Here is a 119408-nt window from a genome sequence, read left to right as displayed (position 1 = left end):
GGCAAGTGCAGCCTATGCAACTGTAATCTTTACCGGAAAACGCTCCCGGTAAACGCTATGCGCGAAGGCGAGCTTTCTGGCTTTTTAATTCTTTCCCCCGCACGGCCGGTGCCGCCGTTGCCTTGGATGTGCGGATGTCCGCGCCATCTGGTGGTGCTTTAAGGTGGCTTCGACTGCTTTCCTCCTCATGTTTCCGCTGCGTCCTCCCCCTCCGCTTTCCTCCTCGCGCTCTCACCGCCTCGTTCGCTCTTTCATTATTCGCTGCGCTCGTACGCTCGGTAAACGGCGAAGAGGACGAGGCACACGCGCGCTCAACGCAGGAACGGGCACCTAAGAGCGGTGCTCTAAAGGCTGGGGACACTTCGCGTGACCTTTTACAAGGATATTAAAGGAAATATTGCGGAGATGTGCACGGCCTGATGATTTATGTATACTGTTTTATGCTATAAATTCTCAATTGAAATGAAAGTACCACGGTTATTTGTGTCAACAGATTTCACAAATCATGAATGAGAGGCACCGTTGAACTAAAATAGAAACTGTAAAGGAAGCTGACGGCCAGTGACGGTGGCGTTAGTCATTGCCTCTGACTGGGGCTGCGGCATTCCGGCTGCACCTCGGGGACTTTCATTCACCGCTGCATTTCTTCTTTCACAATGTCGTTGATCGAGGCTATTTGAGGCTAAGACGCCGGGATAAACTTATGCATATCTTCGCGCACGACGGCCTTGATGGTTTCTCGTAGCTCGTCGGATCCAACTGCTTGGCGGTTATATTGCCTACTTTCCATTTCCAGAGTATTTGCGTAGTCAATGCTACTGTAGAGAATTCTGTGACTGTCGCTGACGAGTCGTGAACTAATCCTGCAAAGAGTACTTGCTTTACTCCCCCCATGAGTAAACCAGCTTTCTTCACGTCAGACATATTCGATAGGCATGGCGGAACAGACGAGTCATCGCTAACGTGTGGACGGCAGTTCGGGAGCTGCACTCGGGTGTCTAGCAGGGCTTCTGCCGTTTCGTTGCCCACGAAGCTGGAAAACGTCTCCAAGAAGCTGTTTCGAAACAGGTCTGGTGTGCTTAGGGTAAACTCTCGGTTCTCGAACCACGTCCTCGCGGCGTCTTGCAATCAGAAGTGTGTAGATGGCAAAACTTGTCCTCATAGTTCGAGGTGTTGAACGTTGCCACCCTCTCGTACGTCTCCAGCCAACTTTCTGGTTGTTCAGTCGACGATCCGTTAAAGTTCGGTGGCTCCTTTGGTTGTTGCAGGATGATTGGACATACGAGTGCTGTCTGTTCCGCTATTGGGTTCGTCATGATATCTCGGGTAGAAGCCCGTGCTGCGGTTGCAATTTCTGGAGCCTGCGGCTATCTCGAGGGTACGCGGCGACGTTGACTATGTCTTCACAGCTTTGGCTTGCAGGTGGTTACCGTTACACAACGAGGAACCTCCACCAGATGGCCCGTTGCAGTGACGATGAAGATGCACTGTGAAAACTAAGTGAGCAATCTAACTTATGAACAAGTTAATCTGTACCTGCCAAAAAAGTAACACTCTGCGAGCCCATCGATTGTCGACTATTTGATCTCAGGATCAAACGCGTCAGCTATTTACATTTGAGGCATTGAAACTTGCTGTGTAATTACTAGTGGTCGCGTAAGTTCAAGAATATTCACTGGTATTAGTGTTGCGCAAGCAGTCTGATTACACAAGGCTCGACAAACTTTCGATAGAGGAAGCCACTTAACTTTTATCTTTTGTTAGCCGAGGAAAGACCGTCACCTGGAAAAGCAAATAACTGCGCGTTACAATATCCTCCCACGTTACTCCGCTATGCACGGTATGCAGTAAATATTGCTGCATGCTGGGCACTGAAGAAATATTACAATATATATCTATTTACATGCTCTAGTTTTACGGTCGCAGAGCTGGCGCTAGCTCTTTGGGGGTCCAGCGCTCCTGGGTGAAGTCGAGAAAGCTTCAGCGTGTTTACTGGCGCGGTAGGGGGGACCGACCAATGGGAGCGTCACGCGCTCCTCAAGGGATGCTCACGTGAGGCTCCTGATTCATCGGCGCTGCTTTAGGCGAGGTGGCGTGATCTACTAGCGACAGTGAAGCCGGCTCCCAGTAAGAACTACAACAGCACAATGTTTTGTGGAGAGGACCCGCTCGCAGGCGCAAGCGTATTAGCTGGAAGAACAGGCTGCCTGCGGACAGGCCGTTGTCGGTTGGACCACCCAGGATTAGTCGGAAGGCCCAGGCGGCCCGCATCTTACGCGCTCGCCATAGTATGGAGAACACGGCCCTGCTTCAAATAAAGGTCGGCAACTTCGAAACTCTAGAAAAAGTGCTGGCTAGACTCATATTCCCCCACATTACTTACTCCACTTGTTTTTTTATGAACCAGTGTCGGATTTTGTTTTCCAGAGAGTGTGTGCGTCATGACACAGAACGTGGTCACGTGGGCGTAAAACATACGGCGTTTTGCCACATGGTTACAGTTCATTCCGTCGTCTGCAATACACCTACTCTTTGCGCGTCCAATGTAACAGCATAACAAACGACTGAGAATGCCGATGCGGCCGCGAAAATATCGCTATGTCGTCCGTCCATCCTGAACGCCTTTTGCGTCATGAAGTCAGGATACATTTCCTGAGAAAAGAGACCAAAACTGATTTATTGGATATAGAGGAATAAATTTACTGAATGAGAAGAAAACGAACAAAGGGGCCCAATTTGTGTTATTCATGTGAGAAGCCAACAAAGAAAACCACCAAGGACAGCATAGGAGAAATTACTTGTACTTACTCATTCAGCTAACGAAAAGATAAATCAATGTCAATGAAAATTAATAAAGAAGAACTGGCCGCAGCTGGGGGGACGATCCCACGAGGGATTGTTCCCCATCTGCAACTGGTTGTTTTTCCATCCATTTTCACTTCCCTTGATTTATAACTTTTCTTAATACGATTAGCAAATACAGATAATTTCCCTATATGATGTCATTTGTGACTTCGTTGGCTTCTTTTGACAAAAAATATGTAGAGAATTTTGAGCTCGCTGGCAATTTTTCTGAGGTTGGAGGTCGATGACGTGTTTTGAAATGAAAGTGTGCTCTTTTCCACTGTCATCATATCAAGTTATTAGATTGACTGACACGAAATAGGATTAAGAGTTAACCTGCAAAAGGAATCAACATTACCGCAATTTCAAAGCGGTCATCCTTCACGTGAGATGGAAATAAGCATGGACGCCTAAACTAACTTGAGCAGGCTGCACCAACTCAAAACTATAGTGCAAATTCACCGTGTCGTTCTTATTGCCACATCTGCTCGTGTTGGGGTAATTGCTTAGCAGTAAAGAACAAGTGTATTCCGCTCTAAAGGAACTAAGGACGAAATGTAGCAAATTTCAGAACACCTTGTGCTCCAAGACTGTCAAATAGGCGAAAAATTTATTAATGTTTGTGGCGTCACACTGAAATCAAAGTGATGGCGTTTCAGTGCTACTTTACATTAATTGATGTTGACCCTGCGTTTTCGTTATGATCATTCAGCCATTTTAGAGTCAAATGAGCCAAACTAGAAATTTCAATGCTCGCTTACCTATCTAAACTGGTGCTGCTCTTCAACGCCCCTAACGCTATAGCCACGTGCGTGCTACACAGTGTTGACATTTGTACGGTGTTCCTACTGCTATAAAAAAGTGGCAGCAGGTACTCATTATCCTGCGCATGTTGAACATTTCTTTCATGTTTCGAAGACTAGGAGCGGTAGTGCAAAAATTTCTTATAGACAATAGTAGGGGACACTTTAGTTTGCACGATGGAGAATATTCTAGAATTTGCGCGCTGTAGCCGAGCACATCGTGAAGGTCGAAATTGTGAAAAAAAAAAAAAATACGAGCGCCAATTGTTTTTGATGAATAGAAGAAAGTATTATACTCCTGGTGAAGTTGTTCAAAACACCGGGCACTTGCTATTCAATGAGTATTTGCACTTTCTTCCGAACCACATTCCAAGGGAAATAGATGGAAGTGTCTGGTGTAGACGAAACAGCACAAATTATGACAAGATGCATGAGACGAAAATGATCCACGCTCAATATCTGCAGCAAAGTGGAAAACTCAGATATGCCACCTATTCGCGTATGCAGCAATCTGTGAGCCTGCTGTACACAATATAAAAAAAGACATGCACAGTATTCAGTGAGTCGAGATTATGCTTAACAATTAAGCAGAAACGCTGTGTATAAGCAAAGCAGTGGTACGCAGTTTATCTCCAGCATATTCGCAACTCAGTGAAAAGATTTATGCATCAATATCACTGAAGCCGAGCGAAGCCTGGCCCTAGAAATGCCCAGTAAAACGAAAACTGAAATAATGGACCCACTTAGTGAGGCATTTTATTGCAATTGGGTGATGAAAATCCACCCAAAAACATTTGTTATCCTGTAGTTTCCACACCCTCCAACCAGAAAACTATCGAACGAAATATTTTCTGTGGAAGCATGCGAAACAACCACCGTATTTTGCGCATGCCCTCGGATGACTCCATTTTGCTTACCTTTTGACGACCCTGCTGTGAGCAGCAGAAACCAGATAACAATCATGCCTGAACCAGCGGTCAGACTGCCGACCATGCGAGTAGCCCACGTAAACTGGTGCGTAGCGTGGGCCGTGCGGAAGTATAACGCGCTGACGTCAGGAACAAGGTAATTCTCTCTCTCTCGCTCTCTCACGAAGCCCAGCTGTCCTTGGTAATGTCAAATCGATGAAATGTAGGTATCTATCATTCGCTCTTGATGGAAACAGCAGCAGCGCAGTGAGATGAGGTGAGTAGGGACGTACCTGTTTGTAAGTGTGAGGCGGGGTGATTGGGGGGCGGGGGAGAGGGAGAAGCCTGCTATACCTTGTTTGCGTCTCATATTTCTTTATGCGGTTCTTGCCCGATGCTCGCTGTGCGGAAGGTTGTGAAAAGCGAGTGCCTAGAATTGTTCACATATCTGCGTATTTATTTCTCTTCCGCTGTGGTATAATGGACAGTCATACTGAATTGAATGCCATTAGGTGTGTCCCACTTTGCGTGTCACGAGGTAGCAAGAACAACTGAACTTTGCGGGGCGCGGCCTTTTCTATCCGTGTCGAGCGTCTTCACTTAACGATATTTTTTCCACGCTGTTTATGGCTCTTGTTTAGGGAGCCCAGCTGTAAACAGCCGCATCAATGGAAAGCTAGGAAGTCTGAAAAGGGCAAAGTTGGGAAGAACGGACCATAATTGCCATTTCCCCCCCCCCCCCCCCCCCTTGTGTTTTTTTTTCTGAAAGGCGGCCTCCGTGAGCAGGCCGTATGCTTTCTGGAACTTGGGAAACCGATGAAATGGTCTCCGCCACCTTCAGGAGACAAACGAATCATCGGCAGGTGCACTGTCACACTCCTCGAAGACGAGGCCCGCCCACCCTAATGGCTGCAGCCAATTGTGTCGGCTAGCTGTACTCGAGATGCGCGAATAGCACTATTCGATTGGTTCGTCGAGGAGAACGCCTATCGCGATTCCTTGCCACCAAGAGCTAATCGAGGTTTCTTTGATCGGAAAATCGATCTCCCTTGAAGTGAAAGATTCTCTAGAGAAAAATTGAAGGATGCTGACCGAGAATAAGCTCATCGGTTGGGGATTGTTTAAGCGCCACCCTTAAAATGTTCTGGCAAATGAAACATTAGTGGAAACACAAGGGAACAGCTGTAATAGGGCACGGATAGAGTTAAGTAAGCTCAACTATTTCTGTCGGGTATATGACATAGCAATGTCATATTTCAATTGTTCAATCGCTTGCGCACAGACAAATAACTCCGTGTTACCGTTCGTTCAATTTTTGTTCCAATTCGTGTGACTTGAAGAAGGCGGGAAATTGACTACGTTTTCCACAATAATATCGCTGATATCGTCAGCATGAGGTGGACGCGTTTGTCTTCTTCCGTCCCAATGTTCATGAAGACTAGCCTTTTATTTTTAGTCTTATTTAGCCTTTATTTTTAGTACTTCACTGGCAACGAGCATGCTGAAGTGTAGCAGATGCCGTACATCCCTGCTGCCGTGCTGGTGCTACGCGGTTACGTGATCCGAGGTGGTGGGTTCCGTTTTAGAGCTACGGAGCTGCAGCGGCGATAGCGGTTTGCGGTGCTCCTTAAAGCATGCAATATTACGTAAATTTTATCTAGCAAAGTGTCTGTCTTTAAGCAAGCAATGGTTTTATGTGCATTTGTTTTTCGCCACGTGTCCTCCGTGGTATTTGCGATCGCTGGCAAGCGTAGTTGCTACATGCTTCGTTGTAGATCCATGAGACGAATATTGCAAATTTTCTTTTTTTGGCTGCTTCATATGCAGAGTCCCCTCAAGTGAAACCCTTCTCCAGGGGCATTTGAGGAATCAATGAATAAATAAAACGAGTGATGATAAAGCTGCTGCTGCCACAGGCGTCGCAGAGTGATTTTCTTCTACACAGTTTATCTTGCATTGTTCACTGATTTGCATTGTTAAGGGTGCTTTCCGTCTGTAACTAATACATGTACACAGTGTACGGTTTTAAGGGTGTGAGTTATAGACCGATTTGCTCCCTTAAAGAGCCTTAAGGGTGTAAATTGATTTGCAGTTTGTGCAGCGATGGCTTAATTTCCGTCGTAGTTACGTGCAAAGCGGCACTGCTATTGGGCGTGGCTACCGCTGTTAACGCTGCTCCTCGTCAGGCAAAACTTTTACGCGTTCATTTATTTCCTTATTTTCCGAGAATAAGTCAGCTTTCATTATAGTACTGCGACAACGTCATGACGTACGTCTTTTCTGACACTGATGGTGTGTGAAGTACACGCGTGAAGCCTTCCTTAGTTGCCTTTTTCGAACAATTCACTTTTTATTCACTGCAGAGCATTTTGTTTTTCAGTTGTCACAATTTGGATTTGGCGAGTAGGCGACGCCAAGAAAAGGTGCCAACGTCTCGTCACTTGCAGGCATCGAAAGAAATCGAATGACAGTTTTCAACTGGGTTTCAACTTGTGCGTAGTAAATGCTTTAAATATGAGTCCATAATGCAACAGAATGTGATTATTAACTGAAAAACGCTGAACTATTCTCAGCGTCCCCGTATGACACAGATCACAATACTTTTGTGGAATGTAACAAGCGTTGATTTCTGCGATATGTGGTGCTGTGTAATTTCCAGTTACACGCATTTAAAATTAACCCTATGTAGTTTATACTATCCTTGCGCTCAAGTGTGGAATAATTTACCATTGATGCTGGAATTCGTATCTACTCTTTTACGTCTCGCAGTAATAAGATGTGCTAAATATATTATTCGTATATAAGATCGCTTCTTTAAAAGTGACTAACATTGTGGGAGGTTGCACGGCCAGGAATTTTGGACATTGCCCCCTCGGCAAATTGTTGAACGGTACGCCTAAACGTCAGCGTAACTCAATGGACAGCATTTAAAACAAAAGTTATTCCAGAAGATTGGTCGCGTTTCGATGAGCCTGAGGTTGCGACGCAGAGAGGGTATTTCGTTGTGATATAACATCTTCATTTACTGCACTTATCGTGTCTACTCCAAAATAGGTATATCACAAACATAAGTTGATACCTATATATTGAACGATCTGAGAAGTAAAAAAATTCAATTCGAACATAAGTCGACTGCTATGCTTTACAGAAACGAAAGGCATTTAACACGACACAACCTTACTTAAGGAAACAAATCTCTGCAGAATCCCGCAAGGTGGCAGAAATGTCATCAAAGGAAAAATTGGCGCCATCCGATGGGAGCACTAAGCTACAAAGGAAAAAGATACAGCGCAGTTTCTCAAACACAAAGGCTCGCAGTTGAGGTTTACAATATTCCCTTTCATGACACTTCTCGCACCTTACGGTATTCCGTAGAATTGATTTGCCATATAAGCGACCTTGTGCTTCGGGTTTTCGATGAATTTTTCATGGCGCTGCGATCTGCTAGCCTCCTCCTTAACTGGGATGGTAGAGTGATCGGCGCGGAAAGGCGTTAGGGGTCCCGGCTTCGAATCTAGGACTTAGACGAATTTTTCCTCAACTGCGAGGCTTCCATTCTAAGACACCCTTGTGGGTTCTTTTGCAGCTTCCTGCTACGATTGGGCGGATGACAATTTTCTCTTCCACTTCACTTACTTCAAGTTAGCGTAGGGTAAATGAAATTTATCGCAATGGAAAGCACGTACATGGCGTTTAGCACAAAGATTTTTATTCAGGCATTTCAAGCACCTTGCCATTTAGGTATTTCCTTTCTGCACTCAGACATTTTGCATTTATTAATACGATGGCGCTTCCTAATTGTTTCCAAATAACTCATCGTCATATTCAAAAATCGCATCGTTTAGTTTTCAGGACATGATCATGCTACGTATAATTTATTGCGCAATGGTCATTCGCAGCATACTCTTAACAACCTCCTGACACCCCTTGAACTAATTACTGTATATGATTATTAATTTGCATAACCAAAGCAAGAACAAATATACTTATACGGGGAGTTTAGTTAATTTGAGCCAAATATTAAAGATATGGAATGCTTGGACATAGATTATTTTTCGCACTCCGCCTAATTACATAATTAGCCTTAAATACTTATTCAACTTCTCCAATATTATGATTAGATGAAAAACATCAATGTGAAAATTGTAGAGCAACATGAATAACTGCCGATACAGCTTTCTGTTGTTCAATACAAGCTAGATAAAAGTGTTTTTTTCGAGCGTGAAAGAAGCCCGCAAATACATGCAAAATTAGCGTGCCACTGGCCGCTCGAAGAAACCGTGTTACGAGTCACCTCCTTGGACTAACGAAGAAGACGACGATGGCCAGCCCGTTGCGCGTGTTCAGCTATCTTGGCCATCCCTGTAAATAGCTTCCGCTTACAATCATGCTTCGCTTTCATCTATTTGACGGCTCGTCACAATATTGACGATAACTTCATCTAGACCATGTTGGTGTCAAAGACGAAAAAGGCACACGTGAAATGCGTTTGAAGTGAGGCGAGATGACAAGAAAACTATCGATGCATCAGAAAAATGCCTACTCACGACACAATGTTACGCCTTCATTTCTGTTTACGATGGTTCTCATTAAACACACTATTTTTCGCATAAGCAACCTTAAAACTGGTCGGTGTGCCTACCACACAGACAGTGTATAGGTTGTTCGAATGCGAAACAGCGCTTTTATCCAAAACAATCTTTCCCGACAACGCAAAATTGTAGGACTACTTTTAATTTTGTGCCGAGATGAAGCTGCCGGGTTCAACTCTAATAAACACGAGAAAATGGTAAGTCGTTTTATAGGTGCAGTCTGACGCTACTTTCAGCACATAACCGCTGTATAAATCCTCTATAGCGAGCAGTGTGCTCACCACGCAACAAGGACCGCCAAAGGCGAACCGCCATTGAGCGCCTGCAGAATCGGAAGCAAACAGGCATCAGCCCCCGAAGCGTGCTAGAGTGACGTACCTTCGAAAGGCCGGGGATCGCTTACTACACGCTTAAAAAAAGGTTGGCGTAACCACTAACCAAATACTAACAGTTTACTTGTCTCACCAAGCACTACCTAGTTAGTAAATACAGGTAGTAAAAGTGGCGGTAGTGAAAACCACCACTTCCTGAAGGTAGAATAAAAAGTAAAACTAACCTCTATACAAACTCACTAGTTAAAAGCACTCCCTTTCAGGGTAGTTGAAATTACTAACTACCAAGTAAATAACACTAACTGGCCAGTTAGAAGCACAACCCTCTGGGGTAGCTGAAAGTACTAATTCGCTAATAAGTAACACTAAATAGCTAGTTAGAAGTACTACCATTTAGGGTAGTTGAAAGCGCTAACTAGCTAGTAAATTACACTAACCCGAATACTAACTGGCTAGTTCAAAGCACTATCCCTTTTAGTGGCTAAAAGTACTAATTAGGTAAGTAATATCACTACCAAGTTAGGCTAGTAAATATCACTAGATCCGAGCATGTTATTGGGATCTCATGCACACGCAAAAAGCAGGTATGATGCATTGGCGTAGACACATCAGGTACCTTTGTGGAATGCAGTAGAAGAACTGAGTAGACATTTCAGGAACTGTAGAACTGCATTTTATTGTTTCCAATCATTCGTGCACCTTCTTAATGGCAGAAATTGCCTGTACAGTAGCAAGTGTTGCTGTCTTGATGATGCCAATCCACAAAAACGGTCAACAAGGGCAAAGACATTTTTGTTATTCTGAGAGTACTTGACATTAAACACCCAGTAATGTTCCAAAATGAGAACACATCCTCATATTAAATCAAGGGCTTCTATTGAAGCCTTTCAAATGTTGCATACAAGATGCTTCCTTCTTCTGAATACTTGCTGATAAGTGCCGGGCAGACATCCTGTAACCACACTCAAAATATGTAAGCCCACAAGAGTAAAATATAAAATCAAAAGCATTTCTTACCTGCCCTTCTAAAAAGTGTGGTTTTTCCTTCATCAGAAAGACCAACATCTCCACCACTTCACCAGCAACGCGGTCTGTTAGCAACGACAAAAAAAATATACTAACGCAAGTTGATGCTGTGGAAACAACTGATGACTGGAACGAAAAATCAAATAACAGCATAGTGTGCCATGAGAAGAAAAAAAAACAGATCAGTGCCGTGAAAACATAGCATTTAGGTTCGCCGCAAAACAGCAATTTGAGATTAATCTTTAAAAAACAGATGCTTGAACAGAATAGAAACACGCATAGGACTATGATGAGAAAAAGTGGGCAGTGCATGCAAGTGGATCGTTTAAAGTATGTGGCTGTCGAACACAGTGTGCTCAAACACTTATTATTTTTAATGAAAAATCATGGGTATTTAACGCAACAAAGGTAGTCTTACAGGCAACCATCTCTGCTCAATATTTTTTACTGATGTGTTCCTGTTTTTATATCGTGCGCTCAGAGGTTAAACTGCCCGTTATACAAAGGTTTAAAATAAAAATGTTAAACTTATGACAGAAAATTTTTCATGTCCATAACTTTGAGACACTGCTACTTAAGATAAATACGTTCCACAAAAAATTTTAGTTTAAATTTTTTCTTCTGTAAAACCGAAGTACGACATCTTTCTAAGGCATATTAAAAAAAGCCACTTATAGGAATTATTGGCATTTGGTAGTTTGTCAGGACAGACAATCCAATCTAAAATTATCTCTATAGCGAGAAAAATATCTCATGAAATAACAGAGCTCTCATAAAGATGGTAATTTGCTTCAAATTGAGGCTGAAGTTATGCAATGAAGCAGTCTAAATAGGCATACAGCAGGGGACTCAATTGCTAAACTGCATTTTATTTTGTCAAAAACTTTATCATTCAGTAAATAACTATAAGGTTAAGCTTGTGTTCCACATATACAACACAATGTTCTTATGCTTCTCTTCAAACTATATATCTCCTAACCTTGAAAATTTTTCCTTTTCTGCCTTTTCCCCAACATTTCACAAATAGAATTAATCTACAGTAGCAATCTCTCACTATTGCAGAATAGTATTCGTAGCCGTAGACATCAACAATAGGTGACGCACATTCCAGATTGTTAAAAGTGCAAGAGCCAACATTTTTAAATGCCAAAGCATTATATGGCTCACGAAGCGGAAAATCCGCCGGCGTCCCCGAAGATGGCACAAAGATCCACGCGGTCACCGCCGATCTACGGGAGAACAGAAGAACTTCAGTTTTGCCTTGTTGGTGTTTACTGCATATCATATTGACCGCAAATAAAGACGGGGACAACGGAAGAGAACACATAAACAACACGGGCAGTAACTTTCAACTAGTTTATTCACGGCAGCCCGTGGGCTCATATAGACAAATAGAACATGTGCAGAACGCAGCAAACAAGATCACTCATCAGCCTAGCGGGGCAACCAATTATCGAAAAATCTATTTCCAACTAAAACAACCTAATGGAAGCGTCACTAACACAGTTTTGGCCTTTCTTTTTTATGTGATAAGCTTCCATCAGTTGGCGTGCAGTCTGGTCCTGACAGAAAAAAATATTGATTCACAGTGGAGGAAAAGAACTAGGACGCTTACCAGCAAGTATGCGAACAGTATAGGGAGCAATATGGGAATAAAGTTCGTCAATCGGGAAGTAAGAGATGTTGAGATAATCTCATGAATGGCGTCAATGGAAAAGAAACATGCTATGAGTATCTACTTAAGAGGAAAAAACGAAAATAGGAAAGAAACAATTTGTGATGACTCAAAGAGAAGCTCATTGCTTTTCGAAGCGAGATCAGGATGCCTTAGAACGCGCACTTTTAAAGCGTGGTAGAATAAGGAAGCAAAAGCATGTGCTTGCGGCAGTAAAGCAAGGAAAAGGATGAATCATGTTTTATTAGAATGGGGAGATATCTGCCCAGGGGTCGACTTAGGCTCCCCTGGCATTCTCCGAGCCCTTGGGTTCAACGAGAGCAGGGGGAATGTGAGCACGTCCGCAATAGAGATTAGTAAGAGGTGATTCGAAGTTTGGTGGAAATCGGGAGACGGCAAAACAAAGGATGCGGACAAAAACAAAGGCGCCATAGGGGTTCAGAAAACTTGGTGATGGAAATTATTCGCGTTCTTTTTTAAAATATAGGTAGGACATTGAGCAAAATAATAACGAAAGCTTGGTCCCACCACCCCGTTTCAAAGAGGACACTCATACGATCCCTCCCTCCACCCATCCGCGGCAGCGGCAGTGGCGGCCGTGCGTGGGAAGAAGAAGAAGAAGAACAACAACAAAATAAAACACAAAGAAAGCTCGCCTTCGCGCATAGCGTTGGCCGCACTCGTTTCAATTCTGAGTCATTCGACAGATTCAAAATAGAGTTTGTCACCTCACGTACTTTAAACGTCAGCGCCCTTGCGGGATGTTATGGTACGCGTCTTTTCAAGGCATTTAGTGTACCGTACGGGAACGCAAACGTAAGGAAGATGTTATCAAACCGGGTGCCGTCTGGCGCTTTGTGCCAAACGTGTGCAAGCCAAGGCAATCCATGAACTATGCTGTTTCTACTATGCGGACGCGTCTCGGTAGGCCCAACGATCTCAGAAATGGGGCGCGCTATGTGCTCATAACTAATAATTTAGGCGAGTTTATAGAAAAGTAAAAGCCCATTGCAATAGTTACTCGCAATCAACACGATCGAGAGTGTAGCCACGGGAGCCTTGGGTGCCGCCATGCTTGACAACGCTATTTCTTAGTGTCTGTAAAATTTACGAACAATAAAGTCAAGGAGGAAGAAAAATGATAGGATGGAGCATACCACAGCGTGAGTGAAACCAATCTGGTGGCCAAACACATGTTCGGACGTCAAAGTTCGCGTTTCGTTTTAGTGTTCTCGCTCGACAGGCAGAGCCACTGCAGGGCAGCTGAAAAAGCGCGCACCAAATAAAAACTGCTGGCATAGCTACTGGGAACTAAGTGTCTGGGCAAATCTCGATTCTTCCTCCGTGCTCTCGACGCAAAAGATCGCGCTTTGGGCCACCACTGGTGCTTCTCGGGGCGTTCGCTTGCCAATGCTGACTGCGTAATGCTCTCTCCTATATTTTCCCTTCCTCCATGCTTAAACTCGCAAAATAACGTGCGCTATGATAAATCACAGAGACCCAATAACGTTCGGAGCATACGCATTGAGAACGACGGTGGTTCTTTGTGTGTGTAATGCGTTTGCTCTTGGTTGCAAACGCTACTCTAAAGCTGTCTACTAGCTGTTCCCCACTCCTCTGGAGGTTGACGCAAGTACGCGAAAGAGCCTTGGCGTCATCAGATAGGCGTCTCAATGCTACAATTAACACGTGAAATAGTCCCATACCATGATTGAGAGCATGGACGTGGACACTATTTTCCAGTTAACCACACAGACAACAGCGGAGCGCCGCATGCGGGGTAATATTTCAACCAGCAATTCAAATTTCAATTTCAAATTTCAACTCTCCGATCGCTCCTTCCCGCCACCTTGGTTGCCTGCTGCACTGCATGTGTTCGCGCAGTTATCGTACCGCGCACCTGTGCGTCTGTGTGTGGACGTTTCATTCGAAGGACATGTGCGCGATGTAGACTCTTCGACCAGCCTCTAAAAAGATCTGTGCGATTGACTACTATTGTCTTGGCTGTAATGTGGCGAAAGGGCAGCGCCTGTTTAGCCACGTAGGTGACGTGGAGCAGTGAATTGGAAACGACATCGTATGTGTCGCCGGAAAAATCGTCGGCACAAACGACGCGTGTTGGCTGAAGTCATTTTTGCAGTTTCCTACAAAATGTCTGCTACAAATTCCTGTTGGCTCTGTTGGCGACCGCGGACTTATATCGGCACTGTGCGGAAATATACAAAATATATAACTGCATAGCACAAATTCGACATGAGTACACAACCTTAACTGGAACATCCCGTACATTATAGAATAGAGGCAGCAGCGTAAATGGTTCGGTAATTTTTGGGCAGTGGTTTAGAGATGGAAGTTGAAAGCATTAGTAATCATTTCTGCTTCAGCAATGCCGGCGCGACCAAGACGCGAGCGTGTGTCTTCCAGTAACTGGAATGATCGGTGTGGTGGTGATGCATGAATGAACTGCGGTCATGTTCAAAGCATCGTGCGCATTTTCACTTTCTCTGCAGGAGTGAAATCCGACCACTGAACAACAGAAGTTGTTTTCATCCTTGGGAAGGGCACAGACAAACGAAATGCGAGAAAGAAAAAAAGCACGGACGCTGGTTCAAGAACTGAAAGTTTTTATTTGAAGAAAGAGATTATATGTAACCAATGTGAATTAGATGTAAAAATCATTATGTTCTCACCAGCGATGATTGAACGAGGTCTCTTTGTTGGCCAGTTGTTTACTTACTTTGTTCGGCCCACTGCGGCAATCCATGCCTGTCGTCTGCCTTTTTCGTACCATTTTGTTTGGAAGCTATTGAAATTCACTGGTGGCATCAACCCTTTCGCGTTTACGTTGCTGTTCTGGCAGTTAACAACACAATATTAATTTCCAGTCCTCTGAAGAGGCGCCATCGCAAACAAGTGACGTTTCGCACGCACCGTGAGCTAAGCGCGAGAACGACCTTGAAGGGAAGCGTCGGAGACGTTCACCCGTGGCAGGTGAAATCTGCTGCCAGGAGAGAAATGAGCGCTGGCACCTAGGATTAAACTTCTCGTGTGAACTTCCATACGTTGGAATAAAACGGTTGATTATTAATGAACCTTACCCCTGTTTTTTCCGTGTGTTGTGTCGCATAGAAACATGAAGCTTAACCCAAATGCGCCTTGTGTCCTACAGTAGTACCCTTCTTTCATTATCAGTAACGCCTCCCAATTCTTAAAAAGCTTGTGGTGCTCAGTAGGTATTTGTCAGGTCATAATTATTCTGTGTACAGACTTTGGTAAGTGACTTTCTAGACATTTCTGTTTAACGACAGCTGCAGCTACGTGCACTTCGGGACTTCGAGAAGGATGTCATATAATGACAAAACAAATATAGGAAAATGAACTCAAATATAATTGATCGTTGCTGAGAATTTTATTACCTGTTCCCAAGCGACGAAATGCCTATCCGACTGGATATCTATGCTCTACATTTAAAACTTTGTCAATTAAAACATTTGAAACAACGGCGCTCTATATGTAAACACCTGAGAGATTGGGTGCGAATTCGACAAATTGGGTGTGCTGGACATCATTTCAAGAGAGGCTAACGAATTACGAATTCGTATCCATCAAATGAACTGTTTTGTTTCTTTTTGACGGGAGGGTGGTTTTTGGTGAGAATTCTTGATCAGTCTTCTGTATATATTACTTAAAGCCTTCGTAGAAACACCAGATATATCCCCCGCGATACAGAGCGACCCAGCAGCACACAACAGCAGCCACTAAAAATTCTGAAGCGCAGTAAAGGAAAGATTCGCTATGTTATGAGAAATCTTGTCAAAGGAAGCTTTGCTATGCAAAGCTTCATCCTAAGTGCTGCCTAGCTTCATACACGGCGATGAAGACATGGTTTTCTCGACAACTATTGTGTGGAATTTGTTAAAGTTATTGGAATTTTAGAGAAAAGAGTAGCTATGTCTAGCGACTTCACGCTGAAGATACTTAATATAGGTTATCAATTGTATAGAAACATTATTGAATTTAAGTAAAGTGAAAAGAACTGTGGGAAGTTTACAACTCTGACGCTGCAAGAAAATACATTATCACGGTTCTGGAAACTGTGCACGTATAAACGCCTTTCACGAGGACAGAAGCGATATATTCTTCGCTGATCTGAAACATGGAACTTATATGTGAGTACGACTTTTGCAAAGATCTCGTAGACATTATGGCATATTCACGTATGTTGTTTACAAGATCATAGGTGATGTCGTTTGTTAGCTTGAAATTCTCTAAAAGCTGCAATTTTCAGAAATCCGTTACATGTTCGTGGCGCACATTTATGGATTTGTAAAATCTGCGCAGTTATTTTAATGCGAACAGCATTATTTCCCAAGTTCAGCCGTTTTGGGCCTATCTATCTATCTATCTATCTATCTATCTATCTATCTATCTATCTATCTATCTATCTATCTATCTATCTATCTATCTATCTATCTATCTATCTATCTATCTATCTATCTATCTATCTATCTATCTATCTATCTATCTATCTATCTATGTATCTATCTATCTATCTATCTATCTATCTATCTATCTATCTATCTATCTATCTATCTATCTATCTATCTATCTATCTATCTATCTATCTATCTATCTATCTATCTATCTATCTATCTATCTAGTCTCTTACACTGACCGAGAGTCCCTAGTTCTGTACCTTTACATTACACCTTCGGGATCTTACTGTCGTCACGCATTCGCAGTGACACCTTCTATCTCAACCAAGGGGAACAAGTCGTCTAATTACACTTGGCAATGGACCTGCTGTCGATTTTCCCTGCACTGAAACCGACGATGCTCCGGCACCTCGCAGCAGGGGACTTTCGCCGCATAATGCTAGCGATTACACTGCGTGCGCGCAGGGACCACATTATCGATCCCTCTTAGACTTCATTAGATCCGTAAATCTCTTTTCATTCATTTAATCACCCGTATTCACCCCCATCCCATACCCCTGTATACACTGAGGAATTTACCCTCGCATTAAAAATAATAAAAACATGTCGTCTAATAGCTTCGACCACTAGGTATGGCCTGATCGTCTTGTTGGCATCATGCGCGTTGCATTGCCGTCATTATAGCTGTGTTATCCGACACATGTCATGTCCTCCTCGTCATGCCATCGTCGTCACAGAGTCATCATGCATTCGTTGTCAGACCTCAAAAGCGATCTTATCGTGGTCGTCCAATCGTCGTGATTTCAGCTTCATGATCTGATTGGTTTTGCTGTCGCCGTCACGCCTTTTACTGTGACCCAGCGGTCCCAGTTGTCTAGTGGCATGGGCCTCTCGGTATGTGTTTGGTGTCGTGATTTCGGCGTGATAGTTGCATCGCTTTCATTCTGGCTTTTTTACCCGACTCTAATCGGGTTGTCGTCACACCATCGCCGTCATGCCATCGTCGTCGTACAGTAATTGTCATCTCGTTGTTCTCATGTCGTCGTCGCCACGTTGTTGTCGTTATACCGTCGTCATATTTTATGAATTTACATCACGTTGTCGCCATGCCGTCTTCGTCATACGCATTTGTCGTTCCATTGTAATCATTTCCTTTTCTTTGTTTCACCATCTCGGCGTCCGCATAATACAGACGTCGTTGTGCCTAAATGCTCATGGGAGACATTCACAAGCATGTGTGATAGCAAAATCGGATGGTATCGAAGCAACGAGAGTCTAAGAATTATCACAAGTCTGAGATATACTCGACTTCAGGAATATGGTCTTTCGCTACATTGCTCGACTGCTATGCGCATTACCCTCGACAGTCATCGTGAGATGAGTTCTGCCATACTTTTCAAGATCAACAATGCTCGGTGAATTTTGTCAACAAAAGATGCCATACGTGAATATGTTGCCTTTACCGTGTGCAGAATTCAGGACCCCCGTATTAAAAAAAATGATTTCAAGCCGGCATTGTTTGTAAAAAGAAATTCAAGCCAGTTTTGATCCTGGACATATCATCAGCAGAGGCTACCAGGCATTAGAGAAGAGTGCTTGCGAATCAACGAATTTCACCGCTGCTGTTCTGCTTAAAGAGAACGAATTTGATTGAAATCAGTTGATCGGTTTTCGGATTGTACCATTTTTGTACTTAAGGAATACATGAATGTCGAATGTCCGCAACGGGGACGCTCATAACATCCATCCATCCATCCATCCCTCCATCCATCCATCCATCCATCCATCCATCCATCCATCCATCCATCCATCCATCCATCCATCCATCCATCCATCCATCCATCCATCCATCCATCCATCCATCCATCCATCCATCCATCCGCCACGATGATATCAGCTAGGCGAGTATTTGTCACCGCCCCGTATGAAAGGGAGTGCCAATAAATCGTCATCACCACCGCAGTAGCGGCATCGCCGGCTGTGCGGTGGAAGGAAACACATAACCATAAAGTTCTCTTCGAGCAACCGCAGCGACAGCGGCGGTATTGCAGTAGCCACTCTACCATGTCTCAATAAAACCTTCTTTGTGCTTTGTGTGGACATTCAATAAACAGAAACTCGTGTTTCCACTCTACAAAGTCGCATAAAGCTTCGCTGTACATTGATTCCAACTCGCTATATCTGTTGCATCTTTATTTAAATTGCTCCTCTTTCACCTTACTCGGAGGAGGAGGAGGAGACAAAGGAGCCGAAAGACGGGGAGGTTAGCCAGTGTAAGTGCCGGCTGGCTACCCTGTGCTGAGGAAAGGGGTAACGGGAATAAAAGGAGAAAAAAGAAGAAGAGGAAAGAAATGGAAAAAAGAAAATTCACACAGTACCGCGAAACTACGCGCTACAACGTTCAAAGGCGGTCGCACAATTCGCATGTCCATAAGAACTTCAACAGAGCCCTTAAGGCCTTGAGTGCCGAAGCCCGTCTGGTCCAATGTCCTAGAGCTTTTTCCTCTGTAAAGGGGCGATTGTCCAGTTTTGTGAGAGCGGTCACGAGTACTTTTCTTGGCACTTTGTGACGGGGACAGTCACAAAGGAGGTGTTCAATCGTCTCCTCGCAGCCGCAGGTGTCACAAGTAGGGCTGTCGGCCATACCAATGCGGAATGAATAGGAGTTCGTGAATGCCACGCCGAGCCACAGGCGGCACAGAAGTGTTGCTTCCGCTCGTGGCAACCCTGGTGGTAGGCGGAGTTGCAGACGTGGATTCAATCTCTGGAGACGTGCGTTCATGAATTCACTGGTGTTCCACAGATTCTGTGTAAGCTCGCGTGCGAGGGAGCGAAGACTCGTGGCTACATCTGTTCTTGACAGCGGTAAGGGTATAATCTGGGCAGCATCATGAGCCGACCGGGCAGCGTCATCCGCACTGTCATTTCCTGAAATTCCGCAGTGACCCGGTATCCACTGGTAGATGATGTTGTGTCCCTTCTTGATTGCGTGATGGTGGAGTAGTCGGATTTCTGCGACTAGTTGCTCATTTGGTCCATGGTTGAAAGGGGACATCAGACACTGAAGAGCTGCCTTTGAGTCACATAAGATGGACCATGAATGTGATGATTTGTGAACAATAAACTCCAGAGCAGCACGGATAGCTGCGAGTTCTGCAGCCGTCGATGATGTAATGTGAGATGTCTTGAACTTGAGGGTGACACACTCTGCGGGAATCACCACTGCTCCAGCTGAACTATTAGAGGAGACAGAACCATCCGTGTAAACGTAGATGCGTCCTCTGTGCTTTTCATGTAGCACTGAAAGCACGGTTTGTTTGAGGGCGAAAGTTGAGATCTCTGTTCTTTTTGATACCGGGAATAACAAGAAGAGCCTGGAGTGGATGGAGGCACCACAGCGGTTGAGATGGTCGTGCTGCAGGCGTGAAGTTTGACGGTAAAGTTCCATGGTTGGCAGCAATAATCTTGCTAAACGCTGAACGACGTCGAGCGGCAGGAAGGGAGGCGAGATGATGCGATGGAAGTCGGGCGAAGTGCCTGATCTGCATCCTTAAAGTGTCGACTTGAAGACACGTGTTGATGGGGTGGTCATGCGCGATGGCTATTGTTGCTGCCGTGGACGCACATCTGGGAAGACCAAGGTAAATTCGCAGAGCTTGAGCTTGTACAGATTGGAGGGCACGGAGATTGGTCTTGCCGGTCCCACCCAGTGCAGGTAAGCTATAGCGCAGGAGACCGAGGAACAGTGCATTATAGAGTTGGAGCATCGCACTCGCAGACGCACCCCATGACTTTCCCGCAATAAATCGGAGCACCTGGGTTATCATGACTAATTTCCTTTTTAGGTAGGAGATATGAGGACTCCAGGAAAGGTCTCGATCTATTATCACTCCTAGAAAGCGGTGCGTCTTCTCGTAGGCAAGTGGCTGTCCATTAATTCTAATAACGTATGGTTTCATTGCTTTACGCGTGAAAGCGACTATAGAGCACTTCTCGCAGAACAGCTCCAGACCTCGTGCTCGAAGGTACCCTGATGTTAGTGTGGCCACTTTTTGAAGTCTGGCGCGCACCTGATGACGCGTCGCTCCTGATGACCAAATGCATATATCGTCTCCATAGATCGACACATGGACGGATTCCGGAAGGGTATATGAACCAGGTCGATGAGCACCAGCTTAAATAGAGTGGGGCTCAAGACTCCGCCTTGTGGTACTCCATGGTAGGTGTTGTGTTATGATGATGCACCATCCTATGTTTGCACAAAAAATGACCTGTCCATCAAGTTGCTGAATATTTGTCGAAACACAAGTACACCTAGGCCGACATCGCCCAAGGCGTCCAGGATGGCTCGATGTGTTCCGTTGTCATAAGCGCCTTTAACGTCCAGGAACATCGCCGCTGACAGGCTCCTTAGGCTTTTTTCGTGTTGAGCAGACGAGACAAGATCTATGACGTTGTCTATAGAAGAGCGTCCGCGTCGAAAGCCTGCCATAGGGTCAGGATATAACTTGTAGCGTTCTAGATACCACTATAGACGCGTCAGCACCATTCTCTCCATCACCTTCCCTAGATAACTGGCCAGAGCAATGGGACGATAAGACGCCACGTCTAGGGGTGATTTACCTGGCTTGAGCAAAGGCACAAGGCGGCTGGACTTCCATGCAGCAGGAACTTCTCCTTCACGCCATGAATTATTGCACACGTCTAGAAGTGCATTCCGGGCTGCTTGACCGAGGTTTCCAAGAGCTGCGTATGTCACCCCGTCAGGCCCAGGCGATGAGGAACGTCGGCACGCTGCCAACGCCGCCTGCAACTCCTCGATGGAAAACAGATTGTTCATACGAGAATCTCGCGAGATTGGAACATCACGGGGATCACGTGTAGCGAACGATGGCGGTAGACCAGCAACCTTGAAAGAGAAGTCCTCCGCTACGTCGATCTCTCTGCGACTTTGGTAGAAAGCCAGGCATTTGAAGGGGTGGCATTGTTGCGGTGATGTTCGAAGACCACGCACTGTTCTCCATATATGTGACAGGGGTTTATGCGGATCAAGGGTATCACAGAAGGTTTTCCATCTTAGAGACTGCAGGGAGTTGATCCGAGGCTGGATCTTCTTCTGTATGCGTCTCGCCTCCCTTAGGTCGTAGATGGACTTGGTGCGCCTGTACCTTCTTTCCGCGCGCCGGCAGATTGCTCGAAGCCGCTCCAATTCTGCTTCGAATTCAGAAAATTTAGGAATAGGCCTAAAAGATCTCGTGGCTTCTTGAGCAGCGGCAATAATTAGCTTCTCGATGTTGCCATGCAAACAGTCCTGGATCTCTTGGCAATTCTTCTCCATGAGCAACGTGTATTTAGGCCAGTCGATGTGATGAAGAACTGTATTAGAGTGTGACTTGCGTATGCCGTCGATTATAACATATGTTGGAACGTGGTCACTACCATGCGTTTCGTTGTCCGTGAACCATTTCACACTGGCAATGAGGCATCTTGAAACAAAAGTCAAGTCCAGGCAGCTGCTGTATGTCAATCCCCGCAAAAAAGTGCGACTGCCATCATTTAGGCAGTAGAGCTCATGGTCCGACGCGAAGGATAGTACGCGTCTTCCTCGACAGTCCATCTTTAAGCTTCTCCATAGCGGATGATGCGCATTGAAGTCGCCGGTAATAACCCATGGTCCAGGTGTCGCTGTTAAAATTGCACCTAGTCTTGCGTTCAAATCGACTCGACGGTGAAATGTAGGCACCTATGAGCGTGAGTGCGACGTTCTTGCAATTTATAGTCTAACACACGCACTGATGTCGTCATCAGATGCCACTGGGTGTAAAACATATGTGAAATCGCATCTGATATAAACGATGACTTTGTGCTGCGGTCGCTACAGGTGGTAGACATGAAAGCTTCATATCCTGATAGGCGGATCGCGCTCTGAACGTTTGGTTCAGAAATGACGATTATTGGAAATTTATTCTGAAAAACAAACGGACGAAAGTCCGACATGCGCGATTTAATGCCTCTGACATTCCATTGGAAGATAGACGCTTCCTTGACCTCATTAAGGAACGAATGTAGAGGAGCAGCCATGGTGCTTCTCAAGACCGGACAGTACCGGATTCAGGGCATCCAGTATTTGAAGTGCGCCTCGAGCCGCCGGAGTGTGTATGGCGGTCAGTAGTGCTCGTAGCGTGTTCATAAGGGCCCTTATCATGGTGACAACTTGTTTGTCGTTGTCTTGGTTGCTGCCAGAAGGTGAAGCATGATTCGGCGAGCGTGCTACATCTTGTCGCTCCGCTGGTGGATCTAGCCGTGGCAATGGCGGCCACTCCGCGCTTGAGGCAATGATATTGGAGACTTTCTGCTGAGGAATCTCATTGCTGCTATTGCTAGTTGCATGTGGAAGTTTTTGGACTGTCGGTGGACGCGGTGCATCCTTAGCAATAGCAGTGGGTTTCCTAGATCTCCGGCGACGTGAACGTCGACGTCGCACCTTAGCGGCAGCCTCCCTGTGCAAGGAACCATCCCTGACCATTTGCCTCAAGACTTTCGCCTCATTTTTCACATGTGGGCAATTCTTCAAAGTTGCATCGTCAAAGCCCTGACAATTAGCGCACTTTTGGTTTTCTGCACGACAGGCGTCGGAGCGGTGCGACTCAGAGCACCATGAGCACACGGCAATATTTGTGCAAACCGCACTAACGTGCCCTATCCTTTGACGCTTCCAGCACTGAAGCGGCTTTGGGACAAAAGGCCGTACAATGTGTCGGAAGTGACTGACCTTGACGTGTGACGGCAGGCTGTCTCCCTTGAAAGTTAACATGACACACTGCGAGTTTCCCAGGCGACGGGCTCGCAATATGGCAATTCCCTTTGTCGCCGGCTTGATTAGTATATGCAGGTCAGCATCGCTTATGGAATTATCTACGTCCTACACAACGCCGGCCGTAGAGTCATGATGGTCTTGTTTATAGCAGCGTACGTTGATGTTATCCAGCACCTTAATGTTGCTCAGAATGTCTAGCGCGCTGCGGTTTGTGACATCTATAGCGAGGATGTTCTTACGGGCGTTGATCCTTACATCTTTGATCTGACCCAGAACAAGTGCCTCGAGCGATGCAGATGTGGCTTGGAGGTTGATCCGGTTTAGATTGTCGCTAACAGCCACAGGCACAAATAAAATGGTGAGGTCCGATGGCTTTCGCATCGGGATCACAGTTGCCTTACTTGTGGAACGAGATGTCCTGACGAGTCTTCTCTTTGCTTTGTGCTTCGCTACGGGCACGAAGTCGCTGTCATCCGAGGTTTCATCACTGGTTCCTGAGTGGATCACAGTGTCCTCGCTGTCGGAGTCACTCGGGCGACTAGACCGCTTTGGTGCGGCCGCTTTTTACGTAGAAGGACCAGGAACCTCTCCATGCGACTCCACGTGCATCGCCGTAGTTAAGGGAGCGGCGTCTCCCACAAAGTAGCTTCAAATTCTCAGAGACAAAAAGGCAGCGTTTCACACAGGACACTTCGTCGTCGTCTCGAGTCGCCTCACCTTACTCGGCTTTCCTATACAATATTATGAGAACGAGCGTTCTTCGGAGATATGGGCGATTCACGTACAGCAACGATGCGAATAGGTATGCTGTAGGCTGAGTCATTGCTGTCCATTTGGCGCCTTTACTTATTTTCCTTCCATACATACCGTACATGTAAATGTTCAGACGGAGTCTCATTTGTGTGTTCAGTCGTCAGTAGCTACCAGCGCTTTCTTGTTGTTGTTCTTGTTTATTGCTTGTTTCTGGTTCAATGCCCTGTTTTATTCAGCGACGATAGTGTCAAATGCAATGTATAGCTGGCTAGAAAGCAAACGACATGTTTGGGGATCATAGACCATTCGTGAAGGAATCCATTATTCTACACATGCTTCAGGAAGTGTAGCACGTACACTGTTAGCCTTTTTGTATTTTTTTTTTGCTTGGACATATCCTCACCAGTATATCACGCAAATCAAAATTTTCCCTTGTAATTCCAACGCAATATTGTCATTTAAGGTCCCACACCGAGTAAACAACGAAGATAGTTAATTTTTCCGTGCGACTGGGATAGAAGCATATGCTTGATAGACGCAAAAGAAGAGTCACGATCGGATATTTTGTCGAGACACTGTGCTACGTTACGCACATTTAGGAAAATATGGCACCTGAGAACTTTCTTATCGAAACTGTCTGGCTTGTTAAAACGAAAATTAGTCAATGCGCGAAACAACTACGCTATGTTAGTCCGTTGCATATAACAGCAGGCAAACTTGTATTCACTAGGGAAGCTAGACTTTTCATTATTTCTTCGGTGTTTTGAAGCACGGGTTCAGTAGTTGGCCGTTAAGATAATGTATTCTTTTGCGAAAACTTGCGTTGCTAAGCACTAGATCGTGGGATCGAATGCCCGCCGTCGCGGCCGTATTTCTATGGTGGCGAAATACACAAAGCGCCCGTGTCCCATGCATTGGTTGCTAGTTAAGGTCTCCGGTGGTTGAAACTAATCCGGAATCCCTAACTACGGCGTGCCTCATAATAAAATGGGGTTTTTGCACGTAAAACCCAAGAATTCGACTCTTCGGCGAAAACGCTACTGGCAAGCACTTCGTGAACCCATCGATGAAAGAGGAGACATTGAACGAATAACAACATTAGCACCGCCATACGCTCGGGGGAACATTTGCTTTAAAGCTTCTTAAGTACTATCAGGGAAAAACCTTCACCTCTCATACGCGAGTATCCTAAGCAGTGTCCTAACGAAATTGGTATGAGACAAGTGGAAGATCGCCTTGGGTTAACGGAATGTGGCTCGTCCTGTAGCTTAGTTACTGCTGCAGAATTAAAGCTGTTGTGGCAAACTTTTAGTCTTCTGGCGCGTCGCTGGTTCTATACATGAGCTAGTAGAGGGGTACGGCTTAAGCGATAAGTAAGGAGGACGAAATAAAGAGGGAAGGCAGGGATGTCAACCAGATGTGCGTCTGTTTGGCTACCCTACTCTGGGGGATGGGAAAGAGAGAATAGAAAGAGAGGGAGTGGAGAGGGAAGAAAGCCACGGTGAACTCGCGCACGCATGCGGAAGGCCTGAGCGCGTCAAAGGCGTTTACATAGGCAGTCGCCCTCAAGAAACACAAAAGTGCCTTCATAGCTTTGTAAGCCGACGAGCGATGGGAACGGTCTTCAAGAGATAAGGATGAGAAGTTATAAACGATAGAGTAGATCAAGTGAAGGGCCGCACCAATAAAACCCTCGGCTCTTAACTGCGCTTGGTGGTTCCACACTATCACTCATAAAGCCAGTGTTTACTTACTATGGCGTTTCAGTCCTTTCTTTACTGATGTGGCATTTGGGAGAAACTGCGGGTCGTATGACATTCATAATGCCCCAAGTATTTTTCACATAATACCACTGAATTCATATTCGATGGAGGTTCAACGACTCTTTGATGCAGGCGTTGACAGTTGTGTGATCATCCAATGCCCCGTTATTCTAGCCCTGCCTTTTCCTACGACTCGAGTTACCTGGAATTTTTTCCATGCATTTGGAATTTCCCATGCACTTGCGCCTCGTTATATAATGTCGCTGCATGCCAATGGACATGGCAGAAACACGCGAATTGCGTAGAACTTTTTTGTTTATGTTTTTTTTTTGTTAATTGGGATACCACCCGTGTGTGAAGGATCCCATGTAATTGAAAAAAAGGCGAAAGCCTCGAGCTCAGTGATGGCGAAACGCGAGCAGTGGGACCCAAACAGCGCCATGGGTTCGATTTCCGGCCAGTTAAACGCTAATTCAAGTGGTTGACAACTAACGGCGTACCGTACAATTTTGCTTACTTTCAACCTCTGCAACGTTTAATTTCCTTAAATGTACACGTTTATCCATCGAAAAGGTTACAGCTTTACTTTCACGGAACGTTTATGTTTACTTATTGCCTCTTTCCCAATCAATGCCTAAATGTAATCTCCAAGTCAGGCGCATCTACTGTGCGAGACGTCTACCCAGCACTGTCACGAGGGCGAAGGTTATGTACGATGCTTGAACTAGGGAACTGGGCTGAAGACCAGGACGCAGAAAAGGCACACAACTACTACTCGTACCATTGCCTGACTCACTTTATTGAGACGAAGGACGTGCATGTTAATACACTACAGCGCATCGTCGATATCATGCAAAAATATAGAAAAATGCGAGGACACGGGATATTGACTCACACATGAAGTTGCGTGCGCATGGCGGAAGCGGGTCTCTTGACACGTTAGCCCATAAATGCGCAATTTCTTTGTCAGACAGTAGAAGAGATGGCGCGAACGCCTGCTTTTCATGCAACACTGCAATTCCGTAGGCCTCCGCTCTGTCAGGCGTGACTAGGTTTCTGATTTACTGCGAAGCTGTATATGGCTTTGGTCCCTTGTATGTTTCGCACACGAGGGTCAACAATAAAAAAAGTGTGCAAGATAGCGCAATACCGGACCGCCCCGTAGAGGAGGGGAAGCCCGATTGAAGCACTCAGCCCCAAAGAAAAATTACTCGCTCGCTCACTCACTCACTCACTCACTCACTCACTCACTCACTCACTCACTCACTCACTCACTCACTCACTCACTCACTCACTCACTCACTCACTCACTCACTCACTCACTCACTCACTCACTCACTCACTCACTCACTCACTCACTCACTCACTCACTCACTCAATCAAGTATTAATTAATTATTAATAAATATTTAATTTATTGATCAAAGCTCTTTATTAACGAGCCCAGCAACAACCTCGATGGTCTTTCTGCTGGTGCATTCGGCAAAACACTGCGACCCTGCACTTTTCAGGGTCACAAAAATTGGAAGGCGCAAAGGCTTCCTTGTGCTTTTCTGCAGAATGTAAAAGGGCACATTGGAAAGCAAGTGCAAGCCGCAGATTTTTCTATGTGTTAATTTCTGGAGAAAAAGAACATCTGATTTGTGGCTTTACAGGTGAGGGTAGGTAACTTGAGTGTCTCTGTTAGCGCTACGGACATAAAAGGCTTTTGAAAGAATGGATGTTTAAATGTAGATGTGAACTTGGTTTGCGCACTTTCGAGAAGTTCACAATTTGACCTACAAGTGCCGCCCCAAATGACGTAGACGTACTAACGAACTGGAAGGCATACGTTTTTATGCAAATTACAAATGACCCAGGTTGTTTGAAGTCTCTCGTCACCCGACATACTGTCCCGAGTGTTCGGAGTGCCTGTTGCCTCGTCTCTTGAGCGTGGGGCGAGAAACTCGCAGAGCTATCGAAGTACATTCCAAAGTCCTTTGTTCCCTGAGCTCTTGAAAAGAGAACGTCATTAACGATATACGAAAATATGATCCGCTGTTCGTCTTCCGCGTGAAGCTTCTTTTTTTGTTTTTGGATCCATTTGTAAGTAGCTTGTTTCCAGTGCACCATGACGCGAAATTCTTAATGTCTTTTTGAAGAGCGGCGCAATCACCAACATTTTTTACCGCTTTGAAAAGTTTAGCATCGTCAGCCTATAACCAAAGTGAAGAGTATTGAATGACTGCCGAAACGTCGTCAATAAACAGCCAGAAAAGAAGAGAGCCCAAGAGAGACCCTTGAGGAACTCCAATTGTAACAGCATAAAAGTTCTGACAATGACCATTTGCGGTAACGCAGCAGTGGGGGTAACGTAAGTAGCTTCCTATCAGCGCTATGACATTGTAGTAGCGACCAAGTTGTGTCAACTTTTGAAGGAGTATTTTGTGGCTTACAACATCAAACACTTTACTGAGGTCCAGATAGATATCCAGCTGTCCTTTCTCATGTACTGCTCGAGAGGCAAGCATCATGAGCTAATGAGGTTGGTAGTTGTGGAGCTTCCTGATATGAAGCCATGGTGCTGAGGAATGCTAGTATTTTTAATACAAGGTGAAATTATTGCGTGCAGAGTTGACTCGAATAATTTAGATGCTGCGCATAAGCGTGAAAATTGGCCTGTAGTTGCTAGCAGCATTTTTTTACCGGTGACCTAAAGACGGAAAAGACCCGCGTTGTTTTCCTAGTATTTGGTAATGTGTTTGCCTTTAAAGCAAAATTAAAAATACAAGTAATCACTGTAACAAGCAAGCTCCTGTAAGTCCTAATGAAAGCAAATGGAATGTCATCAGGGCCACCTGAAAAAGACGATTTTAAATGTTTTATGCTCTTTAAAACAACTTCCTTTCAGAGTGACAGCATTGAATCCAGGAAAGGGTGATTGCAAAGCTCGCTAACTCCATCGCTGTATACCCTTCACCGTAAACAGACCCAATGTGTTGGGCGAAGGCGCTCGCAACATCTGGAACAGGTTGGCTGTCCCCGCGAAGTAGGGATATATCTTGTTTCGTACTGATGCATGTCTGGTCACGAAAGTGTCTCCAGAAAGATTTTGAATCTTTAGAAGTACTAGCTTCTGCATGTGCTGTATAGATGGAATGATCACGCTTGAAAAGACGTATAGAAAGTGCCCTGTACATTTTATGATCGCTCTCTCTCTTTCTCTCTCTCTCCCTCTCTCTCTCTCTCTCTATATATATATATATATATATATATATGTATATATATTTATATATATGTATATCCGAGCGTTCCTGATTTGTACGCTGTGCCTTCCTGTGGGCAAGGCTGTGGGTTTTAAAGCCGTTTTCAGTTCAACAGAAAACCAATAGGGAAATATAGAGCGTTTAGCACCTTTTACTAGTATAAAGTTCATCATGCCATCGCGAAGAATATTCGTGCATGCCATGACTTGGTCATTAACATCGCAGTTCCACTACAGAAGACCAATCCGAATTATAAAGGTGATGATAAAGACCCAGGTAACCTCAACATGAGACATTAAAAGACCGAGGTGTTGCTGTATCCTTTAATCTCTTACTACTAGGTATCGCAGATTGTAATGAAATATAAAGCAGGCTATGATAGTTATCTGGCATGAAAGGTGAAAATGGCCGAAGTGCACATTCACAGTTTCTGTGTCAGTAAGGCAAAGGTGTACTGGATCGCCACAATAGTTCAGGATATTGTTAAATTGGCACTGAGATATAAAACATATAAAATCAGGTAACGAATTGCACTTGGCCGATAAGAAGCAGGAATGGGCTGAAATTTCGCCAGTTTACCACGAAATGCCAGACGCATTAAAATCGGGAATTATGAATATTTTATGGCTAGCATGGGCCGATATAACATTTTCAACAGTGGCTAGAATATTTATATATACTTCAATATTTATATTAGGCGGAACATAGAAACTCCTTACTAACAGCCTTTTACTACCCGCACCAAAAATCTCTGCCCAGACACATCTTGTGGCACATTCTAAATCAGGGCGCCGAACAGATCTGAATGAGATTGACCGCAAACAGGACTCCACCACCCTTTGATTTTGGCGAAGAAGGATCGCGGTCTCGTCGGCAAACATGACGAGTGGGCGGTAAGTATGAATAACATGGTATTTCAGGGCACAACCAGGTCTCCGTTAAAGCAATGATGGCGAAACAAGATCAATTGACGTTGGAGAAAATTTAGTTAACCTTTGTGTGTCATCCACGAACGTTCCGATAGAAATATCTCACATTACAGATTCTTATTTTCATCTAGCTGAATATTTTTCAGTATCACCTGTATCGTAAGTTTCTCCTCTGAAGGGCTTGTAAAAGCAAGAGCGTGGTTAATGAAAGATCCGTTAGACGCATGATAGCAATCCTCATTAACAGAAACATGAAATGACGTGTAGGAATCGTACTCGGTTTTTAGTCGAGGGCAGGACAGGGTCTTTGCAGCAACTGCTGATAGGTGGGCGGCGAGCTGTAAGGGATGGGTCTCAGACCCAAGCTTTTTCACAAAGGAAGTCCGAGGGCGGACAGAGCGAGAAGCAGCAACAATCACAGTGGTGTCGGAGCAGCCAGTACTCAGTGACATTCGCTTTAACATTGGCTGACTAGCAGGTAACAGGTTTACAGAAGCAGGTAGGTACAGCAACAGGTCAGAAGCGGGAGCCTTCGACGAAGCAGGCCGATCCAGTGCCGGAGATAAGTGCGGCAGAGGCTCAGCGGTCTTCGAGGAAACCGTCCGCACAGCATTCGCCGTTGTTTTGAACGGGTGTGCCGGCGGCGTAACAGCAGAAGTGCGGGATGAAGGCTTGCGCTCTTTCGCAAGCTTGTATCGTAGAACATGCACCTTGGCTCGAAATGCGCCCATAATTTCGGCTTGCTGCGCGGACTCCTCCGCGCTTTCCCTGCGCAACCTTGCGTTATCATTCCGCAGCTGCGTCACTATATCGCTGAGGTAGGATATTCCCTCAAGCGCCTGAAGGAGAAGGCAGCGAAGGGCGGTCCCCTTATGAAAATGAACAATCTGTTTCTGTAGGGAAAGTTACGTATTCCTAATGTGACATCAGAAATTCATGAGAAATGCATCGCCCAATGTCGTTTGGCAGCACAAGTACATCAGAGATTCAAATTGCAGTGCACCTGAAGATTTCTGATGAGAGGAGTAGGCAGCCTTTTCGTGTTATTGCTAATGTCAAAGTACATCATGTAATAATGTGTACGATGCCAAGCCGTGAAAAATTCTTTCTAATGCGATAGCATTCAATGGCTCATGAGGCGTAGACTCCGGCATTGTCAGCGTGAGCACACGATGTACAAAAACGTTACAAACCCTCGAGCTTTCAAGGAAGTCGAACCCACTACCTATGGTGTTAACTAGGGCTACGAACCCACGACGTTTGGTGTTAAACCACAGTTATTTAAGATGTAGTTAAGGCACTCGAACCCATGACCTTGAGTGGGGGTCGAATCCACGACATTTAGTGCTATTGTGGCGATATTATTTAAGGTACCGTTAATTAAGACATAGCTAATTATAGCACTCGGAAATGCAAAATTGAAAATCTTGATAAGCGTTTTCTTGAGATGACAAAAATTATATTCCGAAAAATTCGTATTCATCATGCGCGCCTGTGCGTGAGCTCCCGCCTTTCTACTGAAGTTGCATGATAACGACTCAACTGCCTCTTGACCGATTGGTACTGCAATGACGTTTCCTCGCTTAGAAATGACTCGACGTGATAAATAATCTTTGCTTACAAGGTTTTTGGTTTACGAGCAGTATTATGGGAGATATGTAAGCAATCACAGCTTGCTAATGGTACAGGTTTCTCTTCAGGACAAGGGGTGCTACCATAACTTTGACGTAACAAAACATGGCAGGGGAAAATTGCTTAAACTAGGTCATATAAGAAACTCTACAATTGTTATCTAAACAAACATTTCTTGTAATGAACCGCTACTGCTGAATGTATGTTCAAAATTTTGCTTTGTTGAAGTGGTCCCTATTATCATGACATTCATGAATGACTTCGACTTCGTGCTCTATGGCCACCCTGCACTAGAGCAGGCATTGTTTTGCTGACTGTTTTTACATGCTCCTTGCATGTGTTCACAACATGAGTCATTGTGCCACAGCTATATGTTAACACAGAATTCTTTTTGTAGTGGCGAAGCCATGACCCACAACAGCTTTCACATAATAACCCATGGCCATGGCTGCAGCAGCACAGCGTGTAATCTGGCTGGACATGTCAGGTATGCATTAAGTGTACGAGTACGGTATCATTCGTGGATAAGTTTATCAACACATTACTTAACGCAGCTTACACAATAGGATGAATATATATGCACCTTTATTCCACTTGTGTCTTATTTGTGGTCATAGATATTATGCACAAATTATCGTGTTTTATGTAAAAGTAGACCTCATATTTCCTGATGCTTAGTATTTTTCTCGCATCAATGACTTGGGTGCAACTTCAATTTTATTTTTGCTTATTACACAGCATAGTTGTTTTTTATTTTGGTTTTATTTGTTCGAAACTGTTTCCTACTTTGTAGCATATATTGCCATATTTTTCTTTCTGCTTATGCTACACACATGTGCAGTTTTGTCCATGTAGTGTGATTGAAACTGTAGTGTGCCATATATGTCCCAGGTCTAAGCACGCAGTGTGCATGCCATTGTTTAACATTCATATTTACAATTATTTCTGTCTTTTTCTTAGAATAACTGTCACTGGCAAATACACATTTGATGAGCCCACATTTCTTGAAATAGGAAGGGGAGTGTTCACTGTGCTGCAGTTACTTAAGTAGCGAGGTGCTTTCTGGTAAGCTTGCTGTGTTTTCTCTCCCTTTCATTATATTCTTTGCAAGCAGCGCCTATTAATGCTAGTAGGCATTGTGGCAGTTGTGATTTCGTCTACTGCAGCAATGTCAAAGCTAGTTTATCCACACTACAGGAGGCCAACAGATACTTAATGAGAGCAGCATTCCGGTCTAGTTGGTAATCCATTACTCAAATGATATTGCGCAACAAAAAACGACACGGACGCAAGAGATGACGGCAGACCAAGCGCAAACTTTCAACTAATGTTCAACTAGTTGAAAGTTTGCGCTTGGTGCGTCGTCCTCTCTTACGTCAGTGTCGTTTTTTTGTTGAGCAATATCATTTGACCGACAGACACCCATCACTGTTTTTGTGCATTTCGGAAAACCAGCCCTGTCCACTTCGTGAAACATTTAATGCGCGTTTGAGTTAGCCGGCCAGTTCATATGACGTTTCAGGACAAAATTTACAGAGAGAGGGAAGGGAGGCCATACAACGTGACGTCGTCTAACAACTGACTGTTTAAGTTGATGGAAGGATTACAATATAGCACTGAATGTGCGCTTGTATTGTGCACATGTTAACTTGAGAAGGAAGGCAGGAGTTGAAATACAAAGCCATAAAATAACGATCAACGGTGTTTACATAAAAAGTAAGTAAATAGGCACAGACTAATTTCTATTCCTCGTAATCGAGAAAGGACGCCTTTCTTCATGCATTGATAATGGGGGCTGGCTCACACCTCGTGTTATTTATGTGGTATGCCTGACGGATTTGCCAATTTTCATCCATGGGTGAAAGCAGATAAAGAATCTTAATCCGGCCTGAAGCCCCATTGCGGCAATGCATGGCCAGTCGGACGAGCATACTGGTCTTTTGAGTGAAATATGGTGATCTCATGGGTGCATGTTTAGGCACCGGCCAGTCTGCCCGATGTACATTTGACCACATACGAGAGGAATACAGTACACTGCCTCTGACAAACACTGGACAAATTTGGTTGTATCCTTAACCAAGCAAGCATTGCTTGCCTCCTTGCCTTTCTCAGTTCAATTGTGCACTGCTGTGCATGTGCTGCCTAATTTATTTTGTGCTGAAAATATATGTGGATAGCAGTCCACATATGAATTGAGAAAGGTACCCAGGCATTAGAAGCTTGCATAGTTAAATCTAAGTAGTGTAGTTTATTACGTGTATTTAGTCCAACGTACATCGGGCATGATACTGGACGGTGCCTAAGCATGCGCGTAGAAGAGCACTATAATTCACTGAAAGGACCAGTGTGCTCATCCAACTTGATCATGCATTGACACGACGAGCTGTGCACCTGATTTAGATTGTTCATCAGTTTTGTGCACCTATAGAAACTGATTGATGCAACAAAATTAGTGAGGAATACCACATCTAAAAACGGCACGAGTGTCAGCCAACACTCCTTATGATGGCATGGCAAAGACGAACACTCTCTAATGTTATGGAATAGCAGTCACCATGCCTGTTTCTTCAATTTTTTTAATGCAAGTATTGTTTAGCATGCTTTTATAAATTTGTTTTTCTACTTGTGCCGTCCATCTTAAAGAAGCGCTCGTGTGTAAACGATAAAAAACACCAGACACAGGCACTGCTGTCCTTTTATAAATCCACAGGCACTGCTGTCCTTTGTCGAGTGGGAACCGATACAGCTGAAGTAGTTCAGAACATCTACACATGCAACAGCTGACCCACGTTGCACATTTGTACAGCCAAGAGCAATTTCTGCTTACTGTAGTTACTGCTGCAGCCAAAGGCCACACAGTGGTTCCTCAACAACTTTGTGCGAACCGACATCACATAAATTTTTCGCAGAACTAGCTACAAGATCACCGAATTGTTCTGCAGCAGGTGATACAGTGTGTATTTCTGTGGTTGATGGCCAAGTTGTGTAAGTTTTCGGTCCTTTCTACCATGCAGGGCATACATGCACTCACTTCAATATGAGGACCCTCCCCCTCAAGAATAACCTCTCCTCAGTGATGAGTAGCGAGAATAATTGTAAAGAAAATATCGCATCCGTAACCAGATGGATACTATATTTTCCTTTCATTTACCCTCCTGGAGCGTGCAAGGAAGCAATGACGCCATCAATAAATAATTTTCTTAACTTTCTTTCGTTGAGTGATGTCTAACATGCAGCCTATGTGCGGGCCCACATGCTGTAAAGTGTACTGCACGGTCTCATGATTATATATATATATATATATATATATATATATATATATATATATATATATATATATATATATATATTAGAGAGAGAGAGAGACAGGCTGCATATATCTAGCACCAAAGATGGTCAGGCACAGGTAACATCATTAAACAAAGTCTGACTGCTATTGGGACACATCAGAAAATGTTACCACACGTGGTGGCTAATTTTGTTATAGGAGTGCTACGATTGAGGCATAGAAAAACTGCTGTGGAGTGCACATTAGGAAGACACTTGATGCTCACAAGAAAAAGACTCATCAAGAATTCAGCAGAAGACGGTGGCCAATTTGTTCTAGAATGACATTAGGGGTACGTCAGAAAGTTTCAAAGAAACTCATCAGAAAGTCTAATAGCTGTGGTGTTAAAACGCATGACAATTTCATGTGAAACTCATCTCACATTTTCTTAAGGGTCAGATCAACGACCGCCTTGGAGCCGCGGATAGCGGTCAGGTCAACTACAGCATCGGGATCTGTCATGACGGAAGACGCGGCCGCCAATGGCGAGGCTAGCGTAATGAGGCCGCTAAGCCTAACCGCAGAAATGTCGGCTTTGTGGCACAAGTTCCGGGTGAATTCCTTCTTACTCGACTACAGCAGCTCAAGGTCGTTGTCGGGCCGCGTAATACAATTCGTCTATACACGCTTTCCGCAAGAAATACATCGAAAAAAGGCCGGGAGCAGAAAACACAGGTGTCCTCACTCGGCAACATCCTTAATAACAATAATAATAATTATAATGTAATGGTAGTAAATGAAATAATTAAATGCAGGTTTCTTGTAGTTTTCGTGTTTGTGCGTCAAGAATAAAAACAAAGGTGAGCGTAGGCCGATCCCGGAGGTAGCAAAACACCGCGCCGTGCCACGGCGGTGGTGAAGCAAGCTTTAATTACTCTACCAATAATAATAATAATAATAATAATAATAATAATAATAATAATAATAATAATAATAATAATAATAATAATAATAATAATAATAATAATAATAATAATAATAATAATAATAATAATAATAATAATAAGGGAAATAAGGGAATGAAAATGTCTTGTTTCCAGTGCTGCAATAGTACACTAGAATTGTTTGTGAACAGCACATGCAATGACGAGCAGCAGACATTACTACATGCGCGAAGGAGAAAATCTATGTACAACCGTGCACCATTCACTCGCACGAGGACAATGCCATCGACTATGGAGATGTCTGTGCCGTACAAACGAAAGACGGAGCTGTCATATCCACTGTCTATGTCTTTCCAGACACACCCAACTGTGATATCGAGAAGTTCGTGACCATGCACTTTGCGTAGGATGGCCATGATAACACTGCCCCTGTGATCATCGTTGGAGACTTCAATGTGGACATCTCAAAACCGGACAGGAAATCGTTCACTCAGTTTGCGCTAGACGAGTTTGGTTTGAAGTGCCGCACCCAGTCCAAGTCACTCAACTACTAAACGGTCATGTGTGGATTTAACTTTGGCCAAAATTCTGTCTAAAATTGTAACCGAACGAATCAATGTATATTACTGTAATTACAAAGCTGTCGTCATTACCATTACAAAACGATGAAAATAAATACATGTGCCCTTGTCCAACCCTGTGTGATGTGCTATAACTTCGCTTGTCATTTTCTTTCAATGTTTTGGCTAAAACGTCACATGCTTGTTGATGGTAACATGTTATGAACAGCTGCATGCAGAGAAATACACGTATCACGCAACCCTTACTGATTCAGTATCTTTTGCACCACAGTGGCACAAACCCGCTCTGGAGAATTTGCCAAGAACGGACTCACTCAAAGTGGCTCCTACAGAGTGAAAATGTCGATTTCATCAAAGAATCCGGAAAATATAATCCACGATCACCTTAACAGGTTGGTGTGCTTTACGAATACCTGAAAACTATTTGTTCTGGCTTAGTTGATGAATATGTTCTTTTGTTATGCGGAACAAACGTGCGCTTACTTGCACTACCTTGTCGGTCAGCGCCTATGCATGGGTTATATAAGCCGGTTCACTGGTACTTTCATTTAGTGCACCTGTAAACTTCGCAAATATCGACATGTATATAGTCGCCATAATGCCGCACCAAGGACGGGAGGCAAAGAACGCTTCACTTACAAAGACAAATCAAAGAAAGGGAAACTTAAGCACACGCACGTAGGTGCACGCTAACCCCCCAACACGGCATCCGTCACTTCCCATATGTAGTTCTACTACGTTAAACTCAATAGTTAGATTTCATTCTTCCTAACGTCAGCAACATGTATCGCTCTCGGTACGACCGCACTAACGAGGGTCACTACCGCAGCGGCAACATCCTGTTACCTTCAGTACTAAGGTATTGTGAAATGCGTACGTAGTTTGTAAAGCAAAAACTGATGATACCACGTCACCGAATCCTCTAATGTTCACTGTAACATTTTTTTTACATTCTGACAAATTATTTGATCACAAAGGAGAAGGAATGCCGCATCCTGCTGGTGGAAGAAGGAATAGGAATACTCCCGGCCATATTATCGAAAATCTCTTCCACTACCACCAGGCGTACTCAGTCTTCGTGCGCATGTCGCTTACATGTGGTAGCTCGTCGTGCTAATCAGATAGTTTTTCTTTTCGCGGATGCCTTGGCGATGACCATTCCCATGAGTCCCCTAAGACACACTGTTATCGTGCACGCACTGTACCTCCTGCTTCTAGATATCGGCAATCATTGTCGGCCAAATGGATTTTTGTGCACTGCTGAACGAGGGCCTCTTTCCCAAAACTACGTTGTCATACAACAGCCTGCTACATCATGCAAGTAAATTAGCTAATTTCATCACACATTCAAATTTGTGCACGTCTTCTAGGATACATATTGTTGCTATAATAGATCACTGATTTTCAGCTCTACACATTATCTGCCCTGTCTTCTAGGGTTTATATTGTTACTGTAATATATCACTGATTGTAAGCTCTACACATTATCTTCTCTACGCCAAGAGTCGTTTATTGGTAGGCAGTAATAGCAATGGCGAACCATTGGAGCCATTGGACAGCCTGCTGTATGAACAACTGCCTTTCAAAGCGACGTGAGAAGGCCTGCCTTCGCGTAACTCTTGTTTTTAGTGAACGTTAAAATGTCCAAACACCATCACATCGTTCTACAGGGAAAGCCGTACAACTGGAAATACTATTTGCTCTCCTCGTCCGTCCAGCGGTAATGCGCCACTGTGCGTCGTAGTTCTGTGATCTGCGCACCATTTATTCATAAGTCATAAGGACCCGGAGAGCAACATTTGACTAAATGTACGGCTAGAAAGCGTGTCCGCGGTGTTGTTTGTGTTAAATAGAGTCAATTTCGTGGATCAGTGCCATCGTCGCCAGCTTCTTTTTATTACTATAATATTGATATTGCCAAACAACCAGGCTCCTAGTAGTGAACTGCAGGAGCTGTGCCCAAAATGGCGGCCTCTGTGGGTAGTCGTAGACGTAGCCGTTGGAACAAATGAAGACAGGACCGCGAAGACCCCTGGCATCTATTAATTATATATTTATGCTCTGCGTCTAATTGCGGAACTGCAATAAAAGCTAGAGTATTTTAACAGATATCAGCACACGTGTACATACTTTCGTATGTGTTAGCTAGTAATGTTAACTAGTAATGATGCCATTTATGCATTTGACAACAAAGTGGCAGCGGAAGGAAGGCTTAAATGCTAGATGTCGTTTTTGATAGTTACCTGATTGCCTCACACACACACAAAAAAAAACTGCAGTGCTGAATGTTTGCTGAATACGCATTCTATATTGCTCAAATGAATGCAATTGATCAATTAAGCCCTAGGCTGATAAGCGATTTGCGCTGAGTTTCTCCTATGAGAATCGTTCTTAGAAGATTTCACAGTTGCACGGTTTTCACTTTTTAACGCGCACGAAAACGTAACTTTGAAATAGTGCTTGCACAGTGGGCATAGTACGCTTTAATTCTTTGTGCCACTGTAAAAATTGTGCAGAGTTTAGATATAGCAATATATTCGTACCTTAGACAGTTGTAAGAAAATAACGGACATCGATCATGTGAAAATAGCACAATTTCAAAAAAATTTTCAAAGTGTTTCGATATACACGGGAGCCTTATCTACAATGGTGTCTGTATATTTTTCCTTAGGCTACGTTCAAATTACAAACGTAGTATCTTCTTCTCAGTGGGAAAATTTAAACTTTAGGAGATACATGGCTAACTGGATAAGTTCAGTGGCTAGCTTAACTGTTGTAGAACCTCGTAAAAAAAAAAACTTTAATAGATAGTTCTGTAAGGACCGCTGGTTGGTAGTAGAATTATCCCTTTTTCTTCTTTTTTTTTCAAGGCTTAAGTGCGCTTGTGCGGTCGGCGTCACTGCGTTTTTCTCAATTACAGCCGACCACCAACGCCACGTTGACCTTTCGTCAAAGGTTATTGAATGCGGACTTAAGTAGACGTCAACAAGGAAGGGCTTTTGACGTCATACATGAAGTCACTGTATTCCATAGGCGCCTAGAGGCCGCTTGACATTTGTGAAATTTGACATTTAGAGGTGCTGACCTTATTAAGAAAAGTGGGAATTTGAATCTGCCTTGAGAGTTCACTACATTCTTTTTCTGTGTGGTGTCTAAAATGTCAAGCAAATGAGAAACATATATTCACATCGGAACGCTCGTTGAAGGCAGTGTACAATCACCATGAACCGCAGACGAAAATGCATGGTAAAAATCTGCGCTCTTTTTTTCGTGATACTCTATTGTCGATGCGATGCCACGAGTGAGGTTCAAACATGTAAATTTAATGTTATCGTCGAAGGGGGTAAGTCCAGACAACGTGTTTCGATAATATTTTTCAATTTCTAGAAGTTTTCACGTCCCAACCCCTTAGCGGGATAACTTGTATGCGTGAAAAGGCTAAACTTTCAACGTCGGCACAACAGTACATCTCTTTTCTTCTTGATATATCACATAGATATCCCTGCTAACACGTCCGTGCCACCATGTAGACACACTGGAAAGAACCGGGGCTATTCTAAACGAGATTAATTCTGTCAATTCCTTTTGAAAACCTTTCACTACGCCCCGTAGGATAATTCTCTTTTCCACTAGGAGTTGTAAAGGACCCTCAATGACGAGTGTCACAACAAGAATTATAAAACAAGGTTTTGTATTAGCTGATCTAAAAGCAAGAAAATGTTGTACAGTGGTGGTGCAAAGCGGCAAGATGCCCTCCCAGTACGGAGCCTCACTCCAGCCGCCTCAAGCATTGGCCGCAAGCGGCGTTCCTCTCTGCCTTCTATTTTGTAGCAGCCTTCGGCGCAGTGATCAACGCCTACAACATTTAAAGGCGAAGCATTGTTGGCCTCATTCTTGGCACTTTGCGGTAGGGACATACCGGCCTCGCCTTGTTTCAATAAAATATATTCCACGACAGACGGTGGGATCGAGCCTTTGCAGTTGCGCACAGCGACCCGGTGTTCAAACCTTTCGGCCACAATCGTACACACTCCTCTAGTTTTATAGGTAGCCAATGTTTACAGCGAAGCTGTTTATTGCCAGGGTTCTCTGCATTCTTGTTTTTCGTGTTGAAAAACTCGGGTCCCGAATTTGATGAAAAATCGTATGATTCATTGCAAACGCTAATACGTCTCATCACTTGGATATGACTTTTGAGTAGATTAGTTATCAATAGGCGCGATTTATAAGATGAATGCACTCCCAGGCATGATAATAAAAATTTCGCAATCATTTACGGCTGTGCGATCCGCATTGACCATGTCTACGTTCACACCGCCATCTGTTTGTCGGAGTTTCAAGCACTTGCGTATCAAGTTTTCTTTCCTTGCTCTCTTCCCTTGTGGTCGTCCCGACGTCCACGTGAATATATATATATATATATATATATATATATATATATATATATATATATATATATATATATATATATATATATATATATAAATTGAAGGAAAAGTTCTGTAGCTTCGGTGCATAGGGAGTTGAATAAACGAAGGAGCGCCCTTACAAAAATTGCATTTTTAATGTTTTAACGTTTCGGCCGTGACATGGCCTTCGTCAGAATACAACGAATTCAACGAATTCTGACGAAGGCCGTGCCACGGCCGAAACGTTAAAACATGAAAAATGCAATTTTCGTAAGTGTGCTCCTTCGTTTATTCAACTATATATATAATAGTGTTCGTTTTTGCATCGGCGCCATATATTCTTGTTGTAATAAAGCGTCATCTCGACCGTGGTATTTCAAGTGATGGAGGTGCTTTGGGATCCCTTCGGACTCAATCCGCTTCCAGATCTCTCTTGGAGCTACGCTCGGGACGCCGCTTACGCCAAGAGGGCGCCATGTCGCAAGACCAGACCGCAGCGTCGACCATCTTGGTTCAAGTGCCAGCCACCCCCGCTCCCAGCCATGGCAACCACCGGTATCGCGATCCTGAAATATTCTCTGGCTTGCCTGGTGAGGACGTTGAAGCCTGGCTCGATAACTACAATCGTGTCAGCGAATACAGCAACTGGAACGACACGTCGAGGTTAAACAACGTACCATTTTACGTCTCGCGAGTAGCCAAGACATGGTTCCTGAATCACGAGGGAGACTTTCGTGATTGGACGTCTTTCAGGGAGCCGCTACAGCGGATTTTTGGCATACCCACGGTTCGTTCAGAAGTTGCGAAAAAGAACCTGTCTGAGCGCGTCCAGCATTCTGGTGAGTCATATACCTCGTACATTGAGGACGTCCTCGCGCTTCCTCATGCCAGCAACTGACCGCGTACGACACCTTTTTAAGGGTATAGGACCTACTGCCTTCAACGCACTCGCCGCTCAAGACCCTCCGACGGTGTCGGACTTCGTCTCCGTCTGTCAGCGCCTCGACGCCCTGCAATCAATCCGCTTGCAACCAGACTTTTCCCACAACTCCCTGGCAAACAGTATTGAGCTCCTGTCTATCATTCGAGCCACAATTCTTACAGGGAAGTTGAAGAGTCTGTCGAATTCAATAAGACGCTCATATACGGATGCGGGAACCTCATAAACCATGAAGGTAAAATTTTTGGGGGGGATATTTCACTTAGGAGCGACGCAATCGTCGGTTAATATTGCGCTGTTGCTCCGCCCCCCGTCGAGCGCCGCGCGCTGCTGCTGACGCTGGCGATGCGAGCGGAGACCGGAAACCGCGGCTTAGTGACGTCAACACTGGTGTTCCGCTCCTTCGCAGTTTCCGCGACCGTGCCTGAGCGGGCTAATTTCTGCGTGCGTGCCGCCCTAATCTCCTTCGCTCGACCCTACATTCCTTTATTTGTGTGTATATAGGAGTGGTAGTTGACGTGCGCAGCATCAATTGAACTTGTAGGCCGATCATGCAGGTGTTCTGTGCAGCCTACGCTTGCACGAACACCAGCGGCTGCAACGGTGTTCCGATGTTGCGTTAGTTCTTGCAAGACAAGCTTTCATCTAAGTGGGAGGCTGCTGTGAAGCGAAACAACTTCAAGCGCTCAAGAACAACAGTTTTGTCCTCTAACCACTTCCGTGACGATTACTACCGGAGTTTATCAATAATGCGTGCTTTGGGTTCTCCTAAAAAAAATATAGCACGCTGAACGGAAGGTGCATGTTTATCGCCGACCCTTGACGCAGGTTTCATCGCCAAGCGCCGCGAATTTTCTATTCGCACATGTGTTGCGCAACAGCCTGCATGCAGCTACCATAACGCAGTGCAAGCGTGAAGTTTGCATGTCTTGGAAAGCCTGATCACGCCAAGACCCTGCGCTCCACCTTCTCTCGCACACATAAGAAACCGACCATCTCACGTAGCCGACAGAATTCGCCGGTTACGAGTAGCGTGCGGATTGCGCGCTGATGAAAGATCTATACTACACGTGCTACAACAGCCGGTAAACTTTTCCCGCGTTTAAACCGTCTGTGTAGATTGGCGACAGCTTTGAGGCAGCGCACAAATGCTGAAGATCGCATCACCGCTTACGTTCTACGAGGAGGCATGCAGGAACATAACACTACAGTTGTTTGCCCGGAAACGTACTCACTGGAACGCTGAATGCAGCTTAGCAAAAAACACACTCGCCAAAGAACATTTCCAACACCAGGAGATGCTAACACTTCGCCTTCGTTCGTGTGGAAAGCAGTGCTTCCACCAGCATTTTTTTGCTTTTTGGAGAGGCCGACTCTTCGTAATCGGCTCGTACATGTAGTATGTACAAGTATGTACGTACGTATAGTATGTACAAGTATAAACCCCTTACAAGTGATCTTGCACGCGACAGCGACAGCGCTACAAGCGAGGCGATGGCTGTCACGTTCACTCGTCGTCTGCAAGCAGAACTCCACGCGATCGACGGCTTTGAGCGACGACTTCCCGGTATGAGGGCAGCAATATACGCGCCGAAACTAGCGTGACGCATGCTTTATCAATTTAAGTTGATGTATTTTACTGAAGAAGGAGCATAAAATATTTGTGAAGGTCTTGCACTAGGTTCTTATTCTTGCACGTGTAAAATTCAATAGTTTGTTCGTTCCGTGCGACAAACAGTAGTATTTGAGTTATGTAGATCCAGTTTCGGCTTTGCACAATTGGCTAGTCGCTCATAGCATGTCCGGGCGACGAGCGAGGAGTTCCAGGTTTCTAGAAACGAGCGATCGAGCGACAACACCGAGCGATTTGTTCAAGCGACGGCCCGTTTTGTCGCTCGAAGCCGTCGCCCGTCACCGTCGCGCGCAATATCGCTCTCGTAGAGTTTGGACTTAACGCCGAACTCCTCCGAGAAACGCAACCTCTCGAAAATTTTCATGACCGTCTCAGCAAAACACCACCAAACTACTTTGCACCGTGCTTCGTGTGTAGCGGCAGCAGTCGGTCCGGACGAACACCATTGTTGACGTCACGAGGCGCCCGACAGGCGGAAACGAGGCGCGCGAGCTGGGCGTGTCTACTGCTGCACTTTTCGCCGAAATAAAATATGTTTGCGCTTTCTTTCGCTCAATTTCGATGCGATATTCGAATTCAGAGGGTTGAAAACCACGGCGTACTGCTCTTAACTCATTTTTTCTGGAAAAGCTTTCAGCTTCCCTTTAAGGAATTGCAAGCCCATTGCTCACCCTCTTGCACCAGCGCTCGCGTCCAATCTGCTTCTACTGTCCTGCGGGGCGTTATTAAGGAGAAATTGGCCTCCCTGCAGAAAGCCCTCCTACGCTCCTCCAACACTCCTCCTTGCCCACAACCGGCTTCTTAAGCCTAGGTTGCTGCAGTGCCAGCCGCCGCGCTCCAATCACACCACCTGCGCCTGTTCACAATCACCTGGCACCTTTAGTCGCCCGGGCTCCGAATCCGCCTTACTACTCTGCCAGGCGTTCGTCGAGGCCAATCTGCTATTACAGCGGCTTTCGAGGACATATCTCCTGGTTTTGCCGACGCCGCCAGCAAGACGAACTTCATGGTTACGCTGCCTTTGAACGCGATGAGCCACTGCCTCGCGTCTACCGCACTTATGACGATAATGCTCCCGTTCGCCTATCTCCATCTACGGCCGGATTCTCCAACACCGCAAACAACACACGTGCTTTGAGACGCCGCTCCCCATCGCCGCTGCGACGTTCTGTTTCGCCATTTCGAGCTGTCTCCGAACCCCATGTCCAGTGACCGGAAAACTAACCAGTGCAGTTTTTGGAGGGAAAATTGCATCACCGCGAAGTGCTCCAAGAGTTCCTGCCTGTCCTTCGAACATGTTATTGGTGTATGTGGAGGGTGCGCGTTTGTTAGCTATGATTGACACGGGAGCTACTATATCTGCTATGCATGCGGATCTGTGCTCTCGTCTGCGGAACGTGAAGACGCCTTATATTGGATCATCCCTGATTGGGCCTAATGGAGCAATCATTCGACCATCAGCCCAATGTACAGCACGCGTCTTCATTGGTGGTATCCGTCATCACATTAAGTTCGCGATTTTACTCCCGTGCGCTCATGAACTAATTTCAGGTTGGGACTTTCTCTCTTCCGCGTCCGCTTTAATCTCTTGCCGTCAACGTGCAGTTCATATGGCCGAAACAGTTTATTGCAGCGGGAATGCCGATAAGCCACGACTGCATTTTCTTACTGCTGTCGATTCTGTACTGCGTCCCGGCCACGAGCAAATCATGTCTCTCTTCTAGCGACATAACCTATGGCGACGTGTTCATCACTCCTTACGGCCATTGTCTTGGGCGTGATATTCTCTTTGCTTCCTGCCTGGTGCGGTTCAAAGAAAGCCCTGCGTTAATCATAGCTTTAAACGCGACCACTGAGACAATCCTCCTACCTCAAGGCTCCGCATTGAGCTGTTATGTGGATACCCAACCAGTCTCCCTGCTTCCCCTTGCCGCCTCGCAAGCTCTTCCTCAACAGGGCAAATCTGCTTCATCTGCCCTTGCTTCCGTGATAAGTGCTGACCTTACTGGAGCTCAGTGTGAAACTTTGCTAAAATTGCTCACGAAGCATCAGGCCTCCCTTGATATGGATACTTCGTCACTCGGACAGACTTCCGTTGCCTTCCATCGTATCGACTTTGATGGCCAGACTATGGTACGCCGTCGTCCCTACCGAGTCTCTTTGGCCGAATGCAAAATCATCGAGGAGAACTTCGCCGATATGCTGAAAAGAAACATCACACGTCGCTCCGCCAATTCTTCGTCATCACCCGTCGTTTTAGTGGAGAAGAAGGATGGATCGGTTCAATTTTGTGTTGACTACCACGCGCTAAACAAGATCACCCGTGAGGATGTATATCCGATGCCCCGTATCAATGACGCCCTTGATTCTTTGCAATACCTTTCCAGCCTTGATCTTTGCTCAGGATATTTGTAAATTCCAATGCACGAAGCGGACAAAGGAAAGACCGCCTTTTCTACTCCGGATGGTCTTTACGAGTTTAACGTAATGCGTTTCAGTCTATGCAATGATCCCGCCACATTTGAAAGAATAATCGGCACTGTTCTTCGCGGCCTCAAGTGGAAAACTTGTCTGTGATATCTCGACGACATCGTCGTGTTTTCCTCGACTTTCACTAACCATCTGCAACGCTTAGATGAAGTGCTCACATGCCTTTCTAATGCCGCACTTCAACTAAACACGAAGAAGTGCAGTTTTGCTAGTACTACGAATAAAGTCTTGTGTCATCTCGTTAGCAAAGACGGCATTCAGCCCGATCCGGACAAAATTTCCGCACTGCTCAACTTTCCACGCCCACTTCGTGCAAAAGAACTACGCAGCTTCATTGCACTCGCCTCATACTTTCGACGTTTTATCCGGAACTTCGCCAGCAATGCCTCGCCCCTGCCCAAGCTTCTTGCTAGTTCCAGTTCCTTCGATTGGAAAGATCAGTGTGAAGTCGTCTTCCAAGAACTCAAGGGCGCTAACATCCCCACCAGTTCTTTGTCATTTTGATGGCAAGGCGCCAACATTACTGCATACTGACGCTAGTGGTCCAGGAATCGGTGCCGTACTGATGCAGCGCGACCACGAGTTTTGCGAAGAGGTTGTTGCATATGCAAGCCGCGTTTTCACTTTCGCGGAAAAGAAGAGCTCGATAACCGAACAAGAGTGTTTGGCTGTTGTCTGGCCCATTCAAAAATTTCGTCCATATCTCCACGGTCAGCATTTCCCGGTTGTGACTCACCACCATGGCTAATTTGGTTGTGGATGATCAAAAACTTGTCTGGACGTCTTGGCTGCTGGATACTCCGATTAAAGCATATGATTTCGATGTCGTATACAAAGCCAGAAGGAAGCTCCAAGATGCCCATACTCTTTCACGATGCCCATTACCATCATCATTGGAGCACATCACATGACCTTGTCAAATTGACCACTCAGAGGACGCATCGTCTATTACACCGATTTCTTCCTTGACTCCTTCAAACCGCCCTTCAGTGCTTTCCACTCACCAGCGCGCCGATTCTTATTGCCATGGTATCACCAATCGTCTTACGGGTGTTTCATCTCCTCCCAATGCCAGGCTAACGGAAACAGCTCAAACTGTTCAAGTGCTCTACCGTACGTACCGACGTACCGACGTGCTCTACCGGTACATTTTCATCCGGAAGGCTAGGGATGGGTCCCCATTCTACCACGCTCTCTTCGCGCTGCAGTTCTGCAGGCCTCACACGACGACCCTACGTCAGGCCACTTGGGTTACCACAAAGCACATGAGCGCATACGCAGCCGATTCTTTTGGCGAGGTCTTTCCATGAGCATAGCTAGATATGTTGCCTCGTGCACGCTTTGCCAACACCGTAAGCGACCTACTACTGCTCCGGTCGGGACGCTACAAACACCCTCTTGTCCAGCAGAACCCTTCTCTGTCGTCGGCATTGACCTTTTCGGGCCACTCTCACCTACTTCAGACGGCAACAGATGCATCGTCACTGCTGTTGGCCACTTGACCCGGTACGCTGAAACAGCCTCAATACGTTCAGGAGCTGCCTCCGAAGTAACGGCTTTCTTCTTGCAGGCTCTCTAATTACGTCACGGGACGCCTCACGTTCTTTTCAGCCACCGAGGCAAGGCATTTCTTTCAAGCACTCCTAATCAAGTTCTGCAATCGTGCAACACCGTGGACAAGGCAACGTCTAGCTACCAGCCTCAAACCAACGGCCTAACAGAGCGATTTCACCGCATGCTGTGCTACATGTTATCCATGTCTATTATACCTGACCATCCTAACTGGGATGCAAGTCTCCCATTTGTAACATTTGCATACAACACGTCTGTTCAACGGACCACCGGATACTTTCCATTTTTCTTCGTATACGGCCGCCACCCAACCGCATCATTCGACGTTTCTTTCTTCTCTTGCCCCGTCAACACGGCACCATTCATTTGCGACCAGTTTGTGTCTCGTCTTGCACATTGTCGTTGTCGCGCCCGTATGAACACTGAAGCCAGTCAAGACGATCGCAAACATCGGTACGATGCCTCTCACCGCGTCGTTTCCTACTGTCCTGGTGACGATGTGCTCCTATGGACACCTGCAGGAACATCCGGTTTATGTGAGAAGCTTGAGTCTCGATATATTGGCCCTTACAAAGTTATGGAGTAAACCTCGCCTGTGAACTACCGCGTTACACCTGCTGATGACCACACTGACCAACGCTGCCGCGGAACAGAGATCGTGCACGTTTCCCGCCTGAAGCCCTTTCATCTCCGTTCCACGGGCTAATATGCGGCCAGGCTGGCCGCTTACGTTCACGGGGAAAATTAGTGTAAGCATTTATGCGGACTTCATCTGTACAAATTCATCATCAAGCATCGGCTGGTGTTCGTTTTTACATCGACGCCATTTTTTCTTCTTGGATTAAAGCGTCGTCCTGACCGTGGTCTTTGAATATATATATAGTCATATCATAAGAAGCCAACAAACACTGACACCGAGCACAACATAGGGGAAATCACTTGGGCATAATAAATGAAAATAAAGAAAGGATAAATTAATGGAAATGAAAGTGGATAAAAACAACCAGCCGCAGGTGGGGAACGATCCCACAACATTCGCATTTCACGTGCGATGCTCTACCAATTGAGCTACTGCCGGCACCATCTCCCAATCCACCTTCTTGGGTATTTATGTTTCCTAGTAGAATCCTGGGAGTGTTAGCCAGCGTCACCACTCACAGACCTTGGCGGCGGACGTGGAACATCCTTCCTGCCGGAGGCGTCACGAGAACGTTATCTTTTGGGGGGAAAGCAACCGGTCAATAAACCCACACATGCTTACCTAAAGGTATCAACGTTGCCGGATTCGACCTCCTCGTTGTGTAATAAATGAGAAAAAGGGGGTTAACAGAGGGGCCCAATTTTTATTATGCATATCATAAGACGCCAACGTTTTTGATGCACTTTCACTTCCATTAATTTATGCTTGCTTTATTTTCATGTATTAAGCACAAGTGATTTCCCCTATGTTGTCTTGGGTGTCAGTGTGTGTTGGCTTCATATATATATATATATATATATATATATATATATATATATATATATATATATATATATATATATATATATGTACGTCTGTGTCCTGTGTTGCACCTGTTCGCTCACAGAGTGCGATGGCTCATGTTTGCTTAGGGGGACAAAAGGATGTGATGCTTCTAGAGATCAGTGTTCCTTCGCGCTGCACTATTTTCGGTCTTTCCCCCTGTTTTACTAAGAGACGCCGCTCCCTGTGGACAGGGCAGAATGCCGACGCTACATGGCTACTTCGGCAGGAGCCGGCCCGAAGAAGAGAAATTGCCCTCTAAGTCAAGTTGACAGCGAGGACACTGTGTTGTACTCTTGCTCAAGCGATGTCGCCTCAGATCGCGAAGGGTTCGAAAGAGTGCTACACCGGAAGGCCAAGAAAAGAAACATCAGCGGACAGTATTCGTCAACTAAGTCTACCGTCACGCCACAGTGAAGGCCATCGGCACACACAACTCTTTTTGTGCCGGACACACCTGGCCACAAGCTCAACTGCCTTAATCGACAAGCAATTTCCGTTTCTCTGGAGGCTCTTGTCCCAGGAGAAATCAAGGATATCAGATCTAATAATCGAAAGAACGTCCTCACTATTGTTGCCCACAAACGAAGCCGAGCAATGATTTCACGGCAGTAAAGCTTCTGTGCAACATTAATGTCCACTACCTCATTCCGCAGGACAACGAAACCACGGCTGGCGTTGTTTCTGATATTGACACATCGATTAGTGACAGGGACCTGCCAATTTTAATCAAACCTGCGACAGATGGTGTTGCCTTACTGCAAGCTCGGCGCCATGGCAAGTCCACCTGTGTAAGGCTCGGCTGTAAAGGAGACTGCCTACCATGACATGTAAAGGCCAGCCACTTTCGGCATGAGGTATGGTCTTTTGTACCCAAGCCACTTCAGTGCAGGAGGTGCCAAAAAATTGGACACGTGAGTGCTGTCTGCCGAAATACAACGATATTCCCACGAGGTTCCGAACAACACGCCCCTGACACCGTGCAAGAGAGCTCAAGTGCCCAAATTGCCAAGGGTCGCACGCCGCATCCTCAAAAGACTGTCCACGCCTAAAGAAAGTGCAGAAAAGCTTGATAAAAATGGCCAGAGACGGATCATCACATAGAGATCCTTCTGCGGCGATAACGCGAAATTGCTCCCGGAAGTGAAAGTCTACAAAATCGTCTTCCGGTTCAAAGGAGATGTCTCGTCCGGCAACGACACCTCTTGTTCTATCTGTCTTCAGTAAGAATACGAATATCAACGACAAAAGCGGCCATGCTATTCATGCTTCCTCAAGTGAAGTGTGGCCAGCACTGCCGAAGACATGCCACGCACCGGAGCCAGAGTACATGACTCGCCACTTAAAGTCCAATGTCGGTTCAGTTGACCAAATGTGAGACAAGGATTCACATTTGATTGCTATGCTAAAGTCACTGGAGAATGTCATGTCTCTAATACCGACAAACGAGGACACTCCGACTGCTCATAGATCACTGCAAGTACTAGACGCGTGGTCTTGACAGCATCGCATAGAACCACGGCCCGCTCTCAATGTCCTTGCACAAGGAACTCAAGAAAGTATCTCTATTGCAGTGGAATGCGCGCGGCCTCGAATCGAGAATTGCAGATTGTTAGACGCTTTGTCTTTGAAAACCGTTTTCCCATCCTCGTAATTTGCGAAGCGAACGTGCAGAATATCATATGCCTTTCTGGCTATGAGGCATTCACGTCCTCTACCTGTGGTGATGTGAGCAAGGTCATTGTATATATTACATGCGATCTGACATACGTGTTGCACCCTCTGCCACCTCACGACGACAAGCAGTACGTTTGCTCAATTTTAAAAACGAAGAAGCTTACATTCACACATGTCGCTGTTTAGATCGCTCCTTCAAGTGGCTTCGACTCTAAACATTTGCACGACGTACTATCAGCGACACGCGACCGTACGATTCTCACCAGATATTTTAATGCTCACCGTCCGCTTTGGGGGAGCTGGAAGATGGACTCCAGGAGAAGGAGACTAGCAGTCTTTCCCACACAGCCCGACCTTTACTGCCTCAACGATGTAGTCCGACATATTTACGGTGGCTTACATACAGCAGCTGCCTAGACTTGCCCCTTGTTTCTCTAGGCCTTGAAATAAACTTGCAATGGTTTGCAGACATCGAATCCCATAGAAACGACCATATTTCTACATACCTGAATATCAAGGGACTGTTTGACTCCTCCTCCGCGACCCTCCGGCGAATTGACTGGTCGGCGTTTCGGTCTCACATGGAGAAAATACGTCAGCAAGGGAACCATTCAAGTCTGGAACCCGAAATTCGAAAAGGCATGCAAGAGGCTAGGTGCGGTTTTCTGCCTTTCCCCAAATACGAATAATTTGAAGCCGAACTGCAGAGACTACGAGCGATTCGCTGGCGGACTGAAAAAATATACAGGTGAAGTAAATTCATCCATAATCTCATAGAGGCAAGGAGGATGCAAAAGAAGATTCAATGCCGCATTGATGCACTACAAACTCAAACACGGAAACGTTTCTGTGAGTCGTTGGACCCATGTCAGCGCTGATCTCCGATATGAAGAACCGTTTGTGGACTTCGCGTATCACCACAACAGCGTGTTACTTTGAAATCTCTCGCTTTGCACTAAGGTCGCAGAGGAATTGACATTTCTGAACAATTTCGCTCAAGATTTGCCAGCTTGCCGCCGCCACCCACATTTACACCATGTGCCACTCCTGTGCCTCAGGATTCCAGCATGAATGTAATGTTTTGAGTGAAGGAGCTTGAAGAGGCACTGGCGGACTTGCAGGCGCTCTTCGTCACCTGGGCCGGACGGCGTTACCTATGCGGCGTTCGCCAATCTTGTGGAGAAAACACGACTCATGCTGCTAAACCATTACAATGAGTCTTCGCGCAAAGGTTTCGTTCCACGTGAATGAAAATGCAGCCGCTTGGTTCCACTTCTTAAACCTGGTAAATCACCGTTAGATTTGTTATCGTACCGCCCCATCGCTCTGACCAGTTCCATAGGAAAAATATTGGAAAGAATAATTTTGAAGCACCTGCAATCGTACCTGGCAAATCACAACGTGTACCCAGAAGCTATGGCTGGCTTTCGGCTTAAGCGCTCGTCTATAGATAATGTCATCAATTTGATGACGTCTGTTCAACACCAAAAACGTCTGAAACGACCCACTGCGGCATTATTCCTTGACATAAAAGGCGCGTATTACAATGTAGCACATTATTTCATTATTGAGGCTCTGATTGAAGCCGGAATCGGTGGCCGCACCTTTAAGCGGCTGTGCAGTTATTTGACCGACATGCAAGGTGGAGTGTGCTATTCAACCTAGAGTTCATTGGCCTAGTCAAATGCTTGCTCAGCACAGTTCAAGTATGTATCTATGCGGACGACATCTGCATTTGGGCGTCTTCTGTAACACGACTGCAGCTACGAGCAAGGCTACAAAAGGTGACGTCTACAAAAGGCAGTTATTTAACATCACTGTGCTGGCGAAACTATAACTTATAGCTGTCTACAGAGAAATGCTGCCTTTTTACATTCACTCGGAAGGCGATGAAGCGTTACTTTGTAACTGTCAATGGGCAAGTAATCGCAAACGCATGGAAACACCGCTTTTTAAGGGTTAGTTATCGTCCGCGACCTATCATGGAGCCCGCACGTTTCATACCTGAAGAGCTTAGGGACAATAATACATCTCAAATCTCTCGGCTTAAAGTAATGGGGCACATCGGTGCGGTCAATGCTGCAGCTTTAAAAGGCCTTGTTCATCGTTTTCGCAAGACACAGGCTCCCTGTGCTCGTTAACAACTGCAGAACAAACATTCGTGTACTCCAAGGACTGCAAGCTCAAGCCTTAAAGACGTGCCGCTGCGGATCGTCGTATGGCGGCAAGTGAACCGTCTGGACGGCGCCCGTTGGACGCGAGCTTACGGTATGGCGATTTTTCGTTTATACATAGGTAGCAGACGATCGTAAGCGAGAGAAACACGGATTGGGCATCATCAGCGACTAAATGTTATGCCATCGTATGTACTGTCAGCCTCACCCTTGTGTAGATCACGGGAACAGCGGCTTCCGTGGCGCTCAGGAGCCAGTCAGCGACGTCTAAAGGTGGTTGTTGGGCCCAAACGTTTCGAGCAGCAGCCGTTAGACGTCGGCCCCAGTAGCTAGCGTTAGGAGTCGTCGCCTGCCTCCTGAGCGCTCCGGAGGCCCGCCATTCCCACGCTGTACACAAGGGTGACGGTTACTGAACTTGTCGCTGTCTCATGAGGTGTGCGTTAAAGCAACAATGGCATTTGTACTTCGGAAAAGAAATGTTAAAGCGTGATGGACTTGGCCGATCATGAAGTTGGTGCAACGTCGCACATATTCTACGTAGCGCAAGCTGCTACAAGGGCAGTACTTCGTAAATTGAGCCGGTGCCTGATATAGTACCGTCGTATATATAATAGACGAGAATGTTTCACGGGACGCAAGTGCTTAGCCTTCCAAAAAGCTGGCTGCCTTTGAAACGAGTGAAGTGTGCATGCTATCGTGGCCACACGTTAGGGCACCGGGCTGCTGTGCTCAAGCGCATAGGTTCGATTCCACCGTTGGTCATAAAATTTTAAAGCGAAGCTTCCTTGCAAAGTTAGATGCACGTTTTCGTACGTATCTGGTCTCTAACGCCGAACGCCATTAACGTGATGTTCGAGTCGCCTGGGAAAGGGGCAGCGAATAAGTATTTTGAGAGTTTATCATAGCAATCATACAGCTTTGCACAATAATTACTCAACGGAACCTTGGCGCTAGAGTCTACGGCAGATGCAAACTGAGCGATTCAGCTCCAGCATAGGAATGCTTGTAGATTTATATCCTTGGAAAGACTGGCCCGTGCCGACCATGGGGGATGGGAATGATGGTTAGTACATCGATTGTCTTAATTTCGTTCTTTTGGCTTGACACAGCATTGTGACGTTGTGAACTCAATATTTTCGGCAAGGTAAGGCGTTATAATTAAATAAATAAAGATTAATAATATTGTCCGACGTCATAATTAGAACACAGAACATCTAGCACACGAGCCTGACAATGAAAACATTATGGCACGGATGCATGCGCTGGCAGTCGTCATAGAACAACCTGTTTCGCCGGCAAGCCAGCATGCTGAGAAGCTTGACGCGTTTCGATCCGCAGTTGCCCTAACCGGCGCATCAGAAACACCAAGAGTGAAACACGACACTACACACTACAAATCACCACGTTAAATTTAATCATTTCGGCCAAAACCTCAAAATTGGCAGTCACTTTGGCATAACTTTATTTACATTGAATAAAGTTTTACTCTCTCTCTCTCTTGGCATACGCCAGTGATGGTGAAGGCGAAAGCCTGCGCGCTCAAGAGATAAGCATTAAATTACTTGACATTCTCATTCGAACGTTTGTTACTTCTTATTACTTGCTTTCTTTCAATAAAGATTGTGGGCTCGAGTGCCCTAATTAAAGCTACCCTAATTAACTGTCCTTAAATCAGCTTCTCCTTAATTAACACCAGATCCCACCACCAAATCCACCACTTGAATCCCACCAAAGGTCGTCGGTTCCACTTCCACTAGAGCCCGTGATTTGGTGTGTCCTAAATGACGCTACATTAATTAACTGTGCTTTTTTTGCATGATTAGCGGTATGATGTAGCAGTTATATGACGAAGCGATGTAGAAGAAGACGACGACGAACACGCGACCAGTGGCACGAACGCTCCGATTCTCTGTACCTGACAACTTGGCCTGGAAACATGCAGATATAAGGCCTTCGCAGCCTGTTAGGAAACCATAAACAATAAAACAGAAACAAAAAACAAAGGCCGAACAATTGCAAGACATCTCCATCATCATGGAGATAAGTTCTCGCGCTTAAGCGTTTGTCAAAACGCCAGCACAAGACAACAAAAAAAACGATGAGGTTGACGGTAACTAAACTAATAGTCTATCTTAAGTTTCATCACTGGCCGAGCGCTGTGTATGGTGTCATGACAATTGAGGAGACTGTTGTTACCCGCCTATAGAAGGCAGAATTATTGAAGACAATCTGTATCCATGCATCGGTCAGTCGCCGCATGCGCTTTGACATGCGTCTTTATTTGAGGACACGGGGGCTAAGTGGTCACCGCATCTCATTTAAGGTGGTGCACGGCAGGTGCACCACCTTAACCGATTTTAAGGTGGTGAAATTCAAATTTAAGGTGCACTGCTGCTGCTTCTATTTATTTATCAGGTGCTGGAAGTACTCCCTTGTTTCACTCAGCGAGGATGGCCCATAGATCTCAATTCCTGCTGCTCGAAGAGGCGGATAGTGTTCGCACAAATTGAAAAGGGAAATTTATCAGACGTTCAGAACAACGATGATGAGGAGGACAACTACTTGATTTTTGAGGGAACCGTTCGTATCTCTTACCCGGATTGCCTTTTTGGCTCGTACTGGGAGCGATTCCGCACACTCAAATTATAGTTATGTATATTCTCGAAGATCAGTGAGACGTCCAAATTCGAGAGTTTACTTTTGGATGTTGCTAAAAGAATTCTATAAAGGTCGATTTCGATGAGATTGTTTTCCTAGAAATTCCAACGCACAATCTCACTGCATGTAAAGCACTGTATTTAACGCTTACTTTTTATAGATACCGATCAAGGCGGTTATTGCAACCGACGTAGTGTAGTGTGAAATTTGTATATTTTCTTCTATTCTCGATTTGTCGTTTTCTGTTTGCCTCCGAGGTTTCGTAGATATATTTCTAGCAGATCTTGTAGCTTTAGTTCTAGCGCTACCTAAACTAAACACATCAAGACGTTCTACAGTGGTCGTGACGGATTCTCCGTCTCTGTGCAACTTCCTTATGCTTCAAGTAACCACCAGATTTTGCGAGCTTTGAAATCGTTAGTAACCCCTCATTTAGCTTTGAATAGATTATTTTGGGCACCAGGGCATAAGGATCCATTTCTAAACAAAAAGACAGATTGACTGGCGAAAGCGTCTCTAAATAGCCCGGTCATTCAAATCTCACGGGCATCAGCTTTGATGATAGGGATTACATTTCGGAGACAAAGGACGCTGCGTGAATTGCACGTCTCTTGAACAAACTCAGCAGATTTTCAACACTTATCGCATTATTGCAATAGTTAACTTTTTCACACACGAGCACTTGAAGTCACAATCACTAGACTACGCTGCCGATTTACTTCTATGAGTTTTTACCTACACAGAACTTGTCTGGTTCCCTCACTGAACTGTACCTCTCGCAGGGAACATAAAACAAGAGATTCTTTTCTCATTTATTGCCAAAGATATTGGGATTTGCGAAAGAGAACATTAAACACTCGGTAGCGCCTTCTGAGATTAAACTTAATTGTTCAAAATTTACTACTTTTCGGGGTCTCGATCTTCTCCACTGCGACAGAAAAGTTAACGATGCCATTCAGGATTTTATTGTAGACTCAGAAATAATTTCGTCTATAAAGTCAGAACTTAACGTTTCCTTATTCTTCTACAAAAACGATTTCTATCAGCCGTATTTTCGTTTTCATTTAACTCCTAATTCTATTAGGCTCATAAGTTTTAATCTCATAATTCTCATACACCTATTCATCCATTTTGTCCACATTTAGAATAGCTGTCAGTGGTGCATGCTAGCAAACGTTGATAAAGGAAAAAGCGCTACTAAAACGAAGATTTAGCAAGAACAAGGTACAAACCACTACTAGCTACTGGAGAAATTTTATTTGGGAAAGGTGTACATATATACAGGATGAATGTACGTGTCCACGAAGCCACTATTGTTGGAAACCAGAATTCAACGTGAGATATAAAAACCAAACGCGAGTGCTTCAGTCACAACCAAGGCAGGTATGCAAGCCCTTCAAACATTGTTTTATATTCCTTTTTGTTATTGTTACACTGTAATTCTCAGCTCTTGGTCAGTCCCCCAGAGCGGGTATGTGCCAATAACACCTGTGCTCTACATCTACATATAAATGAGGAACGGCGCCAGCGTTCTTCATAAATCGAATGCGTCTGACGAATAAGATAAAAAACGACCATCTAAGGAACTGTCATGGTGCAGAGAAGTTTTTGAGAAGCAATCTGCTGATCATAGATAAGTTGGTGATGAAAACGAACTTTCCTTAGGTGATGTGCAAACTCTGTACCGAAGACTGTTTCTGCGGCTACATGCCGAAGAGAGTATTTTCTCAGCTCGTGTTATGAAAGTGTACCTGCAAGAAAGAAAATAAACTGTCAGATAAAGCTTCACTAGTGCCTCTACTGCAAACATCGGGTACTGCTGTCCTCATATGAGGACATGCTTCCACACTTTACATGAAACAAAACACAAACAATGTTTCCGTATACTTGGGTTTATTATGCGGTAAAGAAATAAAGAAATACGACTAAAACTAGTTATGTGACTGAAAAAGTCTACTTTTTGCCATGGTTTTCTGAAACAAAGTTCTGCCGACGTATATTCCGTTATTTCGCTACACAGAACAAAGTGACAAGAGTAACGCGAAGAAAGCTTCGCCTTAAAAATTTCCCCACTTTCCTGGGAAGACCACAAACCACACAGATTAAATATTTAGAGATAATTGGGGCCCATTCATGGGTGAGGTGCAATGAAAGTTTGAACTGTGTAGATTACCGAACGGCGTTGAATCAAATTACACAATATTCGTCTCCAAGTTTCCATGTGGTATATGAGGCATGTAGTTATTTTAGCCCGGTCTACTCGATGAACTATGCGTGGTTCGGTGGTTATATTTAGTTGAAATAGTAAGCTTGTTGTGAGTGACAAATGATAAAAGTTTAATTCAAGTAGGTTAATTACAGCATTTGTGGAAAGTTACTTATTGGAACCCACGGACAAGGAATAGCACAGGACAGGGCCTGTCCTGTGCTTTTCCTTGTCCGTCAGTTTTTGGGCGCTGTTTAAAATGAATGATCCGTACCTACCAGCTCTCGCCCAAACCCTTCTAGGCGAAGACAAGTGTGGCGCGAATGCCTCGCCAATCTGGAGAGCGCATGGGTGACGCGTGGGCGCGATTCACAGCAGCCGCCATAGACAGACCTCCCAGACGAAGCGCGCTACCGTGGCGCCTTCTCGTAGCTATCGTTGCGGCTCGACACTTTTCTTCCTACCCTTTCTTCATACCCTCCTCTTCTGTGAAAAGCGGAGGAGGAGTCTTCCATTACGGTGTGCTTCATAATCGTATGATTGTTTTGACACGTAAAATCCAAGAATTTGGTTTTTTTAATAAAAAAAATCATATAACCACAGCCCTCGCGGGCAGGCTTAAGATCTTGTGACTCTGTCATAACGCATCGCGCCGAGCCTGTAAATTAGAGTCTACGCATCTTTGTAAATGAAGGAGGCCTGCGGTATACATTCACAAAATTTCGTATCGCCTAAGTGGCATTGTAGTTGAATACAGATGTCAAATTTCGCCCGATTGTGTAGCCACCTTGTGCTGCATAGCTGAGACTTTATATGAGCAGAAAATCCAAATTTTTAAGTGGCAAACGGTTCGAGTGGTTTATCTCGAACATGAGTTCAAGATAAACTGCTTCAACTTCGAATAGAGATTAGTCGTAGCGTTCTCTCCTCGACTACTGAATTTGATGTTATTGGCATTTGTAGAGCAATAGGCTAAAAAATTTTTGCCACTCGCAGGACAGGCGCGTGCGGCCTGGAGCGCTTACATACGTAACTTATTGTAAAACCCGCATTTCAGCCGCCCATTTTGAAGTTTTCTTACATATCACCTATTACATGATCAAGTATAAAAAGGCACTTTGTTTAGTTCGCCATATACTGCAGAATACACTGAAAAGAGAGAAAAATGGTTTTAATAATTGCTTGCGACGCTCCGAATAGGGCAAGAAACATAAAAATTTTGCGACATATTGGACACTTGATTCCCTCCATTTCTGTTAAATAAAATTTTGTGGAACGCAACTTCATTCGTAACACTGTAAAAATAGTGTAAAATGGCCACATAGGGCTTTTGGGAACTTATTAAAAGAGTTTTTACCTCATAGTTATTTCGCGTGCATTTACAATCGCAAACAAGTTTTTTTTAACTTTCCCCCCTTGTTCACATAGCGTAACCTTAGTAGCGTTTGCAGTCACGCCAAGGCAGCAGGCTAAATTTTGCATCGCTTGTAAACACAGTCATAATGCTCTAGAGCACTTGCGTACGAAATCCACTAAAAAGCCGTTCTAAATCTACACTTTCACATTTGCCTACACATTACGCCAATGTGCCGCTCATTTTCTCGAAAGTAGTTTTTTTTTTAACAAGGACACTAGAGAAACAAACTGCGAGTATTGTATGACATTTGGTAATACCGAGAAACAGCATAGAAATATTTTTATACGCATCAGATAAGGCTCGGAATGTGAATGTTTCACCATGCATTTCACTACACATGACTTTCATTTCCAATAGGTAGAAACTCTGCCAAACATACTTATCTCGGGATTGTGAGAAGCATTGCTGAGAACGGTGGCATGGCACTTTCAAGTGACCTCTTACAAAATTAGTATTTTTCTTATCCACACGCATTTAACTTCACTAGCAGGTCTCCGATAATGACGAGCGCATTATGCCTACGTTGGATATTTGTGAATTTGGCAGTTTCTCCAAGGTTGCGGGCAAGACTTTGCGCCGCTCGCAACACTCAATGATTTAGGCTTAGGAGCGCTTGAATGCGTAATTTATTGCAACTACAATAATTACCCAGACATACTGAGTTTTCCCATTGCATGAAACATGACGCCTGCCTTATGTTCGCCAAATAAGAACTTAGCGTAACGTAGATCTCTCGCGATAATGGTAAACACGGTGTGAAATGCCAACATGTCCTTTAAATTATTTATCAAATAACTTTTTGTAAAGTTCTATTTGAACCAGAAGTATCTCACTTCGCCCAGAAGTTTGCCATCGCGTGCCCTCAGTGCATGCTAACTTTCACCTTGCTGGCACGTGTGGCTGCACAAGAGCAGTGGACTAAGCATCGCGCCACTCGTAATACACACTAGTAACACTCAGGAGAACTTGAGCACGTAGTTTATTCCAAAAGGCGCTGTTAAGCCTTTGAACTTCAAACTTTGCCTCTAGATTATCCAGTGCATGCCCCTTAATTTTGAGAATTTTAATCCAGGTGCCTTATGTACTTCCCCGAGGGCACAAGAGAAACCAACTACTAATGTCGTACGACGCATAAAGATTAGGAAAAAGAATGCGAGTTCAGTATTTATTTCGAACACTTCTATCGAACCTGAAAACTTTGCAGCAGATTACATTCCCGTTATATTAAGAAGATTCGAACTTGGCGTATTTAAAATTCGTTTACGACACTCGGAAAAATTGGGGATAACAGCTGTATGACACTCTAGAGTGCTCGAATAAGTAAGCTTCCACAAAGGCTGTAACTACCCTCTTTGAGCATTTGACGCTCACAACACACTTCCTATGTCAACTAAATATAACCACTGAACCATGCGTAGTTCATCGAGGAGACTGGTGAGAAGCAACTACATGCCTCATATAACGCATGAATCTTTGGAGAAGACGAATATTGTGTAATTATTTTCAACGCCCTTAAGTAATCTACACAGTTCAAACTTTCAGTACGCGTCACCGATAAAGTGGCGCCTATTATCTCTAGATATGAATCTCTGTGGCTTGAGGTCCTGCCAAGAAAGCGTGAAAATATTTAACGCGAAGCATTCTTTGCGTTATTCGTGTCATCTTTCTGTAAGTAACACAAAAACCGGAAAATACGTAGGTCGAACCTTTCTTGCAAAACACCATGGCAAAAACTCTACCATCGTGTTATATACTGGTAACTTTTTTTACACGTTTATACCTTCTTTGATCACATTTCTTAGAATTAAAGTTTGTTGGGTCCACCTAAATTCCCATCCGACCTATATTCCTGTCTCGCATCGTTTCAATAAAAAGAGAACAGGTGAACTCAACTTCATTTTACATCTACGTCAAGCGAAGCCTTCTTGGCGTGAGCGTCTCATGATTAAAGCTTCTTTATGGGCGAGTTGGTGCATACTTCATTTGAAAATTATAACGGCATTAACACATACAACCACAAAGGAACAAGGACGAGACACAAGCGCTGACTGTCGAGTACGTTTTATTGACGGAAGACGAACGCCTTATATAAGGCGAAAGCAAGGGAGCGATGCAATCGAAAAAGAATATGTAATTGCCCACCTATGAACGTACATACCTGCAATCAACAGAAACAGAAGACAAAAAACTAGAAAAAGGCAAGAGATACTAACAGCCAATCAATTAAGTAAGTGGTCGCTTCTAAAAATTCAAGCTCAACCGCCGTGCTTGCTCGGTGGCTATGGTGTTGGGCTGCGGAGCACGAGGTCGCGGGATCGAACCCCGGCCACGGAGGCCGCATGTCGATGGGGGCGAAAACACCCGTGTACTTAGATTTAGGTGTACGTTAAGGAACCGCAGGTGGTCGAAATTTCCGGAGTCCTCCCCCACGGCGTGCCTCATAATCAGAAGGTGGTTTTGGCACGTAAAACCCCATAATTTATAGTTTGGTAATTGTTTAAAATTTCAAGCTCTGCAGCAAATGGCGATACTGAGGGGGTGCTTACGCACTTGCTGTGCTCTTTCTTTACGTAGAATGCTTCCAAACTGAGGCGCACCGTCGTGTCGGCACTCTTACCGAGAATCCTTGTCTCTCTCAACCGATCTCATGATCCATGTGCGGGCGTATATGAGGTGCAGTCTTCGAGGTAAAGATACTAGAGTGAAACAGCAGTGTACGTATCGCTAGTAGTATTTTCTGGTTTCTTTACCACATAATGAACCCATATACATGGCAACATTATTTGCGTTTTGTTCTATGTAAAGTCAGGAATCATGTCCGCATATGAGGAGAGCACGGTCCAATGTTTGCAGTAGAGGCCACAGTGAAGCTCTTCCAGACAGCTTATTTTGTTTCTTGTCGGCATAGTTTCATGATACGAGCTCGGAAAATACGCTCGTGGGCTTGTAGCGCGAGGAACATTCGTCGTTAAAGAGTTTGTACATCTTCTAAGCAGGGTTCATTTTGATCACCAACTGAACTATAATCAGCAGGTGTCTTCTCAAAAACTTTTCTGCACCATGACAGTTCCTTAGATGGTTGTTTTTTATCTTATTCGTCAGACGCATTCGATTTATGAAGAACGCTGCCACAGTTTCTTATTTAGATTTAGATGCCCACTATGGTGTATTGACCAAGAACTGAGCTGTAAAATATAACACTAAGAAAAATAAATATAAAACAATGTTTAAAAAGGCTGTACACGTACCTTGGTTGTGACAGAAGGCACTCGCGTTCCAACTTGATATGTCGCGCTGAATTCTGGTTTTCAACGATAGTGGCTTTTTGGTGACGTACCTTCATTCTGTATTTAGGTACACCGTTCTTAAATAACATTATTAAGGTAGCTAATAGTGCTTTATTCTTCATCAACCTTTACTAACACGCCCAAATGACAGCTATTCTAAATGTAGAGAAAATTTGTGAATCGGCATATGGTTATTAATTCATTAATTCATGCTTATGATATTCATAATTGAGTGAATGAATTAAAACCAAAATACAGCTGATAGAAATCGAGTGCCGCGCTGGTCCTGTGTTCTTCCTTGTCCGTGTGTCCTTTGGCGCTGTTAAAGTGAATAATCGCTCCGCCTGCAACCTGGCGCACAAGACAGATTTCCCGCGCCAGGCCATATATCACGAGCTCCAATCCCTTATAGAGTTCTGCTCACATTTCGCATTAGGTAGTATCGTAATCGTCGGTGAATTTCTTTCTTTCTTTTGTTTGCACCACTCTGCGGTATACGCTGCGCGCCTCATCACGTTACCGTCATTGCTGCAACGCAGTGGTGCGTTTCTTTAGATCGGCAAATTAAACAGCGCTCACTCCGACTCACTCAAGCAATATATTTTCTGCTTAGGTCTCACTCGAACTCACTTATTAAAATTCTACTCACCCGAGTGCAGTCGTATTCATAGTCATCAAATTTCTACGCGGCCGTGCTCACTCGGACTAAGGCTCACCAAACTTCTACTGAGCGGCGCTCACTCAGGCTCACTGGTTGGTCTGAGTCTGAGTAAGTGGACCCATGGGTAAGTTTGTGGATATACAGCGGTGACATCTATGTATGTATTCCGTAGGTCATAACACGCGGTACGGGGGCGGGCGTGGACCACGTTGTGTGTATAGCAAAGAGGCTATAATACAGAGATCGAAGTGGCATCGAGGTTAATATTTGTCGAAGCTTGCATCGAAGTAGAAATGCTACTGGGAATGATCACTGAACTGTGTTAATTCTTTATTTTTGTTTGTCAGTTTTCTTTTGTTCTTAATACCACTGCTACTTCCTAGGTCAATGTGTCGTTAGTTCCAAGCTTCGGCTGAACAACAGTCAGAAATACTTTGACGGAAAACTCTGCATGCAGTTCTCATGCGATACGTCAGCAAAAAAGCTTGAAGTAATGTAGTAAGTATCAATTCATGTTTTATATACATTATTAACTCCATATCACCGGCTTTGAATTATTGAGGCAAAACGGCACTATGGGACAACTTCAAGAAATTGTGGCATTAGCGTGCCACCATGTAACGGCCAGACCTGCAAGCTAAGATGTTCATGTTGGCCTCTTAATCAACTTTATTTTTTGTAATACTTTGTAAAAGTTTGCACCTGAAGGCTGCTGAGTTTCTAGACACTGCATACGAAAGCTCGAGATTAATTTTGTTGCCAAAGTTTTAATACCGTACGCCTAAATTTGAGTACAGAGGGGTTAATAGCTGTACGCAAGTTGACATACATTGATGTCGTCGACGCTATGAATCAGTTTAAACAATCTACAAAGCAACGTATACGTGTGAGAAGTTTCGTAAACTTCATATGACATCACATTTCATAATGAAAGTGTACCGGACGCAAGGTCATTCTCCCCGCCAATACAATAATTGACCCACAAGGGCGCCCACTTTTCTTCTCGACCTGGTAATCCTCCTACTCCCGCAAAGCAGAAAGACACCTGCTTGTCCTTTCTTTTTTTAATAAATATTTTTCCTTCTCCTCCTCCTACTGATACTTCCCTTCACTCCAACCATCACTACATTCTTGCAGCCGAAGAATTTATTTTCAATCCCCCCATGTGTGTTCTCCCGCGTAATTTCTCTCGAATGAAGGAAGACTCTCCGGAAAATTGGTTCTTTACCCCTTGCCTAATCAGTACTTTTACCCCTTGCCTAACGCAGCACCTAAAGGTACTGCGAAGTGCCCAAGGTGATCTGCCCCCACTTGAAGCGTATGGTCGCCATCTGCTGTGGCTGTATCTAAGGACAAAGTCAAGAAGATAAAAAGTACTCGCAGTGCCACGATAGGGACAGACTAGACCACAGACTACGAACAGGCAATTAAGAACGATAAGTTCCGCAAGTGATTTATGAATATGAAGCACATGCACCAAATACATGCTCGTATTTATTTGGCAATCTTGCACAATATGGCTAACGGTACGATTAAAGAAGTGTCTTGCATTACGTCCTAACGGAATGCTGTCCCATAGGCGTGGCATTCAGCCTCTCTATTGCTTAGCAGCAATGTGTCACAGGCACAGAGTCACTTAGTCGGGACTCAAGTTGATAAGACATCGGCATGAATGCAATTGTTAACACCGCCTTTCATTTATTACGCTGCAGTGGCCTAATATCATGGGTCATTTTCAACCAATCTAATATATTTCGCGCGTGTTGCTATTCAGTCCAACAAATGCGGTGCAAATATATTTCGATGATAAAAACTGCCAACAATGTCGAAATTAGTGCTTGAAAATCAACTTGGAAAATGATATCTCGAGCAATCTTATTCTTCGTTTCTCTATCAAAGTGCAGTTGAGGAATAGTTTTTATAATAAAACATACATAATATCACGATTAACAAGAAAATATAAAATTACTAAACAAGAATACCCTGAATATTTACAAATGCTCTATTTCAAGTTTTCTGAATTGTGAAACAGAGGCGCTGGTTGTCATAGCGGGATCCGGTGTTCCTGGCGCCTCTGGCCTCAAGCGGTATCTAGTGTGACGCTGCCTTCATAACGGGCTGCGCATAGCCGTCAGAAACGAGAATGTCGATGGCGTGGTCCATGCTGGTATGGTGGCGTAGGAAAAAAAATGCAGCCATGGTAGTGCACTAATAATGACCAGCGAAAAAACACAGCAAGTTGCCGAGAATTACATGTTCATCAAGACGCGGAAGTTCCGAGAAAATAAAGTCAATCGGTGTGCCGTCTTCACACAAAGGAGGTCCATGAGCTCGACGGGGAAGCTTGAATCGAGAGGAGAGTGGGAAGCGAAGGTCAAGCCTGGCAGGATTGAGTCAACGGGAGGAACAACATATCGTGCAAGGGCCTCTGACGGCACAGTTAAACGAAACTGACTACCATTGACGATGGCCTCAGCAGAGGAAAGGTTAATGTGAAGTTGAAATCCGTCATCCCCGAAGCCATCGATGTTATGCGTAATCTTTTCATCTTTATTTGTGGAGCAGCGGACTTCGGCGCCAAAGTCCACTTACATAAGTTCTGCTCCCCGACATCCTCTATATAGCTGATATCAGTCTCACAGGGCTGGGCGCATTGGGACACGGACGCTTCCGCGTGAAGGTTTATCACAACCGGGTGGCCAGATACTTCTACAAAGCTTGCCTTAAAGGTGGACTAGGTTTGGATGTAGGCTTCATCCTGACGCAATCATATAGTTCCAATATCAACAAGAGGAAATATAACGTTGTTAGTGCTTTTAGCATTTTTGGGGAGTAAACGTGATTCCTGTTTTAGAGTATGCTTCTGTAGTGTGGTCGCCTTATCGGATAAAGGATATTTCCAAACTAGAATCCATTCAGAAAAAAGTTGTGAGATTTATTTATGGCCGTTACGACCCTATATTTTCACCGTCATCCCACGCACATGCTCTATCACTGGACCCGTTGTCGTTTCGTCGCACGTGTCACCGCCTAATCATGCTGCACAAAATCGTGCATGGATCGACTAACATTGAAGCGCCTATTTCGCTAACCACACCTACTGCGCGAGTAACCCGACGTACTCACCCATTAAACATAGATCCCTTCGTTCCAAAAATAGATTCCTACAAGTTTTCTTTTTTTCCACACACTTTTAAATTATGGAATAACTTAGATGGTTCTCTGCGTTCATTGCCGACTAATCAATTTCAGAAAGAACTGCCTAACCATGTTGGTTGACATGTTGTGTTCGTAAGTTATGTAACTCACCTCGGCTATGTCTCTAAATGAGATAGCAGTATTTGTAAATAATAAATAATTCCATATGATTGTCTAACGGTTCTTGAGTGCTCGCCCTGGAGATGGTGCCGTGTAACGCAGCTGTAAAAACCGAACGTGGGTGCAGTATTCTCGGGCGGTACGGAGATAAAAGAAGTATTCTCGCATTCTTCCTTCGTGACATCTAGCGTTTTGAGACGCCGTTAAGGCGCTGTGTCTCTGTTCGAAGACGCAGACACTGTCATTGGAGACGCTTGATATCAGGTGGGAGACACTATACAGGGTTCCGAAGAGTTAATTGAGGAAGAGGCACTCGGAGTATCGGTTGGTTCGTGCGTATAGGGAAGGCACGGTGGTAAGTGGAGTACTAGCCTTAAGACATAGTTCCAGGTAGAGTAACAAATAACCATCTCTCAAAGCATACTAAAGGTATTGTCAGATAGCTCCACCGCGGTTAGTCCTTCATAAGTTTTCCTTTCCTGGATTAATTTTATCTTGTCTTTCCATTTGTTTTACGCACTGACGCGTACCAGGATGACAGCAATTTTTGCATGCCAGTCTCCCCTGTTCCATTGAAGACAGGAGGCACAGTTGACATGACCTTCCACATTGCAGGATGGGAATAACGGAAGGTCGGGGCTCACTCCTGGCGGTGTCGGTGGTTGCGATAGCTGAAGCGGTAGACGGAGTCCGGCTTCAAAGTTGTGGGATGCGACTCGGCATTGCAGCACCTTCATGAAATATTAAACGATTTATTTACGGCATTCAACACCAGGAAACCATACGTAGCTTTTGGCTAAACACGATCTTTTATCTCACCGCAAGCGACAGCGCAGAATCGCAGCTTCTCTGCACCAAAGAATCTGATGGGTGTCATGCTTGACATGCTTACGATGCGGCAAAACCTAACGTATTGCCGCTCCATAAAGGGCTTGGTACCAGTGGGGACACCGGGATCAAACTGAACAACCCATTTTAGTATGCTGGATTATCTAATTCCTAATGCGATAATACTGGAAAGAGTATTTTACGCCAATAATTGTTAACCGCTCATCAATATTTTGCCTCGTCCATCCTGCCTTCGTTTTCCCTTCAAATTACTCTAGTAGGATTTGTTAAAAGAGTCTACACAAACAGCCAATCAAAAATAGCGTCACTGGTGAGCAGCGTGAAGGACGAGGCCACAGAAGAGGCACACAACAACCACTTCTGCGTCCTCGTTCTCGCGCTGTTCCCTGGTTGAGGATGTTCAGCCAACTAGCCAGCACCTTTACTTTAAAGTTCGCCTCCTTCAATGCTGATGTGCCTCGGGTTTCATAACTTCTTGGAATTTGTAGGTGTGTGGCGCTATAAAGCAAGCCTTTTTCATTGTAATTGTATTTCGACCTCGTGACGTCAAATTTGCGTAGCCGCCTACACAAGTGTTGTTGGATACCAGCAACGCGTTTTTTTTTGGACAGCCTATTCAAAGACTCTCCTCGTTTACAGGAGGTTTATTTACGGTTTTAAAACGAACAACCTTCTCTGTCGTGACAATTCTTTTTCTGCCCGGCTGGAGAAAGCGCGCGGGAATGAAGGCCTTGGTGGGATCAAACTTGCGGAGTTAAAGTAGTTCACCAGGGGGAGGTGGATTGTGCCGGCATTGTCAAGTGGCCTGAACCACTTGAAACAGGAGAGTCAAACAGGGGAGTCACACATGAAAAACAGGGGAGAATAGGGTGTGGCTGGCGTATCTGGTTGGACCGGTCTACCTCCGCTTGCTTAGGTTGTCTGCTAAACAATTATAACTGCGCGCAAAGGGGCGAAAAATTGGGCCCTCAGAGAAGAGGCGCAAAATGATGTCATCTACTTGCCGAACATGCTTGGCAACATTGTACTGCCAGAAATGGTGCAGAATGACAGCAACGACCGCAGAAGATGAGAAGATTGAGCTCTCACCACCGCAAAGCGGAACATTAGTAGCCATCTTTAACAGCTGCGCTAACAATTAATTCTAGTATCACTTGATTAAGGAGTCTTTTGCGGCGGCGTGCGTGATCAGCTGTGATTTGAGTGAGACAATCAATACCAATAACATAGAAAAATAAACTGACATCACTGATAATTTGTTTCAATTTCGCGTTAAAATTTCCAATACTACACAACACATTCAAACATGTATTATCAATAAATCATTAGAGCCTCTAGCAGGATGTCTTCGGAGTCTTCGTAGGATACTCGTAGCAAATCAGTAAATCACTAACCATTCAAAATGATAAGAAAGCTATTCGCATACTTAGATAGTCGTATTTGATTGCTTCTGCATGATTTATACGTCCGCTGCAGTTTGGTGTTCGAAACTGGTTCTTCCTTGTCCATCCGTCAACCCTTCCGTTTGGCTGACGAGGACCATCGTCGTCGTTGCCATTAATCTTGTTTTTTTTGCGTGAGACTTACTTACCTGCTCCAGCTTCCCCATCCTCATAGCACTAAGAAAAAGGCTTTATCCGCGACTGCCACCCCTGGGAATCGAACGCATGACACTGGAGCAAATGTGCCTTCCAGTGTCCGGTGCGCTACCCGCGCTGCTACGGCGATAGTCTTCTTGCTTTCATGGTATTTATTTCAGGGCGCAAATGACTCTTGTACAAAACACAAATATACAAGCCAGCTAATTAGTCTGCCACTCGCACGCAAACGCAGATCTCTTCAGAAAGCCCCGTAATGTTCCTATTCATCTGCAAAACGTGTTGTTCAGAGAATGGTTGGTCTTCGCCAAAAAAGAATAACAACACTAAAATCATGGCAGGGATATCGCGCATTGACCGCACTGGGCAATTACTGTAAGGTATTACACTGCACACAGACCCTGAGAGTGGTGTCTTCTGTGCATGAATTTCGGAGGCCAGTACAAGCAATACTGTATCATACGAAAATAATATTAGGTGCATGGCATAACTGCAATTGCGTTCCCTTTCACAGGAAGTTGGTTAGTTGGCGTGTGTTTATACTTAGCTGATGCCCAGCACATTGAACGTTTTTTTTTTCTTTCAGCTGCGACCCTCCATCGAAAACTCCTGGGATGAACTGTGATCTGGGATTTCCTTCACCTAGCCGAAGACGAAACGCGCTTTCTGATTGTTGCCCACATTATACTTGCAAGCGTACTCCGTAGCACCTTGAATATTCGGAACAACCTTCTAGCCTTAGCTGATCTGAAAATCAGTCCTTTTTAGTGGAAGAATGCGTTTTGCTTGCACTCTAAAAAAAGTTTACACCCTTTGGAGTGCCCCTTCTGCCACACAACGGTAATCGTCATCTGCCTTGATGCGTTTCCTTTCTTTAACGCTGCGAGCCCGGTACTTTTCAGTAACGAACGGCATGTGCGTTATCAGCATGATAGCATTCCTGACAGGACAGTAGCGGGCGCGGCGTTTTCTACAAAGGAAACGCATCAAGGCAGATGACGATTATTGTTGCGTGGCAGAAGGGGCACTCCAAAGGGTGTAAACTTTTCATAGAGGGTGTGAATAAAGGTAGTGTTTTATATAGCACACGATATGTGCATTTTAAACAGTAAAGTGACTAGGTTGCTGATGGTAAAAACGGAATAAGAGCGTTTACCACAAGCTTCGTTTGTTGTGTTATTCATTGTAGTTTTCAGACGTTCATAACGCTTGCCGAAGTGCGGCGAGGGGAGCTATGCACAAGGTATTATCGGAGGTCTTCAGCAGAGTCCCAAGTGTATTGGAAAAAATAAAAACAAAATAATAAATTACAAGAAAAACAGTGCGAACGAAAAAAAACGTAATGGTCGATCGATTTGTGGGTCGGCTGGGAATACGTTAGCAATAACCATTCGCAAGCATTACGTAACCAAACTCCTGAAGGACACTATAACCCTTTTTAACCCTATAACCCTTAACAACGCCCCACGCATCTCATTTCAGGCTTTACTCAAAGACACGGGCCTTCCCAAGATGAGGCTTATAGCGCACTAAAGGACGAGGACACAGAAATCGCCTGTGTGTACTACGTATTTCTGTGTCCTCGTTCTTTCATGCGATAAAAGCCTCAGCGTGTCATACCAACACACCAAAAACGCAGCGTTACTGCATGACCTTCCCAAGACAGGTATCAATCAACCTGTCAAACGCTAGAGGCAGCCTGCCAATTCGGCCGCATTGCGCCACATTTTGATCCGCTCCTCTCCGCTGGTGGTCTGCCAGCTGTGAGCACCGAAGCGCGAGGTTATGTGCCAATTGTATTGTCATTGGCCCCTAAGGCTGATGAAGTGTGGCGTCACATCCCTCTCCCTCCTTCACACACCCTCTTTTAACCCTTGTCGCACCTCTGTTCCAGCTTTCACTCCACAGACCACCCAATACCCATGCCAGCTCGCTAATAGAAATGGTTTCATTTGATACCCGCATTATCATTGAAACACGTGCATTTTTCTAACCTCATTTATTAGCTGGTTCTAACATGCTAATAATAATAGTCAGTTATCATACCGTTGATCTTCCTGGGTAAAACATATCCAATTCATTTGAAAGCCCTCGAAAGTATTTAAAAGCAGGCAATCAAATTAGTGAATTTTAGCTCATGCCTTTCCCATTCTTTACATACCGACATCTTCCAATCATAACCATTCAACAGCTATTCTATCATAAGTTGTGTATCATTACATTTCGTTTCTTTCATCATGAAATATCATTAGACAACCTTCCTTTTGACAATCTCATCCAAAAAAATAATGGTATGTTTTCAAAGCGAAATAACCTTTTCGTATCTAAAATCAGATCCAACAATGGAAAATCTACACTTCGCTTCTACGGCATTTCATTTTCTGGACAATCTGTCTCGTATGGAACATTCCGAACGCAGCGAAGTGCGGCGCGACTACCTCGTTAATCGGGTGATCGCGAGACACAGCGTGTGGTTTACGCGTTGGTGCCATTCAAGCAGGTTCCGCAGACAGACCTCCGCTCACGCGCCATCTCGTATCCACCGTCGTCATGGTTGGTCTTGCGCAGCACTATGTGTGTGTGAAGTTACTTTAAAGAAAATGGAAGAGATAAGTGCAGTGCCTTAACTGTCTTTCAGAGGAGGACACCTCAATAGCACTGCACGGGGAAAGGGGTGTGGGGAGAAAAAGATGAAGAGAGAGGAAAGGCGAATGCGGCAAAAAAAAATGGACGGCTCAGAGTTGCGCTCGTAGTTGCGTCGCACTGCAAAAGTCAAGTACTGCCGCAAACACACTCCTGACGATAGACGAGTGGACTACAGGAAAAGCCGCGCGTTGGTCATGTCGCAAGGCAGTCCCAAACGCCGATACGAGGAACAAAAGTCCGAGCGCTCCACACTGAAAGCAGGACGGTGAAGTAGGAGGTGCCCGAGCGTCTCCAAATCGGCGCAGTTGCTGCACACGGCGCTGCCGTCTCCCTGCAGCCTGTGTGAACTGGCGGCCGTCATGTAGCATCCGACACGCAGGCGAAGGAGGAACGAGCGGTCCTCGCGGGAGAATGCAAAGTGGGGAGGAGGCTAAGGGGCGTTCCTGCTGCAACGCGCAGGCCCGGGTGCTGCGCGCGAGGGGTACGCAGAATCGTTGTCTTGGCCACGTCGAAAGGGGTGACCGAGGTGGCGATGAGGAAGCGATCGGAGTGAGCCTCCTTAGCGAGGGCGTCGGCCACCTCGTTGTCCGGTAAGCCGATGTGCGCCGGGACCCACTGCAAGGCCAAATCACAGTCCCGCCCTTCGAGATGGCGGAGTTTTGAACCGAACCGCACAAGCGGAACACCGACATAATCCTGCAAGCATTCACAGTGGCGCGCACGAGTCTGATAAGATCCCAGCGGAAACGACACCGCTATGCGATAGAAGTAGGTCAGCCGCAAGGTCGATCGCAGCGAGCTCGGCCACCGTCGCCGACGAAGCAAACTGAAGGCTGCACAGTCGCGTAGCGGAAATGTCCGGCGCCGTGCACGCGGCACCACTGGAGCCATCACTCGACACAGAGCCGTCGGTTTAAAAGAGCAGCCGGTCCCCTAGTCGGTTCCGGGGGCGCCGGGGAGCAGCCGGTCCCAGACCCGACGGGGTTAAGGTGCTCCCCTCGAAGAGAGAGAGAGAGAGAAACAACTTTATTGAGCCAACCTCGACATCTTCTAGACGCCGTCGATGGAAGTGGTTCCTTTTTCCGGGAACCATGTAGGAGCTGTTGCTGTACAGTGTCGCTAGAAGGGGACCCAAGGCAAGGGGATGGATCCCCGTGGAGAACCTGAGCATTCAGCTTCGCACAAGAAATGGGGAAGGCTTTGGGGATGCTGATTGAGTCGAACGGGGCAGATACGCTGATGATCCAGAAGATCATTGCCAAGACAGAAAATGCGGTACACCTAGTGAAGAGGGTGGATAACAAGCAGACGGAGTTGACGGAGGATAGTCTGATTAGGCTTATGCACGCATTTGTATTGTGTCACTTTACTTATGTGGCGGTCATGCACAAGTAGAAACCTTCAGAGAAGGAGAAGCTTGACACGCAGATTAGGAAGATCACCAAGAAAGTGTTCGGAGGGCCAATGTGCACCAGCAACGATCGACTTCTGCAGCTGCGCATTTATAATACAATGGATGAGATAGCTGAGGCTCAGGAGAGAACGCAGATGGTCCGTCTCTCTATGACTAGCGTAGATCGGCATATTCTGAAAGAGTTAGGTGTCCCTTAGGAGAAGATTTCGCAGCTTAACGTCGGTATTCCCTTGAAGGTCTGTAAGCAGTATCACATCAAACCTGTTCCCAGGACTATGCATCCGGAGCGAAATGTGGGTAGAAGAAAGGCAGGGGGGCTTGCCCGCTGAGACTCATTTGCGATGGGAATCAGAAGGTTGGCTTCGTCGATGTTTCTTTCAACGAGGAGATCAAGGTGTAACCGTAGTTGTGGTGGACAATGAGGGTAGTGTCGTTAACGCTGCTACCGTTCGGACTGATAGGGCAGAGGTCGCAGAGCAAGCGGCTATTGCGCTTGCCCTGGTTGATAGGCGCAGGCCTTTTGTATATATTGATTCAAAGTCGGCCGTCGGGGCCTTTGAGAAGGGCTGAGTGGCTAAGGTTGCTTCTAAAATTATGCAGACCTGTGAGATCTCTCAACACTACTTACGTTGGTTCCCTGCTCACCTTGGGTTCTTTGAGGGAGCCCCTCCGAATCTTAATGAGTCCACTCTACCCTCCGCTCTGTCCCGCACCACGGCGTGGCTGTACTCCCCGAGAACTCCCGGAGAACGCGTTTTGTGGCGAATGGGCGTGCTTTTCGGGGCTCCGTAGCGGCGACAATATCATAAGTTTTTGTGCATGCTATGATCTTGCTTCTGTTTTTTTATTTGCTGATTTCTTGCCTTTAAATAGTAATTGCGTGGATTTCTTTTTCTTCCCTTTTTTGTCTCTCGTATTTCGGATGCGCGAGCGTGCTTCGTGTGCATTTGGTTTTGGTTTTGCAGGATGGTTAGAGCGTCCTTTCGGTCCATGTGCTCCAACACGTGCAGCCGGGTGGGACGTTGAGTGTTTGTAGTCTTTAAATGTTAACTTGGAAGTGGCAACACAAATAGCTATTAGTGGTTTTACTGTGCGTGTTTTGGTAGGAAAGTGAGAGCCTGGCCGCGTGGTTGAACGCGTGCGAGAGCGTGTCATACCTTTCGTCTCCGCGGCATTGATTTCTTTTGAAACAGTGGTGAGAGTTGCTTTGCGACATTTTGAGGATTTGGATCCTGTGCGTATCGGTCTTTGCTAAAAGGCACGCGCTCTGCATTGAAATATTATTATACTATTTGCATCAGTTGTAGAATTATTATAGTATTGTAGTATTTGCAAAATGCCGAGCAATACATGGCGAGAAAGACGGGAAAGCAAGCAGTGTGCGGGGGGTCCCTCAAAGCAGATGAGGAGACGGATGAGAATGGAGAGGGCATTGAATCAACCGGCACACAATGTGATGTCGATACTAGGCTGCAGAAAATGGATGCTTTCCAGGAAGAGCTTCTCAAACGGGTGCAAGAGCTCAAAAATGAGCTAAACAGGGAGCGTGATGGACAGAAGGTAGTTGAAAAGAGACTTGAAGCAGCCGAGCAAAAGCTGAACAGGGCCGCCATTGTGAACGAGAATGTGGGTGACAATGGAAAGCAGACCCCCGATGCGACAGGCGAAGGAGTGTCAGCGAAGTACATGGAATGCATGCAGCGTGATGAATGGTTAGCTGGAAAGAGCGTCACCTACCTTGAGGCCACTACGCGGAAAAAGCAGGAGCCCAGGGCACAATGCGCCATGTCAAGTCTGAATCACGCGGAAATGCACAAAGGCAAGCAGGGCGAGGTAGGGGAGGTGAAAGCCTGTCTGGGTGCTCAAAAGCAATTGTGGAGAAGGTGAAAAGCGATAAAAGAGTGGCGGTAGGGACATTTCGAGGGCGGACACTGGGTTCTGTCATGGTGCGAGCAAAGGAAAAGCTCGCGGAAAATGCCCACGTGCGCCACCTTGTCATAGTAGCAGGTGGGCTAAATGACGTCCTAAACAGGACAGGGACAGGAATAGCTCAGCGCTTGGCGAAGGGGGTGGAGGACTTGCGCGAGCTATCCCCTCAGGTGCAAATCGTAGTGTGCACGGTGCCGGAGGTGCCTGTACGTAACAGTCACGTACAAAGAGCCATAGTGGCTACGAACGAGGCAAAATATAAAATTAGCCGAGAGAAAGGCTTCGAGGTTGTCGAAGTAAACAGGGAAGTGAGAAGCTGTGGTGGTTTTAAACGAGGCGAGATCCACTTTAATTACAGGCGGGCACGAGAAGTGGGCTGACGACTTGGCGGTCGCGCTGTTGCTTCTTTAGGGGGCCCGCGGGCGCTCAGGAGGCCAGAGTTGAAAGTAATGAAGAAGGTCCCCTAGGGGAACACCAGAAGAGCATCGCCGTCGATAACAGAAAACGAAGGAAAGCAAGAAAAAGAGCTAGACATGCAATAGGCTACATACACATGCAGGGCGGCAGAAGAAAGGAAAAGTGGGCAGAGATTGAGGAGCAGTTAGATAGAGAACAAATAGCGGTGTATGCGGTTACAAAAACGCACCTTAGAGACTCAGAAGAGCCGCCATTTATTGAGAATTATGTTTGGGAAGGGTGCAACAGAACTAAATCGGAAAGAAAGGGAGGGGGAATCGGAATGCTCAATCATCAGGGAGCAAAATGGAAAAGGATAAATTCGCAATGTCAGGAGCATCTTTGGTTATCAAGCACAATGAGTGGGGAAGAAACTTGGCTGGGCGTTACGTATTTGTGGACCGGAAAAAATTGCACAACAAAGAATAAAAAGTTAGTGGAATGCATAAGTGCTGATATAAAGGATTTCGGGAATGGTGCTGAAATTGTCCTTTTAGGTGACATGAATGCCCACATGCAGGATTTAGATGGCTATGCCGACAATACCGGGAAGTCAATGCTAGACCTTTGTGAGCAAGATAACCTCCTTGTCGTGAATACAGGGCCTAAGTGTGAAGGGCAGATTACGTGGGATGTGGGAAACCAGCAATCGATGTTTGATTACTGATTACTGTCTGATGACAGAAGGAATTCATGATAAGTTGAGAGAAGTGGCCATCGATGAGGAAGAGTTTAGCAGCATAGGGAGTGACCATAAACGCATCATTTTGAAAATGGGATGTGTAGTTGGGAAAGAGAGCAAGGAGCGCAAAATAGCCAGTCCAAATTTGAACGCTGAAGAAATAGCAAATATAGTCTCTGCAGTTGAGGAAGAACTTGGCAAATGGCCAAGTAAAGAGTGGGAATATGGTGAGCTTCTAAGTGTAATAACGACAGAAATACGGAAAGAGAAACAACATGTTCGTTAGAAAGGAAAAAAGAAACCGGAAAGCTGGTGGAACAAGAAGATACGAGAAGCGATCGCTGAACGACAAAAAGCATCTCAAGAGCACAGGCAGGCAAATAAGGCGTGGTTGCCGCAGGATGAAGTAACCATTAAATGGGTATTATACAGGGAGAAAAAGTATATGGTTCAAATACTGGTGCAAGCGAAACTAAAAGGAGAAAGTGAACATTTGTTGTCAGAAATACGTGTTAAAAACACTACCGCACCTAGAATATTTTGGAACTACACAAAATTATTAGGCAGGAAATCAACAACCATACAACAACATATCCTAGACGAAGATGAAAACAGACTGGAAGGAGAAGCGGCAGTAAATTACATCCGAAAACTAACAGCCGAATCTTTTCAAGGCAATGACGAGGTTGTATTTGAAGCAGAAAAGAGCGTGAAAGAGACCGAAGTGGTAAAGGAGCTGGTGCTGACAAATGTAAACTGGAAGAAAGCGGAAGAGAAAATTCCTAAACGCACCGCTACAGGGCTAGGCGAGGTTCCCGTTAGGCTGATAAATGAACTAAGACCAAAAAGTAAGGACGCTCTCATGAAAGCAGTGGAAAAAAAAACTTTAAAAGATAGACGAATGCCAGACAGTTGGCGACAAAGTAGAATGAATTTAATTTATAAAGCTAAGGGGGAGAAAGACAGAATTCACTCGTATAGACCATTACATCGGTAATAAACAGGCTACAAGGCAGGCAATCAAATTAAAGCTTCAAGCATGGGCAGAGAATAATGGCATTTTGGGAGAGCTTCAGAATGGCTTCAGAATAGGTAGGCGTTTGGATGATAACTAGTTTGTTCTTACTCCGTGTATTGAAATATCAAAAGCAGGAAGCGGACCGTTGTATGTGGCCTTTTTAGACATTACAGGAGCCTACGACAACGCAGAGCGCAACATATTGTGGGATATTTTGGAAGGGGAAGGCATTGGTAACGATTGTTTACAGCTTTTGAGAGAGATTTGCCTCGAAAATACCGTTTGCGTTGAATGAGAAGGTAAGAGGAGCGAGAAGAAAGTTCATATCAACAAGGGACTGAGGCAGGGGTGCAGTTTATCCCCGCTGCTATTTATGATGTACATGGTGAGGATAGAGAGGGCACTAGAAGGAAGTAATATCGGGTTTAATCTCATACAAACAGGCGGGTACAGTAGTAGAGCAGCAACTCCCAGGTTTATTTTATGCGGACGACATTGTGTTGCTAGCTAACAAGCAAAGTGATTCTGTGGCTAACTTCTGTGGACAGGAAGGCAACAATTTATGCTTGAAATTTAGTGTTGGAAAATCAGGTTTTATGGTATTCAATGAAAACAGTGAACGTACTGTGGAGATACAGGCCAGGAAATACCTCGGGTAACAGAATATAAATACCTTGGTATACGGATAAACGAGGGCAATAGATATATGGAAGCACAGGAAATAACAATAACAGTGAAGGGGAAGAGAAATGCAGCCACAATGAAGCACAGAGCACTATGGGGATACAATAGGTACGAGGTCCTCCGAGGTATGTGGAAAGGTGTAATGTTTCCAGGACTTACTTTTGGAAATGCGGTTGTTTGCTTTAAATCAGGGGTACAATCAGGACTCGACGGGAACCAAAGGTCAGTGCGTCGCCTCCCATTGGGCGCTCACGGGAAGACTACAAACGAAGCTGTGCAGGGTGATATGGGCTGGACTAGTTTTGAAGTGAGGGAAGCTCGCAGTAAAATTGAGTGTGAAGAACGGCTGAGGAATATCGAAGAAAGCAAATGGGCTGGGAGAGTGTTCAGGTATCTGTACAGAAAAAAAAAAACGTTCATTCACAGTAGAGGCAAAGAACCAGCAAGCTTACCAGCAAGTATGCGGCCTGTAGGGTGGGCAACACAGCAACAAAAAGGTCAAGCGGAAAGTCAGAGAGGCTGAAATAATCTCATGGGTGGCGGCAATGGAAAATAAACCTGCCATGAGTGTCTACTTAAGAGGAAGAAACGAAATCAGGAAGGAAACCATTTATGACAACTCAAACGGAAGCTCATTACTTTTCGAAGCGAGATGGAGATGCCTTAGAACACGCACCTATAACGCGAGATATATGAAGGAAGAAGAAGCATGTGCTTGCTGCGTTAACGCTAGGGAAACTGTGGAGCATGTTTTATTATAATGTGAAGGGGTCTACCCAGCGGTCGATTTAAGCACCACTGGCCTCCTTGAAGCCCTTGGGTTAAGCGGGAGCATGGTAAAGCAAACATGTCCGCAATAGGCATTAGTAAGAGGCGATAGGAGGCTTGGTGGAAGAAAAGTAGGGAAACGAAAAAAGACGCAGACGTACACGAGCACAGTTCGCGATAGGGGATCAGAAAATCTGGGCGTCGTAGTTCATAGTGTTTTTTTTATTTTTTCATTCTTTAACATAGGTAGGACATTAGGCAGTATAATAGCAATAGCTTGGTGGCGCAACCCACCGCCCCGTTCCAAAGGGGACGCTCATAATATCCACCCATCCATTCCATCCATCCATCCATCCAGAGACTCCCCTTCCACATACATCATCATCATCATCATCATCATCATCATCATAATCATCATCACCATCATCACCATCATCATCAGTCTGGTTACGCCCACTGCAGGGTAAAGGCCTCTCCCATACTTCTCCAACAACCCCAGTCATGTACTAATTGTCGCCACGTCGTCTGTGCAACCTTCTTAATCTCATCCGCCCACCTAACTTTCTGCCTCCCCCTGCTACGCTTCCCTTCCCTTGGAATCCAGTCCGTAACCCTTAATGACCATCGGTTATCTTCCCTCCTCATTACATGTCCTGCCCATGCCCCCCCTTTCTTTTTCTTTATTTCAACTAAGATGTCATTAACTCGCGTTTGTTCCTTCACCCAATCTGCTCTTTTCTTATCGCTTAACGTTACACCCATCATTCGTCTTTCCATAGCTCGTTGCGTAGTTCTCAATTTAAGTAGAACCCTTAACGTAAGCGTCCAGGTTTCTGCCTTGTAGGTGAGTACTGGTAAGACGCAGCTATTATACACTTTTCTTTTGAGGGATAATGACAATCTGCTGTTCACGATCTGAGAATGCCTGCCAAACGCGCCCCAGCCCATTCCTATTTTTCTGATTATTTCCGTCTTATGATCCGGATCCGCCGTCACTACCTGCCCTAAGTAGATGCATTCCCTTACCACTTCCAGTGCCTCGCTACCTATTGTAAATTGCTGTTCTCTTCCGAGACCGTTAAACATTGCTTTAGTTTTCTGCAGATTAATTTTAGACCCACTCTTCTGCTTTCCCTCTCCTGGTCAGTGAGCATGCATTGCAATTGGTCCCCTTAGTTACTAAGCAAGGCAATATCATCAGCGAATCGCAAGTTACTAAGGTATCCACATACAATGAGATCGTAATCACAGGGTTTACGGTTTGCCGCATCCTAAACTAAACAGGGCTCGGGCACTTACATCACACTTACTACAGACTGGTACTTATCCTTGCCCACGGAGGCTGAACGTGTTTTATCCTGAGACGTATACAGAGCCTTTTTGCCAGGATTGTGGTGCTTTAGCCGTGCTCGAACACATGCTCCGGTCTTGCGAGAGAATTGAAGACTCGGCGATCAAGGACGGGTCCAGGTGGGAGGCTGCACTTCGCCACCCGGACCTGGATCAACAATTCTGGGCTGTCCAGCAGGCTCACGACGTGACCGTGAGGCTTTGCCTTCCGGTCCCGACGTGGGAGCGGCCCGCTTAGTTACTATCACTACTTTCAGGACAAACTAAAGTTTTCCATCCATCCCATAGGCGCTAGTAGAGAAGTGCAGCCGTCTCCTGCTGCATGACACATACAGCTGTTCGACGCTTTGACTTCACACCTGGCACAGTGGTGGAGGCGTCGAGTAGCGCGGAGTCTTGCGGCGAGAGTGGCTGAGGGCGAAGTTGCGGAAGCGACGCGATGAGTACGCTGAACTTGGTGGCACGTTGGCCCATGCCCGAGCCCTGGAGGGTGTGGACGCGGCTCATGAAGCGCTGTACCTCTCGCGAACGCTGGAGGCACTCGATGTGTTGCAGCCCTTGCTTCTGTGCGCGAAGTGAGGAAAGCCAGTTTCCCGCTTCGGCGAAAGTTGCTCGCACTTGCGAACTGCGAGGATAGCCCGTAGAGTTCGCGCATTACGGCGCAGCGCTCCATATCGAAGGCTTTCCAGTTGGCGGCTGTGGCGTTGGTAAGGGGTAGCGCATAGAGCACTCGCGACGTTGTGACCGAGTTGTAAACTGGAAGCGCAATTTGCGGTGTACAACCACGACCAAGGCCGAGCAGGGAGCGTGAGACACCTGCCACCTTCTTAGAATTCTTGCAGAGCTGTGAGACGGCGGCGTTAAAGTTGACCTGGCAGTCGATGTCGAGGCCGAGATAGCGCCCTTTTCTCTGCCGCGGGAAGGGGCTTCCGCACAGCGTGACACAATGTACTTCGAAGCGCGCGAGCACCGGGGCTGTACTAAAGCGCCTCAGCTTTTGACGCCGAGAGCAGGAGCCCTATGCTGGCGAGGTATTCATCGACGGCGTTGATCGCCGACTGCAGGGATTCTCACACCCGAAAGTCGGCCTCCGTGGGCCCGCACGCAAACAATGCAATGTCATCGGCGTAGATCGCCACATGGACTTCGTGGGCTGTTATCTTCGGCATGCAATCTGGAAGTCTTGCCATAGTCAAGTTAAAAAGAAATGTGCTGATCATGCTGCCTTGGGGAACGCCGGAGGTCACGCTGCGAGGGGCATTGAGCACGTCGCCAACTCGCACTCTGAGCGTGCGGTCGGTGAGAAAGGCCGCGACATATTAAAAGAGGAGGCTGGTGACACGTAGCTCACGAAGGGCTTGAATAATGGTGGTGTGAAGGAGACCACCAAATGTGCGTTGCACATCGAGCAGCATGATGTATCCGGCTTCCTGGCGACTTCCTGCGTCCTCAAGCGCAGCCGCGAAGTCCGCGAGCGAGTCGGCTGGTTAGCGCAGTTGCCGGAAACCAATCTGTTCACGGAAGAAAGCGCCGAGGTCGGAGGCAGTCCACTCAAGGCGGTGCAAAGCCATGGCCTCCACAGTTTTGCCGGCTAGCGAAGTAAGCGACACTGGGCGATAGGAGCTGATGTTCGCGGCAGCTCTGTCGCGCTTAAGAATTGGGACGACGATCGCCTCTTTCCAGTCAGCAGGAATAATGCCACTGCGCCAGACGCCATTGAAGGCCTCGAGCAGTGAAGGGAGCTGCACTGCATCGACGTTCCTGAGAACCTGATGTGTTAGTCCGTCGGCACCAGGCGCTGAGCGTCGTTTACGCGTGGTCAAAATAATGCGCCACTCACTGAGGGTAAACTCGGCCGAGCAAAGCATCTCAGCGTGCTCCAAGATTGCACTCGTAGGAAAGTAGCGCAGGGGAGCGAGGAGTTCAGCCTTCTTGTTCGGTGGTAGTGCACAGGTTGCACTGACGGGGCCCACAGGCGGTGACGGCGGAGCGAAGGCATCGGCGAAGAGTTCAGCCATTCGCTATGTGCTTAAGCTCGTAGCCACCGCGATAGGGAGTTCAGGATGGCGAGGGCTCTTGGGATGAAGGAGTGGGTCAAGGGCGCGACTTGTCGCGAGTGTCCTCCAACGACACACAGAGACTTTGCCAGCTCTGGTTGCGGCACTGCCTAGCATGACGGCGGCCCGCAGCGTCAAGGCGGTTATATTAAGTCCAGTGCTCCACCTTGTCGCTCTTGATGGCCCGGCGTTCGGCGCGACGATGGACACCGCCCAGATTGAGAAGCTTGATGTCGAGGGCCGGTGTTCCAGCAGGCATCGTGCACGATTTGGCAGCGGCATCCATGCACCTCGTAAACTGCATAAGAAAGTTTTTATTCCCATTTGTATCGGATAGTGATCCGACCCCTGCGTGTCGGGACTGCGAACCCACACGCAGTGGCAGCGCTCACTCACGAGCAACAAGTCTATTGCACAACCGTGTACCCTCAGACGCACAAAAGTGGGACTGCCGTTGTTGATGATTAGCAGGCCCGAAGCATCGATGGAATTCAGCAGTTCCCTGCCATTCGGTGCCCTGTGGGCGCTGCCCCACGCCGTGTGGTGGGAGCCTCACCGCACACGACACAGTCGACACCGATGCGCGCGGTGAGGCTCTCAATGAAGGTCATATCCCCCCGTCGTACGGGTTGCACGTGCATGCTGGCGACACAAGTGTCCCGCCCCCCAACGCGCACAGTCATAGCCACGCATTCCACGGAGGTGGGAACGATGTCGGCCACACGAACAACGGCTTGGGCAAGGCGCGCACTGATGTAAATAGATGCGCGGGAGCGACCGGGTGGATGGAGCTGATCACAGCACGGAACGTTGACGGAAGTCCGTGACTCGCAGGGGGTTGTACTGTGGTATCCCACGAATCCGGGAAGGTTGCACTCCTCGTCGCGCGTGTATGTCTGTTGCGAAGCGAGCACGTCGTACTCGTGCAGGAGTAGGTGTTTGGACAGTTCGGCTTGTGGACGGCGCAGCGAGCGCACGTTCCACTTAAGGATGCGCGGACAACGGTTCGCTGTACGACTAGCCAAGGTGATTGGGTCGCTGTTGACATGCCACCGCCTGCAGGCAAATGGCCTGGAGCGGATGGTCAGCTGGCAGCATGGTGCTGATTGCTTGGATGGTGAGCAGCAGGTTTCCTACCAGCTGATTTATAGTAGACTGGGCCGGTGAGGCCGCAGTATCCTGCGTCTGCTGGCGTTGGGAGGCACGAGGGGCTGGTACCGGAGGCCTGGATGCAGGGCTAGTGTCCTTGAGCGCACTGGCATAGGACCGCGCCTGGAGTGAGAAGGACTGCTGCAGCTGCTCCTATTCCCGGACTGCTGCCCTGACGGCATGCCTCGACAATACCGAGGTGGAGGAAGCTATTACGGTGGCCACCTTCCGTTCTTCCCGCCATTTGGGGCAGGCGGGAGTGTCCGCCCTATGGGGGCCCCCGCGGTTCCTGCAATGGACTGTCTGGCAGGAGGCGCCATCCTCGTGGCTCTTGCCGTGGGAGATGCAGTGGGTCGGCCATCTGCAGGACTCCGGCACGTGCCGAAGCGGCCGCACTGCCGACACTGCACTGGACGGGGCCTAGCAGGCCTCACCCTAAACCCCAGCTTGAAAAGGCGCACGTGTTCAGGGGGGCCCGGTCCCACGAATCGGATGGCGATGGTGCTCCTGTTCCTCGTTGCCGACAGCACGGCAATGCTCGACTCGATGGCTCCCAGGTGGTTTGTGTCCGTGGGCAACCCGGCTACCCCGTGCAGGAAGCCGGTGCTCTTGCCGTGCTCGGCCGGCAGCCGGGCTGTCACCGCGGTTCCGTGCAGCTCAGTCGCTGCCAACAGCTCTTCCTGGCACTCCCGGTGGTAGTATTGGCGGCCACGGTGTTGCGTTTATGGTTAACGCGAACCACTGCCACACCGGGCCGCGAAGAGAGGGCTGCAGCGAGTGCGAAGCGCGGGGCTCCTCAGAAAGGTCCGCCGGGCGCTGAGGTACGGAAGAGCTCCGTACCGACGACCGCAGGGTCCACCGGGAGTGCAGCAGTCTCCAGGGCTCGTGCACCCCACCGGTCCCCCTTTGACTGCACCAGGCTGAAGCCGTCCGTGGTGGGCTCGCGGGCGAGTGGTGCCGCTCTCTGTATTACCGCTGCAGGCACGCTGGGGGTGACCAGGGTAGCAGGTGGGTGCCGCGAGCCGTCCGTATCCCCGGGCGACGAACGTGAAACATCGGCAGGATCGTTCCTCTGCTTCTTCTGCTTCCTCTTCCCCTTTGGCTTCGGCCGTGAAGCAGACTGGCATGGTGGGTCCTTCAGGAACCGCGCCTCGGAATTGCCTAAAAAACGGTTGCCCCCGAGTTCGGTGCGTGCGTTGCGTTCGCCTTAAAGGGCCCCTGATAAAGCCCCATGGCAAATTTTGGTTATGCGCTGGAAGTTGCTACGTGTCTTCAAGGGAACCTCCTGCCTCCCCCCCCCCCCAAATTTTTCACATCGGCTCAATATTAGTCGAGATGGAAATATTTCAGTGTCTCGAACCCATGATTACAACAGAAGAGCTTCATCGCAAACATAGACGCTCTCTCCACTTGCCCCGTCTAGCCTCTGCAAGCGAAATTCCTTCCCTGCGTTCTTTCATACCGGACCTCGAGGATCGGGTGAGGCATACGTCACGGGCCCCGCCTTCATTTTTTTCTTCGCTCTTTTTCGCAGTGCGGCAAGCTTGCGCTGACGGCGTCGTGTGCGCGCTGTTGCGATTATCTCGTTTCGCGCAGCACACAATTTGGGGTGCTGTGCACGAGGACCCCTCACTAGCGGTATATAAGTCTGTTCTGTACGAATACTGAGGCAGACACAAGTGGATTACAGAGCATGATCCCGAGCTGGAACATGGTGGAAAATGACATATTTTAGGTGTCTTCACGAACGACTGCACGACATGGGAACAAGCATACGAAACGGAAGTACATCTCTCTTGCTGCGGTGCCAAGTAAAATAAAAACATGTAGACACTCGGTTTGTGTTTTATTATTCATCTAAGCTTTAACTCATCTATTCTAGCAACATATTACACAAATAACAGATGTTGGCATGAATAAGTCTCGAAGTCACGTGTCACCACAAGCGACGTCACAGCGCGAGCACGAGTACGTAGACGCACGAGCTCGTGTACGTCATCTGGCGGCTTGGAGCGCGGCGGCCGGGAGAAGGAACGGCGTTCGGTATGATATTTCAGATCTGTCCGCGGTGCGTGGCGACATAATACCTTGCAGGCACGATCGTTATCCCGAATTGTATGCTCTGCGCTTGTCAGCTCAAAGTGGCCAGACCTGGTGAGGTGCCCTTTAGGTTAACTTAAAGAACACCAACGCCGAGGTGCGAGTGCCACTAAGATACACCTAAGTCAAAGATTAGGGTCGCCTACCATTATTATTTCTTTTTTGCGTGGCTCCTCCAGTTCACCTCCTGAGGCGACCGGGGACGAAATTTAAAATAATTCGGAAAAACGAATAGAAATACAAGTACACTACAAAATTCATGGGTTTCATTATAGATATTATATTAGAGCATAAATTTAGTTATAAGTTGAGTCACGGAAGTGTCTGGAATAATTAAATGGAATAAAACAACATTGATTACCACACACCAAAGCATAGAATTGTAGGCTTTAGAGACACGACACTTGAGCACGACTTAGGCAAAATTTCTGGAAACCCGTAAGTAGAAAGCGGAAGTGATAATGTCGCTAATGACGTCACACACAAGAAGTTGGCATGATATTTATTCTGCTAATCATTGAAAAACAGTTGCCTGGCATAGACTGAGTGGATGTGGATGTGGATGTGGAGACTGAGTGAAGCAGAGTGGATGTGGCACCACTCCTTCCTTTCTCGCTTCTCCTCTCCCGCGTGCATCAGCTAGAAGGCGCGCTCACTTGCTCGCTGCAGCTGCGTGCGCGTGCTCGTTACATGCTTTGACGTCAGCACCGAAGAGGGCGCGTAAGGTGCGCTTCATGTGCCGCTCACTAGGGGACAAGAACCAGCAAAGGACGAACAGCCGATAACTGACAAGGCTGCTACGAAGCGAACGCAATAGAATAAAAAACTGCTCAGGGTCCGATGGGCACAAGAAATTGACATAACAAACTAATCTAGCTCACTAGCAACAGACGTCAGTCACGTAAATAAACAGTGTACAATGCTGGCAAGGAAATAGCCTTTGAATAAAAAAGATTGTTGCTTGCACGGCGGTTACTATTGACATATAAATTGGTCACTTTATTTATCTTAATACAGAACTGTATTTTAGGCAGTCAAGTTGTTCTCAGTGTGGATTCAGTTAGGAAGTATATTTAGTGCGGCAATGCAAACAAAATCGCAAAACGTGGAACCGTCTGTATCACTAGAATTGAACGTCAACTATGACTGACAACAAAAATATTTGCAATTTCAAGCTCTAACCAAGCAGCACATCGTTGGCCTTGGTTAACATATAAAGATGTACGGGTGTCAGAGAAGCGAACAAATAAAAATATTTCAGTACTGCTTCTAGAATACAACAGGCTCCAAGACTTTCATGGAAATGCTGCGGCTGCACGTGGTACACACATAGGAACGCGCGCTCTCCTAGACCTATGAAAATACTAAAGGTGTTCTCTTCAACCCTAGTTTGTGTGATGTCAATGGGTTGTGTGATGTAGCGTTCTATTTAGAAAATGTGCCCAATGTTTTTCACAGTAATGAACGGAATATATGGTGAGCGCATTGTTTTATGAACGCCATAAGTTACCTGCAGTTCACGTAGCGAAATGATGGTGATGTAAATGAAGTTAGCCCATAGAATCATATGCGTTATTGCACTGTTCATGATTCGATGAGAACATTGATGACCCGCAAGAAAGTTAGGCTCTTGGGTGCCCTCCAGTCAGCCTGACAATTCAGGACAAAAATTTCGGTGTAATCAAGCGTATACATTTCAGAAAGGTAAGTATAGATTCATCATAGGGAATTTGGACTACATTTTGCACGGCGCTGTTCGGAAGAATGTTTCAAGTAACTGCCAAGACGCACGCTGCTGTTGTAACCCCTGGAAGCCAAATATGATTGCGAAATTAAATTAATATTCCTTGATCAGAACGTGCTAATGTAGTGAGTAAAATTTTTTCTTGACCACATTGGTATGGACAATAGTTTTCCTTGCAAGAAACTGGCGCGAGCTTAAATCAAATTAAGGAATTTTGGTCTAAGCCAAAAGATAGATTGTACGCGACCTAGGATTATTGGGTATTATAAGCAAGACGAAAATATTTCCTACACTTTTGTATTGCGACTGCATATTTTCACGTTCAATATACGAATTTTCTTTCACGACACCACGTAAGCGTCTGTGCGATTGCCCACAAGCTCGTACTCATGCCACTGATAATCTACATGCTTCCAGAGCCCTGAATGCGGGAGTATGCAATGAAGTGCCCCTAACCAGCGTTTCTGCGTGGAATAGGAGTTGTGGCTGCCTTCGTTAAGCAAAACGAAAATATTAACAAGTGCCAACAGCTATCCGCAGCGACCTTCTCAGCATCGCCGTTCTAACTCTTCTTTGCGGTGTCTTGAAACGGCGGTAGGCCGAAGACCTCAGGCTTGAAGTTCATCAGTGAGTCGATGGACAGCGTGGCCCGACGCTTGTTTTGTTCGTCCATCCGGGGGTCCGGTAGCATGACAACTTGCATTCCAGCGGCGAGAGCGGCAGTGACACCGTTAGGGGCGTCCTCGAACACCAGAACCTTTTACAAAGGGACCAAACAACAGCGTTATTAAAAAAATACGAAGCCAACTGCGCACTCTGTGCGACCTTTATAACAAAAAGTTACTACTGGTTTTGTTGTGACAATAAAATTATATTTACACTCTTTCGTTACATTTGTTGTCCTAACATTTGCACGAAGCTTACATATTTTGGTGGCATCGTTCAATAAAACGCATACAACAGTTATTCCGGCAGTATGGTATTTGAGAGGTCGTGACATAAATTCAGATCCTTGCAGCAGCTCGCTCGTGCAATCATGACGTCTACTTACGATTGTATATAAGTTTTTTTTTCAAACGAACCAGCACGAATGTAAAGTGTTTACAGCAAATTCTGGCAAATATATATAACATTGGAGTCCTGCGCGCTTCCCTAAGCGAATATACATGAATTAAAGACAACAACGCACACAAGGTGATACGCAAACCGCTGTTTTATTTATATTCACAGCCGAAACGACATATATAGGTCTCCTCAAAGATCAAGCAATAGCGAAAAGAGGACATGAGGCACCCATTATGATTTACCATCAGTGATTTTTTAATGACTTCGCCTAGTTTCGTCGATGTAATTCTTGCTAACTCGGCGCAATATAACGCTTACTGCGCATGCAAAATGCACCAGGTAACCTGCCGAAGGCATCAAATATTTTCAACCTCCTTTTTTTGCTTTTGCAGTCACTGGTACCAGAGAGGAAAATAAAAGTAAGCAGTCTTAAGTCTTAAAACTATGTACATGCTTCAATACAGTAGCTGAGTAAAACATACTGTGTTGAACATGTGTAGCTGCGTCTTTTTACACAATTATTGTTCATTTATATTTGTTTCACAATACAAATAAATTTCAATGCAGACTAATGGCTCCGGAAGCAGACAACGCACGCTTTCTTGCTACGACTGTGTATATCAAAATCAAATGGTAAGATAACATTCGTAAACTGAGAAAAAATAAAACGAAGGATGAATACTAGTTCCTCAGCACGAACGTATGCAGCCGTCGGTCATGCATACTCATTTCTACCGCAGATATACTTGTTAAATCTTAAAGCAGATGTTCGAAACCATGTCGGGCACACAAAATAGTACAAACATTTCTCTCTTTGCAGACACGTGATCGGAATTGATCTTTTGTTCTCTAAGCTTCACCATGTTTTGTCGTCATACTCTGCGGCGTGTGCATTAAACTTGGTTCCATACAACTTGAGCTTTTGTTACTTCTTTTATTCTAACTTTACTTTGAGTAGGGTAAGAACAAGACAAATACAACCGATTGTACGCATTGTTCTTTTTTGTGTGTGTTTGATATGTTTTAACTAGAACCTTGCGCGCGTGTAGAAATAAGTTTACTACATATAACAAACATTCGGGTGCAGGAAATCGATATATTTGAACACATGAGCAGATACGTGTACTACAACGAGGACAAATAGGACAGTACTGGTGAAAAGAGACAAGTTGTTTTACTGAAGATCACCGATTTTTTTCTTCTTCTCTGCAATGTATGTTGGAAACATTCTTAGAGAGGTGAGGGGGTCTGTCACTCTTCCACTTAGTAGCTTGATCGCCGCATTTGTGCTGCAATGTCAGTGACCCGCCGTGGTTGCTCAGTGGCTATGGTGTTAGGCTGCTGAGCACGAGGTCGCGGGATCGAATCACGGCCACGGCGGCCGCATTTAGATGGGGGCGAAATGCGAATACGTCCGTGTACTTAGATTTAGGTGCACGTTAAAGAACCCAAGGTGGTCTAAATTTCCAGTCCTCCCCTACGGCGTGCCTCATAATGAGAAAGTGGTTTTGGCCCGTAAAACCCCATAATTTAATTAATTTTAAATGTCAGTACATTGCGTCCACAACCGGAGTACCTGCAGAAACACCTATAAGCAGTGCATATGCAGGGTGGCCCACGTGACTTTTGCCAAAATTAAATAAAAATGCCAGTGCCACGTAGACAGAGAAAACCAAGGTAACGCTGAATGCCACTGCTCAGAGCACATCTTCTTGTTTCTGTATGTCGTCTAACTGTATAAATAGTAATTAATAGTTGAATAATTTCCTTAATATATTCAGAGCGAAATTATCAATTTAAACATTGTAGGCCGTCATAAAAAAATTCTGGTCGATCTTTATGTTCTTCTATACGTTTTACATAGGCTTTTTCGAAGCTAAAGGCATTTCGTGTTTTGCAGACTTTCTTTAACGCTTGGAAAAATTTTTTGTATAGGAGGTATTGAGCAGCAGAAAGATGGATAGGAATTTTTTTTCATGATGGCCTACAATTTCCTTGTTGACAATTTTTCTCTGATTATTATATTTGAGGAGTTATTAAATTTGTAACTAAATGTGCAATTAAGTGACATACAAAATTTTGTGCGACTTGCTCTAAGCGACAGGAAACATCATCACTTTTGTTCTGCACATCTACGTGGCACTTGCAAGTTTTTCAATTAGGACACAACTTACTTGAGACACCCGGTATATAGCTGCCGTATAAGAATTATGGTAACGAAGAAAACAATGAATAGAAGAATGTGTTTAGCTAGCCATCGCATCGACTACGTGTACGCTGGAGCAGGCGATTTGGACAACGCCACTATGGCACGAGTCAGTGGTGATCGCCAGCACAATGACAGAAGGATACACTGACTACCTTTTCGTGTTTGTGCTCTTTGCAACGAAAGGGATGTCGAGAAAATTTTGGCGAAACGTCCTCAAGAGGGATACTAAAAAAAAACTAAAATGCCATAATTTCTTTGGTGCCTCTTTAGTGTCTTTTGTGAATGGCAAATTAGTCAAAATTATGCGGTGAATTCGCCCTTAAAACGAATGAGTTTGTTAAAACGTTAAAAGTGTATTTTTTCTTTGCGCGTGTTGGAATTGTATATTGGTATCGGTTGCGCATCTAAGAAAATTACACTGTAAGGCACACAAATGAAAAAAAAACGAGAGCGCTCCCGTTCGTTTACTTGTGTGCCTTACTGTGTAACTTAGCAAGGTGGCTATCTGGGCCAGTTGGTGATTTATACTTACAGTAAATAGGGGAAAAAATACTGGCCCAAAAGGGAACCAGACGGGACAAGCGCTAACTTCCAGCTGACGAAGTTTAATGACAGGAATGCGCGCATATGCGCATGCGGGCAAAGATTTAGGTGAAAACAATTTGCAACCAGAAAGAAAAAGAACCATAACAAGCAAAAAGCGAAAAAAGTTATAGCTTAGACAATCACAGACACCCGCTGCAGATGCTTTCACGTTCCAAGAATATGAGTTATTTGCAGGATAAGGCAACCGACAATTTGCTCCCGCAGATGCATTGTTCCCCAGCCATCTGAGATGCCTCGCTGATTACATGCGTTTGCTCAAGCTTAAATCGAAAAATCACTGTACTTTGCTGGTATTGTGGGGTACATTCACACGTGCTAGCATGCAGAGCAAGACAGTCTTCCTTTCCACTTCGGACATTATTAGCGTGCTCCTGTAGGCGCTAATTGAGGCGTCTGCCCGTCTGGCCCACAAAGCACGCGCCACAAGACAAAGGCATTCTGTAAACGACACTCTGTATACGCAGTCCACGGACTGTGTTTTGTATTTAACGGAACACTGTCTCCTGCATTTCCTAACAGAGGAGGCTCTTCTTGCAAAATTCGTTAGCAGCGCTGAAAACGACTTTAAGTCTCAAGCGTTGTTCGATTAACTTAAGACGATGGGACACGTAGTGTATGTATGGTACGACGGTGACATTATCGCGCTTCTCGGCTGTTATTTGTTCTGCTCCGTCACCAGCACTTCCTTGCTGTTTTTTTTTCTTATGCATGCATTGCCTCAGCTACATCGACAAGCGACTGTTTCGAATAGCCTGCTCCTTTTAGATCTCTGGCCTGCGCTAAGAAACTGCTTTCCATGGCATGGGTGGCAAAACGCTTGTGAAACATGAGAGCACAATTGCCCTCTTCACTATTTTACTCTGACCAGATGTGAATGGAAGAAGTGGCTTCGGCGCGCGACGCTCACACGGACAGCAGGACCCCAGTCTGTACAGCGCGCGCGTCGCCACATTCCACGGCAAGGTTCTCGCACGTCGTCGGTAAGGCATAGGGCGCCAACAACAGCGCTGTCGTTCTTTTCGTATATTGCAACGCATCAAACCATCATCCATAATCCATGCCCGGTTTTGACACATTTGACCTCAAAGCTGCTGGGACGCATACGCCGGTGCGATTTTGCCTTATGCATAAACACTCTTAGCTCTATAGACATGGCCATCGTGTTTTCCTACGTACATTGAGAAACGCTGGAAACTAGCCTAAGACAGCGCCGATGGAAAAATTATCGACGTATTTAAATGTCGTTATGACGCACAAGTCCCTCAAACCTTCCTTCAGTAGTCTATAAAATTTCGCCAAAAACAAGTCTCTTAGAGCAACAGATATGGAAGACGCGATTGAAACCCCTTCTTTATGAATGTAAATAGTGCCATTTCAGTCCACAAAAGCGCACGTGAGGATCAAAGATGTCTTCAAACCAACGACAGGTCATACCAGCCGTGTTGTGGAATCGCAAAACTCCGAAATAATCAATAATTTTTCAATGTACTTCACTAAATTTTTGCGAGGCAGGGAATAATACGTCTTTTATGTGAATTGAGGAAGCTCTCATGTAGCTGTCTGTCCACTGCCTTAAATACTCACTGACATGTCCTGAAGTTGGAATCGTCAAAACGTCCTCTACTGTTCAAAACTTTAACTTTCCTTGCAAAAACCAACCCAAATCATTTTGCCAAGATCCCATTTCTGAGACAATTAAAGTGAACGGTATGACGTCTTCGTGCGTCTTGGATGAAAAAGAAAGACATACTCAAGATCAGTTTTTAACCTTTTCGCATTTTCGCGAAAACACCTTCAAATCTAGATCGGTACCACGTATATAATCTTTGATTTTACTTTAGCCAAATTCGCACCTGCACAAACATGAAACACGGATGAATTGTCTATGAGCCTTGTCGAAGTATACTCCTTGCGGTAAAACGGCAAACCCTCCCTCTTTATCTAAAAGTACAATACAACATTCATTGTCTCTAAGATAAGGAGCTGCTTTTTCTACTAGCACACCCCAGTTAGCCGGGTTAGCATATAAGAGCACGTTCACACCTTCCGAAATGCACTTAACGCGGTAGACGCGAGGCCCGCGACACGTAGCACGGTTGCCAGTAGCTATATCGCAGTACGCCTCTTGGGGAAACCTGGGCCCCAAGCTTATAATTACCTGGACGAAGTCTGAAAGGCAAATGTCATTACATGTATGAAAACCTACTGCGCTACTTGGAGTTGTGGAATATGTAACCAGAGCCTGCCTGGTCCGTCTTTCCACAACTGGTCAACGACGTGATCAAGGCGTGCTGTGTAGGCCCGCCAATTTTTCTTCTTGAACTCGATGTGACGCTATAGTTGTAGTTGAAGACCTTGCTTGCCTTTACCATTCAGGCCGGAGTATCTTGCAAACCATGGTGCCCTTTCCGTTCGCAGGGTCAAAGCCACCAAACAAAGCCTTGCTCTGTCCTTATCTTGGAAAGCACAACCCATACCAGTTCGTTAAAACGATAAGATGAAAGTATAGATTTTGTTACGAGGCATCGCGTATGAGCATACCGTTAAACGTCCGCTTCGCTCCGCGTGAGATTCTGTCAGCCGTTATGCGGTAGCAACAGCCTGTAACTGTTGTAATATACCGTTTCGTCTCTTCCCCGTGTACTCGTGAATCCCCGGGACAATTTGGTGGAGCTGCGGGGTACCAAAAGACTTGTACAACGGGGCTCCGCAGTGGTTGCCGAGTCGGGGCCATCATGATGACACACGATACCACGACCACGCCTACGCAGGCCAGGGCGGTGCCTGCACCAGTCACGACAAGCACGTCAACGATCGTCCTTGCGCAGCCGAAAGACCCAGGGACGTTCTGTGGCACGGATGAAGTTTACGATGGCGCATGAGTGAGATCAATAGTTGGATCCACCGCTGATGCTGACGAACGTGCCGTTTTATCTCAATGGAAGAAAGCTATGGTTCGAGAACCACTAGGCGGAGACCGGAAGTTGGGACACCTTCAACGACATTATGCCGATTCCACGCACTGTGGGAATCGTTGTAAGCGAAGCTTTTCTTGCTGGATGCTTTGATTGACGATAATTAGCGGTGGTGAATACGGATAACGCCTATTTTTTTCAATGTTTAGTCTAACACGATAGTAGTAAGTTGACGTTAAGCTTTACTTTGCGTGCACCACTGCTCTTTGCCTGCGTAGTACGCAGAAAACACAGGGACAGCTGTTTGCTTGAAGCGTTATTGTGCGCCATATTTTATAACCTCTCAGAGGGTTGAGCGTTGTCATTTCCTCACATGGCACTTCGCATTGTGGCAGAAGTATTAAACTTGGATTATGGTGCTGTACGCGCCAAAACCACACTCGGATTATGAGGCAAGCCGAAGTGGTGGACTCCGGATTAATTTCTTCAACGTGTTGTTCTTTAACGTGTGCCAAAATTTAAGTGAACGTGCTTTTTCTATTTCACACCCGTCAAAATGCGGAAGCCACGATTGGGATCAAATCCGCGACCTCTATCAATGCCATAGCCACAAAGCTAACGCGGCGGGCACGGAAGTGTGGATTTGACAATCGACCGCTTCTGTAGTGTCTCCTCGACCCTGCGGTGCACTTTAATTAATGCGGCTCTGCTTCTGCATGCCCTGCGTAAGTTTCCGGCATGAAACATTGGCATGGTGCTTATTTTTCAGAAATAGCAGCAACGTACAGTACCGTACCTTGAACTTAACATTATCCTGTTCCTTCGCAACCGTTGTCGTATAGTAGTGGGGATCCCTTGTGCTCTCACGTCACCTCCACGACCTCTCTTATATGAGCACTGCCTCGTCTCCTCCCTTTCCTTCTTCTCCTCTTCTCTCTACAGTTCTATCTGCGTCCCCTCTGGCCTCACAAGTTAGTAGAAAGGGAAGCAGTGGCAGTTTCTGCAATGCTTCTATGGGGAGTCACGGATAATTGTAGCAGTCAAGCGGCTAGTGTGGCGATGGCCAAGGAGCTCCAGAGAGAATTGTGCACATTCGATGCGGTGGGGTGAAAACGAGTTTCTCCCGTCGCCTTTCCTCTCTTACTTACGCCTGTCATATACATACACGCTCTCAACCACCTCCCGACGCGGTGTAAGCGACAGCGGCAGGCACAGCAGCAGGCACAGCAACAGGCACAGCAGCACACAACAAGAGCAGCAGCAGCAGCCGTGGGAAGTCGTAGAAGAGGCAAAGAAATCTTCGCTTTAAAAAACTGAAGGCCTTGTTTGGGAAACCCATGGGTCGAACGGTAGACACAACGAAAGAGCTATCCATGCGCGCTCTGATGTCCACTGAACCATACATATTCTGCATTGAGGACATCTTGGCTCTTTGCCATAAAGTCGACAGTGACATGACGGCGTCGGACAACGTTAGCCACCTGCTGAAGAGAATAACACACTACTTTAGGCACAGTTCAACCTATTAATGCGCCGAAATTCTGCGACCGTCGACAAAATAATTGAAGAATGCTGGATGGTGTCCATCCTGCAGTGCTACAGGTGACCATCCCTGACCCTGACAAGATTACTCGTGTCAAGAATTTCCCGGTGCCCTTGTCTACTAAAGATGTTTGGAGTATTGTGGGATTATGTTCGTACTTATGCCCTTTTATACGTAATTTAGCCGTCATAGCCGGACCTTTAACCGACGTTCTAAAGATGGACGTTCACTTTTCGTGGGGTCACTACCACCGGCTGCTTTCTTGGCGCTGACCACGACTTCACCGCCTATATTGGCACACTTCGACCTATCCGCGACTACTGAAATTAGCGCAGACGCAGGCGGGCATGGAATTGGCGCCGTCGTCTCTCAGCATCAACATGGCCAAACACTTGGTATTGCCTACGGGAGAAGTCTTCTCTCCATGTCTGAACGGAACTATTCCATCAAAGAACGCGAGTGCCTTACGTTGGTTTGCGCTGTTTCGAAATTTCGCCCGTATTTATACGGCCGCGCAATCTCGGTTCTAACCAACCACCAGATTCTTTGTTGGCTATCATCGCTCAAACGCCCAACTGGTCGCCTTGGTCACTCGGCTTTGAGACTACAAGAATATACATTTGAGGTAATTTATAAATTTCTCAGGTAATTTATAAATTTCGGCGACCATGCCGATTGTCTTTGGCACCATCCGGTGGACCCTTCTAGCCTCGCTGACCATGACAATGTTCCCTGTGTGCTCGCCATATCTGATTTACGCGACATCCGCACCGAACAGCGTCGGAATGAATCCCTGAATCTCAGCACTCAGCAACTCTCTTCCGCACGTCCCGACCCTTCTCTACGTCAGTACGTCCTACGCGATGAAGTTCTATACCTTCGCAACATGAAACCTGACGGGCCGGAACGTTTGCTAGTTGTAACTCGACACCTACCCACCACCGTTCTTCAACAGCTACGCGATGCTCCACCTGCGGGACACGTCCCCGCCTCACGCACCTAGGACCGCGGGCGACAGAGGTTCTTTTGGCCTGGCTCGTATCGTTCTGTACGCCGATACGTTACTGCCTGCGAGCGCTGTCAACGGCGCAGACCAGCTGATTCCACAGGTTGGCCTGCTTCAATCTGTCGACATTCCACTGGAGCCCTTCTCTCGTGTAGGCATTGACTTGCTCGGACTGTTCCCCACGTCCGTATCCAGCAACAAAGGGATTGTCGTCGTACTTGTGCTCAATGATGGCAGACTTTGTGCTCAATGATGCCATTCTTTGACACGGGGCCCCGCGCTAGCTTTTTACGGATCGTTTCCGCTGTTTCCTAGCAAATGTCATTGACGGAATTTTTCGTAGCTGCTATACTGAACATCGCCTCACGACAGCCTACCATCCACATACCAACGGTCTTACATAGCGCGTTAACCGAACCCTTACGGACATGTTGTCTATGCACGTCTCTACTGATCACCTCGATTGGGACGCCACCCTACCGTAAGTTACTTTTGCGTACAACTCGTTCCGGCAGGAAACCGCCGGCTATTCGCCATTCTTTCAGCTGTACGGTCGCAGCCTTGCTCTGCCCTTCGGGGCGCTCCTTCCTGCTGATCCCCCTTTCACCCCGTACTTACCGCCTTTGCTCAGGATGTGATTTCTCGAGCCAGAATAGCTGGCCAGGTTGCGCATTCTAGGCTATGTGGGTCGCAGGCTTGCTGAAAAAGTGCCAAAAAAGTGACAACCGGCACCGTGAAGTCGAGTACTCTCCTGAACTACTGATCCTACTCCGTCTCGTCACCAAGGCCTGTGCGAGAAGCTCCTCCCTAGCTACACCGGATCCTACAAAGTTCTCCCCAAGCTCAACGACGTTGACCCACATCACACTTCTTCTTCTTTTACGAGTACTACTAATGTTGTCCATTTGTCGTGGCTAAAGGCCTACTTCACCAGCCATGCTTACTGATTTCAGAAGGCGCCGTGATGGCGCTCAGTCCACCGAGAGTGATGTTACGAGGCATCGCGTATGAGCATGCCGTTAAAGGAATGCTTGGTTCCGCGAAAAGAACGAAGACGGGACATGCCTCGTGAGATGCTGTCAGCCATTCTGCGGTAGCAGCAGCCCGTAAATATTGTAATATACGATTTCGTCTCTTCGCCATGTACTCGTGAATTCCGGTGACAATATGATGTACCTTTTCGGGGGGCGGCTTCCCGTCGAACTTGGATGCCGCGACCAGGAAGATGTCCGGCTGTGGCTTTCCGTGCTTCACTTCGGGGTCGTCGCCTGCGCAGACCGCGTGATGGAAGAGCGCCAGCAGTTCCTTGTGGCGCGCCATCTTCAGCGTGAATGAAACGCGCTTCGAGCTGGTAGCGATCGCCAAGGGGATACCGTGCTTGTGCAAGTGACGCACAAGTCGTTCGACGCCTGCACAGAAGCGCCATTGTTTTGCAGCTGAGCACGCATGAGCGCATATGAGCTTAACGGCGTGCACCCTTGGAGAAGTAGTGAATTACTGTACGTTTGTTTTAGCAGTTGGTCAATATAAACCAACCTCGCCGAGCAACAGTAAGACAATGAAGGATGCTCTATTGGAGGGCTAAAAATCATTTGGACCACATGTTTTTTAGGCGTCTGTAATTTGAGCAGTGTTGTATTTCGCCAACTGAATGGTGCTACAAAAGCAGGAAGACGAACCTTCTACGTTGTGCTTAACAGCAGAACATCTAGAAAACATAGATTAAGTGACATTAAGTGTTTTTTGTTCAAATACTCTGACGACAGCTGCTGTCTCGAAAGTCAGCATTGGTTATTTATTACCCTGAAGTGAACTTTACTCGAGTGAGTTCTTTGGTGTGTGACGATTACCACCCTCTCTTTTTATTCCTCCTGTATTGAAGCTTTAGATCGAGTTCAGCACACTCAAAACTAGACCTAAGAATTTAAAAAAAATGAATGTTTTATGTGCGAAAACAAAAATGAGGCGCGCCGCAGTGGAGGGTTCCTCTTGGAAGTGCTTAACCTGCGCTCTCTCCTGAAACGATGCACGAGTATTCTTGCATTCTGGCGTCATTGGAATGCAGCCGCCACGGCCGGCATCAAACCTGCGACCTTGAAATCAGCACCGCAGCGTCATAGTCACTGGGCTACGAAAGTGAAAGCTCATGCAACCGTGACTTGCACATATTTACCCCAGTCAACTCCGCAGTGCCCCTGTGAACGAGAGCTACCGGTTCACAGGGGCATGCACAAGGGATCACACAGGAGAATCTTGGCCTTCACATTATGTATCGATGATAAATATGTGCTGAAGTTGGGTGATGGAATCATATTAAGCAATGATTGCCCCCTGCCACCCCCCCCCCCCCTGTCTTTTAAAAAGAGAGCAAGGAAGAAAAAGCATAAGGCGACGTTTACGCGCACTTTATCGAAAATATGCGAAGCTCAACATTTTTATGGCCTAGCAGACTCAAAGGATTGCACGGTATGTAGGTTCGATAACTACTTCTCAACACTTTGCAGCACTGTGCATGCTGCAGGATCTTTATCCAATAGGAAGTCGGGATCCTGCTCAAGATGGGCTTATCCACGCCCTGTCCTATGCTCGATGTCTGATTTCCATCCTGTTGGTGCATATCACATTAGGACTTGTACGCGAACTCATTTACAAGTAAACACGTTGAAACGCTACCATGAAATATCTGGTCGTACTTTCGGCATTCTAACATAACTTTCCTAAAGAACGCTCAGTAATGTCTGATCTCATATTTTTTATAGCACGCTCGCAAGAACCATTGCATGCGAACTCACGCCCGATTAAGCACCGTCACCGAAGGCCCACTGACGACCTTTATTGTGGTCGAGAAATGACAACCACGAATCTCTTAGACTTTAGTATATGCAGTCCTGTAGGCTATATGTAGCAGTAACCAAACTGCACGTCACGGTTCTCGTGCTCGCTCAGCAATGCAGCCTGAGCAAAGCTATCTGCACATGCCTGCCAGCAGTGCGACTGGTGCCAGGTAGGACTGTCGCCACGGCCAGTAGGGCAACTGGCCGTCAACAGCAGCACGCCCCAAGGTGTTCAGCCACTTCGCGATTGATACGAGAGGCCACGCACACCGCGGCACGTCGTAGGAACGTCAGCTGCCAAGCACTTCCACAGCGGCAGAGCAGACTGTGGATGCGAGCCAGGCGATGACTGCAACTGTGCGTGTACTGTCGGGGACCTCGTGTGGAATAACAGCGGCCATTTAAGCTGCCTATCGTTGTGTCCGTAACCATTTTCACTTAGTCAGGATCCAACATCAGCTGCGTGGCAACGTCGTGCGCAAAGATCTCGCACAAATATGCGCGTTATATGGAAGGATTCAAAGTCGTTTTCTGTCTTGCCGCGTTGAAGGTGACCGGAAACTTTGAAACTTCATTAGGATGCGGCGCCGACTCGTGCTAGCAAGCCAGCGAAAACGTGAAAGAATTTAAACACAGCCTGTAGTACCGAGTGAAATGAAGAATATGTGACAGCAGGAGGAAAAAGCAGTGTCTCTCCACCACCGCGAAGCTCCACTTCGACGGACGAAGATGACGAAGACTTCGCGGAAATAACAAGCTTGTGTACAGAACTGGACAAAGACGGAGACGGACACAACAGAGTGCTTTTAGAAGAGCTGCGGGCTGTGAAAGTTTGTAAAGGTTCATGATTAGCGGCCGACCGAAAGAAAAGAAAGGAGCACGACGACGACCACAGTGCTGAACTGGCCTTTGCTTGTTTCGGACGACCACCAATTAGGCCAAGGCCACATCATTTTCGAATGGAGATTGCTCGCACGCACCTGCAAGTATTTGTTTCAACCAATAACGCACGAAGTTCTGTGAGGCATTCTCTAGAAACCATTCTGCGCAAGCTATCGCGTCACTGTTTCATGATATTGGTAAACCTGCCGCATAGCTTTTCAATATTTCCATCTTTCAATACCTTCCATCTGTATATAAGCTGTATAACGACGCCCACAGTTAACTCATTGCATGCGCTAGGGAAAATGTCGTGGTCAAGTGGAGGCACAACAGATTGGATAACGACTACTAAATGCGGGCTGGCACTACCTGGAATGAGGGTAACCTTGGGGTACTTCTCGGCGTAGATGCGGCCCAACTCTACCAGGTAGTCGTCCACGGTGAGCGGCAACTTCAGGCCATCGATCGCTATTCGCGCAGAGTCTGAGCCGGTGGTACCCATCAACTTCAGCTTCAGTTCCCACGTGTACTTCTTGCCGTAACGGTCTGCGATCGCCTGCACCGCCTCCTCGTGCATCTGCTCCGTGTCTGCGCAAGGTAAGCAAAGGGCTCATCACCATGAAATAAATGGCAAGTTCAGAGATGCCGCGGTTGCAAGCGTTCGTTCTGGGTAAGCAGCACTTTTAATGCTGAAGTCGCTACGTTACTTTGGCTAGAAACTAAACATTTCGACAGAATAGCCTGTCTGGTTGGAGTCATTTGGTTGGAGATAGTCTCAAGTCCTAGTTACTTTGGCTATTACGACTCAACTGTTACGGGTTAACATGCAATTATTATAATAATGCGGTGCCACTAGTAAATAAGTAACACCCATATAGAAGGAGTACATACGCTCTTGACGCAGTAAACACGAAGTGTGCACAAAATAGCGTACACCGATCACACGACTAACCTTTCCTAAAGCATGGGTTTAGGAAAGGCCACTCGTGTGATACCTAGTTATTTGAATTTGCAACTGACCTACATTTTAACAGAGATGAAAACCAGCAAACAGATTGCATTTTTTAAAATTTCTCAAAAGCATTTATTAGAGTTGCTAATTGCCGGCTTCTTACTAAATTACTAAATAGCTTCGCTTCGTAACTTTCTTTCATTCCGTCAACAATTCGCAGTTGTCAACGGGTTATTCTCTCTACTATCTGACGTAACCTCTGGTGCACCAAACAGAAGTGTGCTTGGACATTTACATTTTCTCATTTATATTAGCGACCTTCCCAATAAGATCTCATCTCGTTTACGTCTTTTCGCACACGACTGGCTCGTTTACCATAAGATCACTGCAGATACTGACCACCTGACGTTTCAAAATTATCTTAACACTATTGTTGATTGGTGTAAAAACTAGCACGCGTTTCTAAGCCTTACTAAATATAAATATATGACTTTTAGCCGCGAGCATGATATTTCTTATTTCCACTACTCTATCAATAACACCTTCCTGTCCGAAGCTACGTCGTACAATTATCTGGGAATCCAGTTCACACCAAATCTTTCATGGTCTTGTCACATTTCAACTATCTGCAGTAAAGCATCGAAAACATTCGGTTTCCTGCGCCGAAACCTGCGAAACTCGCCTAGCTCTGTTCGAAAACTAGTATATCTAACTTTTATTTGTCCACAGTTGGAATTCGCCTCATCTATTTGGTCTCCCCATTAAAAATATCTCACTGAAATGCTTGAGTCCATTCAAAACAGAGCTGCCCCGTTGATTTCTAACAATTATAGTCTCTGAGTTAAAGAAGCTTAATGCTATACAGATACTCGAAAATCGTCGCCTCATTTCACTTCTATGTTTATTTCATAACATGTTCACACCCGCACTTCATTTTTACCTTTGGAATCGTATCCTCGATCTTCATGGCGCTTACATAATCATCTCTGCTTGAACCGCAATTAAGGAAAAGCCAGTCATCCAATTCAGCTGCATTACCTAAAGCAATTAAGCTGTGGAATGATCTTCCTGACAACTTAATCTCTTTTTCTCATCTTGAAGAGTTCAAAAAACACCTTTGCCAGCATTTATCGCTTTGGTATTGCCCTAATTCCGGTTTTCTGCTGTAGTACTTCTTCAGTTGCTTTAAATGTTGTTTTATTTCTGTACTACTGCTTCACTTGCATTTGTTTATCCGTTCTTGTGATTTTCGCGTTTGCTTTGTTTGTTAATTTCCGTGTTATTATAGCATTTTTACGCCCTTTATGAATCAACTTTGTGTTTCTTTTGTGTATTTGCCTTCTACCGCATCTCTCGTACTGTTACTCTGGTTCATTATATTGTGCTATATCTCTATTGATATGCCCCCTCACCCAATGCTCTCTGGGGCCTGCGAGGAATAAATAAATATAAAAATAAATAAACATAGAGTGCGTGTTTTTTCGAGCACACGTCATTCACATGTACAAATCAGCGGCACGTAACCATGGAAATAGGGAACTCCTCGCACTCCACGGTAGAAGAAGAGCTGAGCTTGAATTTGCAGTCGAGCAATTAAATCGCAACAGCATTTCCTTACGTACCCTAATTATCAAATGCAATAAACATAGCACCGCAACAATACCTTAACTTTCTGAAGGTCATGCAACAGCTTGTCAAATCCCTAGCCGCCGCTCAATCGCCCTAAAAGTTTGCGAAACTTCATTCGCCTATGTGTGGTCACTAGCGCCCCGGCATAACAGCTGCTCTCCGTTAACTCATGTGCAGATGCTAAAGGTAACAAATCTAAACTATAGTGCTGCCCACTGCCCCATGTGAAAATTTATTTCGGAGCACTTCTAATCTTTTTCTGCGCATATGACAGTTGCTGCAATTTGCAAAAATTCATATATACAAGTAATAAAATAATGTCAAGAATGAGTGGTGCGAGCGATGTCCATAAACAATGCTATAGAAATAATTAACATGAAAAAACGCGCCGGTTCTAATAGTACTACCGCCTTACCGAGACCGTTGCGCACAAGGATCTGGAGGCACGTGGTTTTCAAAGCAGTACGCTCGCAGCAATACCCTCTGTATAGAGGGAGGGCTATGAATCTCCCGGGCTAATGACATTTAGCACAACATCATTAAAAAAGTTCAGAAGTGATTTGGTCTAAAATAAAGGTTCCGGGTCATAAAATAATGTAGGGTGTAAGGGAATATGTATTTCGTATCCTAGAGGAAACTGCTTTTCCTGTCATGTTTCTGCTTTCCGGCATTCCAGTAAGACGTGGAGTACGGTCAGTTTTTCACCACATCTGCCACAGAGGGTAGATTCTGGGCCAATCAAAAAGCAACAATGGGCACCATATGTGTGCCTTATTCTGAAGCGGCAAAGAGGATGTTAAATCGTCGTGAATTTGTCAATGATGACCATGTCCCTAAAGGTGCCTCAATTACATGGATCTTATTCAATGTTTCCGCATCCCACCGAAGTTGGCAATAGCTCCTGAGTGTTGTGCCTTGGAATGGCTTCACGTTTGTGGCACAAATGGGCATTGACGGATTGCTAGGTTTTGTTTCTACGGAAGTTGCCATTTTACCTCCACGCTCGTTAGCCTCTATTAACCTGTGTCCAGGCAGCATACATATTACAACTTGTTGCTAAGATGCATACGTATTGCGGAGCACTGAAATGAGGTCGTCGTTTACAAATTTTTTTTTGTTTTCTTAGCGATTGTAAAGTTTTGACAACACTTAAGGAATCTGTGAATGTATTGGCCTTTGGGAATGTTGCTTCCTTTTGTGTTTAGTGGCCGACAGTATTGCACGGGCCTCTGCTGTGAGGATACTGGTTTTAGGATGTAGATAGTCGGAATCCGAAAATTATGGGCCGACAGCAGCGCAAGAGACGTCGTCTTGTGACTTTGAAGAATCTGTGTAAAAGCCTGGGCAGCTGTACTCCGATTGAAGCTTCAGAAAGTGCCTTTATACGTGCACATATCAAGCGCGTTTTGTTATCTCAATAAAAGGCGTGCCACTTTCATGATCCTGCCATTGCCATTGTGGCAAGGCAGGAGCAATTAGGCAATGTTCGAAGACTGAGACAACCATTTCTTCAGCAAATTTCCTGAGCCGCTTTGAAAAACACCGCCTCACTGAGGGACGCTTGCAGAACAGTGCAGCCGATGTATCGGTAACGAATGTGTAGCAAAGGTGTCGAGCGTTAGACTGTACCTCGAGGAAATATTTGAAACAGCTGAATGTTCTTTGTTGATGAAGGGACCACGCATTTGATTCAGTGTCTAGACCCTCAATAGGGCTTGCTCTGAAGGTGACTGTGGTCAGACGGATACCCAGGTGGTGAACGGGATACAGCATCTTTAGCGCCCTAGGCGCGGTAAAATGACGTGCCACGGCACCATAATTCAACCGTAATCGAACAAGGCTCTTGCAGAGGTTCAATAGGCACATACTATCACTTCATTATGTTGCATCAAACAGAATTTTGAGTAAGTTATTTGTTTTAGGCATATCGCCTTCAGATATTTGCAACAGTGAATTCAGGCAATTTTGAATCTAGGACGACACCTAAAAACTTTTGCTCCTTCATCGCGGGTACTCGTTTCTCATACAGGTCGATACTAGTTTCTGGAACCAGCATTTTTTTCCTTGAGAAAAGTACGCAGAAATTTTTCTGGGAGTGAAGTTTGAATCCGTTTTCTTGTGTCCATTTAGACCGTTCCATACGTTTGCCTCCTGCGTGCGTGAATTAATGCCGGAGAGGAACCTAGGAACCCTCCTAGTTGGCGGTCGCGTATGCCTTCCCTGTGATTTATTGTTTGCGAGTTTGATCAAATTTTCTGCAGTTGTGTATCGAAGGAGTATGCCCCAAGCTTTGTTTTGTTTCTTCCGCGCCTCCTTCACTCATAGTTCCATCGCGGCACTTGTCTTTTGGATGAGCTACACCTCGACGGTGGAGTGACTTTGTTTGCGGCGACGATGATAAAAACGGTAAATTACGTTGTTGCGTCGTCTATACAAAAATCGGTGATAAGATCTCGTGACAAGTAAGTCGGTTGTTTAAAATGAGGCTTGTTTACGCCGAGGGGCATGAGGAGTACATTCGTGTTGCCGAATTAGGTTTAACATTTCAAGGACCTGGTGACTTCCGTAAGATTTTTCTTTTCTAATGCTACCCTCTATATAAGGAAGAAGCGCTGTTGATCCAATCGCTAGATCTGCAGAAGACTAAGAATTGTACGGGATATTATAAGTCAGTTCCTTTTCAACAAACAGGCATGCATCGCGAACCTCCCCACACGAGTTGTGAGCTTGCATCCTTGTGACCCGATGCTGCAAACAAACCAAAGTAATAAATAAGCACTCGTAGCAAAGAAAACAACAAAATAAGGAAGTTCGTCAGCGTCCGTAAAAGGGTTTCAGACGCAGCACGTGGACGACTTCAGATCCTGCGCGGCGCCGCTGTGAATGCGATATTCCGTCTGGCACGACCTCATAGTCCAGTGTGCCAATACGTCGAATGACCTTGTAGGGTCCGAAATAGCGGAACAATAGTTTCTCACTCAGTCATCGTCATCGTATCGGTGTCCACACCCAAACACGGTCACCGGGCTGGTACTCGACGAAGCGTCGTCGGAGGTTGTAGTGTCGGCTGTCGGTCCTCTGCTAGTTCTTGATGCGCAGGCGGGCGAGCTGTCGGGCTTCTTCGGCCCGCTGGAGGTAGGTAGCGACGTCAAGGTTCTCCTCGTAAGTGACGTGCGGCAGCATGGCGTCGAGCGTCGTCGTCGGGTTCCTGCCGTTGACCAGCTTGAACGGCGTGATCTGTGTTGTTTCTTGCACCGACGTGTTGTAAGCGAATGTTCCGTACGGCAGGACGGTATCCCAGGTCTTGTGCTGGACGTCGACGTACATCGCTAGCATGTCGGCGAGGGTCTTATTCAGCCGCTCCGTAAGACCATTCGTCTGCGGGTGGTAGGCCGCTGTCCTCCTGTGCCTTGTCTGACTGTATTTCAGAATGGCTTGAGTGAGCTCCGCTGTGAAGGCCGTTCCTCTGTCGGTGATGAGGACTTCTGGGGCGCCGTGTCACAGCAGGATGTTTTCGACAAAGAATTTCGCCACTTCGGCTGCGCTGCCTTTCGGCAGTGCTTTAGTTTCAGCGAAGCGGGTGAGGTAGTCCGTCGCCACGATGATCCACTTATTTCCGGTTGTTCACATCGGAAAGGGTCCCAGCAAGTCCATCCCGATCTGCTGGAATGGTCGGCAAGGAGGCTACATTGGCTATAGTAATCCGGCTGGCCTTGTGGGCGGCATCTTGCGTCGCTGACAGTCTCGGCATGTTCTGACATAACGGGCGACGTCGGCGGTCAGGTGCGGCCAATAATACTCTTCTTGTATCCTCGATAGTGTCCGGGAAAATCCGAGGTGCCCAGCGGTCGGATCGTCACGTAGGGCGTGCAATACTTCTGGACGAATTCCTGACGGGACAACAAGAAGCTAGTTGGCGCGGACTGATGAGAAGTTCTTCTTCACGAGTAGATTGTTTTGAAGCGTGAAGGAAGATAATCCGCGCTTAAATGCCCTGGGGACAACGTCGGTGTGCCCTTCCAAATATTTGACGAGGCCTTTTAGCTCCGAGTCTGCCCGTTGCTGTTCAGCGAAGTCTTCCGCGCTTATCATTACAAGGAAGGCGTCGTCATTCTCGTCGTCTTGCGGCGGCGGGTATATGGGGGCGCGTGATAGGCAATCGGCATCGGAGTGTTTTCGTGCGGACTTGTAGGTTACAGTGATGTCTTATTCTTGTAGTCTGAGGCTCCACCACGCCAGTCGTCCTGAAGGATCCTTTATATTCGCTGGCCAACACAACGCGTGATGGTGACTGACGACTTTGAATGGCCTGCCATAAAGATAAGGGTGAAATTTAGCTGTAGCCCAAACGATGGCGAGGCATTCCTTTTCGGTCGTAGAATGATTGCCTTCCGCTTTTGGCAGCGACCGGCTAGCGTAAGCTATCACCTGTTCGACTCCGTGTCTCCCCTGGACTAGAACGGCACCGAGGCCTAGGCTACTGGCGTCAGTATGGATTTCTGTATCGGCGTACTCGTCGAAGTGCGCAAGTACCGGCGGCGACTGCATGCGTCGTTTTAGTTCTTCAAATGCGTCGGCCTGCGGCGTTTCCCACTTGAACTCAACATCACATTTAGTTAGACGTATCAACGGCTCGGCGATGCGTGAAAAGTCCTTAACAAAGCACCTGTAGTAGGCACACATGCAAAGGAATCTACGCACTGCCTTCTTGTTGATGGGTTGCGGGAACTGTGTGATTGCAGTTGTCTTTTGCGGGTCTGGACGGACACAAGATTTGCTGATTACGTGGCCTAGGAACAGAAGCTCATCGTAAGCGAAGCGGCATTTTTCCGGCTTCAGAGTAAGCCCTGACGACTTGATGGCCTCTAGTACTGTCGCAAGCCGCTTGAGGTGATCGTCGAAATTTCCGGCGAAGACGACGACGTCATCCATGTAAACGAGACAGGTCTGCCACTTCAATCCTGCTAATACCGTGTCCATGACGCGCTGGAACGTTGCAGGCGCCGAGCACAGCCCGAATGGCATAACCTTGAACTCGTAGAGGCCGTCTGGCGTGATGAAGGCGCTCTTTTCGCGATCCCTTTCGTCGACTTCTATTTGCCAGTAGCCAGACTTGAGGTCTATCGATGAGAAGTATTTAGCATTGCAGAGCCGATCCAATGCGTCGTCTGTCCGTGGGAGGGGGTATACGTCTTCGTGATTTTGTTCAATCGACGATAATCGACGCATAAACGTAGGGTTCCGTCCGTTTTCTTCACTAACACAACTGAAGACGCCTACGGGCTTTTCGACGGCTGGATGGTGTCGTCGCGCAGCATTTCGTCGACTTGGTCTCTTATTGCTTCGCGTTCTCGCGTCGAAACTCGGTAAGGGCTCTGGCGGAATGGTCGAGCGCACTCTTCGGTTATTATGCGATGCTTTGCGACTGGTGTTTGTCGAATCCTCGATGACGTCGAAAAGCAGTCTTTGTATCGTCGAAGCAGACTTCTGAGCTGTTGCTGCTTAATCACGGGGAGACTTGGATTTATGTCGAAGTCTGGCTCGGGAACTACGGTCGTCGGGGTAGATGCGACAGAATCCGAGAGGACCAACGCATCGCTGGTTTCCTGAATTTCCTCGATGTATGCGATCGTCGTGCCCTTGTTGATGTGCTTGAACTCCTGGCTGAAGTTTGCCAGCAACACCTTAGTTTTTCCTCCGTGCAGTCGAGCGATCCCTCTTGCGGCGCAAATTTCACGGTCGAGCAGTAGACGTCTGTCGCCTTCGATGACGCCTTCTACGTCAGCGGGTGTTTCGGTGCCGACCGCAATGACAATGCTGGAGCGAGGCGGGATGCTCACTTGATCTTCGAGCACACTCAAGGCGTGACGACTACGAGGGCTCTCCGGCGGTATCGCTTGATCTTCCGACAGTGTTATTGACTTCGACTTTAGGTCGATGATTGTGCGGTGTTGGTTCAGGAAGTCCATGCCGAGAATGACGTCTCGTGAACACTGTTGGAGGATAACGAAGGTGGCAGGGTAAGTCCGGTCATAAACGGCAATTCTTGCCGTGCAGATTCCTGTCGGCGCAATGAGGTGTCCTCCAGCGGTTCGAATTTGAGGGCCTTCCCATGCAGTTTTAACTTTCTTCAAATGGGCGGCGATATTTCAACTCATTACGGAGTAATCAGCCCCTGTGTCCACTAAGGCGGTAACTGCGTGGCCGTCGAGAAGCACGTCGAGGTCGGTGGTTTGTCTGGCGTTGCAGTTACGTCTTGGCGTCGGATCACGGCTGCGTCGTGTTGAAATAAAGCTGGAACGTCGCGTCGTCAAGCCGTCTTTCGTCGGTGTAGTCTTGGCTTCCTCACTTCGTAGGGACGGCGGCGTGTCGTTATTATGTCGTCGAGATGGTCTCTTCGTCGTCTTCGTCGGCGGCGGAGGATCTTCGTAAGTTCGACGAACAGCAACCGCACCTCCATCGGTTGCCGATTTTAGTTTTCCGGATATGGGCTCGCAGAGCGTCCCCAGGTTGGGCCGGTGTATGGTCGGCGCTGCGGTGACAGGTAGCGGCCTGGTGACGGCGAACGGGATGGTCGTCGAGGGTTCCACTCAGTGGCGGCGAGGTAGTCGGCGATATCGCGAGGTCGTTCGCCAATTTGTGGTCGCGGCGCGTTAACGGCGAACCCTCGGAGTCCCATATCCCGGTATGGGCATCGGCGGTAGATGTGCCCGGCTTTTTCGCAGTGATAGCAAAGCGGATGGTGGTCGGGGGCGCGCCAAACGGCAGTCTTCCTTGGAACGCCGCATGAGGGGACGGCTTGGCGTGCTGGCGGCGGGGGTGGTAGTGGACGACGGAACTGTCGTCACTGGGCCCTGGCGTGGACGCAGAGGGGGTACGTGACGGCGGGCTACAGCGGCGTATGTCATCGCTTGCGGCTGAGGTTGCGGCAAGTCAGGGGCTACTCCGAGTTGTTGTTGGACCTCCTCACGTATGGCGTTGGCAATCGACGCCACTGGAGGCTGTGATGACGGGAACAGCTTTTGCAGCTCCTCCCGCACGACCGCTCGGATAGTCTCGCGGAGGTCGTCGGTGGCCAGTGACTGAACTCCGGCGTAGCTTGTCGAGTTAGAGCGGCGGTTGAATTGCCGGTTCCGCATTTCCAGTGTCTTCTCGATGCTGGTGGCTTCGCGAAGAAACTCATCGACGGTCTGCGGTGGGCTCCGTACCATTCCGGCGAAAAGTTCCTCCTTTACACCACGCATCAGTAGGCGGACTTTCTTCTCCTCGGACATTTCCGGGTCGGCGTGGCGGAAAAGGCGGCTCATTTCTTCGATAAAAATCGCTGTGGTCTCATTTGGTAGTTGCACCCGGGTTTTTAATAGCGCTTGGGCTCGTTCTCGGCGTACGACGCTTGCGAATATCGGCAGGAAGCCTCTTCGGAACAGCTCCCAGGTCGTTAAGGTGGGTTCTCGGTTCTCGAACCACGACCTGGCAGCGTCTTCCAATGCGAAGAAGACATGTCGCAGTTTGTCGTCTCTGTTCCAGTTGTTAAAAGCAGCGACCCTCTCGTATGTCTCAAGCCAGCTTTTCGGGTCCTCAAACGTTGAGCCACGGAACGTCGGAGGCTCCCTGGGCTGCTGCAGCACGATGGGGGATTCTGGGGCTGCCATTGGGGTGAACTTTGTGGCGATCTTCCTGGTTGTCTCAGGCAAAAGTCCGTGCTCCGGGGGCAGTTGTTGAAGACGGCGGCTTGCTCAATGGTCCAGGACTACGTTGGTGTTGTCTTTGCGTTTCGGGCTTGGATCACGGCTTGTCGGGGGCGTCCGGTACATGAACGAAACGCACCTCCACCAGATGTCACGTGGTGGTGACGTTAAGAACACAGTGGCAGTACTGTGAGAGACAAAACTAACTTTTATTGGGTGAACCGGTGCCCACAAAACAGGCTACACTTATACCACAACGATAGCGGCTAACAAGGTCGGCGTTCGTCGAAAATCTGATCAGCGGCCAAGTGCGTCGGCTTTTATACAGGAGTCATCGAATGTTCCAGACTAATCGTTGGGACCCGCATGCCTTCTACAAAGTTCTACACCATTCGTGTCAAGCGATGAAATCAGATTACACAAGGTTCGGCGACAACAGACAGCGGATAGAAGCATCGATAACTTTCCAGAAGCTTCGGATACATGCAGGCGCGTCCCGCGCTGTGCGATAACATTTGTTAGGCGGCAAAACGTGTCGCCCGATAAAGACAAGTACACGTGTCAATATATAGATGACACATACAGTTGCTGCCGCCTCCAACATGCCCTTAAGCTAGAAAGGTATTGTGAATACGCCATGAAATATTTTGCCGTAAATGCCTCAAGTCTACTGCTTTGAAAAGCCAAGGCCTGTAAGCACGCTTCCTGGCTTACCCAAAATCACGCCGTCCAGGTCAAAAATTACGTGTGTCACCGGTTTGAATGTCGCTGCCATGGCCTGCACCCCTGCATCCCTTATTCTTATTCTCAACGCATGGCGCATACCCACTACGGGTAAATGACCGAGAGGCAGACTGCCTCATAATGAAATTTCAATTAATATTTCGTGTCGACTGTCTTCTCGACACCGTCCTTGGCCCAGTGAGGTGTAACCATACCCAACTAGTTTTACTACCAGGACCGAAGTTGCATACAGAAACAATACCCGGTTGGCCGAATACTCAGTTTTCTGGTAAATAGCACATGGTCGGAATGCGGCGAGAATCCCCGCGCAGTTGGTAGAAGTGACACGCGTGTAGGGTGCGGTATTAACATATTCTATGTTATAGATCACTGTTTTCTATCAGTCTTGCACGGTATCTATCTGTGGGAACTGTTTATTACTGTACATTTTATTACTGTTATTACTGAATTGCACTTTGCACTCGTATTATGACAATGCATTGCTTCATTACAGAATTGTTCAATACTGTACTTTGTACATATTGTTAAGATAAAATTGTCATGTCTATATCTTTTTTTATTTTCAAAGCTTGCTTAGCCCGGTGTTATTGTTTTTTATGTACTTTGTTTTATGTCAGTGTACCCTATGCCAAGTTTCTGGAGGATGCGCAGACCTCAAGTCAAGCCTCTACTAAATCATTTTTTCTGTGGTTCTCGGATCATTGAAATCTTGATGAAGCTTAAATTCGAATTTTAATTTGCATGCACACACCAGAACTGGCCTATGTGTACTACCAGAAAACCAGAAACACCTACTTTAACCAGTGGGGTGAAGTACACAGGGAAGGAGTTGTGCAGATGGTGGCACCTAGCGCCTTAGGCTGATGCCAATTTAATGCACGCAAAACAGTCCAGCCGTTGTAGCTTGGTTTGACCCAGCTGCTATAAGAGACTGGGTCTGAATGAGAAATGATGACCATCCAAAAGGGGTGCTCCTCTCATTACGGGAGCTTGCGCGTTCCGGTGTAGTAGACCGCCTGGTGTAAAGTGTATGTGTCTATAATTCCAGTCGTACTTTAGCAAAGCTGAAGCCATATTGCAATCATCAAATTCACAAAGCAATAAATCAAAATCAATATATTATAAATCCTGCTTCGCCATAAGCTGGACTGTTAAAAAAATTCAATTATGGTGTTTTACGTGCCAAAACCACGATCTGATTATGAGGCATGCCGTAGTGGGTGACTCAGGAAATTTGCTCCAGCTGCGGTCCTTTAACGGACACCTAAATGTAAGTATGCAGTTGTTTTCGTATTTCGCTCCCGTCGTATGCTGGTCTGTATGAATAAAAATGAAGTTGCAACAGATTAGGTCAAATATGCTTACAGGTAGATACCACTGAATCTTGAATGCCATTGTGCACATTCTATGAATCAATAAAATTTTGAGCAGTAATAATTTTTCTGGGCGGTGAGGGATGCTTTCAAAATTGTAGCACAGTGGCGTTTTTCTACATCGGAGAATCTTAAATAGAAGCGTTCCAACGTCTCTACCACCACAAATCAACAAAATGCTTAGCGCCGATTAACGATTGGTTGCCATTATGACAATATGCCTCGGATCAAACGCGGTATTGTGAAAAGTTATCTTTATATTATTGTAAAAAGGAACCGATTATGGTCCCTGCATATTCTATTTTCAAACGGTATGCGCTACTTCGTGTAGTTTTTTTTTTTGCTCTTCAGAAAACAACTGGCTCGTATCAATTTTGGGAATCGGCCAAGAAATGCGACTATTAAGAAGACCGTCTAATTACTTAGTAACTTATTGAGAGAAGAAGTCGTTCACAACTTCCCACTTCAGTCTGAACGAGACTGCAGCATCTGAAAAGGCGTCCGTCGCGGTTATACAGAATAATCACTAAATATAAAGTTCATAGCGATAGAGCAAATCTCTCAAAGTTTGCTTGTATTTTTTTTCTTTTTGCCTAAGAGGAAGCTTTAGTTCGGGTGCTCCTGTCTAAATACATGAAAAAGGACAGTTCCTATTTCTCGGCAAGCGCTGCACCAAATTTGACGTGGTTTGTTGCAGTTAAAAGGAAAATTAAAAATTTTGTGGCTGCTCGTTTCGAATTTTTTATTTCGGTCGTCAATTCCTTATTAAAAATCTGGAAAAATCGCAAGGTTTGAGAAAACTAAACCATCAAATTTACAATTCTGTAAGTCAGCAATGATAAATAATATCACAATGATGTGAATTGTATCTAATAGTACATCTAAAGGGCAAAAAATTCATATGTTACACGTGAATAAGAAAATAATTTAGTAATATGAAAATAGAGCTTTTGAAGAACCCTTGTGCACCAATGGCAACCAATTCACGAAAAATACAAACTGACACATGGAGTTTGTCCACTTTTAATGATCTAATGGATGCGGTTTATAGAACAGCAATATGTGTTCTTGGAGCAATGAATTCTTTGACTTCGTGCTTCTATTTTTTCACACTTCCGAATTTTCCAACAGTCACCAGAATTTAAAATTTTCTCTCAAATGTAACAAATTTGATTAAAATCCGTCCACGGGTTATCTCAGAAAAGCGCTTCTGTGTTTCACATGATTTGAATAGGCCGTGTCGGAGTTTCGCTCGGGCTAAATGTTCCTTTTAAGCTTTGGGTCCACTTATCCCAAAACATCTACAATTCCGTTTAACACTGACTAGTCGACAACGCCATGTTGACAAGCCTAAAACCTAAAACTCAACATGGCGTTTAGTTTTAGGTGTTTTAAAAGATAAGTTGCAACGTATATCTTCCGGCAAGACTCAACAACTGCCGAAATTGTTGTGCTTGAGCACAAACTAAGTACACTGTAGATGGTAACAGCCAATTTCTTAAATCTTTTTCTTTTTCTTCTAAACCTATTTTTTCACATTGCGCCGCTTCTTATATGCGTGGTCATCGATCATCTGCTCCATTGGACGCTGATTTATAAAAGCAGTTAATATTGTGTGGTTCATTTATTTACTTTTGTTGCCCACAGAGCTGCTTTGCACTGCAAATATCCCTTTCTAACCAAGCCATACTCGCATATTTTCCCTACAACTAAGCCAACACACCTTTTACACTGTTCAGTGAGCGGTCGACCGTATAAACCCCATTCATGCATTTTGGTAACAACGCCCCTCCAGCAATAACAAGCACAGTGCAGGGGAAGTGTTATCGTTTTTGATATTAAGGCGAAAGCCTTTAATGGCTCATACTCGCGGCGTCCGACCATGCGTCCGTCCGTGCCCTGGAACGGTGCCAGCTGTGGCCCCTCCCCCTTATACTCTCTCAGCGCTAACGTGATGGCACAGCGGCGCACGCGGCAGCGCTCCTTCGTCAGACGTCTCGACACAGCAATCGGGTTAGTCGGATAGCTCCCAAGCGGCCCGGTGATGATTCCAAGGTAATCGGGTCGGGGAAGCACCCCAAGAATATCTATTCCCCCGATACCAAATGCCAGAAGATTGATTGACTGACTGACTGACTGACTTACTGACTGACTGGCTGACTGACTGACTGACTGACTGACTGACTGACTGACTGACTGACTGACTGACTGACTGACTGACTGATTGATTGATTGATTGATTGATTGATTTAATGATTGAATTGTAGAGTTTATTGGCGCAAGGGCCAGATGTGGCCAAAGAGCGCGAAGTCGATGATCAGTGCTTCTCAATCATATATGGGTGTTAATTGCGGGGAGTAATAAAACACGGCTGTATAGTGGCCTAAAATATTCCCTAAAAAGTGGAAAATATACATGTGGTGAAATGTGGCTGTAAAAGGACCTAAAATTTATTCGCTCTAAAGTGCGTAACATACAAGTATATACATATTATAAACATGGCAGTGATTGATCGTTTCTGCGATGACAATAGATGTTTCACGAGATAGGGATCATCAGTAAAATATGTAGTATCTGTAGCCCTAGTACCTTAGCAAGGCCTTGAAAGCAAGGACTGGGAGGCAGGTGCTCTAGAAAATGTGTTCATTGCAGCTACGACCTCCAGGTGGAGGCCGTGCTACAAGTAGCCTGGCCAAATCACGATTAGGCTGTCAGTTTCAAATAAAACGTTTAATACTGATTGAAATGTAACAAGGGGTTCATTGCTCAGAAAGATTGCTGGATGTAATGGTACGTGTTGGAGATAAGATGGAGGGAAAGTACTTTTTTCTTTCTGCCTCTATTTCAGTGCATTGGATAAGAACATGAATAACTGTAAGCCTGTTGCCACATTTGGTACATGTCGGTGGTTCGCTTCCCGTCAAAAGGTAGGAGTGAGTGGCGTAAGTATGTCCTATTCTTAATCTACAAAGAAGCACTTCCTTATGTCTTGCTGTTCTTTCAGATATCCAGTTCCCTAATTTTGGCTCGATAACGAGTAGCTTATTCTCTAGTGCATTATCCCAATGGTCCTCCCAGTACTTCTTCTGTTTGTGGCGTAAGAAGGGCTTAAGTTCTTTTGCTGGTATAGGTTTATTCATATCCGTTTCATTAAAGGCGACTGACGTTGCATTTTCGTCAGCAGCTATGGCCAGGTACCCAACATAGGACGACGTTTTGGTTTTACATTAAGGCTAAGCATAGTTGTGTGCTTAGTTCATTCAAAACAGGGTTCTTAACTTTTCGAAAACTCATTAAGGCCCTTATTACACTTAATGAATCTGTGAAAATGATGGCCTTGTTGAGATTTCTTTGATATGTTTTACACCTGAGAGTATCGCGTACGCTTGAGCTGCGAAAATACTTGTGTTGGGATTTAGAGCACCGGAGCTGCAAAGAATGGCACAAGAGCTGCATACGCGACAACAGCAGATGATCTGGAAGCATCTGTATAAAACTCGGTACAGCAGTATTTCGCTTGGAGTTCGAGGAAGGGTGATCGTATGTGTGCCTCAGGTGCATGTTTCGTTATTGCGACAAAAGAGATATCGCATTCAATGGTCTGCCATTCCCAAGGCGGTGGAAGGCGAGTGGGAGGCAATAGAATATTTTCTGGGAAACGGATGTCTGTTTCGTTTGCCATTGCTTCCAAGCGCCGGCTCAATTGAGTTTTAATAAGTGGGCAGTTACGGTAAAGTCCGGCAGCGGACAGGTCGCTAACGAGGGAATGACATGGATGTTTGGTGTCTGATTTTACCGTAGTGTAGTGTGATAGACTTAAGAATGTTCTGTGTAGATGTAAGGACCATTCCTTGGACTCAACGTAGAGACTTTCAACATGGCTCGTTCTAAAGGCGCCTATTGCCAGTCGTATACCGAGTTTGTGGACTGGGTCGACAAGCTTTAGCGCACTCTTTGTTGCGAAGCGGTATACCACGGCTCCGTCGTCGAGGCGTGATTGTACGCGACTCTAAGCCGACACTTGCTGTCACTTCCCCAGGTTGTTCGAGAGAGCAGCTTGAGGAGGTTCATGGTCTTCAGGCACTTTTCTTTAAGATATATTAAGTGGGGAACGAAGTTAAGTTTTGTGTCCAGGATAACACCTAAGAATTTGTGTTCAGGGGTGACAGTTAGTCTTTCTCCATTAAGGTTAATATCTGGTTGTGGTAGTACACCTCTCCTGTTTGAAAATAAGACACATGTGCTTTTTGGGGGTTCAATTTAGAACCATTCTCTTCCGCCCACCTTGAGAATCTATTCAAGCCGAGCTGTAGCTGCCTCTCGCAAATGCTAAGATTGCATGACCTGAATCCTATCTGTACATCGTCCACATAGACGGAGTATAAGAGTGTGCAAGGTAATACGGTGTGGAGGGAGTTCATCTTAAACATTAATAACGTACAGCTCAGTACTCCACCTTGCGGTACACCTGTCTCCTGTATGAATGGTCGAGACTGCACGTTGCCAACTCTAACACGAAATGTTCTGTCAGAGAGAGAAGGTTCAATTATTCTCAGCAGGTTGTCGCGAATGCCCATTGCAGAAAGATCCCGAAGCATCCCGAAGCGCCACGAAGTATCATGCGCATTCTCCATGTCAAGAAACACTGATAACACAAGCTGTTTGTGGGTAAAGGCATCCTGGTGTACATTTCCATGCGCAAAGCTGATCTGTCGTCGATATGCTTTCTCTGAAACCACATTGATACGTGTCTAATTTCTTGTCTATTTCTAGATAGTGGACCAGGTGGCTGTTTACCATCTCCCCAAACACTTTGTATAAGCAGCTCGTCAATGTTATAGGCCTATAACTATTTGCCAAAGAAGGACCCCTACCCTGTTTCAAAATGTCAATTACGATGGCCTCTTTCCAAGCAGAAGGAAATTAGCCGGAAAACCATATAGAATTGTAGAGACAAAGAAGGTTTTTTGTGTTTGAGACGGGAAGCGTTTTAGCATTTCATATAGGATGCGGTCAGAACCTGGGACAGATTTGTTGCAGCTATTTAGTGCTGCCTGAAGCTCTGCCGTACAGAAAGGTATATCGTATGCCTCGCATATTGTGCTTTTCCGTTCTAATGGTTGTCTTTCTATTTGCCATTTGTACCTTTGGAATGTTTCAGAGTAGTGTGACGGGCTGGATATCTGTTCGAAATGTGCGCCAAGAAAGTTCGCCTGGTCTTCCATGCTGTCGCCTTGAGTATTCACCAAAGGCAGCGAGTAAGGCTGTCGACCCTTTATTCTCTTCACTCTTTTCCAAACCTTTGTCTCATCAGTGTAAGAAGTAATTCCCGATATATACTTTCTCCAACTCTCTCTTCTAGCCTGTCGCTGCGTTCTCCGACGCTGGGATTTGACCTGCTTGAAATTGAGTAGATTTTCTGCCGTCGGAGGATCCCGAAGTAAACCTCATGCCTTGTTCTGCTTCTTACGCGCCATTCGACACTCATCGTTCCACCACGGAAGACGGCGTTTTGTGGACAATCCACTTGTTACAGGGGTACATTTGGAGGAGGTGTCAAGGAGAAAAACCGCTAAATATTTAACCGCGGCCTCTACGCTTAAAGCACACATGTCGTCCCAGGATAAAGAAGCAAGATTTTTGAACTTTTCCCCGTCAGCTGAGTCAGTTTTCCAGCGAAGTAATTGTAGAGGGCTTTCATTAGACAATGGTGTGCTTAGCACGACAGGAAAATGGTCACTCCCGTAAGGGATTTTAATAACTTTCCATTTAAAGTAAGGTAGAAGAGTAGGAGATGCAATGCTAAGATCTATTGAGGAGTATGTTTTCTTTGCCATATTATAATACGTGGGCTACTTCCCATTCAAAAGACATGCACCTGAAGAAAAAAGAAACTGTTCCATCAAGCGACCTCTCGCATCGCAGCGCGAGTTGCCCGATAGGTTGCTGTGTGCATATAAATCTCCAAGCACAAGATATGGTTCCGGTAACTGATCTATCAATGTTTGGAATTCTTGTTTGTGAAGCTGAAAATGTGGCGGTATATATAAAGAGCAGATGGCTATCAGTTTATTTAAAAGTCCAGCGCGAACGGCCACTGCCTCCAGTGGTGTTTGTATCTGTAAGTGTTGACAGGCTATAGATTTGTCAGCTATGATGGCTACGCCGCCTATGATGCGAGGGCATCATCGCGATCCTTCTGAAATATAACATAGCTACGAAGAAAGTGTTTATTTTTAGATTTCAAATGAGTCTCTTGGACACATAGCACTTTTGGAGTTAGTTCATGAAGAATTTCTTGGACATCATCGAGGTTGCAGAGCAGGCCTCTGATATTCCACTGAATAAGCAGTGTATACATATTAAAATAAATGTTGTGCCATGTGTCAAAGAGAATGAACTTGGTTTAGCTTACAGGGCCCTTTTGGGGCCCTGTAATTGGAGTTTTGTCTTTCCTGGAGCGGTCGGCCAAATCGCGCCGCTCCTTAGGCGTCAACTGCGCCTTCTGACGGGGTGTTGTGTTCATGGCCTCTTGCGAGGCACTGGACACGAGCTCTTGCTAGCGATGTTTTACGTGAAGGCCTGGTCTCTGGAGACATGGCCTTGGAGCCCACCGTCCTGGTGGTTGATGGGCTTTTCTTGACCTCTGAGCTGGGCTGACTGGTGCCAGAACTAGCAGAGGCCTCAGCTGTGGTCATGTTCTGGAAAGGTAGGGCAGCCTTCGCTGCTCCCACCATGGGGACGGGTGGCGTTGCCGCACGCTCGCTACGCCTGGCGCTGGCGTCTGCCAAGTGCGGTTGTGGTACTGCCCCCCGACGCACTACTTGGGCGAAAGATGCGCTCTGCGCAAATATTGGTGAGATGCATTGCCTTGCTTCTCTGAAAGTTATGTTTTCCTTTAGCTTTATTGCAATTATGTCTTTTTTCTTTCTTCCAGACTGCGCATGATCGAGAATATGCAGGGTGGCCACCATTACAATTGCTACAATGGGGCTCAGCCTTACAGT

The 119408-nt window shown here is 46.0% G+C and overlaps 1 protein-coding gene and 1 long non-coding RNA gene across 2 annotated transcripts; one reads left to right on the top strand and one right to left on the bottom strand.

Moving 5' to 3' along the window:
• The first annotated feature begins 39749 nt into the window (after nucleotides 1-39749).
• On the top strand, nucleotides 39750-70287 carry LOC142591170 (uncharacterized). The gene is made up of 3 exons (XR_012830373.1): nucleotides 39750-39890; nucleotides 63577-63691; nucleotides 69545-70287. It is a non-coding gene; the product is annotated as an uncharacterized LOC142591170 (long non-coding RNA).
• Nucleotides 70288-87090: 16803 nt separating this feature from the next.
• On the bottom strand, nucleotides 87091-100596 carry LOC142591169 (pseudouridine-5'-phosphatase-like). Its single transcript, XM_075703534.1, has 3 exons — nucleotides 100385-100596; nucleotides 97476-97708; nucleotides 87091-87712 (listed from the first exon to the last, which is right to left on the bottom strand). Exons 1-3 carry the CDS (start codon nucleotides 100590-100592, stop codon nucleotides 87518-87520), a joined length of 636 nt encoding a protein of 211 aa, XP_075559649.1. The 5' UTR covers nucleotides 100593-100596; the 3' UTR covers nucleotides 87091-87517.
• Nucleotides 100597-119408: the final 18812 nt, after the last annotated feature.

This window comes from Dermacentor variabilis, chromosome 8, assembly GCF_050947875.1.
Source record: "Dermacentor variabilis isolate Ectoservices chromosome 8, ASM5094787v1, whole genome shotgun sequence".
Taxonomy (NCBI): domain Eukaryota; kingdom Metazoa; phylum Arthropoda; class Arachnida; order Ixodida; family Ixodidae; genus Dermacentor; species Dermacentor variabilis.
This window is presented reverse-complemented; position numbering and strand designations above follow the sequence as displayed.

What these genes read in the sequence shown, in the direction of transcription:
- LOC142591169 (XM_075703534.1), bottom strand. Translation starts at nt 100,592, where the DNA reads ATGCACGAGGAGGCGGTGCAGGCGATCGCAGACCGTTACGGCAAGAAG. An exon ending in CAAGGTTACCCTCATTCCAG is followed by an intron (nt 97,709 to 100,384) that starts GTAGTGCCAGCC and finishes GCTTCTGTGCAG; the next exon opens with GCGTCGAACGACTTGTGCGT. An exon ending in GGAAGCCGCCCCCCGAAAAG is followed by an intron (nt 87,713 to 97,475) that starts GTACATCATATT and finishes CCTTTGTAAAAG; the next exon opens with GTTCTGGTGTTCGAGGACGC.